The following is a 144179-nucleotide window of genomic DNA, read 5'->3' on the forward strand; positions in this document are numbered from 1 at the left end:
TCTAAGATATTCTGAAATCTACCCCTTCACTCAACAAACACACTGAGTTCCCACTAGGTGCCAGGAGCCCGTCAGTGTCTGAGGTGCTGCATGGACGGGACATGCGTTGTGCCTGGGTCTTCATGGAACCTGTTTTCTAACAGAGCAAATGCATTGCCTGTGTCACCCAACACAGATTCCTCATCATTTCCGTTGCTGCTCAGTGCTATGGGAAAAAAGAAACAAAACCCAGCCGGGGGATAGAAATTGGTTAAAACGGGCGTGGGAGGTAACCAGGTGGGACAGTCAGGAAAGGCTTTTTCCAGAAGTGAAGTTTCAGATTATGTCCACTATTGTTTTTACACTCAATGTATTTTTATAATGGTTTGAAAATTCATGATTGAAAAGTAGTAAGGCAAGATTAGTATTTTAGCAATTTCCTGTTAATAAAAAAGTCAATTAAACAGAGCACTCAACCCCAACTATTCCACTTAAATAAGCACATATTGCAGGAGGGTTAGAAAGTTGTATCCCTCAGGATCTCACGCCGCATTCTCAGAGCACACCAGTAAGTGGCAAACCTGGGTTTCTCACACAACCCAGAAGAAGCCCCCCTCCGCCACTTTCTGGGTGGGCACTGCCACAATTCTGCCTTTTATCCTTCTCTGAACGATGGACACACACAGTCAGATACCCAGAAACTTCTGTATGGCAAAATGACACAGGATAATCATCTTCAGTGTCTTGTAATGAAGGAGGGAGGTAATCGTGGCGAGTCAAATCTGGCAGGACTTAAACTACACATGCTGTTCTCTAGCCTCCATGCCCACTGACTGCTCATCAAAACGCCTCCAGGGAAAGCAACACGGAAGGCTGGGGAGATGCGATGCGTTTGCACTCTTAAGATAGTCTTCAAAGAAATACTTCTTTCCCACAGCAATGAACCTCTTCAATCCAGGAAAATGCTTCTAATAAGTGTTTTTTTTTTTTTTAAGATTTTATTTATTTATTTGACAGACAGAGATCACAAGCAGGCAGAGAAGCAGGCAGAGAGAGGGGGAAGCAGGCTCCCTGCTGAGCAGAGAGCCCGATGCTGGGCTCAATCCCAGGACCCTGGGATCATGACCTGAGCTGAAGGCAGAGGCTTTAACCCACTGGGCCACCCAGGCGCCCCTAATAAGTGCTTTTGATAAATGATCTTCATAATGATTGTTGTGTTACTGGTGAAAGGGTATTGAGTTTTCCCCCAAAAATGCCTCTAAAAGATAAAAAGGCACTAATTCAAAAGGAGCCTATTGTTTTTAATTCTAACATGTTTCTGAGAAATCCACTTAAACATTTGCAATACAAGTGAAAAATCTTTAACTGGATGAGTGAAAATTTCCCTCTCATGTGTTTTGAGTAGTCAAATTGCACCCAGTACTGTAAAACGGAAGTGCTTTGTTGCTAAGCAATTCCAAGAATCATCCCAAATCGGGTTTTTACCAGATTGGTGAACGTGCTTCCCCTTTAATTTGTTTTCTCACCAGAACACCATTTTTGCTTGAGCAACAAAATACCTGAACTGATCATATGAAAATAGAATTTTGTGTAGCAATAAGTAAATCTTACCTCAGTTGTGACTAATATTTAATGATATGCGTGATTCTGTTAGGATGCATGAAAATCAGGTAGAAGACAATGATTGCGTTTGGCATTATGCTAACACCGCAGGTAAAAGCAGCTCTAACATCAGCCTGGAAGAAGAAAGAATGGGAGGAAACTGTGAATTGCCTCCAGAAACTCCGAGATTCATGGTTGAAGGCACCAGCTGTTGGGTCTCCCTAACTTGAGAAATGGTATCATTTTTATTGGCCCATGTCTCCAAGGAGAACACTGAAGGAGGCCACATTCCATTGGTTTGTAAGTTTTCATATATTTGTTAAAGGTTAATTGGGTAATTGATAGTCATCGCTGATAGTTAGAAATTCACACCCTTGGGGCGCCTGGGTGGCTCAGTGGGTTAAAGCCTCTGCCTTCGGCTGGGGTCATGATCTCAGGGTCTCAGCAGGGAGCCTGCTTCCTCCTCTCTCTCTGCCTGCCTCTCTGCCTACTTGTGTTCTCTGTCTGTCAAATAAATAAAATCTTAAAAAAATAAAAAAAGAAATTCACAGCTTCATGTTAGTTATTAACAAAGTAAATAGGAATTTAATCGCACTCAATTCAAAGGAAATAAAAGTGACCCTAAGGGAATGTTATCATATGTGCGTGCTCACAGAACTTAGTATCCTTCACTACCTGCGAAGTTCATGTGTAGCTCTGTGGATGTAAACATCAAGGTTCATGCTAACTAATAAAGACATATGCACACAGAGGAGGGCAGCCTCCCATCTTTAAAGAAGTATAAAGCTCTTATCATTTCATAGTGTAATATAGTTCCTACTGGGTATATGTTTATGTAAATATCTCCACAGATGGGCGATGGGTCAGTAATCCCCTTCTGTTGAGATTTTGTTTGGTGACAATAAATGAAAGACGGTCGGCCATTTCGCCGTTCTCCTAAAGACAGTGAGGCTGTCAGGCTCTCACAAGGCTTTCAGCTGGATTTGGGTTTTAACTCCTAGTGTCTATGAGCAATAAAGGAAAACTGGAGCAGAACATTTCTGAGGATATTAGGGGATTTAATGAACAAGAATAACGTTTAAAGGAAGAGGGGGAAAGAGGAGTGAAAATGAACTTTCCTGTGCTCTTCCCTGTGAGAAGTCCCCTTGTAATTATGCAGGTATCTTAATTAAAATAAGATATTCATGTTTTGCATTTTCAGTTGGCCTTGTATAATTAAAACTGCATCACATCTGATGTATTTATAATTATAGCCAAATGGTTATCAAAATCAACAAAAAACACGAAGACCATTTCTGTAAATGATTTCTTACCAGAAATTCAGTCTTGAAAACAAAATATCTCTGAGATCAATAGTTACAGCTTTAAGTGTGAAATCCAAAAATGCTGATGCTTGCAAAAGCCCAAATCCAAACTGCTTTTAAGGGATAATCTATAGGAGAAGAAAAATAGAATGAAATCATACAAGGTCTAATTAAGGTCTCGGAGAAGATCTCTCACTCACCTAAAAGAATGAATAAGAGACAATCATATCTCCTTAACCTATAATCATTGAGCTTTAAATCCCCAACTCTTTCCATAAAAAAAAAAAAAATTGTTGTGTTAAAAGATCAGTGCTTTCTCCTCTGAATTTAAAAACCATGACTAAACTGAATGCCCGTTATTAAATATTCACTGAAAAATTCTTTAACTTTTCCCAGTAAAGGAATCACAAAAATGAAAGCACTGTGGAATATAAAAGTTTGTGTTGGAAATAGTAACACGTGGCTTGGGACCTAAGGCTTGGCTGTTTGGGAATATCACAGATGAAGATCCCTGAGCAGACATTAGCACTTAGATATTCTTGTGGCTTGAATCACGTCCTTCAAAAATGATATGCGGAAGTCCGGACCCCTAGAATCTCAAGATGTGACCTTATTTGGAAATGGGGTCACTAAAATATGATAGTTAAATTAAGATAAAGTCATACCAGAGTAAGGGGGGCCCTTAATCCAAGGTGACTGGTGCCTTTATAAGAAGAGGGGAAATTTGGACACAGAGACATATGGGGAGAAGATCCGTGAAGACGGAGGCAGAGATTTGTGTCACGTGTCCCCAAGCTGAGGAATACTGAGGATTGCCAGCCACCACTCGAAGCCAAGAGAGCACAGTACAGGTCCTAGCTCAGAACCTCCTGGAGGAGCCAAGCCTTTCCACACCCTGATTTCAGACTTCTGGCCTCCAGAGCTGTGAAAGAGCCAATTTCTATTGTTTTAAGTCTTTCTGGAGACAGCCCTAGGAAGCTGACACAGATGTCTGTAGAGCATGGAAGCTTAGCTTCCCAGAATTTAACTTGTAGCCACATTCTATAAGCTGTATTAACCAAGAGTTTGCTTTTTTTTAAATAAATTTCAAGCAAGAGGCTTGGGTTCTGGGAGCCTTAGCAGCCACCTTTCTTTCCTTGGTTTTCGAAGAAAAGGGAGAAAGGAGGAAAATGTTCTCCCTGCAGAGCTCATCCTCCGGGGCTAGAATCATTCATGGTATCTGCCTAAAAGGTCCGTAGTTTGCACCACAGAAGTCAAGACCTGTTGTCTGAGGTGGTGGTGGACCCTGGGTTTCCTCTCCCTTACGTGGGAGGCCTTAAGGTACAGGCACTTGACAAGGTAATCAATCTAAGTGTCTGGGTGCCTTTTCAGGTTCCCATACCAGGTCTGAGGGAAATTGTCTCATGAGCTAGTAAGGAGAAAAAGGAAAGGAAAATTCTTTAAAATGAGTCTATCTGTTCACAGATATTAATGCAAAAACATGCATACTAAGAACATTATCTGGAAACACAAACCTAAAAGAACCACATACCTTATACTTGATTGCTCTACACAGATGAACACACCAGTGGCTCGGCTAGACATCAGCATCTGTATTTTCTTCATAAATGTCATGCTGCGGATCCCTGAGGGGCTAAGTGGACAAGTCCATATTCTAACAAACCCTAAGCAAAAATGCAGATAAACGGAGGCCCTGGGGAGAAGGCGGTAGGAATCACAGATTAAATTCTGTAGCTTTTTGTATTTTACAAAGCATTTTTGGTTAGTTTTCAGAATAGCTCTGTTAATGTCACTATTTCAGAAATGCAGATAGAAAATTCAGTTCAGTGATGGGCCTTGGGCACACAGAAAGTGTAACATACATCAGGTCTTCTAACTCCCTATCTCCTGCTACAGATCCCTGGAAAAGAGATTCTCATTGTCCTCGTTGACCAAGTGACCACCCCAGCCCAGGTGCCTTGAGCAGAGTCTGCAGGCACAAGCATGGGTAGGGCCAACTAAATGACTGGACCACTTGTCACCAGCTCACCTGCTCTTCTTAACATTATGTGGTCCTGTTACTATCACACCACTTTTTTTCTCCCCTCACTAGATCACCAGTTTATTGTAAAAGGGTAAACCTCAGGAACAGGGGGATGAGAGTAATGCACAGGACTGAGTGTATGGGAAGGAGAGCAGAGCTTCCACGCCCCCTCCGGGACACCACTTTCCCTATACCTCAATGGGTTCAACAACCCAGAAGCCCTGTGACAAAACTCCTAATTATGTCCTTTGTGGAGAATCTTTTTCGTCATCACCACCAACAAAATGTTTCTCCTTGCTTACATGAGAAAGCTTTATATTAAATGTTTCCTTCTCAGAGTACAGTTCTAAGGACCATCTAACAGAGGGGTTTCTAAGAAAGAGAAATTGCAGTTAGGGATGGCTCCGGCCCTGCCCTGATTCCAGACGCCACCTGGGGTACCGGAAACACCAGACAGCCACATGCTCAAATTTGACTGTCCTATAAAAACCGTCCTGTAAGCTAAAAGTCTCAAACATGATTGCTCTAAACATTATAAATTATAATACACCCTCTGAAATTATTTTGAAAAACTGGGTGCTAACTTCTTTCTTCATAACCTTAAATAATTGTAAAAAAAATGTGATTTCTAGCAAATTATAAATGGTGAAGTTTAAAAATGAAAGCTACGGCATCCTTTTAAATATATGCAATGAATGCAACTTGCCTAATGGCTTGAAAGCCACCTGTCCTTGGAGATAGTGGCCTCTTCTCGTTGCTTCTGACCCTGGTGACAAAGGTTTCCTGCACAAACCAGGGCCCTTCATCCCAGAGATGAACACTCAAACCTGGCTCAGGAATCAGAGAAGAGAAAAGAGGATCCAGGGGAAGGGGGAACACATGCAGGCCCAGCTACTGCCTCCTGCCGACAACGTGAATTAGTAGATCAGGAACAATGTGCTTGAAACACAAAATGGCTACTTCCATTTGGCCCTGCAGTCTCCCACCCTAACCAGAAACAGACAGGATAGAAAATTCTGGAAGGTGTGATTCAGCCTAGGCAAGCAGACACATGACAAAGCCACAGTCCTTGCTGGTCATGGGGTGCCAGCCCAGACATGAAGCCTGTGCTGCCTGCCGTATCTTGAATGATGAAGTCTTGTCTCTGACCCGGGAGTCTTGTGTCTTCCACCAGTAGCCATAAAACTGTGGCAGGCTGACTCGCTAGCTTGCACGGACCGTAAAATCTCAAGACCCTTCACAGCTCTTGACACCACTTTTATCAATTTAACAGTACATGGATGAGCCTTCCAAACTTTCAGAAATTCAGATGGCCTCTTTTTCTTTCTTTTATATCTATTTCCATTACTCTTCCTTTAGATTGGTGCTCTAATGCGTTAAAGCTTAATGCTTAGAAGTCTTTTATTGATCACCCCATTATTCTTTATTCAACAAACATGTGTTGGTAGAAATTGTTTTAAAAATTTGCTTCATTTTCTATGATCATAATGTTCTAAGTCTTAAAAATCTTTCCATGTTATGTAATTATGAAAATTACTATTGGCAAACAAGAGATCAAAAATGTAAACGTATTTTGAATTTTTAAAAAATGAATAATTATTAAAATAAAAATTTTATTAGAAATTAATCATCTATTAATGCAATACTGTTAAAAATTAATCCATTATACTATATATATTTATGTTAACAAGAAGTTGAAAATATTAATTCTATGAAGTACAATTAAGACTGAGCATACCTGAATAAATAATTTATAATATAGTGTGATAAAATAAATTTTAATTATCTAATTCAACACATCCTGAATCTAAAAGAAATTTGGTAAAAGTTTTACCCAAGGAGTCTATGTAATGTAGCCTATAAATTTTGATAGTTCTAGAAACATTCCAGTTAAACTGAAAAGATTCTGCAACACTAACTTTACTGTTGGGCTGTTCAAAGGTCTTTTCTTTCCAGCTAATAAAACAGACTAAGGATGAATCCTAAGAAAAGCCAAAAAGAATTGCTTACAGTTACATACACAAGAAAGGTCATTTTTAGCATTCAATAGGTCTTACTTAAACTGCACTTACTTTGCTCTTACAGACCCCTTGGCAGAGGAAGGGAATGGAAAAAACAAAGTCATTAAATAAAAATTGTCATAACTCTCATTATTCCTACAGCTGCACCAGAACATTCCAACCCAGGTCTGAAACACCAAATTTCACCCTCAATAGAATAGCGATTCAGATAGAGAAATACAGAATTCCTAGGTTCAAAAACTCTTCCTTAACATTTTTAAAAGGCCTCTCTTTATTGGAAACCCAAGAGAACTTTACACTTCTAACCCATGGGGAAGATTGGGATGAGTTAGGGATCTGTTTTCAGGTTACCAGTTAGAAGGACTGTTGTGAACTCAGACAATTGCTCCAGGAATGAGCTGTAGCAAACCTCTTTCCTATAGAATTCAGGATCTAAACATGATTTTCCTGAAAAATTTCCATGCTCTTTACTCCTTGAAAAACATATCCCAATTGAGACCACTTCCATAAACCACCTCGACCTCCCACCAAGAAGCTCCACTATTGGGTGACAGAACTCAGAAGGAGAATCAGAGGAGTGAGATAAAGTAGAAAAATAGAACTAAGCAAGAATGCAGCCATCAAAAGGGGGGACAGATGGTCTTCAGTCAGCCAAAGACAGCTGTGAGCTGTAAGTGCCAAGCATCCCAGCAGCCAGAGTACTGGTGTACCAGCTTGGTGAGGGGGTTTGGGTGGGGGACTCAGTGGCACCCTATGCACACCCACGCACTGGACTAAGGGTTGAGGATGCAAACACAAGACCAGCCTATGCTTCCAGATACACTCAAACAAAGGATATATACATGTAGATAAATAATTCCTCTTAGGCTTCACAACAATAAAAACAGCGCTCTTTCTGCCCTACTCTTTGAGAATGGGGAGACTATCTTTTATTTCATTCAACAAACATTCATTTGCCCGTGTTAGCCAGGCATTCTACTCAAAGCTAAGAAAGAATCCTAAGGGCAGCAGATACAAGAAGGAATTAAGGCAGCGTGCCTGCTGCAAGGAATCTTTACCATTTCCCTACAATACCTGACATGTGTACATGCCGAACCAACATTTATTAATCTTTGTTTACCTGCTTACTCATTTTTTTCCTGTTTTTTTTTATTGTGGTAAAATATATGTAACACAAAATTTACCATTTAAACCATGTTTTGGTTTACAATTCTTGCTTACTCCTTCTAAAAGCAGTGTTCTCTCCTACAAGAAGTTGAACACATGGCATGGTAATGGGAATCAGATGACCCCATCTTTGATCTTCGGGGGGAAAAAAATCCCTTAGGCTCTGGAGTTCTTAGTACAAAAAGAAAGTTTTCTGCAATGCTACCAGCTATGATATATGGTACAAATACTTCGGTCATGCAGCATGTCCATTTTCAGAGGGGGAAAAAATTAAATTGCCCTTCTCCAGGCTAACAGGCTGGGCACTGCGTTTTGATCCCCTAATCTCCATACATGCTCTCCTCGCAACGGATGATATTCTGTTTGTTGAAAGAATATAAATAATTAAAATCCTGCGGGGAGCAGATTTTTATTTACAGGGCTCTATCGTCATTCTTATACCTGGTAGGAGTATGGCAAAATTACATGAGTTTATTAAAAAACAAAAATTGATGGTTCCAGCTTCCCTCCTCTGCCCCATGGAATGAGATCAAACAGCGGCTGCGTAGCAGAAGAACTGTCAGCATTTAAAGAGCTATCACTGGAATGGGGGGGGCTAAGTAATATTCGTTGGAATGAGTTCTCAGATGCATAAGCTCCCCATTGTGCCCAGAGCTTCCTGGACGTCGCCATATCTTGGAGTTTAGATGTTCACGCTATGAAATGTTGCCAAGCCAACCTTAGCCCTTGTTGGATGTTCTGTTTCACCATTCCCTTTTTATTTATGATTCCCCCACATTTCTTAAGATAAAAGCTTACACTGCAGAAAGAGTCTAAAGCATGCCCCCTACATACAAACCGATCTCCAGATTACCAGTGAAATTGCAGCCTTTGTATACTTATGGACTGACGTGATAACTGAAAATAACTTCCATTAGCACTATAAAAACTCCAGCTGATACCAAATGAATTTCATTTGATACCAGCAGAGAAAAATATTGGCTACTGAGATATTCTTTGTTCATGGTTATTTACAGTTAGCTAGAATCCATGTACAAGTCAGCCAACCAGAAGGCGCCAGATGATTTCCCTCACTCGAGGACCTCGTATGGAAGGTCTTCCACAAAAGACGGGCTCGCCTTCATTTACTGAAATCCAGGAACCATGCTTGTCACCCTTGGTCTACCATGATACGTGGAAATGTCTAGTAATTAAATTCTTTGGAGTAAGAAAGATGTAAAAAATGTGTGAGAGGTATGTAGTGCCTGGAGTCTGACATTCCTCCCCCACTTCTACCCCAATATTCTTCTGTTTTGTAAACTTTGGAAATAGTCAACAAAATGATCAGAATATCCCCCCAAACTGTACTTCTGGACATTTTAAAAATATAAATATCTCAAGCATACATGTATCACCATGAAGATTTAAAGGCCAACATTTTGTTATTTCCTTTGGACTTTTATCATTTAATGAAATATCATAGATAAAATTGAGCCCCCCCCCATTTGGCACTTCTCCTCTCCAGATGAATGATTATCTTAAAGTTGGTACAAATATCCTCTATTTGCTATACTTTTACTACATATGCATGTATCATAAACAATTTTACAAGTCTTTAAGTAGAACATGTATATATCTTTCTACAGACTGTTTTCTTCAACATTACAGATTCTTTAACTCGTTATTGTAAATACACATGCGGTTTACCATTTTAACAATTTTAGGTGCACAATTCAGGGATATTAATCACATTCACAATGTTGTGTGACCATCACCAGTATCCATTTCCAGAATTTCTTCATTGTCCCAAAGAGAAGCTTTGTCCCCATTAAACAGTAACTCCTTCCTCCCAGCCACTGGCTGCCACCATTCTACTTTCTGTCCCCAGGAATCTGCCTGTTCTAGGTAGCTGGATGTCAAATGATATTTGTCCTTCTTTCTAGCTTATTTCACTTAGCAAACCAACATTAGGTTTTTGATATCAACACATATTATCACATACACTCTAGGTCAGTCATCCTAAATGTTGTATGGTTTTCCAGTATATTAGAAACAATAATTTACCCATAACTCAAGAGCTGGAAATTGAAAACTTGAACTTTTTGCTATAACAAAAACAATATTGCAGTGAATATCGAGGGAATTCACCTGGAAGTGGAAATGTTGGCTGGGTACCTCTCCAGCTTCAGCAGAGAGCTGCCAAATTACCCTCTAAAATCATTAGATCAATTTACATTGTTAGCAGACCTGGATCTGAGTTCCTGCTTCCCCCACATCCTTACTAGGTCTGACAGATTTTCATTTAATTTTTGATAATCTGATGGGTGTGAAATGTTATATCAAATTTTAAATTGGTTTTCCTAATGAGCGGTGAGGCTGAGCATTTTTCCATGCTAATTAACCACTTCATATGTTGCTTTATATATGAAATGACTGCTCAAAACCTTTTTGCTCTTTTAGATTATTTTTTAGGTTTTTCTAATTGATTTCTGGAGGAGACAGATACACAGATAGATACATATAGAGATGGATATTCTGTAATCATTTGACTGCTATATAGACCAGATGACTTTGTTAACCATCTCTATTATTTCTTTGTTTTCTAGCTCATTAATTACTGATTCTATCTTTATTATATTTTCCCTTCTGCTTCAGTTTACTCTGTTTTTCTCTGTCATTTTCTTGATTTGGACACTTTTTTTTTTTCAATTTTTCTCATTTTCTAATTTGTGCCTACAAGGCTACAGATATCTCCCTAAGTAAGTGCTTTAGCTTGCCCACAAGCATTAATAGTGCCTTAATTTAATTGAAAAAATTATGTGATATTCCTGCTGCTAAATCCTTTCTTGTAGCTTCTTCAATAGAGGCCTAAAGGCAGGACATTTTTTTCTCTTTGTAGATGTGAAACTATCTAGACTTTAGCCTTAACTCGTGAATGAGTGAAATGATGCATGTTCTCCCTCAGTCTCTTGACAACAGTCTTCACACAGCTCTTGTTGTCGTGGGGAAGCAGCTGTCCATCTAGAATCTGTCAATTCTAAGCCATCAGTCTTCCTACTCAGGGAGAGTAGAAGATGTTCTCTTTGTCTTTGGTTTCTTACAGTTTAATTTTGAAGCATCTGGGGTGACTTTTGATTATCATTATTATTTTTCTCTTAGGACTTGTGTGTTCCTTCACTTTGGGAATGTGTATCTGTCCTCATTAAAATGTTCTCCACCATTGTGTCTCTCCTCCATTCTTATCCTGTCATTCAGGAACATTTCTTAGGTCTACATTGGAGCTTGTTACTCAAGTCTCTTTCAAATTTTCAATCTCTTGATCTCTCTCCATTTACTTTCTGAATGTTTATGTTTTTTTTTTAAATCTACTTGTTCTTTGTTACAATATCAAATTCCTACTCTCTGATTTCTATGCCTTCCTTTAAATCTTTGATCCTTTAAAGTACATTTATTTTAAATTCTTTTTTATATTATTCTTTTATCTTTTATGTGGACTTGAAAATGCTCCCTTTATTTTATGTCTGCTGACTCTCCCTTTTCTTCATGTAATTTGTAATTTTGGTTATGAATTCATATTCAGAGAAAATTCATTTCCAAGGAAATATCCAGCACCTTCTTGGAGAGGCAGTCCAGGTTACTCTCTAATCAATTAAATCAAAATCTCTGGGGGTTGGGTCCAGGAATCTGTACATTATTAAGCAATCTGGGTGATTTCAATGTGCAGCTGAGGTTGACACCACTGCTTACAGTGAGTATCAGCTGATATCTGCCCTCACTATCTTTGTAAGGCATTTGCATTCAGCCTCTGCTCTTTGCTCCTAAATCTATCTTCAATTTTGGGACCTGCAGATTTCACTTCCTTATTTTCAGGTTGGACACATTGTGGGAGTGATTTTTTTTTTATTGTGGTAAAATATACATAATGTAAAATTTGCCATTTTAACCATTTTTAAGCATAGAGTTCAGTGGCACTGAGTATATTCTCATTGATGTATAACCATGATCACTATCCATTTCCAGAACTTTTGCATCATTCCAAATAGAAACTCTGTATCCATTAAACAAAAAGTTTCCCATTGCCCTTTCTTCCTAGCCTCTGGTTACTTCTATTTCTTTCTGTCTCTATAAGTGTGCCTATTACAATTACCTCATAGACGTGAAATCATAATATTTGTCCTATTATGTCTGGCTTATTTCACTAAGCATAATGTTTTTAAGGTCCATCCATGTTATAGTATTTATTGGAATTTCTTTTTTATGACTGAATAATATTCCATTATAAGTGTATACCACTTTTTGTTTATTGATTTTTTTGTTGATGAACACCGGGTTGTTCCACCATTTGGTCATTGAAAATAATACTGCTATGAACAAATGAGTACACAAGTATTTGTTTGAGTGCCTGCTTTCAATTCTTTTGGGTATATACCTAGAAATGGATTTGCTGGGTCATATGGTAATTCTATGTTTTACTTTCTTCAGAACTGCCAAGCTGTTTTCCACAGCAGCTACACCATTTTTACCTTCCTCCCAGAGGAATGGCCACAAGTTCACATTTAGCTCTTGAATAAAAATCACAAGAATCACTTCACTTAAAGGTCTTTAGCATAGGTTAAGAAAATAATCACCTCTCACTGCCCTCAGAGACTCAGAAAAGCCATGTTTGGGTGCACCCAGGATGGGTCTAATGGAATGAAGGATGCCAGAAGTTAACCCCAATGAGTTTACTTGTATGTTTAAAAAATTAAATAACTATAAAATGTGTAAAATAAAATGTAATTTTGTACTCCGATATATCAGCCTTGATACTAGCAAGGTGACACACTCATAGCAAGATAATCTGAGGAGGTTTATTTAGAAAGAATCTGTGTAAAAAGAAAGGTCTGGTCCAGAAAGGAAGGAAACCATAGGAATAGTACAGTAACCTAGTGTTAACACCCAAAGCTATTACCACACCTAGACCAAAGTCATGAGTGGATAAAGCAGCTACCTGCACCCAGAAGGTGAGAGATGAGTTGAGAAGCCACTTTGATTTGAGCAATGACTTTTAATCAAGGAACACAGCCAGCCTAGAATGACCCCAGAGGGAGAAAGCCAAGGGTTTAAAAAATGTCCTCATTAGGGGTCCTGGGGTGGTTCAGTCGGTTAAGTGTCCGACTATTGAAATCAGCTCAGGTCATGATCTCATGGTTGAGATCAAGCCCTGCATTGGGCTCCATATGGAGCATGGAGCCTGCTTGAGATTCTGTCTCTCCCTCTCCTCTGCCCCTTCCCACCTTGTTTGCACATGTGCAAACACTCTCTCTCTCTAAAAAGAAAAACAGATTCTCTCTCCCTTTCCCTCCTCTCATCTTCCGCCTTTCTCGCACCCCCCTCCCAAAAAAGGCCTCATTATCCTGCTCCCTTCAGTGGTCTACCAGCATCTCCACTGGTCAAACCCAAGTGCAAACAGGCTGACAAGGAAGCCCCTGACATTATTCCCATGGTCAACTGTCAAGGCAGAGAGCACATGCTCAATGGAGAACAGATCTAGAGGAACAGGTAGAAATTATTCACTAATGCAGTTATCTCCTAGAAGTAATTAAAACTCCCAATGTATATTTGGGAAGTAGCCTGTGATGAGGTTACTGATTTCTATAAACCTGTAATCATGGAAATTAAAAGCAAATTGTCACATCTATATTCTGTATTCCTGAGCACATACAAACCCAGTTCACATCTTATCACTTTGAATAAACATAGGAAATGCTGCACTTGGTTGTACCAGTTCCTCTACTGATGTCAGCAAGCTGTTTTTTCAAAGGCAAGAAATGTTTAGACATTGTGTAGGATAGCATAGTTGTACTCCATGAAATGATCTCCAGCATTTAGGACTGTGCTTCCCCAATCACCCATAATATGAATCCATCCTTAACTCTCTCTTTTGCTTTCATCATTTCAGTCACAGTAATTTTTGCTGAATAAATAAGCAAGTAATTTTTACTGAATAAATTAATGGATAGATAGTTGAAAAATTCCTGACATTCTTCTCACTCTTTCTTCTAATGGATCATCACTCACAGCACTGAATTCCCAATGTGGCAATGTGGGATGAGAAACTCAAGGAACCATAGAAATATGTAATTTTATAAGAGGGTTTCTGTTATTGTTGTTATTATAGATGGGAGAAAAGAAATTCTGGGTGAGTAAGTAGCTTATAAGTTTTCCAAGAAGGGGATAGCATCTTACATTACTCCTAGATTTTCTGTTCTCCAAAAAAGCAGTAACATTTTCCTCAAAATATTCTTATCTGGTTAATTGATTTGGGTGTCAATATGGCCTTTAAGAACCTAACCTAGCACCCTTAGACACCTTAAATTAACAACCAAAGGATGAATAAAGCTATTTTTTTTTCTTCTCATTACTTTCTAAAAAGGTATTATAATGATATCCCGGAAACTCTGAGTTTGAGAGTATGCAATTCTTTCAATTCCCTAAAGCCAGAATATAATGGTATAATGTCCCATAAAAGGTATCTATACTTCCAAATCTTCGCATACTTAATGAACTATTTGGAGCTATAAAATAAAAAGGCATCATGAATTGGTAGAGAAACTCTGTGGATGAATAAAACTGACTCAATATCTCATCTAAAATGAAAGGAAGACATTGCAAACAGCCAACTTTACTGAGCAAAGGAACTGAAAGAGGATCTTTTCCAAAGTCTCTTGTTTAGAGGATTTCCACCTTGAAATATTACACACAAGGGATCCACTTATATCTGCACAGCACTGTTTTAGACATACCAAGGAGAAAATAAAGAAACGTGCCCCATCCTCAAGAAGCTAACCTCCAAGTGGTAAGACAAAACATATAGACACAGAGCATGAATATAAACAAGGTATCTGATGGCCGGCTAGCATGAACCCTATAAACAAGTTCAGCTTCCACTCAGGTAAGAGAGTGACCCTAGGGGACAGAGGTAGCCAGGCAACCAGAGAGGTGAGGCCATGGAGTGAGCACAGCACTTTGGAAAGCCGAGGAGAAAACCAATTTGATGGGAGCAAGAGATGTTGGAGAGTGGCAAAAACTGTCTACAGACACTAGGACATGGCAGCAAGTTTTTGAGCAGAGGCATAAGCAAGCCACAGACTGGGAAGAAATATTTGCAACACCTATATCAGACAAAAGAATTATATCTCAAATGTATCATGAATTCCTATAACTCAATAATAAAAAGACAAACAATCCAACTTACTTCAATGGGCAAAGTCTTGAACAGGCACATCACACAAGAAATATTCATACAAATCGCCAGTGGTCCTGGGGAAAAGTTGCATCATTAGGCATGAGAGCAATGCAAATTCCTAGGAAAGTGAGATGCCACTTAGCATCCACACGATGGCTAAAATGAGTAAGACAGACAATACCAAGTGCAGACAGATGCTACGAAGCAGCTGGAATCCTCAGACATTGCTGATAGGAACAGAAAATGGAAAACCCAGTTTGGCTATGTCTTATAAAATTAAATATACATTTTCCTTTGCAAAGCAGCTATTCTACTCCGGGGCATCTACTCCTTCCCACCCCATCCCCACACTGAATTGAAAACTCAAGTCCAGAAAAAGATTTGTACACCAATCTTTATGGTAACTTTATTAATCAAAAACGGGGGGAAACCCCTCAAGTTTCCATCAATAGGGGAATGGATAGCGGGGATATATCTATATAATAGATTATACACAATAAAAAGAAATCGGCCCTCCCCCAATAGAGATGGGTCTCCAAAATATTATGCTGAGAAGGAGGAGTCCAGACCAGGCAGTTACTAAATTGTCCAATAGTTCAGTGACGTCTCCCAGCCCCAGGCTCTTTCTCTCCCTCAGTTCCACCACTCCTCCCATCCTGTCTTCCATTCTCATGGTCACAAGATGGCCACTACAGCTCTAGACATCACATCCATGTCAAGAGCAGGATAAAGGGGTTAGGACAATACCAGTTCCATCTGTCCTCTTCTTATCAGTCTTCCACTTCACAGTTCTTTTTTCTGGCTTCTCATGTTTTGCCTGAAGCAGGTCACATAGCAACCCCCATGAAAACCAGAAAAGAGAATCGTCGATTTTGATTTAGACCAATTTTTATTTCTCTTCTTAGAGCTAGGACATATTACCACCCAGAGCAGAATCAAGGTTCCTTCCGCAAGCCAGACAGGAGGGACGGACATTGCATAGATGACCAACAGTGTCATCTATAGCAGAAAGCAGAAAGAAAGCAGAAAGAAATTAATCTAACTCCCTTGGGCCTAGTCTAGGAAGAGACAGCCAGGGGAGCAAATAGCCTAGACCATACTGCAGGACCCACAAGAAGTCACCATACTTTCTCTCAGGCAGACACTGAGAGATTCATTCAATGCCAAAGGAAGAGAACAAGTGGCATGGCCAAACTAAATGTCTTGGAACAGCTACTGAGTAATGAGAAGCAAGGGTCAAGATGCTGGAAGCCCCAGGGTTACACATTGACATTAGGAAAAAGTCAGATTAAGGAATTTAAAGAACAAAAACTAAAGGTGCATTAGTTAGCTCCAGCTGGCATCACAAAATACCACAGACTGAGTGGCTTAAACAACAGAATTTTTTTCTCACAGTTCTGGAGGTTGGCAGCCCAAGATCAAGATACCAGGCAACATGGTTCTTGGGGAGGGCCATCTTCCTGGCCTGAGACCACTGCCTTATTGCTGTGTCCTCCCTTGGCAGAGAGAGAGGGAGCCCTGGTGTCTCTTCCTCTTTTTATAAGGGCACTAGCCCTATCAGATCAGGGCCACACTCTTAGGATCTCATTTAACCTTTGTCACCTCCTCACAGCCCCTGTCTCCAAATACAGTCACATAGGGGTTTGGGCTTCAACATATGAATTTGGGCGGGGGACACAAATATTCCTAACAAAGGGTCAGCAGTGAACTATTTAGGGGATGTGTCCCATTTCAAATGAACACATGATCAGGGACATCAGGGCCTTTCTCCAAACTGAACACCTAATTCTGTTGAGAGAAAAACCATGACGGCAGCACCTGACATGTGATAAAGCCCAGGTTTTTATTTCCCCACTTGCGTTAACAGCGCCAGTCTGAGAAATGGGCCCATTCATTCAAAGTTTTTGTATGCTCACCTCTGCCTTAACCTGCCTACTCTATACGCCCATAGCAGAGCTCCCGAGGGTTGCCGGGAGCACGTGCATTGTTTACAAACACAATACATTGGCTGGCATATAGCAGCTGTGATTAAGTTAATGACTAAGTGCTGTTTTAAGATGGCAAATATCTGAAACCCACATATCTTGCATGCTATTATTTGGTTCAGTAAATGTTTAGACAGTTGGTGGAAGTCTGCCCTGACACCGGCAATAAAAGGCATACTCGGATGCACCAGGCATTCCCAACAACTGAGATTCTCGCTCCTCTATCATGTTAGAGACACTCGGATCTGCTGTTCAGAGGCAAAGCCATCCGAGCTCAACCTCCATGCTTCATGAGCCACGGTTTATGGGCTATACGACGAAAAGGATAGGATTTCCCTTCCGTCATTGCCTCATAAGAAAGAAGGTGCACATGTTTTAGGTGCAACAGGCATTAGTAACCTTCTAGGTCAGTGGTGTTCAAACTCCCTCTAAGCAGCAGAACCCAGTTTTCAAGTGAAATATTCAAAAATTCAAAAAATTGAAATTCAAAAAATATTCAAAAATTACAAAGTCCCAGTAATTAAGGGATAAAAGTCATGCTGTTTAGCTAGAACACGGAGGAGGCAATTTTCTCAGCCCCCCAGGGAGGTCCCAAGTGCCTTTGCGATACCCTACGTCTCAAAAGAGCCTGGTTTGCAAAATATTTCTCTTGTTGGCTTCTGAGATTTCTTGAGCCCCTTTTGACCCCTAATACATCATGACAGTTCTAGAGAGATGTGGGGGAAAGGGCAAACAAGAAAGTGAAGCATCTAAAGAGAGATCCAAAACATCAGGGGCGAGGAAATTCACAACTGTCCTCAAATCACAACCCACAGGAGAGACCCCATTCACTTACCAGATAAAGTAGAGTTTAAGAAGCTGGTATGAAACAGCCTGAAGGAACTCCATTCAAATAAATCTCTCCATGCATTTAATTCAACCAAGAGTTCAACAAATATTTACTGAGCATCTATTATGTGCCAAGCAGAACTATCAGCATTGGGGAGATAAAGATTAAAGACACTGGTCCCCTTCATAAGTGAGCTCAAAAATCCAATGAAATAGATGAACAATTTAACAGAATAGAATGTGAAAATTTCAAAAGGAATACACTAACTCAGTTCAGGAGGGGGTATGGTGAGATACAGCTTCACCAAAGGGTAAGGAGAGATTTGAATGATAAATGAAAGTTTGCCATTGACTAAGAAAGAAAGTTTATTCTAGAACCAAAAACAGGTGCAACTGGCAAACTCTTGAAAGCATGCTGTAATTCATTTGCATAGATTATCCCAGTGGAACATGGAACATGTATTTGGGAGTGTGGAAGCAAAGCCAGGTGCAAAGGGCCTGCTTAGAAAGCTAATTTAATAGTTCAGGCAACATTTGGAAATCTGAACTCAAGCAGCAGCAGAGGAGCTGGCCTGAAGATATATTTAGGGCTGAACATTAAAGAAATTGATGACCAAGAAGGTACTCATGGCAGAGAAATTGAAAATATCCCATGGGCATCTCCTCCATCTTCCCATCACATCGAATTACTTTTATCTCTGTCACTATCTGCATTTTTACACTATAACTCACCCAGACCCCAAGACAGAAACTTGGGAGATGTTCTCAATTCTTCTCTTATCCTTAGACTGACATTCAATCTATCAGCAAATCTTAAGAAATCAACTGATCATTATTTCTTAGATCTGCTCACTTCTTCCAACCCACCTGATAATCTTGAATTTTACTTGAGACCTGTGCTTATATAAATCATCGATGATTAACAACCTCCCCATCGTCTTGTCTTCTAGGAAACAGCTTATTGCAAAGAACTCCCTTTTCTTCATATGATGTAGAAAAGATTCATGGATGTCCCCCTGTTCTTCAGTGACAAGACACAAACCCTCCATGTTCCCATTCTTTGCCTCATAAACAATTAGATGAACTTCCCACTCGTCCCCACTCATCAAACAGAAGAAAATGCCCATTGATCTGACTTGATCAAACTTTAGTAAAGCTTCTGTCCTTCCTCTAGGTCCCTGAACTTGAACTTACCCTCAACCTGAGTTGGCATACAACCCCTCCATTCAGGACCCTACCCTAAATAGGCTGACCTTGGGCTGAATCATTCTCTGTTCTACTGTCCTATCAGGCCACCCTCCTCATTCACCCCATTGCCCACACCTAGTTCTGGGCAGATGTTCCACCTAGGTTCTAGATTCTAGCCTTATTCACTCCTCCTTGTAGAAGAGAAGCCTTTTCTGCCTGACCTTGGAGATGCATCTCACAGCCAAAGAGCTCTCCCTGGTGCAATAGCTCCCTTTCCTCCCTGTTGTAACAATCCTTTCCTGCCAAGTCTCTCCTTCCCTTATTTAAACTTGTCTTAATTGGCACAGCACATCACCCTGGGCCAAGTCATCATTATCTCTCTGCTGATAGACCACAATGGGCTCCACACTACCCCAGCCACTTCCTTTCTCTTCCAGCCAACCTCCAGCTCATTTTCCACACTCTGCTCATGAGATTTCTTTCCGTTAGTTCTTGGTGTGTGGTTTTCTTCATTGGAGAGGGCCAATGAACCTGATTTTGTCAGACTACAGGTCTCACAGAGAAGCTTCAAAGGCACAGGTACACAGGTGTTCATTTCATTACTATTTTTAATCTGTACCTATATATTTTCATCACACTTACATTGAGGTTTATTTGATGTAAGTAAACTATGTTATCCTTATTTGTTAGAAGTCAAGATTGGCCTATGCATATCTCTGAAGTAGGTATTCAAATATACTGTGACATATCAAAAACTTCTAATGATCTCATATTTTGTTCTCAATTCACAGAATAACGGGATCTCCCAGAGAACAATACCTCCTCCTTTACTGACACAGTCTGACTGTGAATGGCCAAATCAAAGCGTTCAGTTCATCTGTTAGGATGCCAATATCCTCAGGATGGTGTGCTCTCCCTTCTTAAAGTAGATGATAAGACTGTGGAAATGACCCCCACCACTTTGTCCCTATATTTCTACTAGATTGATAGGGTGCACATCCCTCCTTATGTCTCATATTCCTTTAGTAGTCATTACACCAACCTGTCTACTTTTTAAGGAAAAAAAATACTGTACCATTAACGGCCTATTGTGTACTTATTAGACACACAAGTATCTCAAAGATAAATTACACACATAAGATTTTTCCTGTGACTACTTTGAGTCTTGGTGAGTGATAGGGACAATACAACAGGACAATCTTTTCAGTGAATCACTGATTTATTAAACATCTATTGACTTTTAATCAGAATTCATCATTTGATGCCTTAGTATAGTCTATAATCTTACATTTTTTCATCAGAACTTGTTAACATGTTTCAACTAGAGAATTGTAAGGGTTCCCACCCTCTCCCCATCCCATGAAATAAGCTGCTATTCTTCTTCAAGAAAGAATTAATAAATTTTACTCAGTCTTAACATTTTGATTCTTTATGAAAACTTCCCATGGGTCCCTGCTCCCTGGCTGAGGTTATTTTAGAACCCAGTTTAGAAACCTATTTAGAAAGTGGTGTTATGTATCTAAATTCTTTTCAGCAGTAATTAGTTATTAACATGGTAATAATAATAATATCTAAATTGGCTGTGTATTTGCTGAGTGCCAACTAATTTACATAAGTGCATTATCTCTTTAATCCTCCCAACAATCCTGAAAATGTAGTATCCTTATTGTCATCTGAGAGTGAGGAAATGTTGGCTGACAGAGAATGGGTAACCTGCTCAAGGGCACAAAGCTGAGTCAGGATTGGGACCTAAGTCTGTTTGACCCAAAGTTACATACCTTCCCCTCTACTTGGGCTTCTGTATTGATGTTCCAGTTAGCTGGTAGCTAAACTGTTGTCTCTCTATAAAGAAACAGGATTCTCTTTTCATTTTTTACTTCTAAGAGTCATTAGGACATTCTCAAGTGTGAGGCGTGCAAGGACTTCTGAATTATGAGTTAGAGAGAACACAGAAGAAACAGGGGATGGAAGTGAATAAAGTGCCGGGTGCACAGAAGACTAACTCTTGTCCAACACTCAGTGTCTGGCACAGAGAGAATGAAAGGGAAAGACCAAACTCAAGTGGGAAAAAACAGGATTCAGTAAGTAAAATCTCAATAAGCCACTATGTGTAGTTAGCCTCACCAGACCAGCAACACAGAATACGTTAAGTCTCTGGTGTCTCCGGGGAAGCAGTCAGCAGCTGGGGGTCATGGGGAGCAGAGGTGCCACCTCCAGGGTTGCCCACAAGAAACTGGAGAAGGACCAGGGAAAGTGAAGGGTCCTGGTTTTATGAATGGACATGGCCAGCAAGAAGCTCTCAATGGGTATTTGGCTCCAACTGGTGAACTGAAATTTTGGCTCCATTCCACTGGTCAGAAATAGCTTGGAAAGTCGGCAAGATGAGGGTGACAGGTGAAGGACACCTGAGAATTGAGCTAGGAGGGTGAGGAAGACGAGCAATTGGCCTTTGGTGGGGTGGATAGGACAACTTTTTTATTGCTTTACATGTTGGAGGAGGAAAGTTTTTGAAATGGTGCACCAAGAAAACATTTTAAAAGGCAGTGGAGGTGGCTCGAACCTACCTCCTCCCAAGTACAGGAAATAAGGAAGACATCCTCCTACCCCATCCCAGACCCCAGAAGCCTGCAGATTGGGGAAACATTGCACCAGTTTCAAAGTAAGTAATAGCTCTCTGAATCATTTTTAATCCACAGAAATGTCCATAATGGCTAAAGTCTCCACTGAGTCCCTCAATGTTTCCCATCTCCACCTGCCATTGCCCCCCCAATATCAGAGGAATTTCCTCATTTTGGTGTGACACAAATTTTAGGTCTAGAAAAAAGATATAACTATTATTATGTTATAAATATTCATCCTTCAAAAGACCAACCCAAAGACCATCTGGAGGATGCCCCCAAATGCTTCAATAACAAGAGCTACTGATAACCGCACACGCCTGTGCTTTTATGTGTTCATTCGTGTAATTACCACATTCTATGAGCAGACTTTCACTTCCCATCACATCTCTGGGGTAGGTTTAATTATTGCTCCCTATTTACAGAGACAGAAACCCATCTCCAGAGATATTGACTTGTCCCCGGTCACAAAACCAGGAGGTTCAAGGTTGGGTCTCAATCCCATTTCTCTGAAACTCTGTAGCTTATGCCTTACCCCTCCACCACAAGGCACTGCCTCCACCCTTCAGGATTCTCTCTTCTGAAGAAATGGAGGCCAGGCTCTGTGCCCACCACAAGCCTACTCCCCAAGGTTGAATGGACCTTTTTTTGAGGGCCATCGAGAAAATACCACCAAAGTCCTATGGTGTGGATAAGACACAGATATGATGTGTGAGCTACAGAGATGTCAATGGAGCCTCAGAAAAAAAGAAACATCCTTGATTTCAATTGTGCCACATTCATTCTGTGATCATGCTCTTCTGGTCTGGTGTGTTCTTCCTCTTTAATCTCCACATAAATCAGAATGTCACAAGGCACAAAAGCTGTGAAATTCCGAGCCTGTCATGGAAATATGACTCTTGATGCATGACAAAAGAAATTGGCCAGATCCAGCAGAAATTCTTCCAGAGGAAGCTTTGCATTTTTCAGCCCATTGTTCTCACCTCCATATCAACTCTGTTGAACATAATGTTATGGGTTAAATGATTACTTTTGCTTGTATTTGTTAAATAAGTACCACTTATCTATCTGTGTATAATTTTGGTTTAAAGAAATTGCTCTATCCAAGACTCTCTGTTCAAGAGTCTCTTTCCATTACATGAGATAAACTGTAAAATTTATCATTTTGCCATGACCATACCATAAAAATCTATTGTCTTTCTCCATGGTCTCCATCTTCTTCCAACTTTATAAATAAGATGAACCTTTCCTAGAAATATCAATGGAGTTAGATCAGTAGTAGCACAATTCATAATCTCATACTTTGGCTAAAGAAAAAGGCTAAGATGGGGACATGACGGTGTTTCCCCTCCCATTAAGATGGATTGGCTCTGGATGGGGGAAAAGATCACTGATTTACAAGACACACTCAGATTCTAACTCAGATCTCCAGAAAATTCAAGAAGGCACTCACCAGTGAAAATCAAATGGTTCAGAGCATCAGCCTTTATGTCATCTGAGAATAGTTTCTCCTCAAGCTACCTCAGATAACTGCCCATATCTCAGTTAGTTGTGAGGCTTTACTCACCTGATGCTTTTGCCTTATCAGGGGAAGTTCTGGCATAAGACACAGCTTTAGTCTGAAAAGCAACCCCACAGCTTCAATGACCAATCATCAAAAGATACTGATTTTGAGATGAAAATCTAAGTCTCTTTGTAAGTACTGTGATAAGTGCTAAGGGTAAATTCTCATTTCTTCCATATGTTTTGTTTACAAAATATTTGAAACCAATTAGAAGCTTTATTTCTATCACCATAGGACATGAGTCGTTTACTTTTATTTACAGAACAAGGAGATTTCCTTTAAATATCACAGGAAAAGAAAAAGGGAGAGCCATCAGAGTAAAGTAGTCTCAAAGTCAGGACTTGATCTTGAGCTGGGCAGTTGCTCAACCACACAATCCTTTGTTAATTAATATCCTAGTTACTCACTGTACCCAGGAGATCCCCAAAATTATATTAATCTCCAGACTAGAGGAAAATATAACAGGGTCAACTCCCAAGGGAAAAAGGACAGTGTCTCACTCCTTTCTGATTCCACAAACAAAGTAGCTGTGGCCCAGAGTGGAGGAAGAAGGTCCTTCTGGCAAGTTCTCTGTCCCAGTATTCTTTGGTCTTCCTAAAACAGAGGATTCTTGAGTCATTGCAAGGCAGTCCCAGATCCTAGGATGCTTTGTTGAGGGAGTTTGGGTAACATCTAGAAGGACTAGTTATACCAGTTTCCTGGAAGACATTGGTGTACCTCTGCTGACCATGCCAAGTCATTAATAGCTCCCCCTTTTACTCTCAGAGGTGAATGTTGGCAAAATATTTGGGCAACATATTACTTAGCCACCCTATTAATCAGAAACACCTGGTTCTATCTGGCTTTAATCTATAAGATATTCAAATTCTTTAAACCATTTTAAGAAATGAAAACAATCAAGGACTATAAGAAAAAATATGAAATTCTCTGCTTCATGTCTTCAACAAATATTTACAAGGCACTGTACTTACCTAGCCTTATGCCAAATATGAATCTGTGTAAGACTATGTTCCTTGCCCTTTTTATGAATTTAGCAAACTTTATACTAGCTCATAAGATCTCATTGATTCACATCTATCCTTTCTGACCATTTGTACAAAGCCCAAACTCCTATGAGTTTGTCTTTTTCATTATCAGACTTTCAATTCTCCATATTTTTGCTCCTGTGACCCTGCTATTCCTATCGTGTTCTGCCTTGATATGGTGGAAACCCTCTAAGATGGCCCGTGATGATGTTATCTCCTGGTAGACACATTTTTGTGTGATACTCTCTCCTTAGGTCTCGGCTACACTTACCATCTCACTTCTAAGGAAAAAGAATATAGCAGAAGTTATGAGATACCACTTTTGAGATGAGTTTACAAAAAGACTGCCTCCCATCTTGTACACCTCTACTGCTCTCTCTGTCTTCATTCTGAGGAAGCCAGCTACTCCATGGAGAAACCTATGTGGCAAGAAACCAAGGGAGATCTTTAGCCAACAACCAGCAGGAAACTTAGGTCCTTGGTTCAATGGCCCATGAGAAACTCAGAAATCCTGCCAGCAATCTCACAAGTGAGCCTGAAAGCAGATTTTCCTTCAGCCAAGCTTTTACATGAGATGGCAGCCCAGGGGACAACAAGATGGTAGCTTTTGGAAAGACCTAGAGGCAAGCACATTCAGCTAGGCTTCATCCATAGAAATTGCCAGATAGTCAAATTGTTGTTTTAAGACACTACAGTTTGGGGTACCTTTTTACATAGCAATAGATAACTAATACACATGAACCTTGTCTCCTCCTATACCCACAGCTCAGCCTTCTCACCTTTCCAACCCTGACTTTATTCTAGCTCCCAGTATGGTCTAGTTAACAGGAGCCCCAGTACTATGCTGTCCTTCAAAAAGACTGAGACGATCAAGGAAACCTCTGTTGCACAGCAGACTAGTGACCATAGCCGTTTCCTGTTTCTTGCAGACCCAAGATTCTGATGCCACATCCTGGAATCAGTCCTGCCTCAGGTTAGTGGAATCACATAGCCAGTGCCTGGGCCATCTCTTAGCATCCTTCTCTTCCTATTTTAACCTTAGAAAGAATCAGATTTTAGACCCATCTTCTGTTCTTTTCAGCATGTTTTTAAAGATTTTATTTATTTGAGAGAGGACAGAGAGAGAAAGAGAGTGTGGGTGGGAGTTAGGAGCAGAAGGAAAGGGACAAGCAGATTCCACGCTGAGCATGGCTATTGACCCTGGGCTCAATCCCACGATGCGAGATCACGACCTGAATCAGATGTTTAACCAGCTGAGCCACCCAGGCGCCCCTCTTTTTAGCATTTCTAATGCAGATGGCAGGTGGATGGCTGATTATCATGCCAGATCAATCTACAGAGTTTCAAATTCAATTCCCAGCAGTTTGGGGATACTTTTTCAGGAAGCAAAAGACATAGTCGACATGCCATACATTTCCATGGGGCTGTGGGAAATACAAAACCAAGTATGTTAGAAAGATACCATTGTGTTCACTCAGGAGTTCATGTCCTTTAAAAAAAGAAAAAGAAATAACCCCAAGGCCATACATAACAAAGAGAAAACCGTGAACTGCAAAGAGACAGCACCTCAGGAAGAGTACAAGCAAGGGAGGTGTAGGTGTTTACACTGTGCGAAGCTTTGGTGTTGACAGGTTTCATTCTGAAGACCAGGCTGACTTCTCCAAGGATCATTACATCTTATCCTCCTATGAGAACAATTCTCCAGCCATGTAAAAGTGTTTCTGCATCCATTAACGCTTCATTCTGAAAAGCTTGACTATGACAGAAGAAAAAGGTAGAATTTCATCTCAACCTGAATTCGGGCTACTCAGCTAGAGATCAGAAAACAAAGATTTCTCTTCATAAGAACACAAGGACAACAGCTTTGATACTCTCAGGCAAGAGCAGAATCACTCGGAGGCAGAATAAGGTTCCCTTTTGGGAAATGAGTATCTTTTACCTAATGACCATAAACAATTCTGCATACTCTGTCAGATTCCATATCCAAGCACGGTCCAGACACAGAGCCACTGGAAGCCATCAACAAGAGCAAGAAGATGGCTACTCTGAAAATGGTATAAAACAGGATTCTCTCTGCTTTGCACTGCATCCCCAAGGGATAACTCAGGCAGCTCTATCCTCAACAAAGAACTCTGATTATTGTATGATCTTTGTCAGACACAATGTGCTTGTGTTTTGAGAACATAAAAGGTGACTGTGTAAGCTGCATAACACTCAGCTTGACTTTTTCTAGAACTCATATCCAGGGAGAAGGACAAAGCCAAGACAGACACCATCAGGATGCATGTCCATTTCTGAAAAAGATAGATGAGCCCCTTGTCACAAAGTATTTTTGCAAAATCTCAGACTGGAAAGAGGCATTGGTGAAACACAATCCAGGCCTTAGAGTGTCCCAAAGTTCCATCCTCAGGAAAATGAGGAAAGAAGTCAACTTGGGACCTCTATCTTCTGAGAACCTGTCACTGCTCTTGGATTTAGAACTCTGTCTGGAAAGGTCAGTAGGGTCAACAAAGATGGTTTTTGGTGTTCCTTTAGGGGGTCCTCCTCCCTGCTCCCACTCTACCTCAGGCTTACTGTTCCTCTTAGGTCATTCTTTATCTCTGTGATTTGCCCATCTCAAACACTTTCCCCCAAACACACACACACATTCATACACAAACCCCAAAGCCTGTTCCAAACCCTCTATTCTTTCCATTCAAACTCAATCAAAATCAAATGTGCCCTCCAAATAGCTAGTTACGCAAAAGGGTAAGCATACTGGCCTTTGCTTATAATTAATACCAGGTCCTGTGGAGCATATGAATCACTGCCTCCAAGTCCCAACTACCCACTCATGTTGCAATTTTTATTCAATTAATCTTTAAATAGTCCTCCAAGGTAAGAAGAAACAGTGACTCAGAGAGTCAATAAAACGAAATACCCTAAGTCTAACTTTTTCATGTTTGCCTTTGCACACTGAAGAAGAGACAGGCATGCCTCCATGCCACAGCTATCATTACTAGGTGGCACTGTCAAGTTCAGCCTTAAAGACAATGAATACAAATCAGACACAGCTCAAACTCTGACTTGGTTACTGAAATTCCAGTCAGAATCAAATGAATGCCAAATCCTTAAAGTAGATGGCAGTACAACTTCTTAGAAAACTGAATTGGCTGCATATCTTTGTAGGCTGAATTGTGTCTCCTCTAGAACTCATACATTGAAATCCTAATCCCCATACCTCAGATTGTGACTATGTTTGGAAATAAGCCTTTCATAGACATGATTAAGGTGGGCCTAATCAATATGACTGCTGTCAATATATCAATACTCTGCTAGGAGAAGAGAAAAGGAAGACAATGTGAAGACACAGGGAGAAGATGCCCATCTACAAGCAAAGGAGGGAGACCTGGGCCAGGTGTTTTCCTCACTGCCTTTGTTTTTCCTCACAACCAAACCTGCTGACACTTTGATTTTGGATTTCTGGCATCCAGAACTGTGAGACAACAAATTTCTGTTGTTTAAATCACCCAGTCCATAGTACTTTGTAACAGCAGTCCTACCAAACTAATACAATATCCATTCCACATTAGGTAGCAGCACGGTTCCCTGGGTAGAACCATGTGTTAGGAGTCAGATAAAGATTGGTTGGAATTGCCACACCACCACTCCCTCCCTGAGCGAACTTAGGCAAGGTACTTCCTCTCTCTGGGACCAGTTTCTTTATCTATAGGGTGGATAATAATGTCTATGTCATGGAGCTGTTATGAGGATTAGAGGAGAAAACACACATGAAATGCTAGGCACAGGCTAAGTGCTCAGTAACAATGACTCAGCATTGATGGCTTCACAAGTCTTTGACCTTGGTGAAACAGGACTACGAACAGAAATGACATTAATAAAATAATCTCTCTGGATGCAGAAAACATTAATCTTTGTAGTTTATAAGCAGTTCAACATCAAGGGAACACCAGTGATCACGAGTTGAAGGTATCTTGGATGAATTATGAATGGTTCTGCTGACAGCCTTATAAGCTAAATATGACACTTCAGGAATAAATTGATACAATGGATTCAATAAATTTTTACAACCTTTCCAAGAGAAGCTGAAAACTGAGATAGGTAGCCTTTAACTGCAAAGCCATCTAGGTCCTAGATCCTTGATATTGTGCCTTATTGGATTGTGGTTTGCAGTTTACTGGATGAAATCAGATTTCTCTTTAGCTCCCTCTACCAAAAGTGGAGAAATCTTTCACTCACCAGAGGAGAGGTTCTTGTCCCTGTAAGAGTTGTTCTTTATGGATTTTTTTTTTTTTTTGATGCTTCCCTCTTTTTACACTTTACCCAGTACAGCCCAGCAAACAGAATACTCGAAACCAGAAGTAACTGTTGCTACAGGAAAAGGAGACATCAGGGCACAAACTTTCTTCAGGTGAGATCATCAGGGGTAAGTGGCCAGGATCCTGGTGTTCCAGACCTCATCTTGGATTGCTTCATTATTTCCAGCAGAGAGGACATCACCAGGCCTGGCACAGTCTGTAATTACACTGATATTTCTGGATTAAAGTCACCTTAGCTGGTTGGCCTAAACTCCCCCGTTCTTCTGGTCCCTGGAGGAATATGAGGTTCTTCTCATTATGTCCCTTCACTCACTCATTCATTCACCAAAATCTGTAACCACGCCTTTAGTCAGATAAGGCTAGGCCCTGATGTCAAAACAAACAATTCCAAAACCTTAGTGTCTTAACCCAGGTGCAAGTTTATTTCTTCCCTTTGCAAAGTCCATTTATATCCCAAGGGCAGCCACTACCACGTCGCCACTTAGAGATCCAGGCCACCTCAGCTGGGTCTTCACCAACATAACACAGGCCTCTTCAGTTACTACAGCAAAGGAGAAATCTAAGAGGGGGTGGTTCTCACTGACAGTGAAATGCTTTGATCCAAAAATGGCACATGTAACTACTGCCTACAGTCCGCTGACTAAAACTAATGACATCCTCTCCCACCTCCAAGAGGGGCTGGGAAATGTAGTGGAGCACATGGAATGTTTGCTGAACATTACTGTGCTATAAGCACCTACTAGATTCTAGACCTGCTCTGTAATCTGGTATCTAATATGGTAACCACTAGTCGCATATGGCTATTGGGTGCTTTGTCTTGTGGCTGATCCAAACTGAGGTGTGCTGTGCATATAAAACACATACCAGATTTCAAAAAATGTAGTATAAAAAAAGTTAAAAACATCTCCCTTATAATTTTATACTAATGACATGTTAAAGCAGTAATATTTTTATGCACTGGCTTAAATGTATTATTAAAATTAATTTCACATGTTTCTTTTTCCATTTTAATGTGGTACTAGAACATTTTTAATTACATGTATAGATCTCATTATATTTATATTGTACAGTGCTGTTCTGGACTCTATTCCAAGTTCTGGGGAGAAGAGTTTTGTTTGTTTGCTCTTTGTTTGTATGGAGCCCAATATGGGGTCTGAACTCACAAGGCTGAGATCAAGACCCAAACTGAAATCAGGAGTCAGATGCTTAACCAACTGAGCGACCCAGGCAGCTCTGGAGAGAAGAGTTTTGGTTTTGTTTGGGGTTTTTTTTTTTTTATATTTTTTTAAGATTTTATTTATTTATTTGACAGAGGGAAACACAGCGAGAAAGGGAGCACAGCAGGGGGAGTGGGAGAGGGAGAAACAGACTCCCTGCTTAAGGGAACACGAGGGATGAGGGGCTCAATCCCAGGACTCTGGGATCATGACCTGAGCTGAAGGCAGGCACTTAGCGACTGAGCCACCCAAGGCATCCCTGAAGAGAAGTTGCTGCCTCACAAGGTGCTGCCTCTGCCTCTGCCTGATGATCTGTGTTCCACAGACTATAAGTGGGAGTTACCCTTTCTAATGCTCTTCTTCCTTATCTATAAATCCTGGCCATAATTTTGATTCCTTCCTAGGGCTATAGTAACGATTAAATGAAATCATGAATATGAAGTATTGTGTTGGGCACATAGTGAGCACACATCATTCCTAGTTGTTTTTCTGTTGCTATTATTACCTCTGGAAAAAACAACATACTAAAACCTCTTCTTCCCCATTCTATACTATTCCTGTGGTTCTGCTCTTGCTCCTACCGAGTAGCTAGACAAATATCTCACACACTTTTAAATGTATGGAAGAGGGCGCCTGGGTGGCTCAGTGGGTTAAGCCTCTGCCTTTTGCTCAGGTCATGATCTCAGAGTCCTAGGATTGAGGCCCACATCAGACTCTCTGCTCAGCAGGGAGCCTGCTTCCCTGTCTCTCTCTCTCTCTCTGCCTGCCTCTCTGCCTACTTGTGATCTCATTCCCTGTCAAATAAATAAATAAAATCTTTTTTAAAAAAATAAATAAATGTGTGGAAGAGGGACATTGTTAAGAATATATAGGGTGAGGCTCAGTCTTGGCCAACCTTGGAGGTTTTGCTGTCCTACTGGGATAAGAACGTGGACCAAGCTAGATGACCAAGAGGTTGACAAAAGTATAGAAAGAGAAAGTCTAGCTAAAGGAACACAAAGAATAAGAGTCTGAGGAATATTGCCTTATGTTGTACTTTAATTAATCACTGTGATTTTGGTAGTCTTAAAGACATGACTAATATAAGTAGTATAAAAGTTTGGATTTAAAAAACACAGGATTTCAGACAACTCAAGAAGAAGAGGGCTTCTTGGAGGAGGGAGAGGGAGTGTGCGTGTGCGTGTGTGTGTGTGTGTGTGTGTGTGTGTGTTAAAGACAAGGCCCAGACTAAGGCTTATGGGCAACCTGGGGGGTAAAAACATGTAATTTGGAACCCTCCAAGCCAGCATTTTTTTAATATTTGTTTACCACTTACTTGGAGGAGAGAATGGGCACCACCTTTGGGAGGGCAGGAGAAGAGGGGCTCTGATGGGTCCTCTTCACTAGCAACACAGCTATCCCTACAGCTAACCCAAGCACATCTTTTAAGGAAAGGTTATAGCCGTGTTTGTGACTCAAGTTTGCACTTCAGGGTCTCTATTTCACTCCCATAATAATATTAAATTCCCTGAGGAAAGGTCTAGTAAAGACCAACTTCTAAATCTTATTACATTTCCACTGAGGTTTTAGAACCCAAAAAACTGCCTACTTGTCCTCTCTCTTGATCCAGAGAGACAAGGTACGAGGTCAAAGAGCGGGTTGATGGAAGTAAATCTACAACACAACGCACAAGATGTGAATTCTTACTGGATGCTCTGGTGGGGAACACTGGAGCAAAGAGAACTCTCCAAATTCATCTGGGATATTGTTAGATAAAGTTTGGTCTAAGTCCCCTCAAAGTCTTTAAAATCCTTGGATGGTGAGGAGAAGGTAAGGCAGAAAAGACTGCTACCCAAGGAGGAGGTGATGGTAGGGACATGATAAGCAAGAGAGAACCATTCCAGTGTATTGGTCTGCCTAGCAGCTGCCAGTGTTACCGGCACAGAAAGGCGACGTTGAAAAGTTTCCAACAATGGGGTGGGGCAGGGCAGTTTTGGTGAACACAATCCTTGGGACTTTATGTGTGCTATGGACTGAATTGTATCCCTCCAAATTCCATATGTTGAAATCTTAACCCCCAATGTGACTGTATTTAGAGAAAATCCTCTAAGGAGGTAATTCATGTAAATGAGGTCCTAGGGTGGGACCTTGATTCATATGCTTAGTGTCCTTACAAGAAGAGATGCTCTTACAGTAAGAGTTCTTACGCTCCCTCTTTTTCTCTCTCGCTCTCTCAATCTCTCTCTGTCCCTGCCATCATGTCAGGATACAGGGAGAAGGTGGCCATCTGCAAGCTGGAAAGTGGGTTCTTACCAGACACCAAATCTGCCAGCATATTCAGCTTGGTTGGACTCCCCAGCCTCCAGGACTGTGAGAAATAAATGTTTGTTGTTGAAACCACCCAGTCTATGGAATTTTGTTATGAGAGCCCACAACTAAGACAGAGTATAAAAATTTAATTTAATTTAAAATAAGAGGCATATTTTTCCCTGTTGAAAATAATGGAAAAGATCCCCATCCCTTCCTTCCAAACCAGAAATTATAAGTAATTTTTCCTCTCTCTACAATGTAGATAAATCCTCTTGAAAAACTACATAGGTTTTTGTCTTTTTTAGGACCCAGAAATGTCTTTCTCAAAGACCTAGGAGTCAACTCTTTGAAATGCAAATGTCTAGATTGATAGCACCTTTATTTCCCATTTTATGAGGGTGGGAGTAGGAACCTAACTTCTGTGGGTGCCTGGCTCTGAGCAGTACAGCAACCTCCAGTCACAGAGATATGACAAGTTGGTTTTCCTCTGGATAAAGCCAATTAGCTAACACAGATGGCCACCCCAATTACCAGATAAAGTTAGGAAGAACTATGTGTGACAAATGGTGCTGTCAAGTCCCCTTACTTGAGAGCTAGTTGTTTATCTTGAAAGGAAGTCTGTCATGAGTTTGATCTGTTTGGCTGTAAAAGGATGGGATTGCTTTCTGTCTTTACAACCTATTAAAGGTGACCCTGATACTCATCATGTTCGGATTTCATGTTTAATAATAAAAGCAGTTTCTCTCTCTACTACCTTGGTGGAAAGGACTTCTGGATTGGGAGCAGATTTTGTTCTTAATTCTATTTCCCCAACAGAGTGTAGTACTGGGCACCCTACATCCTGAGAGACAACAGGCCATGTGGAATAGAAAGACCCAGGGGAGGGAATAGGACTAGCAAATCTACCGTTAGGACTGAGCTCTGGAGGTGCCTTCTGTCCTCTCTCTCCCCTCTGAGCTGGTGAACCCTGGAGAAACACAAGTTTCTAATTATTCTATTTCTAATTATTACACCCACTCAAACAGTATACAGCCCGGTGGTGCCATGTCCCCTTGAGGCTAAGAATGGTATGTTGATGCATGTAGTCCGACATTTGAGCTACTCTAACACCATCAGGTCTCAGGCTAGACCCAGATTTCCCTCCTCCAAGGCTATGAATCTGAGATTAGTATCAGAATCACCCGAGGGAGTTTTTTTTAATATACAAATGTCCACTTCCCACCCCAGACTCACCGAATCAGAAACTCCGCAGGTAAGGACTGACCACCAAGTTTAAAAAAGCCCTCTGGGTTATTAAAATGTTCATTATAGCTTGAGAACTACTGTCTTTAAACCTGAGGAGCTTTCAAAAGGACTGATGTCTGGGTCTCACCCCCCAACAATTCTGATTTAAGTAGCTTGGAGTGAAGCTTGCTTAAAAATCCCATGATTTTAAAAAATAACCCAGATATTTCTAACATGCATCCCAATTTGAGACTCTCTGCCTCAAAACATCTATATAAATTCATCCATTCCTGCTGAATGGACCCTCTGAAATTCTGTATAAAATTGGGTGTATGTGCATATGGGTATTTTCCTGGGACAGGACCCACAGCTTTCATCAAATTCTCAAATAGATTATGTCAAAAGTGGTTAATAATAGGAGGGTTTAAGAGATAGTACATTCATTTTATTTATTTAGTAACTGGGAGACTCATGGAGAAAATGGTTCAAAATTTAGTGAGTGCCAGAAATGCTAAATTAATATGAACTAGCCTTTTCCAACCAATAACAATATGGTTTCATATATCTTAAAACAAGGACGGGGAAAGAGAGAACACCTATGACTCCATAGGGGTCTCTATCATTGTCAGCATTAGAATCTATTCAACACTCTAGGAAACAGGCTACCATTTTGACCTTCCTGCAAACCTGTGAGTTATGCCAGATCAGGTAATCTGATCTCATTTATAAATGAGAAGTTAATTGACTTGCTCAAGGTTATGCAAGTCATAGCAAAACAAGAACTTAAAGACATTCTTCAGTATTTGGTCTTAACTGAATATAAAATAAACAACAGCCAGACCATACATGAAAATGAAACTTAGACCCAAAACCTACAGCAGTCTGCCCAGGAATCCAACCCTCTATCTACAATAAACATCCCAGGAAGCCAGCCTACTATAAGCCAGACTTGCAGGAAGCCAGAGTGCTATCTTTAGCGACAATTCAGGAAGTTAAAGAGTAACTTCCCTAAAAGTTGGCCCCAATGGCCAGGACCTAAAAAATGTCAGGTTTCTTTTTTTTTTTTTTTTTTAATTTGTTTTAGCTTTCCTAATTTTTGACCTCACTTCCAACTTAGTGCCAATCAGCAAAAGTCAGATATATACCCTAACCAATCACATAGAACCTCACTCCTGCTTAGCCCACTTCCAGCTTCCCCAGTCCCATGGTCTCCAATCAGGCATACCTGGAGCCTTCCCTCGTTTCCTCTATGAAGGTTCCCCATTCCTCAGCGTGCCAGAGTCTCTGCCAAACCCAAGTTACAATGGCTGACTCTCTGCTCTTCCAGCACTCTGAATAAATAGCTTTTGCTTTTCTCATCATGTTGCTTATTTCCTGTTCTGTCTTTGTTTATTTCCACAACTATCAACTCAAGCTTGTCCTTCACAGTTTCAAATGCAAGGACTATCACTGACAACTAAACACTGCATTTACCTTCATACTGATACACTGAGAGGATGACTCTTTTTCAAGTTAGCCCAGTGTAGGGCCTTTCCCGGTGGACCTTCTAGAACTCGTGGTCTATAGTAAATAGATCAACACAGCAGAGAGATTCATGGAATAGACTCGAATCCCAAAGTAGTTCTCAGACTGAAGACCTAAATCAGATCTGAGATGAATGTTTTAAGTGATACCTTCTTCTTCCCCCAAGGTCATATATAATTCAGACCTTCACTTTTAGACCTGACTGTGGAATAATGATGATTTCTTACCTATATAGGTTTTTTTTGTTATTCCCTTTTCCAAAGCATTCTTTATCATCATCTCCTCTTATTGACTGTGAGGTAGAAGGATGGGGCTGAGAAATGAAAGGAAACTTGACCTACAGAAAGGTTGCATGGCTTGCTCAAGGTCACATGAGAAGGGCCTAGGCCTTTCAGCAACCCTCTCTGATACTTCTTCCAAAACACACAGTGCCTGCTCAATCCAAGAACACAGAACACTGCTGTCTTCACATTGCTAACCAGGGGCTTCCTTGTGAGGCCCTTCCATCCCCAAGGAAAGCCATTCTCTGCCTTCATTACCTGCTCACCTTGTCCCCAGGGAACCTGGAATAAGTTTCCTTCACAACCTCTTAATGACACAGTGGGGTTGGAGAAGGACATTGCTGAGTCATTTCCAGCCAACGGAAAGTGTTATTTATAACAACAATCTGCACAAAGAAACTTTCGTGTTAACTGAAATGACTTCCTTCTGGTACAGGGTAAGTACCAAGCTAATTGTCACCAGTATCCTTTAAAATAGCCCATTAAGTATATACAGGCTGCTAATTGCCTCCTCCAGGTTTTCCCATCTCTCTATCTGGACATAATCGCGTTCTTTAGCCTCTCCCAAATGGGTTTCATTTCAGACAACTTCAGAGCATTCTTCTTCCAATATAGTTTAAATCATAGTGTACATTCTACATAAAAGATGACTATGGAGAAAAATGAAAATTGTGCAGTATTTCCATCAATGTATGGTCTCTGTGTGTTTATAATTATCATTTGCATCTGCCCCTGGCATTTCCACCATACAGTCTTTCACATTCCTCCCTTTCTCTTGTACATTATCCTCCACTGTACTCACCAAGCCTTTCATCTTTCCCATGCACCAAATCGTTGTTGCCCTCCTGGGAGGCAAGACTCATTTCTTGATCTGGACCTTCCCATAAAAGTGTCCAGTTTGGTTTATGTGCCATAGCACAGGTTAAAATTATCAACAATAGATGTTCCTTGGCATTTACTATATTACCCAAATGAGTTCTGATTATATATCATCTTGCTTTTTACTCTCATATGATTAAATACTGAGAGGTATCATAAACCAAGACCCTACCATTTCTTCCATTTATATTACAACCTTGTTAGCCATCACTGAGTTGGTGCCTCAAGAATTTGGCTGAGTCAATGTCTTTCTTATATAATCTACCTAGTTTCCAGTATGTGAAAAATAAAGCTGCATATTTTTTTCAAAGGTACAAATAAACTCTCATCACACACTTGTCCATTTTCTTACTTACTGGTCCATCAATTTATTGTCCATTTCTCACTTCTCTTGCTTGTTCCTAGGTGCAACAGTAAATAGACAGTTTAAATTTTCTCTCACATTTAACACTTACTAATAAGAAATATTATCAAACTCTTGTCTTTGATATTTGGAGTACACATATGTCCAGGGATAAAACGTAGTTGAGACTCAAACATCGCCAGACACTTGAAACTCCCTTCTCCACATTTGCACACAGATACTACAAAACCCACTCAGAGGGTGAGAAAGTGAAAAAAGGAAATAATCATCAAAGTAAGTTTTTGCCGTGGCAATGGTATAGGTTAATGTTTGAAGTGTTTAAAATGTTAAGATAAAGTGTTAAAAGGGGTTTACATGAAATCTGTAAGATACTACCTATGGAATGATATTCTATATTCTATTCTGTAACATACTTATATAATACTTATATAATAAATATAGCATATATTATATATAATAAAGATAGTAATATATATAACACATTTATATAATACTTGTCTATACATGGAAAATGACTTTAACCTTCTCCTTTCATCATTTTCCTGAAATTTTACCATGACCATGAATTACTTTTACAGAAAAAGTGCTAATTAAGAAATCACCAATCTCTTAATATAATTTTCAAGACTATAGTTAGTGTCTGGATCTAGACATCTCTGGATTGGTATGACTGCCAATCCAGAGATGCCCTACAGATCCTATACCATTGAACATTGGTTTTGACCAGAGTGAACAAATTTTTTCTGTGAACAACTCCATAACAAATATTGTGGGCTTTGTGGACTAGTCTCTGTTGTAACTATACAACTCTGCTGTTGTTCAAAAGCAACCAAAAACAACATGTGAATGAATGTGTATAGTTAAGTTTCAATAAAACTTTCATTACAAAAACAGGCAGGACCCTGGATTTGCCTCATGGGCCATAATTTATCAACCTCAGATCTAAACCAATATTGTAGCCATTAGCCACATGAGGCTGTTTAAATTTAAATTAATGAAAATAAAATAAAATTTAATATCCAGGGATGCCTGGGTGGCTCAGTCAGTTAAGCATCTGACGCTTTGATTTCCGCTCAGGTCATGACCTCAGGGTCAGGAAACTGAGTCCCATGTGGCGCTCTGTGCTGGGTATGGAGCCTGCTTAAGATTCTCTCTGTGACACCCCCCCCCAAGAAAACAAAATTTTAAATTCAGTTCCTCATTTGTACTAGCCACATTTCAAGTTCTCAATGACCATACATGACCAGTGGTCTACATATTAGAAAGCACAAAGAGAATACTTCCATCATCATAGAAGAGTTAAACTCATCTCTCAAGAACTTCAAACTACATTAGAATTCTTTGGATAAGAGTGGGGAAAAAAAGTATATTATTCCCTAAGCTACTAAATCTTAGTCATTTTTGACATTTACTGAATATGAATGATTTCTAATAATATCAAGTAGTGTGAAATCTTCATATCCTGCACAAAATTGCCATGGTGTGATTTTAAGCAACATTTAATTTTCACCAGAGACAAAGTGTTAAAAAGCAAGTTGAATGTTTATTTCAAAGATTTAAGAGTGGAAAACCAAAACTGTCTATACAGCAGAGATTATGGGGTTGGCTTCTACTTACTTTAAAACAAAACAAAACAAAACAAAAACAACCTTAGGAAACTGAAGTCTAAAATACAGTAGTTTCAAATAAACCCAAAAATGATGAGTGGGAGGCAGTGGGGAGAGGTAAGATAGAAGGACACCTGACATAACCATGTCTAGGAAATATATCATTAAAAAACTACCACTTCGTTCCAGAGGTAGTCAAAAGTAAAGTCAAGGGATTTGTCCAAGTATCACTTCCCATTACTTCTACCCCCTCCCCCAAAATCACTGTGATTTCCTTAGGAATCAGAGATGAATGCAAGATGGGATAGAGACACCCCCTTTATAAAATCATGAGCTAGGAGAGTCTCCAGATGATGACAAGTCAGCTTGGGAAAGTACGCAGGGCATAGAGAATAAGGGGAAAGACTCTAAGAGAAAATAGCACCATAGCATTTCCCACTTGCTCATCAGATTTGCAGAAGCATCCATGTTTCCTGTGTATTTCTTGGTGGGTAGGTAGACACACTATTCATTGCCCACTCCCTCCCTTTTACAGAGGGAGAATTCACATTCCAAGGCCAATAGATATGCAGAACCAATCGCCTGAAGGAAGAAGCTCAGGTCCATCTACTCAACTAGTGGCCAAATGAAATCTGTCTCCCTCAAGGCTCATTTGAAGTGGTTGTGTAAGCAGCTGGCCACAGCAGAAGCAATCAATGTTTGTCCTCAAAAAACCAAGACTACTAAACACAGAAAGAAGGATCAAGAGTCTGAGAACAAGTCGGTTTGCTTTTGACTTTGAAGCCCACACCACAGTAAGAGACCAGAGAGAAACGTGTTCAGCTAAACTTGGCACAGGTGGGGAGCCAACAGTCTCATTCCAAACTGAGCAATTTTATAATTAAAGAACAGGGGCAGCCAAAATAAATAGAACATTTATCAAGTGTTAAAAATACCAGTGTACAAATTCACGTCTTTCATTTCAAAAGGAACTTCGACAACTTCCAAAGGGCACCATGTTGTGCAAATGACACACATTATTCTGTTTAACTAGCTCAGGTATCAAAAGGCTGATGTGGCTCCATTGGGGATCCCAACATTACATCCGGCAAGCCGGGAGACCATGACGGCTGTCTCAATGTGACTGTGATCGCATTCTCGATGTGACAGTCATCACCCCCAGTCCCTCAGCAAGCCCCCTTTATTCTCTGACTCAGTTTCCCTTCATTAAAATGGTCAAAATGTGAGTCTCCTCACTGGAATTTTATGGGATTTGATGTGGTTTCTGGAGACATACTTTGAAGATCAAAGCAGTGAATTCATACAAACAAATAAAAGTGAGTCACAGTTCTCTAAAGCAGTGTTTCTCAAACTTTAATGGGATACGCATCACTTGGGGATCCTGTGAAATCTGATTCTGGGTGAGGCCTGGGATTCTGCATTTCTAACCAGCTCCCAGGAGATGGTGATGCTGCTGGTCCATGGACTACCCTTTCAGTAGCAAAGCTAAGTAGCATGTTAATTCTCCATGGTCAAAGAATGATCTTTAGGCTTGGGATTGATAGAGGATTATAATAGTTAAATGCAGAATTGGAAAGTATAAGAGTGAGACGAAACCCAAGAAATTATCTAGAATTAGTTTCCTTTTAAAAAAAAATATTTAAGGGACTCGCCCACAGTCCCACTATAGAGTACTGGCAGATGCTGAGTCTGGCCTCCTTCTAACAGCCGCAAAATCACAGATCCCACTTGCTACAAAGTAGGACAAGTGTGTGTGCTGTGGTGTGTGTGTGTGCTGTGGTGGAGGGGCCGTGGAGAGAGGCCAAGGGAGGAGAGGAGGAGATGTGGAGGGTAGTTTGGTTCTCTCATGTCTATACAACTGTACTAGACAAGAACCATGTTCCGTAAGTTTGAGAACCACTGAAAAAAGTTGTCGAACTAGCTAGGGTCCAATAAAATGAATCAATCCACAAAGATTATTATCATTTCTAGCCACACTTCTCTTTGTAAATAATACCAGGCAACATGTGTGGATCCCATGCTTATTGTCTAAGAAACCTTTCTCCGCCAACGAGGAAAGAAACAGACTTCTGTACCTAACACACTGCTAGTTTCTTTATATATAGTGACCTATTTCATTCTTGCAAAAAATCTGTAAAATGGGTAATTCTTTATCCCAGTTTCTTAGATGAGAAAACTGAATTTGAAATAATTAAGTACCAAGTCTGTGGTAATATAGCTAGTATGTGGCTTAGCTAAGATTCAGAATCCTGGCTGCCTACCCCAAACCCGGAGCTATATCTCTGCTTGTAAGTCCAAAATCGTATCAGACCCATAACTTAAGTCAACTTATAATTAGCCTCCAAATTTAGATGTGCTCCAGTCTCAAAAGCTAAAGTTATTTCTTTTTTATTTTTTAAGATTTTTATTTATTTATTTATTTGAGAGCGAGACAGTGAGAGAGAGCATGAGAGGGGAGAAGGTCGGAGGGAGAAGCAGACACCCCATGGAGCAAGGAGCCTGATGTGGGATTCAATCCCATGACTCCAGGATCATGACCTGAGCCAAAGGCAGTTGCTTAACCAACTGAGCCACCCAGGCGCCCCAAAAGCTAAAGTTATTTCTAAAACAAACTTCCTATCCCACATTTTCTCAGCTTGTGGATCTAGGCTTTAAATAAGGAGTAAATCGATTCCACCTTTCCAACCTCCAGCCCATAGAAGTGTCCTACACACTTATGTGCTTCAGTACCTTTTGTAACGGTTGATAAGAACTTTAAACTCACCAAAACCAACCTCATAAAATTGGTGAATAAATCAATTTCTGGAAGTCTACTTGATTGTGATGGGCGGGTATAAAAGAAAGAGAGAACAGGAAGCACTTTGTGTTTGAAAACGCGGGGTCCTCAATGGGGAAAATAGTACAGGTGGCTTCTAAAAGATAAGTGGTCGGTGATACCAGCAGTGAACATGCATTAGCTTGTATCCTCTGAGAGCATAAGTAAACCATTCTGGTGAAAGCTGATCCACAGATGGAAAGTGATCTGCTAGCTTGCCCTTTACAACACTCTCCAGCAGAAGCACAGAAAGAATAACGACAACTGAGGGGCAGCGTAGTTAGCAAGAGATGACCATAGACTGGGTGGCTTAGACAACAGAAATTTATTTTCTCACAGTTCTGGGAGCTGGAAGTCTAAGATCAAGGTGTTAGAATGGTCAGTTTGTGTTGAGAGCTCTCTTACTGTCTTGCAAATAGCCACCTTCTCAACACGTCCTCATAAACTGGAAGGAAAGAGCAAGCTCTCTGGTATCTCTACTTCTAAGGGCACTAATCCCATTATGAGGGCCCCACCCTCATGACATCATCTAAACCTAATGACCTCCGAAAGGCCCATATCCAAATGCCGTCACATATGGAGGTAGGGCTTCAACACATGAATTGTGGTGGACAAAATTAGTCCATACCCATACACAAAATTTAAATTTGCATACCTTGTACTGTTCTTACTTTTGAAAACAAATATTCCCCCAAAGTACATGCTTTGCTTCATGCTGCCAATGCTCCCAGTGAGCAGTATTAGCCATTTTAATTAGAAAGCGTGTACCTGGAGACAAACAGAGAAAGGATGTCACTCAGGAGTGGAGAAGAAAAGGGGGGCCAGGGAATTAATTTCTCTGTTGTTTTTTTTTTTTTTTTTTTTGGTGTTTTCCCTCATAGAGATGGCCATAAGTATAGACCCAAGCATTGGAAAGCCAGTGCTGGGTAAGGGTGAAAACTGTGGTCCCAATCCATGCACAGATTTTCAGGCATGACATATTGTTGTAACAGATTGATTTTACTCCATTTCTTTTTTTTTTTTTAATTTTTGCACTTCTAATATTCACAGCATGAAAACCCCTTATTATTTTGTCTCTTTTCACTTACATAAAATTCAAGTATAAAGATTTAGGCCATAGCTACCCAGGCAATTGTCAGGATGATCTAAGACATGAAATCCCAGACCAGAGCTTTACCATGAACCAGACCATCAGTGAAATTGTGAGTAGAAATGTGGATGTTGGGGGCGCCTGGGTGGCTCAGTGGTTAAAGCCTCTGCCTTCAGCTCAGGTCATGATTCCAGGATCCTGGGATCGAGCCCCACATTGGGCTCTCTGCTCAGCAGGGAGCCTGCTTCCTCCTCTCTTTCTGCCTGCCTCTCTGCCGGCTTGTGATCTCTGTCTGTCAAATAAATTTAAAAAATATTAAAAAAAAAAAAAAAAAAAAGAAAGAAAGAAATGTGAATGATGTAGTGAGCATTTATTTTTCTGTTGCCTTGAGGACATCCAAACCAAGGAAGGCAGGCAGGCTTCTGAGGTTAGATCTGTGCCAGAGGTTCTAATTCTTGAGGTGGCATCAGAAGCCCCTGGAGTGTGTGTTCCATTTGGGCCCACCTTAAGAGTTGCTAAGTCAGAAGGTCTGGGGCTGGGACCCAGGGATCTATGTCTAGCAAATTCCTACACGATACTGATGCTGCTAATCCAGGGCTCTTGCTTTGAGAATCACTCTTCTGTGCCATGCCAGGATCCAAATGTGCCAAAAGATTAGGAAAATGGACTGTTGGGGAGCTTGGCTTAGTCGGTTAAGCATCCAGCTCCTGGTTTCTGCTCCGGTCATGAGCTCAGGGTCATGAGATCGAGTCCCAGGTCAGGCTGTGTGCTCAGTCTACTTGAAGATTCTCTGCCCCTGCCATTCCCCTACTTGTTCACACTCACAATTGTGCATTCTCTCTCTCTAAAATAAATAAAAATCTTAAAAAAAAAAAAAGGAAAGAAAGAAAGAAAAAGAAAATGGATAGGGATTCTCAACTGACTCTTTATGTTTAGACAATGTATACACAACATATGATTATTTTCATCATCCCCACATATGTCTCCTGGTTTTTTAAATCCTCATGATCCTCTAGATACATATTTGGGGCACAATTGTCACCCAGTGTTCAAACATTCTATAATCCAAATACTTTGTGTCCTCATTTTTTATCTACTTGATCTGCCAGTTTCTGAGAAAAGGATGTTAGAATCTCTCACCATGAATGTAAGATTTTCAATCTATTCTTTTGCTTTATTTATATTTCAAAGCAATGATGAAGACTGTAAATTGCTCTGTGATTCTTTTATCTTCCTGGCAGGTGACTTATTAATATAATACATCTTTCCTTTTTCCTTCTCAAAGCTTTTACCCTTGAGTTATATTTTGTCATTTTAACATTTCTACCCCTGTTTTATTTTTATTAATGTTTGCCTAGCATATGATTTTCTTTCCCTTTATTTTCAAGCTTTCTGCATCATTTGGTTTTATATTTGCCTCTTGTAAACAGCTCATAACTGGATTTTTAAATTCAGTCTGAGAGTCTGTGTCATTAAAAAATGAATTGTGATTCCTGACATGGTTTTCCTTTCTGCTGTCCTGTTTTGGTTTTCTGTTCAATGTGCAGTTTTTACTTTCCTTTTTTTTTTTTTTTTTTTTCAATCTCTTATTGGCAAATGTCTTCTATTTTTCTTTTCTAATTACTTGGAAACCACCTGTCTTACTGCTCTTCTTTAAATAACCACCTTTGGGGGCACCTGGGTGGCTCAGTGTGTTAAGCCTCTGCCTTTGGCTCAGGTCAGGATCCCAGGGTCCTGGGATCGAGCCCCGCATAGGGCTCTCTGCTCAGCGGGGAGCCTGCTTCCTCTTCTCTCTCTGCCTGCCTCTCTGCCTACTTGTGATCTCTCTCTCTGTCAAATAAATAAATTAATAATCTTTTAAAAAAATAAAATTAAATCTTTTAATATGCATCTTTAAACATATTTTCCAAAACTGTAAATGAATTCATTTGTTTATTCAACAAACATTCAATATCTGTCTACCCTGGGTGAGGCACTGTCCTGTGAGCAGGGATTTTGCAGAGAATGAGTAATAATCTCACGGAAATTACATTCTGGTGGGAAGAGAAAGGCAATAGTGACAATAAAGACAGTGGGTGCTTATGACAGCAAGGGGACCATGAAAGACAGAAAAGGCAGTGGGAGGTGATGGGGGCCAGGTCACCGAGGGCTGCGTGGCTCAGAGTGAGGACCTTTTGCACTGAGACAGGTGAAGACCATTGGAAGGTCCTGATCACAGAAGAGAAGCAGGGTTTAAGCAGGGTCGCTCTGGCTGCACTTGAAAATCTAAGGAAGGAAAGCAGAGGGAGAAGCAGAAGGCTCTTGCAAAAATCAGGCCACATATAATGGTGGCTTGAATCAAAGGAGTGACAGGGGTGATGACAAGTGGTCAAACTGCAGATATACTTTGGAGGTAGGATGAAATATAAAGTTTGCTGGCAAACCAGAATTGTAGTAAGAGTGAAAAAAAAAAGAGATGGGGATGCCGAAGGTACTCTCCCAGACTTGACAAGACCCTCTCCAGGTTCCTCGAAGCCCTCAAGGCCCCAACCCTGAACGCTGTCCTTGGCCCATTTAGACCAGTTTCAGCAAGAATTCTGCTGGGCTGGTTTAGTAAAAATCCCCCACCTTTGATATCTGTATGGACAGAACGTTGGTGTTCCTCCCCCCCACACCGAAAATTCATCTGTTGAAGTCTAATCTCTGGTGTGGTGATACCTAATTAAGACGTGAGGTGGAACCCACAGAAAGGGTCCTTGCTCTTATAGAAGACATGACAGAGGGGCGCCTGAGTGGCTCAGCAGGTTAATCTCTGCCTTTGGCTCAGGGCATGATCTCAGGGTCCTGGGATCGAGCCCTGCGTCGGGCTCTCTGCTCTGTGGAGAGCCTGCTTCTCCCTCTCCCTCTGCCTGCCTCTCTGCCTACTTGTGATCTCTGTCTGTCAAATAAATAAATAAAATCTTTAAATAAAAAAAAAGAAAGAAAAATTGGGAGTTAAGTTCAGAACATACTCAATTTGAGATATCCACTATACATCTATGTGTGATGAAAAGTGTGCAGTTATAAAGGTCTACAAGCTATGGGAGGCAGCAGGGGTAGAGCTAAACTTCCAGTTCTCTGCATAGAGACAGTATTTAAAGACAAGAAGTTGGATGAACTGACAGAGGCAGGTAGTATAGAATGAAAAGAATTCCAAAAACTGAGCCTTGGGACAGAAAACATTTAGAGGTCAAGACAAGAAACAGAAACCAGGAAAAATGCATAAAAGATTGAAAAAACAGAATGATGGGGGGAAATCAGGTGGCAACATGTCCCAGAAACCAGGTGAAAACAGTGCTTCCAGAAGGAGACAATGCCAAATTCTGCCTGTAGTTCAAGTACGATGAGGCCAGAGATTGGTCAGTGGACTCAGTAATGTCACCAAGATCATTTGTGACACTGATAAGAACAATGATAATGAAGGCAAAAACCTATTTGTAGTGTTTTCTAGAAAGAAAGAGGGGAGAGAGATTGGAGGCAATTACGGACAATACTTTCAAAGAACTTTGCTGCAAAGGGAAGCAAAGAAAGGAGTTGCATTGGTGGCCTCAGTCAGGTCAAGAGAAATTTATTTTTTTAATAGGAGAAAAATAATAATAGGTCTCTATGTGGATGGCAACAATCCGTTTGAGAGAAAATGGATTAAAACCAACTTTTACAGGAGAGACAAGGGTTGACAGAGAGAACGTAGACTATATGGACACCTCCTTTTTCCCCCCAGAATATATTTATTGAAGACACCAGATCACTTAGCCTGTAAAGTTTCCCACAGTCTGGATGTAGTTGTTTGCATTTCCATGGTATAGTTTAGAATACCTTTGGTGGTTTCTAAATATGGCTTTTTTTTAATATAGCAAGACTCTCTCTTTAGACAAAATACTATGTGAGTAATATTCACTATGGATAAAGCATAGGAAGGTATGGCTTCCTATGGGAGTGAAGCAGGCTGGGAGAGCCAGAAATGCCCACCCTCATGAGACCCTCTCCTGCCGTTCCAGAATGGGGAGGGAGGGCTGTACCATAGTTACCATAGAGCCAGGTCTGAACAACTCTGGAGTGGAGAATTAGTGGATAAATATGGATTTCTGTTCAAAGTGAGCTCTTGAACCCCTCTGCTTGTTCCTACCATCAAACTGGGATGAGATCGACATCTTATTTCTTGAAACAGAGTGAATATTTTCCATTGGAAGCTATTGCCATGACTGGAGATTATTTTCCATGGAGAGCAACCATAGTTAACAATCCCGTTCTGGATTTGTATAGCTCTTTGCATTTTGAGAGTTTCTACAGACAAGATATCATTAAATCCTAACTGCCAACTTCTGATAGGAAAGTGGCTCTAAAAGGTCAAGGAAGAAAGGCTATTATCATGCAGATAATAAGCGGATTTCTCTTCGTATAATGTTCTCTTCTTTGGCTATCAAGATAATGGTACTGACCACAGATATTAGAAGGGCTTATACTTTAAGTGGTTTTGCCGGAAGTGGCAAAGCATCCACGCTTAGACATTCTGTTTCCTAAACAATTAAAGGGACATGTTCTCCAGATGACTCCAAAGCCAGAGGCACAAGCTGTGGCTACTGAACTCAGACAAATTCATTGGCTCGTGGGAGGGTCAGAACGTGGCATCTGCAGGGTGCTCCCACTAACGGAGCTAACCAGCCCGGGGAGCCTTCTAATTCTAATTAAAATTACAGAGGGGGCATTTGACTTGCTTGCTGTCCATGCCATACAGAAACCATTTCACCGTGTCTGACATCACTGAAACAGAGCTTTGGGGTTTCTTAGAAAGAACAGTAATGGAACAGAAGGGAGTCAGGCATGTCAAAACAGATACTGTTCCACAGGAACACTGCTGTATAGACACAGAGACCCTGTTTCGGGATGTGGGTTTCTTGTCTTCTTCAAACTTATGGGAACTGCTAATATGGAATCAGGAGTTATGTTCATACCTTCATATTAAGAAGCAGAAAACTTATAAATATTTACCAGATTGGTTCATGTGACATATAATTTCTTCTCTCCCCATAAATTATAAAATGTGTTCACACTGTGTACATCCCTAGGCGGGGAGAGTGTAGGAAGACAAGGAACAAAGTGGGTCATTGAAATGGCTGGGCCCACACTGGTGGCTGCCTGATTTCTTCCCCCACAAAACCCCACAAGGGAGAATGAAAGAGATTCTCAAAGCTCTGAAGTATTCACACTCCAGGATAAAATTGATTAATCCAGGTGACTTCGAAACTCAGAGTTTTCATACTCACAAAGATTCAAATAATTAACTATTAAACATGCTCCTTAATAACAAGCTTGTAAACCGGGCCAAAAGTCACATTGTCTAGCTTCCCGTCCATACTGAAATCTTCACATCAGTTTTGCTCTCCTCCTCAGTTCTATCCTCTACATCCCAAACTCCTTTTGATTATCTCAAATAAAATTAATCTCAAATAATAGATACTGATCAAATAATGACTGGAATCTTAGGTCACTGTGGACACTTGTCTTGATGCCACACCAGAAGGGATTAAAAACACGTAGGTTAAAAACCGGTAGCTTGGGGATCCTGCGTGGCTTAATCAGTTAAGCATCTAACTTTGGCTCAGGTCATGATCTCAGGGTCCTTGGATCAAGCCCCTCCTTGGGATCCCCACACAGAAGAGAGTCTGCTTCTCTCCCCCTCCCTTTACCCCTCCCCCACCCAGCTCATGTTCTCTCTCTCTTTCTCTCTCAAATAAAAAAATCATTTTTTTTAAATGGTAGCTTACTGTTTAAATCTGATACTTAGTTGATTACTTACATATCCAAATTGTGAGATTTCTTATACATTTTATTTTAGTCTGAACCTAAAAATTTGGAAAGTCTAGCAAAACCAGGTTCACGGATTCTCTAGGAGTCTACACATTGCCACAGTCCCCACAGCTCCCTGTTGTCCTTACACTCATTCTGTTTCACTTTGTAAAGCATTTGAGCTTGCAGTCTATTTCCAAATATAATCCCTGTCCCAATGCACCCTCTTTAATAATAGAGGAATCTCTAAGATATAAACTATAAAATCACAGCTTCTTGTTCTATTCAGTTGTTCATTGATTCATTGCAATAATGACATGCCTTATGCTGGCCACTGAGACTCTAAAAATGATTACAGTCTCGAAGGATGGCTAACGTCCAAAAGCTGGACAGCACCAAATGTTAACAAGGATGCCAAGCAACGGAAATTCTCACTCATGCCTGGTGGAAACTCAAAATGGTACAGTCACTTTGGAAGACAGTTTGGCAGTTTCTTTGTCTCCACCTCAAAATTCATACACTGAAACACAACCCCTGCCCCAAATGTGGTAGTATTAGGAGGTGTGGGTTTGGGAAGGTAATTAGGATTACATGGGGTCAAGCGGGTAGAGACCTCATGATGGGGTTAGTGCCCTGAGAACCGGCAGAAGAAAGCTTGCATTCCTCTCTGCACTCTGCCTGTGAGGAGACGAGAGATGTCAGTCTGCAACCCGGAAGAGGTCTCTCCCCAGAACCGGATATAGCAGTTCCCCGATCTCAGACTTCCAGCCTCCAGACTATTAGATGTAAAGTGCTGTTGTTTGTAGATCGCTGCATCTATGCTACTTCATTCCAGGGCAGCCTGACCTAAGACACGCGTGATTGTTTGTCGCAGCTTTATATTCACAACTGCCAAAACTGGAACCAACAAGAGGTCCTTCCACATGCAAAATGGATAAATAAACTGTGGCACATGCATAAAGTGGAATAGTATTCAGTGATAATAAGGCACAAGCTATTAATTCACACAATACGAATGAATCTTAAGTGCATTTTGTGAAGGAAAAAAAAAAAACTACTCTGAATGGCTATAGATGTAGGACATTCTGGGGCTGGGGGAAACCTCTAAGGACAGAAAACAGATCGGCGGTTGCCAGGAGTTTGAAAAGGGGTGTTTGACTACTGGAAGCACATGGCACTTGTTTTCTTGTTGTTGTTTTAAGATTTTATTTACTTATTTGACAGAGAGAGATCATAGTAGGCAGAGCAGCAGGCAGAGAGAGAGGAGGAAGCAGACTCCCTGCCAGGCAGAGAGCCCGATGTGGGGCTTGATCCCAGGACCCTGAGACCATGACCTGAGCCGAAGGCAGAGGCTTAACCCACTGAGCCACCCAGGTGCCCCTAGCACAGGGCACTTGTTAAGGTCATGTAACTCATGTGCCTGGTACAGCGGTGGTACATACATGATGCTATGCATTGGTCAAACCCATGAACTTTATGGTACAAGAGAGTGAACTTCAGTGTAAGCAAATTTAAAAATTACTTAGGATATCAGGGCTTCCCAGGATAGAATGGAGCCAAGAGAATCTAACTTTATCACAAATGTATGAAATAATTTCATATAAGGAGTGGGAGGGGAAAAGGGACTGACTTAGTAACTTCAGAAATGAGGGGAGTCTGCAAGACTGAAGGCAGAAGGAACCCTACATAGGCATGGTACTCTAGCTGGTATAGTTTTTCCCATGCACAAAGAGGTTAACAATTTTGAAACCATGACGCATGTAGAGATGGTTCCCAATTTATAATAGTTCAGCCTACAATTTTTTGACTTTACAATGCTGAGAAAGCAATTTGTATTCAATAGACACCACACTTTGAATTCTGAGTTTGGATATTTTCCTGGGCTAGTGATATGCATTACAGTCCACTCTTGTGATGCCGGGTAGCAGCAAGCAGCTCCCAGTCAGCCCCACGATCACAGATACACTTCCAGCTCTCCTGTACATAACCATTCTGTGTGCTGCTTACAGCACAAAATTCAACAAATTTCATGAGACAGTCAACATTTTCTTATAAAATAGGCTTTGTATGAGATGATTTTGCCCAACTGTAGGCTACTGTAAGTGTTCTCATCACATTTAAGTTAGGCTAGGCTAAGCCATGGTGTTCAGTAGATTAGGCGTATTAAATGCATTTTTGATTTATGATATTTATCTTAGGATGGGTTTATGGCGATGTAACCCCAGCCTAAGTTAGAGAAGATCTGTATACTAGATCTGTATACTAGAACTGAACAAGGAAGTAAATGGAGAGCAGATGGTGGGGGCCAGGTTTTTCACCATAGGATTGGGAGGTTACATACAAGTAAAGGAAGGCTGGAATGATCCATGTGGTGATGGATTAGCACTGGGGACACCAATATGAGCTCATGTTTAATATAATATAGATCTAGCTCATGTTTAATATAATATAGGTCCAGATGGATATAGAAATATTTATAGATATGTGTATATGTACAGGTTAGTGTACGCACATATATTTCTTTGCTGTCTCAGCTATAAAAACCTAGAAACAGTGACAGCCCAGCAACAATGAACACACCCAATATGTGTCACAAATTAGTCTCTAATACCACTCTCCGATAAAAGGAACCAGGGCTCCTTGGAGAAATGTCTGATTCTAGGGCTGGGGCAGGTTCCATAGAACAAGCATCTCATCGAGCCAGAAAGTCAGGAAGTGCTCAAAAATATAAACTAAGAGAAGTATGTAAAAGGGATACCCAAGGCAGCCTGAAAGAGTTCCCAATGGATAGAAGAATTTGAGCAACAAAATAAATAATGTAGTATTGGATTGTAACCCAGTGGATAAAATAAATATGCATGAATCCCTACTAATACAAATGATTGCCTAAATAAATAAATGGGAAAGAAGAGACAAATCTCTCATACAGAAGAATCCAGATAATTTATGAAAAGAGTCCCTCCTCAAGGAGGTTGCATGTGGGCTACACTTAGTGCGTTGGTTCCAATGAGTAGCAAGAGGCAAGCAGCGGGGAAAGCACACTGGAGAACCTTGATGAAAACTACCTGAGCCAGGTGATGAAGAGTGATGTCATCAGTGACAAGTTGTGTTGACAGCATGAAACATGTCCCCTTAGAGCACGTGATGAGAAGGACACTTCGCTACTGCTGTCTTTCTCCCCAAAGCCAATAACCACGGTCTAACCATGAGAAAAGCTTCAGACAAAGCCAAAATGAGGGACATTCTACAAATTACCTATATTCTACGAACTACCTGACTGGTACTCCTCAACACTGTCAACATCCTGAAAAACCAGGGATGTCACAAACCGTCACAGACCAGCGGAGGCTCAGGAGACATGATGACTAAATGCAGTGTGGTGTCCCAGACTGAATCAGAGCAGACATTAAGGGAAGGCCGTGAAGTCTGAATAGGGTCTGAGGTTTCATTAATAGTATGGACTAGGGGCGCCTGGGTGGCTCAGTGGGTTAAAGTCTCTGCCTTCAGCTCAGGTCATGATCCCAGGGTCCTGGGATCGAGCCCCGCATGGGGTTCTCTGCTCAGCGGAGAGCCTGCTTCCTCCTCTCTCTCTCTGCCTGCCTCTCTGCCTGCTTGTGATCTCTGCCTGTCAAATAAATAAATAAAAATCTTAAAATAAATAAATATATATATATATAGTATGGACCAATGCTGATTCCTTATTTGGGACAAATGTACTATGGTAACGTAACACAATAACAATACCCAACTGAAACCAGTTGAGGGGTTCACGGGAATTCTTTGTACGGTCTTTGCTAATCCATCGCTGCACTATCTGTAAATTTTAAACTATTCTAAATTGAAAAGTTTCTTTCAAAGCAAACACACAAAAGGAAATCTTGAGAGGGTTCCCAGTCCAGAAGGGAGTGTATTCCCTTCACTTAGAACACTACCTTCCTGGTGAGCTCTTCACTCTTCCTTCGGATCTCAGTTGAAATGTGATTCCTCAATTTTCTAAGCCCCAAACTGGGTCCCTCTTTACCACTTCTCCTCACATCCTTCCTCATTATTCCCGGCAATTACATCACTATGCTTGTATTTGGCGAGCGCTCTTCAAAATCTGTCTCCCTGACCACGCTCTAAGCTCCTTGAGGACAGAGACCATGTCTGTTTTGCCCTTCATTGTACCTGCACTATCTAGCAGAGAACTTGGCACACAGCTCATGCACGATCAATAGTTCTGGAAAGAGCAGAGGAATGGGGAGGAGGGAGGAAAATGGGAGGAAAAGAGGAAGAGAGGGAAGGAAGAAGGAATAGATAGGCATCGTGATAGAGCCACCACCACAGGATGAGGAGAGCAGACTGCAAATGGAGAGTGAATAATGAGTAGGAGTGGCACAGAGTCTTTTTAAGGCACTAAAAATACTCTATAAAATACTGTTTCATGAAAACAAATCATTATACCTTTGGCAAAACACTTAGAATATACAACTTCAGGAGCAAATGATAAGATAAACTAAGAACTTAGGGTGATAACATTGGCAAATAAGTTCATTTATTGTGACCAACATGCCATTCTGGTGGGGAACGTTGACTGTGAGGGAAGATCTGGGTGCGTGACATGGGGGGAATGTGGGAGCTCTCTGTATCCTCCTCTCCATTTTGCTGTGAACCTAAAACTGCTCTGAAAACTAAAGTTAAAAAAAAAAAAAGACAGCTTTCCAAAATATAAGTAAGATGCCTTCTAAGAATTATACAAAAGAACACATGCCTTTTACATTTGTACGTGTACATGTTCATTCATACACAAAACATTTTACACCCATTGTAAAACATGTATCCAAAATCTCCTCTCCAAAAGACCACCATTGGACAGGGTTGATCTGGCTTCTTTGTTTTTGTTTTCTTTTCCTTAGTTTTCACCCTCTAAAACAACACTGCCAACCCTGGGTCTGATGTTCTGACGGAATGTATACTTTGCCTGTAATACAATTTTTTATTTCAAAGCATGCCCATTTTTTTTAATGTTAATTGCTTTACATATTTCCTAGGTGTCTCTAAATCCATATTTTATACCACCTTGCAATTAAATCTTCAACAGATACAGTTCAACAACATCCAGGAGCGGGAAGGGACGCGCTACCTTGCAGACGATAAAAATTCACAGTAAAGCCACAGATGTAGCAGAGTGAGAATTACTGCACCAGCAGGAACTGGAGATAAAAGAGGATTACACATGATGAAATGCGGTAATTGACTAGAAGTCACCGAAAATACCAGATGGATGTCACTGCTCTGTATAACTCTAATGTGCTTGTACACTTTATTGAGCATCACAAGAGGTTCGCTTTTGGTATTTGCTTCAGTGTAATTGAGGTTTATTGATATGCTATTATTGCCCAGTTTAGATGTGACCATAAAAAATATAGTTTGATATACTTGTGTCTCCATAGAAATCTTGGGCTTTGCCTCTTAAAATAAAGTCTCATAGTAATAATCGCCATAATATTTATTCCTTTTCCTCCATTAGACCTTTACATAGAATATGGACAGTAACTGCTCCAGATAGCACTGAAATTGCAGGGATATTTTAGGGAGTGATTGGCGCATAAAAGATCAGACATGCAATTTTGGATACTACCGAGGGAGACTTACAAAGGATTTTTATGTTGAAGGTAAAAGAAAACAAATTTATATGCTGAAATGAGTTGCCATAGGTGGTGTGGTTCCCCATTAGTTACCCTGGGTTTATTTCCTCATTTAGTTTTCAACATAGGGAGGGGATAAAAATCACTGCTCATCCAAGCTAGAATATTCGTTCTATAAACACAGAAGCCTCAGGTCTCAGCACAAGACCTCCCAGCATACTAAGCAAAGGCCATTTCCCTCCACAACAAACATTTTAAATTACGCCGGAAATAATGGGCGTGAAAATGATCGCTTCTCAGAGCAGCCAAGAAAAACTCTCCATGGGAATTCCTGGTACAGTTCGAATCTTATCACTGACAAGTTAGTATAAACTGATGAGAAGCTGCTGTAAGGCCCAAGTCAAAGGGCCATGCAACCTGATTACATTTTCACACCCTGAAAATGAAATTCCTTTACTAAAGAAAACAATTTGATGCTGAACTTGGATGAGGCACATGGACTGACGTGAAGCTAAGGAAGAAATGTGTGGCATGGTCACTGGAACCCAAGACTTCTTGGAGGAAACAGACACAGGGAAGGTGGGTCTCAGCTGAGGGAGACCATTTCATTTTCTATGACCAGTGCCCTCTCCAGACCACAAACACATGCGCCATCCCCTGGACACACACCGCAGGTCCCATCCCAACACACTTTCCTCCATGGGCTGCCACCTTCAGTGGTTGCAGGCCTCCACCCTCGGCCTGCACTTCCAACCCTGGAGCAGAGTTTCTCAAAGGCCTTTCGTCCATGGACCATCTGCACGAGAATTTCCCATATTTATAAAAAATTCAGAATCTGAGGTTCCGCACCAGACCCATTGAGTCAGAATCTTTGAGAAATCTCTGCAATTTTTAATGACACACAATGTCACATCAATGTCAGGTGCACAACATAGTGATGCCACAAGTCTGTACGTTGTGCTCTGCTCACCCCAAGCACAACTCCCCTCTGTCACCATATAGCACTATTACAGTATCACTGACTATACTCCATGTGCTGTACCTCTCATCCCCATGACTTCTTCATTCTATAACTGGAAGCCTGTGCAGAATCCCTGCATTTTTATTAAGCTTCCCAGGAGAATCTCATTCACAGGAAAGTAAAGGAAGTATTGACTTAGAGTTTACAATAACCTGATTCTGGACGTAAAGGAAATCAAGTTAAGGGAGGAGTGGGTACGTTATAGGAAGGAAAAATTTTCTAGACCTACAGTGCCTAACTCTGTATTTGGCACATAATGTAGGTTCTTGATAATGTCAAATGCATGCATGCATGCATGAATGAAAAAAGTTAAATGAATGAAGGATTCATTTCTCTTATGGAGGTATCCTATATTTTCATAAGTTATACCAAACATGTCTGCACCTACTTCTATCTAATTTGGGGGAAAAGAATTCAAATTTGAAAGCAGTTTGCTATTCTGAGAATAGGATAACCACAGAATGGCCCAGCAGCTCTGTAGAGCTGGCTGGACTGGGACAACCAGAAAGTGGGTGAGCAGAAGAGAAAAGTGCTAAAGCCTTTAATAACTCAGCTCGCCTGGCGCTGTCTGGACATAGTGGAGAAAGACAACAACTCCCAGGTGTGGAACATGTCTCCTCTCTTTGTTTTCTATCACCTCCTGGTCTTGATTATGAAACAAAGCTCGTAATACATCCAAGGGCATATTTCCGGTTTGCAACTCTCATGCAGTTGAGAGCACTGCACTGAGAACAAGAAGCCATATGCCATTATTATTACTGTTATGCGCTCACATACCTTTCCCATCTGGCATGTCTGTCTCTTTTTCCTGCTTACTTTCCTCATCCTTTGTGCACACTTTCAACAAGTACTGTGGATTTCAGTTCGGGAACTGGGGGGCTATGTATGGCAAGCACAGAAGCAAATACCAGATTTGTTTTCATTTTTGTTTCTTCCTTAAGAATCAAGGCATGTTCACATAACAAAAGAGTTAAGCACACACTTGGGGTTGGGTTCTATGTTAGGCTACAGAGGTATCAAAACGTGTGAAGCCCAGTCCATGCTTACAAAAAGTCCTACCTGGTCAAGGAGACTGTGAGGAGCTAAATTTTGCCCCTAAGATTCATATGTTGAAATTCTAATGCTCACTACCTCAAAATGTATTTGGAGATAAGGTATTTAAAGAGGTAATTAAGTAAGATGAGGTCATTAGGGTAACCCCTGATCCAATATGACAGGCATCCTGTTATGAAACAAAAGGCAGAATCTTAGTTGCCCGAGAGCCTGAGGCTTTTGCCTACAACCTCTTGGTGGCCCTGCTGCAGATGGTGGCACATGGCATTCCTGGCCAGTGTGAATAACTTGACATCACACAACAGGATTGCTACAAAAGCAAGCTTGAAGGGACGACGGACCAACGAGGAACTCAGGAGAAGGACATCACATGTGTGTAGGCATCAAACATCCACTAAAGACATGACTAAAGGAGAAACCGGTGCCATCATAGACCATCTCCATCACACAAGTGTATCAGACTGAGCCTAGGGTACTGATGGTCAAGTCACTCAGGCATGGAGAGTAGTTGTCCCACAAGCTCTGCATTCAGACAAACCCAGGTTCAATGATGCTTGAAAAGAATGCTTAATGTCTCTGACTCCCAAATTTCTGGACTTGCAGATGAGACACTTCAGAGGATCTAGAGATTTTAGACCTTCGGAATCTCAAGGCAGAGGGCAGCAGAAATCACTTCACAGGCATGAATGCTTCTGTATTCCTTTCCTTTGGCTGTTGAAGCAAAGTACCACAGATTGGTGGCTTATAACAGAAATGTATTCTCGTACAGTTCTGGAGGCTGGAAGTCCAAAATCAAGGGGTTGGCAGGGCCATGTTCCCTCTGAAACTCTGAAGGATAGAATCCTTCTTGTCTTATTTCAACTTCTGATGGGGACCCTCAGTTTTTGACTTTCCTTGGCTCATAGCCACATCACTCCCATCTCTGCCTCTGTCACCACATGGCCTTCTCTCCATGTGAATTGGTCTTTACGCCATCTTCTTACAAGGACACCAGCCATTTTGGAGTAAGAACCTGCCCTACTGCAGTAAGACCTCATCTTAACTAATTACATTTGCCCTAAGCCAACCTCAATTCTGAGGTCCTAGAGATTAGAACTTCAACATACCTTTTGGGGAAACATAATTCAGCCCACAATGGTTTATTTTAAACAAACTCAGTAAAATGAGGTAGAGAGAGAAACCGCCCCCCTCCCTAGGACAGTCACCCCAGGCTCCAGTTTTCCTGACTCACATACATGGCAGGTGTCACAAGCAAACAGGAAAATTGTTCACCATCATCTGAGACTGCAGCAAACTTGAACTGAGCCTCGGCTGCCTTTAATGGCTATTTGTTCTTCCACAGTGAGACTGGAAACAAGTTAATTACACCCTGAGTTTTAAAGGGTTTCTTCTGGGCAAAGGAAGTACCTCCATTTCAGGAGTGATTGGCCCACCTCACCCAGTCAACTCGTTCACAGCCAGGAGAGCAACTGGCATCATCCACAGTACCAGCACAAAACTCTAGGTTTGAATTTAAAACAATAAACTAGGGGCGCCTGGGTGACTCGGTCAGTTAAGCATCCACTTCTTGATTTTGGCTCAGATCATGATCTTGGGGTCATGAGGTTGAGCTCCACATTGGGCGCTGTGCTGGGCATAGAGACTGCTTAAGATTCATTCTCATTCTCTCTCTCTCTCTCTCTCTCTCTCTCTCTCTGCCCTTCCCTACCAGCTTGTGTTCTCTTACTCTTTCTAAAAAAGCAACAATAAAAATAAACTAATTAGAACTACTTGAGAAGGTGGTTTTACATGTAGCCCACACAAACGCTTCATAGGCTCCCTCAAAGTTGCCCACAGAGTCTCAGGAGAAGGGACAGAAGAAAAAACATAAGCCAACACCTAATTACATAGTCAATTTGTATAATTTGACACACACCCGTCTTCAAGGCCGTTACAATCTATGAAGGAACACAAGACATGAGTACGCATGATTTTAGTCCACAGCAGACTGTGGTACTATAGAGATAGAACACACTATGGGATTCTGAGATAGAAGAAAAGCCAGATGTCTGACACAGAAACCAAATCACACTGTCAGCCCCCATTTGGTGTGTTTCCTTGGCAATGTTTATGCATCTTCTGTGATAGTGTCACTCAGGATTTATAATGACAGAGGTGACAGAATAACTCCAAATTCCCTGACAAATCATGGCATCATTGTGGATTCTTATTTTACCTTGTTTCTTAAGTTAGAAATTTATGTTTTGATTATCCCCCATGATAATTCCTGTCATAATAGCAATAATTACAGCTTCACATTGCTACTTAGTCCTTCTCCAGTTTTTAATTCCACAGCCTAAAAAAATGTTTGCAGCTTTTGAGAATTATTTCAAGAAAAATATGGTGTAGGAGCCATAGAATATGCGACTTCATTGCCACAAATTTGGAGGCCGGGAAAGAGGGAGAAGAAAGCTTGAAATACTAATAGGACAAGGCAGAAACTAAAATTTAAGCAATGGCAGAAAGTCACAGAAAAAATCTACAGCCCTCTTTGCAAAATTTTCATTGTTGCTGTTATAAGGATGGGCTTGATGTGGGCCACTCAGTACATGATGCATATAATTTCAGAGAGCTCTCTGACCAAATCCTTCTTTCATGTAGGAGAAATAGCGTGCTGGCATGAATCTACGTGGAGCCCCTTGGAGTCAGCCTGAGAGGTCATCACCCTTTTCTGCTCCCTCCTAGCTTGTCAACTCTGGGTACCACACTGTGGTTACATTACTGCTGCCCTAAGTGATTCATTTGAAGAAATGTGTTCCCGGCTCCCTTAGCTTTGAAAAGATAAGAGTTACCAAGACCTCAGCATCATGGTTCCTGCTCTCCATGACCTTCTGCCATGTTAGGAAGACTCCTAGATTGAATTAATGAGCAGGTCACAGTAAAAGGAGGCAGAGGCAGAGAGACAAGGGTACCTGGTGACCCCAGTAGTCACAGTCATATTTGTCAGCTAGCTGTTTCTCCGTGCAGACAAGCACACACACTCATGCTCACACACCATTCCTGAACCCCGGGCCACCACTGATTGGACTGAGGGAAGGCATCGATCCAGGCTGAGGGAGGGTCCCTCCTCTGGGAATTTGGAGTTAAGGGACGCAAAGTGCAACCCAGACAGAGACATGTTTGAGGCTGGATCATCACTCGGGTGATGATCGTGGTCTCAGTGGTCCCCGGCTCTGCATGCCCTTTAGACAAAACAGCAGAAAGGGCCAGTCTGCCATGGAAAAAGAGTGAAGAACTAACAACAGAAAGAAACACAGACCAAGAGATGGGCAGAACTTTCCCTGGGGTTTGGCCAAATTCCTGGTTCCTATAATGATCATCTCTGAATCTCAGCCCCATCCCTGCCCTTAAGTTCTATTAAACATACCTACTTGTTGTTAAAAGCTAAACTGAGGCACATTAAAAATTTTGAGAGTTCGTTTGAGCAAAAATCATTTTGCAACAGGCATCAGCAAAGCAGAAATTGTTAGGCACACTCCCCTGACAGGAGAAAGAGGCAAAGCCAGAAAATGATTGATGGGCTAGAGCTTAAAGCCTAGTTGACTGTCGGTTGTCCTCAGGTTTCAATTTAGGAACTTTGAGGCATTTTAGGCTTCGATTGTGTTTGCTTAAGTAGCTACTAAGCCATCAGAACCACCCTAGTCCAATGCCCCCCCCCATTTAATTAATTCAACACTGTACCCTTATGATCAATTCCCCCTTTTTAACTTCAGTTGCTTCTGTTATTTTAAAACAAGAGAAAATACAGTGCAGAGCCGTTGTAGAAAGTCCTGGGCGTGTAAGTTGTAGCAAAAAGTCACACAAACGCTAACACCATGCACCTACAGGACACCACTCTCGCTGTGAGGTTCCTTGTGTGTATGAACTGCGCATGCGTGCTACTCACAGCGTCTCAACAGACATTCTCCAGCCCCAGCTCGAGTGCCCTCGAGCCCCTCCCTCCTGGAAGGACTTTAAGGTAAGCTCTGACTCCATATATGGCTGATTGCATTAGCTGGGATGGGCCCAGGCTCTTCTGTTGCCATTATGATAATGGATTGGGACAGTGCAACTCAGATTAAAAAAAAAAAAAAAAAAAAAAAAAAAAAGCAGCCCAGAACATCAAACACAACTGTAATCCATTCCCAGCACCACGAGTGGCCCCACTTAACAGGCTTTTTGAAGAAAAAAAAAAGAGGAGAAAAGAGCATTCTTTTTGCTGCATTGAAAAGTGTGAAAATGATCGTTTGTCTAACACAGCTTCTGCCTTGAACACTGATATGCCCACAATGTAGATGGAGATCAAAATAGCGAGCACAGACAAACAAATAATGCAAAACGGTCTCAAGAAGAACACCCATGGTTTCGTTTTCTGATTTATTTCAAAGGCTCACAGGTTGCAAGCCTCCTTTCTTTCTCATTTCCAAAGCCGGGGTTTGTCATGCCTGTCCCATGCCAGTGTGACTGAGCTAGGTCTCCAGCACCCTTCTTTAAAGTGTGCATAAAGCAGAGGTGCCCAAAGCTTGCCCAGAGCACCAGACCCAGCTGCCACCGTCCTGGAATGCGGGCCACTGCGGGCCGGGAGTGATGAAAGCCCAGGATCAGGCATCTCCAATGCTTTGATTTGCAAGAACAGCTTGACACCCATAGCAACGTGGCTAACGTGAAAAACACAAGATAAAAACATTCCATTTAATTAAAAGCCCACAGTTCAATGGTAGTATAATTATTACAAGTGCATTTTATGGCTGTCTGCATTCATTTTGGGTACATAAATTAATATGCAAATTGCCAGGCCCTCTCGTGTTCTTAAGAAGTTCCCCTATCAATCTTTTCTCTGACATGTCAATTGCATAAAGCATGGCTTTTTAAATGCAAAATAAAATTCACATTTATGGTTCTTCTGAAATCTCCCTGTGCCGGCAAGCTTTGTTTTAGATGAAGAGTGTTTAATTAACAGAGCTCACCTCTCTCAGAGGGCCTTCAGGACCACAGAGGGGAGGCCAAGACACTCTATGGTCTTCTGGCTAATCAGGATTAGAGACTATTTTCCATCTCAAGGACCACCTAGCAAGGTATTTGTGATTCTCCACTCAGCCCATCAAGGACTTTATTATGAGAAAATATTGTTCTGATTTACAAAAACGCAAATTCCCAAACCGTAGACAGATGAACTTAATATTATTCACTGGGAAATTCTATGACAAATTACTTAACAGATGGTTTGTAGGTATTCAGAAAATACCTTGCGCACTGGCGGTGGACCCTAAGAAGTGGTGTGGGCTCTCTTAGAACGCAATGTGCCCAAATGCCCTCATTTCCTTCTCTAAGTTGCTAGACTGACTTACCAGGAGCATTCCATAAATATATCTCAATGTCAATAGGCTTTTGGAAAAAATCTTTCATGACTTCCTAGCAGACATATTCAGTAGATGAACCAGCTGTTTGAACAGCCACATCCAGAATTTATGGAGGTACCAGGGATTCAAAGGGAGGACTTTAAGGTAAGCTCTGACTCCATATTTGGCACTGATCCTTTATTATTTCTAGTGTTGATCTGAATAATGTGAAGGAAATCAGAATATATCACCCCAAAATATGCCTCTTGGATGCAAGAATTATTTTGAGCTAAAGACAATTAAGAAGGAGCAAATGCAGGAAAAGCTTCCTATCCTCCCCGTATTTGCTAAAAGTGGGATATCAGTTTACAAAGGTGTCTCTTTTCCCCTCTCTACTGGGAAGGAGAAAAGTTAATCACCGGACACAACCTGAGACCTTCATCAGCCTGGAGATGGCACCAGAGGAATCCACATAACAATCTTCACCCACCAGCTTCGGTCCACCATTCCTTTCCCGTGTATTTATTTGCCTTCCTTCTAGTTGCTTCCCCGAGGGACACAGGATCCTTTTCTTTTCTCTTGTCACTTGTCTAAAAACTTACCGTTCTTTTGCTAAGATGCTATATAAACTCAAGTTCTAACTATATCTGTGAGTTACACATCTCTGGCTACCCCATGTGTTCTACGTGTGGTGGACATGTTAATAAACTCTGTTTGCTTTTCTCTAGGTAGTCTTTCTTATGTTGGTCTAATTTAAAGGGCCTAGCTAGAAAACCTAAGACGGGTAGAAGAGAGATTTTCCTTCCCTGCAAAAGTCAGAGAAAATATGCTTAAATAATGTATAAATGTCTCAATGCTAGAAGTATATATTTTATCAGAATTAAAGCCCCTGAGGTAAAAACATCTCAAGAGACTGAGCCTATTTGGTGAAAAAAATCAACTTTCTAAGAACAAGATTGACTTAACAGTTCATTTAAACACACACACAAACACACACACTAAAGTTTGGGTTGTCTGTAAATCCAAGAGTGTCTATTAGCTTGACGTCCAGGTCTAAGTAATGATAACAGATTTCATTAAAATAAGAATTATAGAACCTACGGGTGCCTGGGTGGCTCAGTGGGTTAGGCCTCTGCCTTCGTCTTGGGTCATGGTCTCAGGGTCCTGGGATCGAGCCCCACATCGGGCTCTCTGCTCAGCGGGGAGCCTGTTTTCCCCTCTCTCTGCCTGCCCTCTCTGCCTACTTGTGATCTCTGTCTGTCAAATAAATAAATTAAATAATCTTAAAAAAAAAAGAATTATAGAACCTAAATTAAATTATTCTTCTTCACTATCAGAGCCAAGAACAGTGACTAGCACATAATAGGTCCTCGATAAATACTTACTGGATAAGTAACATGACATACTTTCCATCTACCTTTTTAAATTAGTAATAAAATTTAGATTGATTTTAGAAAATTTGGAAAGCACAAAAAAGCAAAAAGAAGAAATCTAAATTATCCAAAGCCTGAGATGATCCCTATTCCTATCTCAGCATATTCCCTTCCTTTCTTCATGCACTTTTCACATGGTCTAAATAAACAATTCTGTATCATAACTTACTTTACAAAAAAATATTTTCTACATCATTAAAATCTCCATAAATGCAATTTATGTAACTACACAACAGTCCGTTTTGTAGATATACTGCCACACATTCTTGGCTATTAAGACTGTTTGAATTGTTTTATATTTAAATGAAGCTGTGATAAGTATCCCTGTGTACAAGGCCTTTTCTATATTTCACGCTGAGTAAGAACTACCTTGCAGTTGGAGATCTCCAAAAGTAAAGCAAAGCAATGATCCCCACTAAAGCATGAGGGGTTCAGGGCAGATCCCCATCCCACCCCCACCCCCAGAATGCACCACTTTGGCATGTGGATCATTTTGAGCTGAAGCCACTTGAGACCCTGTGGGCTCAAGACAAACTTTGGCCCCTCCCTTAACTACCCAGATGAGTCTACATTGTGGGTCTTTCCCAGAATAAGGATTATTAGCAGAGATTAATTTTACCTGAGTGATCCATCCGTATGCAGGGCAAACATCTAATTACCAAACACCCGCTCCTCTAATCGCCCTGGGAAATGCATTCCTTTCCTCTAAAATCCCAGACCCCCTTCTCCTTAGTTCAGAATGACACATATACCTCATTTTGCCAGACTATCTTTGGAATTTCCACATCCATGTGGATTCCCCATATGTACACCTACTGAACCTGATTTTCTCCTGGTAATCTGTCTCATGGAGATTTCATTCTTAGTCCAGCCAGAAGGACCTTTCAGGGGGCAGAATTCTTGCTCCCCAACAAGTACAATGCCCGCCAGGGAAAGACAGTGGATTGTGGTGAAGCATAAGCTTTGCAACCACAGATTCCTGTCTGATTTTTAGCTCTGCTGTGTACCAGCTGTGTAAGAATGGAGCAAGTTTTCTGGCAGCAAGGCTCAGTTTCCTGTTCTAAGAAATAAGAGCGTAACATGGACTTTACTGGATTGCTGTGAGAGTTAATGGGAAATGTTGCCTAACAGTGGCTGGTGTAATAGCTAAGAATCTGTTAACTGTTTCACTGCTGTTTCTACTCTCATTGCATGATTTTCAGGGGCATGCTTTTTTTTTTTTTTTCTTTTTTAATTTGGATAGGCTTCTCTATACAGAGGTGAGTGACGAGGACCCTGGATGAAGCTGTGTAGGCGGGTCTGGGAACATAATTTGCAGCACAAAATGATAACACAGATCTTTTTGTTCAAAAGTTATCAAAATTTTCAAGATGACAACAGAGCATTAAAGGGAGCGTGGGTCCCTTCTAACCACGGGGACCCCAGGCGATCACACAGAGTGCGCTCGCAGAAGGCTGGCGGGTGCACAAGCTGTCCTCAGTCTGCCCTCGTGCTGCAGCACCCCTGCTGGGACTCCCGCCTTGGGGGTTTGCTATCTACACCCAGTGCAGGAAGACCTCACCAACTCTCTTCTGTCGCGCTTGGCAAACATGGTCATGATACCCCAAGCTTCAAGAAGCTATTAACAGAGGTCTGTAACTCTGTTTCCATGAAGATAGAACCAGTCACCATGCGCCAGAAAGTTCTTCCAAGTCAGCTGAACAACAAGAAAGGCCGGACACAAACATATGTATTGAAGGGCACCATAGAAAGGGCCAGCTATGACTCACTGCAGTTAAAAATTAAATTCACATCACACTGTGCCTCTCTTCACAGTCTCCCAGTACCTTCAATGGCATAATGTTTCACCTTCATCTTTAAATTTTCCAGAAGATTGCAAAACATTTTTTAGAAATCTATTGCAGTAATCATTTTATTTGACAAAAACACCAATGACACTTTCCTCCTTTCTCTAGAATATAACCCAATATTTCTGTGGTTTATATGAACTGTAGGGGAGGAAAAATAATATTTCCTCTATGCTTCTCAGTACTTGGTTGAAGGCCATCCCCCTACAATAAAAGATAGATTAAGAAAAGAAAAACAAACAGAAGTTTATTAACATGTATACCTCCTGTGTACATAGGAGATACCCAGGAAAACTGAGTGACACCCAGACATGGCCCAAAGCAGAGACCTTGAATACCATCCTCAGCTAATGACAAAAGAAAGGTTTGGGAAGGGAGGGTGAGAGGGGGTGGGAGCCAGTTTGGGGGGTGGTAAACAAGGAAAAGCACCCTAAACAAGGGTAAGGTTTATGTGCAGATTTAAATCACTGCCTTCTCCATTGATAAGATTCTTTTGTGATTTACAGCTACCCTTTTCTTCCCCAGTACAGAGAGGGAGATACCCTTATAAATTGAGATTTCCTTTATAAATGTAAATTTCCCTTACAAAAGGATAGTTACTACTTTGTCTTCCAAGCTTCTCCTATATCTGCTGTTTCTCAAAAATAATTCTTATACCAAAGAGTCATATTTTGGGGTGGCATGTAAACATCCTTCAACACAATAGGTGGTTACTAGCATCCAGTAGTTGTCGACAAGAAGAATGGCTAATTACCAAAACTGTGTCTCTACATTTCAAAAAACATTTACATTACTCTTACATTCTCCCAAAATTTTATTTCCAAGCCTTTCCTTGTGTTCAGTGTTTCTTTCTAAAGAATCTACTTACAAAAACTGCTTACACCAACAAATAATTACATAAATACTAGATACACTACTCTATGGGGGAACCACCTCTCATAAACAACCCTATTTCATGTTCTTTCTTTAAAAAAAAAAAAAAGATTTACTTATTTATTTAATTCAGAGAGATAGTGAGAACATGAGCAGGGAAAGGGGCAGAGAGAGAGAGAGCGGGAACCCCAAGCAGACTCCCTGCTGCGTGCAGAACCCAACATGGGCTTGATCTCACCACCCTGAGATCATGACCTGAGCCAAAATCAAGAGTTGGAACGTTAACTGACTGAGCCACCCAGGTGCCCCTTTTCCTTCTTCTAACTTGGATCTTAATATGGTCTTAAAACCATATCTTACCTTTGTGGTAAGATAAATAATTGTCTCCAAAGATGTCTACATCCTAATCCCTGGAAGTTTTGATTATTAGCTTATAGCAAAAGGGATTTTGCCAAGTTAAAGGTCTTGAGATGGGGGATTATCCAGATGGACCCAAATGGAATCACAAGGGTCCTTTTAAGAGAGAGGCAAGGGGGTCACAGGAGAAAGTAGAGATGTGACAACAGAACATGAGGAGCACTGTGAGGAAGGGATCATGAACCGAGGAATGTAGGTGGTCTCAGAAGCCAGATATGGTGAGGAAACAGATTCTCCCATAGAGCCTCCAAAAGGAACCAGCCTTATTGATATATTGACTTTAGTCCTAGTGAGTCTGATTTTGGACTTCTGGCCTCCAGAACTGTAAGAGGATATATTTGTGTTGTTTTATAACACTAATTTTGTGGTAATCTGTGTTGGGGAGGAAGAATTTCCTCTACCCTTTAAGGTTCTTCTTCCCGAACTAAGAACCAAATTGTCATGAGATGGATTAATACGAGAAAAATCAAATGTAAGGACTCCTGGGTGGCTCAGTCTATTAAGTGTCTGCCTTTGGCTCAGGTCATGATCCCAGGGCCCTGGGTTTGAGTCCTGCTTCAGGCTCACAGCTCAGTGGGGAGTCAGCTTCTTCCACTCCCTCTGCCTCTCCCCCACTGGCTTGTGCTCTCTGTCTTTCAAATAAATAAATAAAGTCTTAAAAAAAAATAGTAGCATATGTACAGGGAATCCACACAGACATGGTAACACCAAAGACCAAGAGGCAACATGATGCTAAGGAAAAGGGTAGAAGTTTGAGAATACAAAGGGGAGAAAGGTCATTAGTAGGAAAGTGAAAGGAGGTGTTAGGAAAGCATAGTTTGCCCTATTATGTAGACAAGTTTCTTAGGTAAAAAGGAATCTGTCAATAGCTCTCCTCCTGGTACAAGCATGTGATCAAAGGGGAGGTAAAGAGCTTTTCCTGAATCTGCTGCGTTGTGATTGCTTTTAACTCAAAATAATGTTCATGCCATAGTGGCCCATCTTGGATCTGCCTGCTGTTGGCCCCTACATCTGTTACAGCAACAGTAGGAAGGTAATATATCCTCTTCGACTTTCCATTATCCTTCTAGAAAACTTTGCCTCATTACCTATCTCCTATCATCTCCATCTTTCACCAACTTAAAAACAAATTACTCCTATAGGGGAAAAAATTCTCAAATACCTGTGGTATTAATGTTAATAATTATAATGTTTCAAAAACATGGACAAATATTAAACTAAGTATAAACTCTCTGCATTTATACCTCTTAGAGAATTCTATAACCAAAATAAATTCACAGAGTAAATACAAATTAAACTATAACATCAGTACAATAATCTTCATGTCAACATGGCCCATCTTGGAGCTACCTGTCCTTGGCCCCTATGTTGGCTTGATTCTTTCGACTGTCAGCAAGTTAGATCACCACTGAAGCTTTCGCTATTTTTGATTTTAAAATGCAATCCTTTTAAATTAAATTTTTAATTTTTTAAATTAAATTAAATTAAATTAAAATGCAATCCTATTCCATTTTACTGATGGATCTGACCATGTAACAGTACATCCAAAACCAAAATACTGGAATCTTTTCCTATGTGATTTAAAGAAAAAAATTCATACTGTCATATTTAATACTATGATTGTTGCTAATAAATTATTGCAAAGAGGTATGTACACATTCAGGATCAGAGCAACATCAACACTTTAATATGTTCTTTTGTGTGTGTGTTAAGCAGCCACATAACAAGTGTTACTTAATTCAACCGCCATTTTTTTCATATTTGAACTACTATGAATCACTTCTTTACCCAAGGTCCTAACATGTTTCTTTGGCTTAAGTTTAGCACAAATATTATGGTTATTAGAAAAGATGCAAGCCTGAAATTTCCCAACAGTAGCCAGTTAAAAGATAATCATGTGGGTCACCTAGGAAATTCTTTGATTTTTTCTTTAGCTTGCCATCAAACAGAAGTGAAAGTATAAAGATTGTAAAATTGTATAAAACTCATGGACCCTAGAGAATGTAACCATAAGCTCCAGGGGCCAGAAAAACCATTTTGGACATTTTCAATCTAGCCTTTTCTCATTTCTCTACCTACTTTTCTCTATGTCAGTTGTTGAAATCATTTTGTTCCCATTAATGTCCTTTTCTTCCCTAAGATAACCCAATCTGTGTTACTTCCTCTCTCTTGTCTAATAGCAAATGCCACAGATAATAATCTCCCACCTATCCCACCTCCTTATTCTGGTAGAGCCCAAGCCACCTGGCTGAGCCAAGTAATGTAATAACCCAAGGGCTACCCACTAGGTAACTATAAGAGGAGGCATTCTAATTTACTCTCTCAGCAAATGCATTGATGATACTTCCTTTTTATCATACTGCTCTTTTCACTTCAATTGCTTCCAGGGTATTTGAATGATTTACACTACATTATTACTTAGTTCAGGTTGTTCTAAATATTACTGACCCCTTGTCAGGGAACTTCATTTTGAAATGTTGTAGTCATGACAGCAAACATCTGCTGGTCTCTCCTCCTGTAGTACATCAGATGGAGAACCTTCTAAGACTCTGTAGCTGTAAACTAGAAGTTATGTGTATATCAGACCTGGGACACCAGTGTGCTGCTCTGTATCTAGACAGCTGGTGCTCTACCTAATGAGAGAAACAACTGGATACTAAGTTGTGATCATTTTTACTCAACTAATATGATGGCTAATGTAGTTGTTTCAGAAAAGAACTTTGAAATTACCCAAATAGTACAAGCATACTGGCACACATTTTTTAAATCTCAAAGAAACTACTCAATGCTGAATACTCAGAAGCAAAATAAATATTCCGTTCTTGTCAGGTAATGAAAATTCCAGAGTAAGTTAATGCATTCCATTTTCAAGGTAGATTACATTATTGTTTCCCATTCTTCGTCCCTCCCTGTGTCCTCGCACTCTGTCTTGTGACTGCAATTCCTTCTACTGGAGGTAAAGTCTATCCCCCATCCCATTCGAGTTAGATTTGGCAATGGATTTGTTTCAGAATGTGTGTGGAAGTGATCTTGAACCAAGACCTTAAGAAGCACTGCAGGTTTCTACTCACCCTTCTGGAAGGTTCCAACCTCTGCCATGAGAAGAATGTACCCAGTTAGCCCACATCTTCAGGAGACTGGGAGAAATGAGACCTGCTAAGCCCATCAAACCCAGCTTAGATCAACTAACCCCCATCTGTTGTGAGCTGGGCTGTGTCCCCCCAAAATTATTGTTGAACTCCTAACCTATGGTACCTCAGAATATGACTATATTTTGAGATAGAGCCTTTAAAGAGGTAAAGCCAAATGAGTTCATATGGGTTGGCTCTAATCTAATCTGATATCCTTATAATCCGAGGAGATTAAGCCACAGACAGGTACACACATAGAAGGAAGACCCTGTGAAGACACAAAGAGAAGGTCACCCTAAAGTTTAAGTTAAGAGGCCTCAAAAGAAACCAAACCTACTGACACCTTGATCTTGGACTTCTAGCTATCAGAAGTGTGAGAAAATAAATTTCTATTGTTTCAGCCACCCAGTCAGTAGTGTTTTGTTATGGTAGCCCTAGGAAACCAAACACACCACCCAACATTCTCACATGAATAAGAGTAAATGATTATTGTTTGGAGCCAATAATCCCAAACTCAATGGAAGTGGTTTGTGAGTTTGGGAGTGGTATGCTACCCAACATCACTGTGATGATTGATAGCTAACCATTATATAGATCTCATTTTTTCATCCATGTTATAATATCTTGTTGTCACGATATAAATGTAATGACTATAGAACACAAAACCAAAAGTTTCCTGGAGGGCACCATCTTTCATTTGGTTTTTGTGCCCTATATTTAGGATAATGCCTAGCCCAGAACAGCCATTCAGTAACAATGGTGGAATGAATGAACAGGAGAGAATCAAGGGTTTGTACAAATAAATGAATGAGTGCTGCCCCTGGCTAAGAAAAGGAAATAGGAGAATGTTCTGAAAACTCAAGAGCAAGGTTTGGGATGTGTTTTAGAGTTTATGTGCAAAGAACAGAGAGTAGTTTTGTTTGCTTGCTTGTTGGGTTTCTTCCTCCCCCACCCCCCCGACCATGAAACTGTATGTTCAAATGTCTGTTTCTCCTCAGTTCATTTTTGTAAATGCCAAATCTTTGGAACACGTGATTATCTAAGAAGCAAATAATCATGTATCAGGCTGCAATAGGGGTTGCTGCAGAGAGCATTCTGTGAATTACAAGCATGTGACTGCCCTAAGACCGGAGTCTGCAGCACACATCACAAGAGGCTGAGGGTCTGAAAGCAGCTATCCATTACCAAGGACAACGCAATGTCAAGGGCATATTTCTGTAAGAAGGGAAAAGGGACTAATAACCACAAATGTTCACAGAGGCAATGCACATGGCTTCTGTCTTTTATAATCAAGATTGGGTCCCTTCTATGTTCTACAGCTTCATCATGGTTTCATAAGATTCATAACATAGCTCTCAGATATGGTTTTGAAGCAGCAATCAACTCATGACTACATACTATGCACTGATTGTTTGTGTCCCTCCCAAATACTATGTTGAATCCCTAACCTACAGGATGATGGTATTTGGAAGTAATTAGGTTTAATGAGGTCTCAAGCGTGGAGGCCCCTTGATGAAATTAATGCCCTTACTAAAAGAACTCAACCATGATGGCATACTATCTCAGACTTCCAGACTCCAGACTCCGAAAAATTAATGTTACTTGTTTTAGCCAGTCAATACCCAGTCTATGGTATTCTGTTACAGTAGCATAAACTGACTAAGACATTAAGTGTGCTAAAGAGTAACAAGAACAGACTAGTAGTACAATGATAGTTTATATTCATACTATATGGTGGGCAGTTTGGCACAGCAGAAAGTGGATAAAATTAAAGCAGGTCTGTGTTTGAGCTGCATCTCTATCACTTACTAGTGACATGACCTCAAGAGTTATTTTGCCTCTCTGAACATTAACCCACATCTTAAAATGAATATAGTAACACCTGTGTCCTAGCAGACTTGAGATCCCGTATTGTGCCGGGCCTAGTATTTGGTAAGTGAAAGCTTTTGCTATTATTGTGATTATAGTTATTTGACTTTGCTATAAAACAGAACTACTTAGCTCAAAACATTTAAACATCCATGTCCTTGACAAACTAAAAGCTCCTCAAAGTTATGGACCACCACTCATTCAGAACCTTTTCATCAGGCACACATACACACCAGCATTTCCCATAGAAAATGAGCTGCCATCATTAGGGATAATTGACAATTCAGAGAATCCACTCAGAGAGGGAATTTCTTCCACTGGTTGTGCTGAAAACTTGAAAAGCTAACATTATTTTTTTAATCTAAAAACAAAGCACTTTTTAATTTAAATTCAATTAGCCAACATATAGTGCATCACTAGTTTTTGACGTAGTGTTCATTGGTTCATTAGTTGCGTATAAAACCCAGTGCTTATCACATGACATGCCCTTCTTAATGCCCATCACCCAATTACCCCATCCCCCCACTCACCTCCCCTTCTGCAACCCTCAGTTTGTTTCCCAAAGTCAAGAGTCTCGAAAAGCTAATTTTAAAGAGTGCATCCAAGAGAAATATTTTGCAAGCACTGGGAAATTAATTTGAGATGAAAAATAAGTAACTTATTGATTTTAGCTAAATAGCTAAGTGTCATATTTCTGAAATTTCTGTTCCCTGGTTACATTCTTGTTCTGGCAAAATGACTGTATTTTCACTGGCTTTGCGATGTTCTCCTGTTAAAACTGAAAGCTCTGATTAAATGTAAACTTCCCCAACGTTCTTTATGGCAGAAAATATCAACAGGTCTTCCATCCCCACTGAGGTTGTCTTAAAAGAGTTTTACTTCAGTGTGGATTCTAAAACCTGCGTTTAACATAATCAATAGCGGGGCACATGGGTGGCTCAGTGGGTTAAGCTTCTGCCTTCGGCTCAGGTCATGATCTCAGGGTCCTGGGATCAAGCCCTGCATTGGGCTCTCTTCTCAGTTGGGAGCTTCCTTCCCCCACCCCCTTATCTCCCCCCACCCACTGCCTGCCACTCTGCCTACTTGGATCTCTGTCAAATATATAAGTAAAATCTTTTTTAAAATTTTTTAAGCAATAGCAAGGATCTTAAGCAATAGCAAGGATCATATGTTTGGAAAAGGTATTGAGGGTTTAATGAGGCCATTCCCTTCCTTAGATTTGCACTTGTAACTTTCCAGGAAATGTAGGGGGAAAAGTCTTGCTAATGCTCTCATGTCTAAATATTATCCTAAATCTATCATCTGAAAAACAGATTGAATTCTTCTTAATTCCTGGCCCCCAGTTCTGGCGTAATACCTAGCAATTAGCAATATTCTGTATAATGGCATCTTGTTTTCTTAATTTGTGTTTGTTTCTAATTAATTTTAGAATTAATATATACCCATTGCTTTTCCCAAATCAGAAAATACAAAAATTTTTAAAGAAAGAAATAAAAATCAATCCAATCCACAGCACAGCCTGGAGTTAACCAGTTAGTATTTTTGTTTGTGGCCTTTTAAACTTTGTATACATATATATTTGTACACAAAAGTTGATTTTCCCAAAAACAGAGATATAATTAACATGCTGTTTTGTATGCATACACACATACAATAGTATATAGTCATACTATATAAGCTTTTCCCCTAATTAATTATAGATATCTTTCCATGTTAACAAATATAGATCTACATCATTATTTTCAATAGCTTTATAGTATTCTACTGTATAGACCAGAGATCTAGTTCTCCGGTTTTGTATACCTGTAAGCTACAGATGTAAGCTACAGATGACTTTTACATTTTTTATATCATAATTTTAAATTATGATATTAGTGCCTATATAATATCCTCAATTTTGCCTCTTGATCCAAAAGCCTAAGTTTTTTTAATCCGGCCCTTTAAGAAAAGTACTGACCTCTGGTATATGTGTTTCAAAAATTGGTTAGTTCATCCCAGATTGATGGATAGGTGTGGCATTTCCACCATCTAAGATAAGCACCACTGCAGAGAATAACCTGTAAATACACTTTTCAAAACTGGTCCATGTTTTCCCTTAGGATAACTTTTTTTTTTTTTTTTTTTTAGATTTTATTTATTTATTTGAGAGAGAGAGCATGGGGGAGAGGGAGAAGGAGAAAGAATCTGAAGCAGACTCTGTACTGAGCGCAGAGCCCAATTTGGGGCTCAATCCCACAACTTTGAGATCATGACCTGAGCCGAAACCAAGAGTTGGACGCTTAACCGACTGAGCCACCCAGGTGCCCCACTTTGGATAAATTCTTATTACTGGAATTTCTGGAGCAAAGTGATCTCTTTGTTAAAGATTTGATACATATTGTCCTGTTGAAGCCCCAAACCCTAGTGCGATGGTAGGTGGTGGAGACTCTGGGAGGTGATTAGGTCATGATAGCATGGGATTGATGGCATTGGTGCCCTTAAAAGAAGAGGGAGGGGAAAAGGAAGGGAGAGAGAGAAAAAGAGAATCTCTGCCATGTGTGAACACAGGGAGAAGGTGGCGGTCTATGAGCCAGGGAGGGAGCTCTCCCTCAGAACTAAATTGGCCAGCACCTTGATCTTGGACATCCCAGCCTTCAGAACTTTGAGAAAATAAATTTCTGTTGTTGCAGCCACTCAGTCTATGGTATTTTGTTATGGCAGCCCAAGAAGACTAAAACAACTGCTCATGAACTCTGCCCTGTATGAGAGTAAGGGAATCCCCCTTCCTTCACCCTAGCTTCCTGGTAGGAAAGAGATCTTGGCAATCTTTGCAAGTCTGATTCACAAAAAAACAATCCCACATTTTCTCTTTAATTTTCATCTTCCAGTGCTCATGATGTTGACTATCTTTTAGTAAGGTAGGGTAACCATTAGTTCTTTTAAGAAAAATCATCTCCTGTCCTTTGCACATTTATCTACTGTGGAGGCCAAACCTCTCTTAGTAGACTAGGAGCATTATTTCAATTCCTTGATTTGTCTTGTGAATAATTAGAGATCCTTACTAATAAACCTTTTTTTTTTTTCCAAGATTTTAATCCCTTTGTGAGGATTCGGCTCAGAAAAGCTGGAAAGCTTCTCTCCCTCTACTCGTAAGTGTATAGACAAATGTTGGTAGACAAATAGCTTCCCTCATCTATTTCCAGCTAATGGTAAGCCTTCCCAGGCATTTCCTGGAACTAGAGATCCAGAACCACACAGTGAGAGTGGGATAAGGCTATTCCACTCTATTTCCATGTGAAACCAAGTCCAACAGCTGAATCAGCCCCCTCCTCCAACTATGAGAATGAAGCGAAATACTCCTCATATATCACTTAGAAATTTTAGACAAAAGAAAACTCAAGGTAGTTCAGTTGGTATCAGCTCATTTCTATACTTGGAAGAGTGGGTGCTTCTTCTCAGAGTTTTCTCAATGCCCAAAACTATAAAGATGTCACTCTCTACAGCTCTTGAAAGATCTGTATATTTTCCAAATCTCAGAGTTCATTTGCAAACAAATTTCCCCATCAGACTATAGTATGGGAATACCTATCCCACTTGGAGGACCATGGTGCATGTCTGATAGGGCATCCAGTAGCAGTAACCATTCCCTGAGTCTACTGGGAACTGTCAGTGACTATCCTCCAGTGTCATGTGTTCATAGGAAAATTTCCTCACTAAATATCTAATCCTGCGTAGAATATAAATACTATCAAGAAAGCAAATTTCCAATTAAATGCAAGTACAATATAAAAAATGTCAATGCCTACAAGATCTTAGAATTGGAAGAGAACTTCTAGAAATCAAAGTAATCATCACCCCTTCCCATCCTCGCTGAGAATTTCATTTACCCACACTGGGAAGGCAAAATCCGAAAAATCAATAGCTAACTAATTAGTAGTCATTACCTGTCTGCTATGCTTGGAAGACCAACCAGAAACACTAGGAGATTTCACACCAGGTACTTTATTTTCAAATGAGGCCACATTAGAGACGGAGTTATTTTTAGAGTATTAAAGGATGCTGCCCCAGGTTGTTTTTTGTTTGTTTAGTTGATGGGTTTGTTTTGTTTTTATCCAGTATATATGTTGTTCATTTATTAATCCATTCAGAGACATTTTTCAAGAATGGAAGCCTCAGGGGCGCCTGGTTGGCTCAATTGGTTAAGCCTTTGCCTTAGGCTCGGGTAATGATCTCAGGGTCCTGGGATGGAGCCCCACATCGGGCTCTCTGCTTAGTGGGAAGCCTGCTTCCCCCTCTCTCTCTGCCTCCCTCTCTGCCTACTTGTGATCTCTGTCTGTCAAATAAATAAATAAAATCTTTAAAAAAAGAAAAAAACAATGGAAGCCTCTGTGTGCCTGCATATAACCCCCCTGGCATTTGTAATTGGCCCCCCAGCTTCATCAGCCACCTCTCCATGCTTCTTTCTAGAAAACTCTGTAGCTCAAGTGATCTAGCTGGAAGAGAAAGAAAACTTGACAAATACTTGAAATGTAGAAGGAGGGAATAAAGGAAAGACTGGAAAATGGATCATTCTGTTTCCTCATCTATAAAATAGGTATGTCAGTACCTACCTTTCAGGGGTAACACGAGGACAGAATGAACTATTACACGTGGAGTATATACAATAGTGGCACATGATAAGTACACAATAAATGTTAGTGCTATTGGTTTTTGGTTTTTTGGTCAAATTTTGTGTCAGGTACTATATGTACATGGTGCTGGGAAATATAAGAACACAAGAAGCCATGAATACAGACTCCAAGTTGCTTACAGTCTAGAGCAGTGAGAAATTCAAGTAAATTACAGCCCTGTGTGATACCATTCAATAAGAACAATTCTATGTCCCAGACTGTGCTAAATGCTTTACAGGAATTATCGTACTAAATCCTATTAAATTCAATTATTATCCCCATTTGTAGATAAGGATGCTGAGTCTCCAAAAGATTACCCACATTATTCTAAATGATACACCATATCATGTCAGGGGCAAAACCAAGATGAGAATACAGGCCTATCTGGACCCAATGCCCACAAAGGCTCTCTTAACACCCTATTCTATTTCCTTGAGCAGGTGACAGTCGGTGAGCTGCATCCTGAGGACACACAGCTGTGGGTCCAAATACGAAGTAGGAGGGGCACCTGGGTGGCTCATTGATTATGCGTTGGGCTCAGATCAAGATCTCAGGGTCCTGGGACCCAGCCCCGAGTCTGCTTCTCCCTCTGCCCTCCCCCTGCTTGTACTCTCTCTCTCTCTCTCTCATTTTGTGTTACTGATAAATAAATAAAATATTTATTTATTTTAAAAAGAAAAGAAGAAGAAGTAGGGAGAGGACCCCATAGGGAGAGACAGAGCCATGGGGAGGCCAGGAGGCAAAATGGCTTTCCCGCTCTGAGTCAATTCATGATTTAACATTGGAGGGTTCAAAAATTCAAAAATATTCCTAAAGATTTCTTTGAATTTTAAATAGTAATCCCTTCATCTGAAAATAACGATTTAGGGAGTGGGATGTGGTGCAGCGAATGCTGGCCAAAGGGTCAAGAGTACAGAATTCTCATTCTGGCTCATTCCCTGCTTTGCTCTATGAACTCCAGCAATTCTGTCTCTTTGAGCCTTGGACGTGTCCCTGGAGAAATGAAGAGGCCAGACTAGAGGATTCCTAGGGTTCCTTCAGACTCGACCTTCTCTGGATTCTATCTGATGGTTCTTTGTGGGCAGGTTGTTTGTTCAACCCAATACCTTCTGGGTGTAGACAATTCCCTTAACTAGGATTGCTATTAAGACCACTGTGCACACCCCCACTCCCAGCTCCTGGTATACTTTGAGCCACTTCATTGGCCACTTCCTGCCTCGCATTGGTCCCTGTATTAGTTTCCTGCTGCTGCCATAACAAACACAAACTCTGTGACTTAAGACACACTTACCATCTTACAGTTCTCTGGTTCAGAAGTTGAAGTGGGTCTCACCGGGCTGAAATCAAGACACTAACAGAGCTGCCTTCCTTTCTGGAAGCTCTAGGCAAGGATCCATGTCCTTGTCCTTTCCAGCTTCTAGTAACTACTCCACCCCCCACCGCACCCCACCCCACCCTTGGATCCTGACCTTCCTCCTCCATCCTCAAAGCCAGCAACAGCAAATCGAGTTTTTCTCCTGTTGTCCTCCCTCTGGTTCTCTGTTACCTTCCTCTTCCCCTTTTAAGGACTCATGTGATCCTGTGGAGCCCACCTGGATAATTTAGAATGATCTCCCTACAGTTGGTGAGCAAACAATTCCACCTGCAACCTTAATTCTTCTTTGCCATAGAACAAAGGCAAGGCAGGATCCAAAGACAGGGATATGGTTCGAGCTTTATTCTCACAATGCCTGCCCTCAAGTAGGGATCATCAAACGATTACTTGTCTATATATTACTGGCATGTTAATAAAGAAATGCCCTGGAAAAATAAAATAAAATAAACCTTTAAGAGCCACAGGAATGAATCTAAAATAGATCTTTTAGATAAGGTGCCCTACCTGGAGGGTTGCAAGATAAAAATAGAGGATGTCCGCTTAAGTTTGAATCTGATAAATGACAAATAAATTTTTAGTATAAATATGGCCCAAATATTGAATAAAACATATTTAAGCTAAAAAAAATTTGTTGCTTATCTGAAATTGATATTTAATGGAGTGTCCATTTTTATTAGCTAAATCTGGCAACCCCATATATTAGAACCTCATTAAATTATATCTTGGCAGCTCCATATTTCTCCTCCCCAAAGGCCAGACGTATTTCCAAGGTCTACTGTTCTGTAGTATAATAGAGAACTACATCATACAGACTCAAAAATATTAAGAATTATTATCAGTTACTGTATGACAATCACTTTTTGTGCATGGTTCCTATAAATATGTAATACCATCCTCCAATCCGTCCTACAAGGAGAAAATTCCGTCTTAGAGAGTAACTTGCCCATGGTCACCCAGCTACTGAAATGCAGGCTGAGAATCCAGTCTAGAGGTCTGTCTGCCTGCTGACACGGCGGCCACGGCCTCTGCTCCCTCACAAGTTTCTTGGTTTCACTGTCCACACATTTCAATTCTCTTCACCAGGACTTTCTTTCTTGGGCATTAATAAAGCCATATGTGATGGTTGTCAAACTCGAAATAAATGTACACACAGGCCCCAGGCAGAAAAGGATAAAAAGCACAAGTGAACTACAGCACTGAAGCAAATATCTTCTGTCACGTAGCACAGCCGCCCAGCTTTTCTGTATTTGTAGAAATTCTCTCAGCTGTTTTTAAACTCTGAGGCATATTCTTTACTAGGCCATCTTTGACTAAGTTGGCAGGATCAATTTTTATTTCATTCCATTCAATACTGGATCCATTCCAAAGGTCACATTTGATTATGTGGCCTAAAAGAGGGTATTGCAAAATCCAAGAGAAGGCAAAAAATTAAATTTCCCTACAGAAGCTACTTATGCACTTACACTATTGAGCAGTGAGTCAGAGGCGTTTCTACCTGAATTCTGTCTAACCTCCCAACCCCTGCCTGCTTGCTCTGTATGAGGCAAAACCTCAGACAAAGCAAAGCCACTGTGTGCCATGTTCTTCCCCCAAGACACAGGAAGTAGGGTAAGCATTTGGTCCCCAGAAGGCTGTCCTTTTAGGACACAGCTAAAAGATGACAGCCTCATCTTTCAGGATTGTAGATATAGGTCTAGTGACAAGTTCAAATGCCTCCAAGTAATAGAGGACCTGTAACACCTTGCCTATTGTTGAATTATAAATAAAGACCATGTGTACTTTCTTTCCTTCAACCCTGCTACATGCTGGGAGTAGAAAGACACACTATACATCATCCCTGCCCTCTAGGAACTCAGAGTCTCATAGGGGAATAGAACAAATATATAGTATAATATGAGTGGATTAAAAATGTGGTATATCCATACAGTGGAATATTTATTCAGTCTTAAAAAGGAATGAAATTCTTTTTTTTTTTTTTAGATTTTTATCTATTTGACAGAGAGAGAGAGAGATCACAAGTAGGCAGAGAGGCAGGCAGAGAGAGGGGGAAGCAGGCTCCCTGCTGAGCAGAGAGCCCAATGCGGGGCTCAATCCCAGGACCCTGAGATCATGACCTGAGCCTAAAGCAGAGGCTTAACCCACTGAGCCACCCAGGTGCCCCAAAAAGGAATGAAATTCTGATGTAAACTACAACATGCAGGAACCTTAAACACATTATGCTAAATGAAATAAACCAAACACAAAAGGACAAATACTCTTCGATTCCACGTATATGATCATTAGAATAGTCAAATTTACAAAGACAGAAGTAGAAGAGGGGAGAGGGAAATGGGGAATTATTGTTGAAAGAGTTTGGAGTTTCACTTCAAGAATGATAAAAAAAGTTTTGGAAATGGGTAGTGATAATGATTGCACAACATTGTGAATACACTTTTTTTTTTAAGATTTTATTTATTTATTTATTTGAGAGAGAGAAAACACGAGCGACTGGGAGGGGTAGATGGAGAGGGAGAAGCAAACTCCCCACTGAGCAGGGAGCCCAACGAGGGACTTGATCCCAGGACCCTGGGATCATGACCTGAGCAGAAGTCAGACGCCTAACCCACTGAGCCACCCAGGCGCCCTGTGAATGTACTTATTGCCACTGAATTGTATACTTAAAAAATGGTTAAAATGGTAAATTTTTATGTTATGTGTATTTGATCATAATAAAATAAAACCATGACAAACTGAAAATTTCCTCTCCGGGTAATCAAAAGGCTTGTTAGACAAGTTGAAGGCATATCATTTCCTTGTCAGTATAAATGAGTAAACACAATGTAATTGATGCTACAGCTGACACATTCTGTAATTACAAAAAAATACCTGAATATATAAAACCAAGATGCCTGCTTAATTTACTATCATGCCAGTATGATTTTGCTTTGCAACATTCAAAGTGTAGGAAATGATCTCTTTCTTTTATTGGGGAAATTAGAATATAACTTGGCTCTAAGCTGCTACAGGGGATAGAAAGCAAGTCTCGGTCACTCTGTGAGGGGTGGGAAAAAGTCTTCTTGAGATGTTACAAGAGTCTCAGGGAGTTTGTTATGTTTCCCAGAGAAATCTGCCCAAGGTCAGATGGTTCTACACAACTGTTTTTCTCTAGTGCTCCCAAAAGAAAGCAAGCTGTGATGAACTTACAGAGAAAATATGTGTGAGCTTCATCCCAGCATCAGGGATCGTCTTTAAACAGAAACACACATAAAACAAGGTTATGCATTGATCAGTTGACAAAAATGTTGAGACCAGAGGCTCACAGGAACCTATCCCTGTATTTCCCATAGGAGCAATGGTTGAGCATGCACAAATTCAGCGTTTGCAGAAAATCATAGAACATAACTACCCTGAAGGTCGAAAGTTGACCATGTATTTCCTTAATACCTGATTAGGAAATTGCCACATCAGCTTTACCCACTGCTACACCCTCAGCATCAAGTATCTCGGGTACACAGTAAGCGTGCAGTAAATATTTGTTGAATAAAGGGATAATTGAATTCCTTCATTAATAAATAAAGCCATTATCAGCTTGTGTCAGAAATACTGCTCGCTCTTGACTCTCAGTGTCAAAGCAATGGCACTGAAGAGCTTTGTCAAAAAGCACAAGCGTTCCCTACAAAAGTAAGAGGCAGCACTGAAAATTACATCCTATCAGCTGTGAGGACTGCAAATACTCGCTCTGTGCTCAGTGCTTTCATTCCTGGAGCTGTTTGACGATGCTTCACAGCCCTCTGGTGAGCCCTGGAATGCGTCTTGTTGGTAATTTTGTTGCCTCTAGAGGGAGAAACAGTCGCAGCGAGTCCAATTTGCTTGTCTGAGGTCAGCCGTCACACCAGAGAGAGGATTTGAAGCCCCTGATGTGTGTGTGTCATAACCCTTACTCAGTATTCATTTCCTCAAAGTAAAGTCAATTTCCAAAAAGAATTACTTCCCATTTCAGTAATTGGAGGTGTCACTATCACCAGAATTGCAATTTTGGTGCTTCCGTGTTGGGACAATTTGGGACTTGAATTTTACTTCGTCATGTTTCATTATAAATATTCTCACTGTCCAAACAGAGTTTGGTTGGCAGTCTTTGCCCAGAAGCATCTCAGAACTAACTTAGCATGAGGAATTGAAAGCTGTCTTCCTCCAGCCTTGTTTTCTAGGTTGTCTGGGAGAGCCACGTGGACCAGGATGGACGGGCGCTGCCTTCACAGCTTCTCCCCAGGGCGATTATCTTACTAGGCATTGAAAAATCTATTACCCCACATTTATGGCAGCTCTGGAGTTGTAAGAAAACACAAATTGTTCCCATTTGGTGGTTGGAAAAGATAAACTGAGATCACTTCCAAAGGAGCTCAACACCGGAAGCCCTTGTCCACCGGAGTGATTTTCCCTGGGAAAGAAAGATCTAGTCCCAGAGCACGGCTGAGGAAGGAACGGTGTTTCTAAGAGATTGGGGTTCCTCTCACAAGTGAGGCTGGGTGTATTCACTGTGTGGGTTGCGAGGAACGTTACCAAATGTAAATTTAGAGAGGTTAATAAATGACTCATATGTTGTGCATCATGTTCCTATTAAGTATATTGAAAATGATTCCAAACACGGAGTCATCAGCACAATATCTGCTATGCCCAGAGGAGCCAGAAATAATACCATATTCTCTCCTCAATTCTAACCATGAGCGTGAAGTCAGAGTACGTGTTAAAATACTGAGCACACAGTAGCCTCTTCCGGAACACGTGGCTTGGGGGAAGAATAACCAGAGAAGTGTTAAGCGCCTGCAGCCTATGGTAGGACAAATTTAGAGTACGCAATGGAGGCAGCCTAGAACGGTAGAAGGAGCACTGAATTCGGAGTATAAAGACTCATGCTTGAGAATCTATCTGTCGACCATAAATGGTTATGCCATTTGAGACAAACCATTTAGCTTTTCTGGGCCTGAGCTTCGTCTTCAGTGGAGTGGGAACAATTAGAATGTCCACTCCCTATAAAACAGAGTTGTTAGAAAACGCAGTGAAACCATGCACAAGGTTTTCAGAAGTCTTTGTATTAGTTGCATATGGAATTTAAGGATTGGGGGAAAGATATCTCGCGTAAATTTCATTTTTTATAAACCGTACGTGTTCGTAAGGGGATTGTTGATTCTCAGATTCTCGCTGTCCCTAACCAAGACAATGGTGCCAGCAGAACACACGGTGGAAAGAAACACACAAGGTCAAGACACTTCAGTTACTCGCCCAAGCTTGCCACTAACTAGCTGCAGAGTTTAAGCATGTCACAGCCATTCTGGAAATGAAATTATTCATCTGTAAAATGAAGGAACTTAATTAGGTGATTTCTAAAGCTCTTTCCAGTTCTAAGATTTTATGGAGGGCTTTTTTTCCATTCTCTGGTCTGAGTTGCCAATGCTCCGAGCCCCTTCCCACGTGCGGGGATCTTGCCCAGCTCAGCTCTGTTGCAAATGGCAGAGAATCACTAAAAGCAAAAGGATGAATTTCCTTTCTTCCACTTTTCCAAGGCCCCATTATAATTCATGGACAATGGAGTTCAGAGTTCCCGATTTCTTGACAGGAAGAGAGTATCTGCAAGAAAAGTTGACTTTGCCAAGTGTCACAAACTCCTGAAAGTGATTGTATTTGAGTTGAGTGGTTATATGCACCTATGTTCAATAAAAGCATATCGATTGGGCAAAGTCGTCTTCCACAGCTGAGAAAAGAGGATGCAGTGATCAGAGAACGAAAGCATCCCCAGACTTCAATAATGTATTGTTAACTGGTGTAATCTTCTGAGAAAGTGGGAGACCTCAAATTAACAGCACTGAATGGAGCCTAATAACTACATTGCACAACATCATATCTACTCCTCAATCAATACTTAATTTTCTCACAGAACCCTCAGCCTCCTGCAAGCTTTTATTGTGTTTTGCAAGGAACAGCATTGACCTTGAGGACTGCCAGTCACCTTCAACCTTAATATCCCCAAATGGCCAAATGAAATATTCCCGAGACAAACAGAGGCTGAAATCCATACCCAGGAAAATAATTTTCTCTACATTATTCACTTTATATTGTGTCAGATTTGTCAGTTCTTCATATATGGTAAGCCTAGAGCGATTCGGATTTGGAAATCAACCTATGCTTTTCTAAGAGGTAAATTTAAGAGACTTTGTTTGAGGTCACACAAGTCAAATCAGGAAAGTCTTACTCTGAAACCACATTTTGCTGCCTAAATCTCACATTCCACAATCCTGGAGCTTTGGTCACTGAAGCTTAGCAAGTTTCGAAGGAAAGTGTACTTTTTTCCCATTTCAATTAACAAAGGTTCACTCTGGAGTGTGACAATGGGATTAATGTTGAATCTTTGGAAATTTCTTTAATATTTTGTTCCAGCTTCTTGATGTTGTATATTACATAGGAAAGTCATTTTTTAAGAGTTTATTTATTTATTTATTTACTTATTTATTTGAGAGAGTGAGTGTGTGTGTGTATGTGCACCTGCACGCGTGTGCGCGCACGTGCACACACACATACACACACACATATATGTGAGTGGGGGTAGGGCAGAGAGAAAGGAAGAGAAACAAGCCCACTGTATTCTGAGCACAGAGACAAACTTGGGGCTTGAACCCATGACCCTGAGATCATGACCTAAGTGGAAACCAAGACTCTGATGCTTTGGGGCGCCTGGGTGGCTCAGTCATTAAGTGGCTGCCTTCAGCTCAGGTCATGATCCCGGGGTCCTGGGATCAAATCCCACATCCAGCTCCCTGCTCAATGGGGAGTCTGCTTCCCTCTCTCCCACTCCCCCTGCTTGTGTTCCCTCTCTTGCTGTGTCTCCCTCTGTCAAATAAATAAATAAAATCTTCAAAAAAAAAAAAAAGACTCTGATGCTTAACTAACTTAACATCAGAGCCACCCAGGCACCCCTAGGAAAGTCATTTTTTAAGATAGGAGGAGAATCCTCCAAATAAATCATCTTTTGTCTATTTATTCAATTCATAAATGAAGTGCTGAGTACCGATTACAGTTTAATCGCAGACCCATATTCTACACCTGGAGCCAGACAGAAAGCAAAACTCTTTCGTAAAAATAAACATGTATGTTGTACACCTGAAACTAATGTTACATTGTATGCAAACTAACTGGAATTTAAATAAAAACTTAAACAATAATAAATAAAAATTAAAATTAAAAATAAATAAAAATAAGCATACATGTGTGTTGGGTAGCAAAATAATCATGCAATTGTCTACTGTATCATTATGTTTAAAACTTTTCATCTGATTTATTATAAATAGATGAGTATAATATATTCTTAACTATTACCCCCCTTGTTAGACACTTTAGGTTATTCTAGTGTCTTTCTATTAAAAAACAGTCACCCAAACAACTTTGCCCTGAAATATTCATTTTTTGAGATAAATTCCCTAAAATATATTTGCAGAAATAGACCTACTGAGTAAAATAAAATGAATTGTTTCAGGGTTCTTACTACATTATTGCCAAAATTCTTTCCAGCAACCATGTATCACTAGACACTTTTACTAAAATTTTGTGAGACATTCTACTTCGATGCCCTGTCACCGACATGAAGCATAGTCAACTTCGTCCATCTTTGTCCCTTGGGTACGCTCAAAGAAGAACACAGAGAGCTTGATTGAATCAGCAGTTTTGATCATGTGACTTTCCTGCATGTAAGATTTCTATGACTTCTCATGGTCTTGAGGACCAAAGTCCAAACTTCTCAGAATGGCTTACAAGGCTTCCATGATGTGGTCCTCATGGTCACTCCAGCTTTCTCTTCTGTTGCATCCCAATGCAGCTCTGGAAACTGAACTATTTAGAGTTCCTCCAGACCCTGCATCTTGGTGTCTAACTCTGTCTTTTCATATCCTCTTCCTTTCTCTGCTTATCACTCTATTTCCAGTTCTAGAATTCCTCCCACCTTGTGCAGACCATCTGATCATAGCCTCAACCACACAGTACCACATCAATCATTTACATGATTACCACATCAAATATCTTTTTATTTTTTAGCATATCTTGTCTATCTTTGTATATCTAGTCTCTAGCACAGTATCTGGCACCAAAAAATAACATAAAGTAAACAATTATTGAATAAAAAATAGGTGGTAATGGAAAGAGTGCATACTGACAGAAGAGAGTAGAATGAAAATTAATATTGTACAAAAGTAAATCTGAATCTGACTTCTGTGATCTTGAAAACAGTATTTAACCTCTCTGAGCTTCATTTCACTATAGGACACGAGAGTAAATGTTCTTACCATTGTACCTACTTCATAGTGTTCCTTAAAATATCATAATGGGGCGCCTGGGTGGCTCAGTGGGTTAAGCCTCTGCCTTCGGCTCGGGTTATGATCTCGGGGTCCTAGGATTGAGCCCCACATCGGGTTCTCTGCTCAGCAGGGAACCTGCTTCTCCCTCTTTCTGCCTGCCTCTCTGCCTACGTGTGATCTGTCAAATAAAATCTTTTAAAAAAATAAATAAATATGGACCACGTCTTCCTTATCCATTTGTCCGTTGAAGGGCATCTTGGTTCTTTCCACAGTTTTGCGACCGTGGCCATTGCTGCTATAAACATTGGGGTACAGATGGCCCTTCTTTTCACTACATCTGTATCTTTGGGGTAAATACCCAGTAGTGCAATTGTAGGGTCATAGGGAAGCTCTATTTTTAATTTCTTGAGGAATCTCCAAAGTGGCTGCACCAACTTGCATTCCCACCAACAGTGTAAGAGGGTTCCCCTTTCTCCACATCCCCTCCAACACATGTTGTTTCCTGTCTTGCTAATTTTGGCCATTCTAACTGGTGTAAGGTGGTATCTCAATGTGGTTTTAATTTGAATCTCCCTGATGGCTAGTATTATGCCTCCATCAGAAAGGATGAATACCCAACTTTTGTAGCAACACGGAGGGGACTAGAAGAGATTATGCTGAGTGAAATAAGTCAAGCAGAGAGAGTCAATTATCATATGGTTTCACTTATTTGTGGAGCATAACAAATAGCATGGAGGACAAGGGGAGAGGGAGAGGAGAAGGGAGTTGAGGGAAATTAGAAGGGGAGGTGAACCATGAGAGACTATGGACTCTGAAAAACAAACTGAGGGTTTTGAAGGGGCGGGGGATGCGAGGTTGGGGGAACCAGGTGGTGGGTATTAGAGAGGGCACGGATTGCATGGAGCACTGGGTGTGGTGCAAAAACAATGAATACTGTTACGCTGAAAATTAATTAATTAATTAAAATAAAACATTTTATTGAGTGTATCAAAGTGCCACACGACTATCGGGTGATAGAATAAATAATAAATGAGAAACATTCTTTCAGATACTAGAAAGTACAGGCTCTGCAACCCTTTTGTAGAAGACTGTCCTGATGTTTTATCACCGTCATAGACCTCAAACAATGATACGAATGAGGGGGCAAAAATGACAGACAGGAAAACAAAACATACTTCAAAGAAAACTAACCAGCCTAATTATGAGATTCCAAAAACCCACTTATTAGGCGTTCATACCTACTACTAGACAAACAGCACTTTGAGTGTTCTCAGATGAACTCCGTACCCAGGGTCGGAAGCAAATCTAGAGCTGTAGTTGACAGCGCTGCTGAAAACCGTCATCCCAACATGTCTTTGGGGTTGCGTGGTCAAGAAACTATCTATTTAACACTATCGGGATTAGAACTACACAGAAAACCACCCATAATCATCATCAATGGCGTAGCAATGGCGTCTCCCATCTCACAAGCGGTAAAACTGGGAAAGAAACAGAACAGGCCAGGTAAGTGATCATAAGGAACAAAGCAGCACCTAGAGTCAAAAAAGATTCATTTAGGAAGACGAATTGGCTGAAAGTTTCTAAAACAGGCTGCTGCCTAGTTACAGGCTCGGCTCCAGCCACAGTGGAGGCAACAGAGCTTTCTGGGGAAGAGTGAGTGTGCGGAGTAGGCATTTGGGGGCTGACTGTTGGCTGCGGGGCCCTTCAGCTGACACACAGCGGCCCTGGCGCTGAGGAGAGGCTGTGCTCACAGCTTCTGGGAAAGAGAGGCTGCTTCCAACAGCCGCTGTCACTTTCCATCCACGTCTCAAGAACACCTAGGCGGGGCTGCCTGTTCTCCCAGCAGAGGAGGGCCTGGAGCTTGTGGACGTTACAGGAGGATTAATTAGACCATGTCTTCAAAGCACTCTGAGCTCCTTGGAGGGAGGCCTTTTAATTACAGCACTGGCCATGAGCAAGTGGGAAAACAGACAGGGAAATAATATCAGTTTTGTCAGGGGTAGGAAAGAATAGTCTCCGTTTGGATCATTTTCTCGCCTCAAGTGGTGCCTGTGTGTTTTCCCTCCCCTTCTTCGAGACCCAGCTATTGCGTGAATAAGACACGGCAATCTTATGTCTCCATTTGCCTATGGGGTGTGCTGTGGCTATTCTTTCTCCTGATATTATTCAGACATTATTATTCAAATCCACTCATTTTTGAGAAAATTGCCTTTTAGGGCAGCACGATGCCTCTTTTCTCAGCCTATTTTGAACAGCAGATGAAACGTATAGCAAGAGCGTATTTGCCCTAATTTGGTTGCAGGATTTGGGTGGAGATGTAATTTGTTTGCTCATAAATTTATTCCACAAGGAGAGGTAAATAGCAGCTACGAGCCACCTGGAAAAGGCAGACAGCATAGCTTAAATTTCTAGGATATTTAGTTTTGCTTCAAAATTCAGTTAGGAGAGCCAGACGGGGCTTTCTAGTTGTGACACTGTTAGATCCAGTCCCATCTGCACAAAAATATGGTTTAAGGAGTTCGTATTTATGCACCATCCACAACAGATTGGAGTAATCATCATTTTGGCTCCTATGACAGTTTGCCGCATTTAGGAAGTAGGAGGTTTGACTTTATTTTCATTAGAATTTTAGAATTAATCATTTAGGATTAGTCAGCTCATTAATGATATGAGGGAATTAGAGTCCGTGAACTAGACAGAGGAAAGATTCTCTATCATCTACGAATTTGCATTCTAATGTTAATAAGTTGAAAAATAATTTGGATTGCTAGGTGCTACCCTAACATTATGGGCCAGCGTCAGAATGCAGAAACAGTACTGAGTTTCTCTAGGTCAACATAGGAAAAGATCAGAGTCAAAAATGACAGGCGCTCACTGGACTGGCCAGTTTGCACAATGCCTGGCACAGATACACCCCCACATTCCTTGCAATCTCTTAAGGCAGGAAAACAAATGCAGGCTTCTCCCACCCCGCCCTCCTTCAGGGTAAGCAGGGACGGCAAGTAGAGTAGGGAAGAAGATGGAGAAAAGCCCAGGGTCTCATCAATTCTTTTAGCTTGCCAGTCCAAAGGCAGTTCAGCTGTGAGACTGAACACTTGAGTGGAGGATGTTCTTAATAATTAAACTGAAGGAAGCCAGCTGTCTCTAGGCCTCAAATCCCCTGTCCTGTGTTGCCCAGAAGTCCCTGCCTATGTGTTAGCAGCCTTGTAATAAACAGTGGATGCCTGCTTGGAGCTTACAGTCCAGTAGGCATCCCAAAAGCCAGGTAAAAACGTACTGCCAACATCTGCATGGTCTGCTCAATGTGCTATTTTCCCAACATCACGCAATGCAACAGAGAAACACTGTTATCCTCAATTAGAGAAGAAGGAACCCAAGCTAGGGAATTTATGCCATTTGGCCAATCAATAAAGAGAACTAAAGTCTCCCCAGGTCAGAGATTTGGTTGCTTTTGCCTTAATTGCTTCAGTATCTGTCTTCACCAGAGCTTCCTAGAGCCATTGTCATCCCGCCCACTTCGCTCTGTGGGTCAAGGACCTATAGGACTAGACTGGATGATTCCCCACTCTGGATCGTCTTTTTCATTTGTGTTATGATCTCCTTAATCCATCAGGCTCTTCAGACATGTGGTTTAATTTCTAAATGTACAGGGATCTATTTCAATTTAATCTTACTGTTGATGTCTAAACTGCTTTGTGGAAAGAAAAATGTGGTCTGAATATTACCAGTTCTTTGAAAGTGGTTGATACTTGCCTAAGGCCTACGATGTGGTCAATTTTTGTAAATGTTCCATTTGTGCTTGCAAAGAATGCACCTTGAAGCAGAATTCTGCATATGTTCAGTAAATCAATCATGGTGACTGTGTTAGACAAATCTTCTTGACCATTTTATATCAATAATTGAGAGAGATGTGCTGGTCCATTTGTTAATTACTTCCTCAAGTTAGTTCTATCAATTTTTGCTTTATATATTTTGAAGATATTTTATTATGTACATATACATTTAAAATATTAAATCTTCCTGGTGAGTTGAATCTTTGTCACTAAGAAATCAGCCTCTCATTCCCTAATAATGTTTTCTGTCTTAGAATCCACTTTTTTTTTCATAATAAATTTGCTATCCTAGCATTCTTTTTCATTGTGTTTGACAAATATATATTTTTTCCAACCTCTTTCAAGCTTTCTGTTTTGGGGAGTGTGTTTCTTGGAAACATCACAGCACTAGATTTGTTTTAGTATTTCCCCCCCATTCTGTTTTTCTGACAATCTCTTTTAAGTCCAGTTTATTTACCGTCATTGAGATTACTGATGCAGTCAAACGTGCTTCTACTATCTCTTTAATTTGTATTTGTCTCCTTTTCAATGATGCTTTTTTCTTTCCTGGTCTCCTTTTTTAATTGACTGGATTTTTGTTTGTTTTCATATTATTATTCCATTTCTTCCCTTGACTGGCTGGGAAATTAACCCATCCCAAACTTGTTCTTTTAATGATTATTCTGCAATTGCATATTTAACTTACCAACATCAAATAATAGATTATATCATAAACATTTTTGACCCCAAATAAAAGGACTCGGAACACTTTTACAGAGCTATCCTTTCCCTAATACTGTTTAGAAGCTCATAGTTGAAAAGTGCTTTCATTTTGTGTCTTTTTTTTTTTTTAAGATTTTATTTATTTATTTGACAGACAGAGATCACAAGTAGGCAGAGAGACAAACAGAGAGAGAGTGGGAAGCAGGCTCCCTGCTAAGCAGAGAGCCCAATGCAGGGCTCCATCCCAGGACCCTGAGCCCATGACCTGAGCCAAAGGCAGAAGCTTTAACCCACTGAGCCACCCAGGCGCCCCTATCTTGTGTCTTTTTTAAGAACAAAAATTAATCATTATTCTCTTATCTGCAAACTCTGTTTAAATTTATAGGTTTAGCATTTTTTGGCTCACCATTCCTTTTTGCCTCTCAGACCTTCATCTTGATCATTTTTCTTCTTGAAATAGATTGTTTAATGCTAATTTGGTGGTGGTAAATCCTACCTATTTTTATATCTTTATTTCTCTATCGCTTTTAAAAGATAATTTTGCTCAGTACAGAATTCTAAGACATCTATTTTTTCTCATGCAGATATTATTCTATTGTCTTATATCTTCTATTGTGGCTATTGAGAAACCTAATCTCTAATTGTCTTTGTTCTCTGGTGATCTATTTTTTTTTTCTCCAACAACTTTACATTTTTCTCTTTTGCCTTAGTATCTGAAGTTTCACTATGCTTTGCCTGGGTATAGAATCCATATATTTATCTCTTTCAATATTCTGCGAAATTCTCAGCGATTCTCTCTTTAAATGTTGCTTCACTGGGTTCACATTATCTTTTCAAGAATCTCTCAAGTTCTATGCTCCCTCTTAACTTTTCTGCCATATTTTCCATCTCCTTTCTCTCTGTACTCTGTAATGTCTTCAGATATGTATTCCAATAATTCACTTTTTAAGTGTGTCTAGTTCACTATTTCTTTAGCCCCACTGAAGTTTTTCCTTTTTTTTTTCTTTTATTCCAACAATGATAGTTTCCATTTTAGAGGTTTTATTTTGCTCTTTTATGAATCTTCTTGGTCATTCCTGATGTCTCCTATCGCGTGCTCATCTCTGTGATTCCATTCTCTATGAGTGGCAAGGGTTAACTTGTTCGAGACAGATTCCCTGAAGGCTGGCCTCCTAGAAGAGGCCTTGGCCTCCTGCAAAGCAATGTGGAAACCAGTCATGGCTCAATGCTCACAGTGATCAATCCTAGTCAACCTCAAAGCTTGGCCTGTAGCCCTCTGACCATACCAGGGGATGGATTTGCACTTCCTCATCCATAAACACGGATTTGACAGAACAGTGTTGAAGCCAAAGTTCTGCCACATCATACTGCTATTATGTCTCTTCCCAAACCATACAGCTTAAAGCTCCATAGCCCATGGTCAAAGTCCTCTTTGTGATGTCTGACTCCGATATTCTCAATCTGTGCATTTTAGCCAATAAACACTCTACCAGTGAGTCAATGCCAAGTCTCCGGGCCAGCTGCCCTCCAGCTTCTGGTCCTCAGTTTAGTACCCACTTCATCAAGATGTTGCTGTTGGCATTTGCTCCCAGGATAACCTTTTCCTCCTGCTGGCTTATTAGCCAGAGTCACTCACAGTTTGCTCCTTTGGAGAAAGCTGGGGGACAGGGAGTGTGAGGGGGACATCCCCTCCATGCTCCAAACTAAGCCATTCATCAGAAAGTACATCTTATTTAGAATCTAGTTGTTTTCAGTTAGGAGGGTCCCACCCCTCCCCAAGTATCTTAGTCCCAAAATGCCAGAACAGAAGACTGATCTAGAGAACACCTTAAAATTCATTCTAATTGTGAGGCCTGGAAAGCAATCCTCGTTCCAATATGGTGCCCATATGATTTTAGGTCTCTCCTTAGCATCCCCACTTTCTCCCCAACACATAACTCTGATTTCAAAACAAAACCAAAGCCGGAGATTGGTTTTAGCACCCTCCTCTCCATCAGTGACAACCCTTGAGAGTGAAGTCCCCAAGAGCTTGGGAGAATGTTAGGAAAAGGGCAGGATCTAAAACACTGTCTGAGGGGCACCTGGTTGGCTCAGTCGGATAAGCATCTGCTTTCTGCTCCAAGTGATGATCCCAGGGTCCTGGGACTGAGCCCCACATCAGGCTCCCTTCCCAGTGGGGAGCCTACTTGTCCCTTTCCCTCTGCCATTCCCCTTGTTTGTGCTTGCTCTCTCTCTCTTTCTCTCTCTCTCAAATAAATAAATAAAATATTTTTTTAAAGTAAACATGAAAAAATAATAAAATACTGTCTTAGGCAGTTGTTCTTAACTCTGCCTGCAGGTTAGAGTCATTTGGGGGCTTTTAATTATCCCAGTGCCCAGGCAGCATCTCAGATCAATTACATCAGAATCTGGGGATGTGGGATCCAAGCCTCAGTAAGTATTTAGTAGGTATTTAGTAAGTATTTAGATTTTGGTGCAGGGTGAGCTCTGGATGATCGACCAGAGGAGGAAACAGATAAGCAGACTAGCAAACAATGTGACCTAGGCCATAGTAGAGAGCTGAAAGGGAAAAATGCCATCCTAAAACATGCTACTTCGGCATACGGATTATTTTGAGCTGGAGTCAATTGAGAATCCACAGATGCAGACCTTCTCAGAGCTCTTCTTATTTGACTAAAAGCAGGAACTTCTGAGAAAACTCTCCCAGGAGAAGTTTAATGGCCATGAAGAAGATGGAAACTCAGCCCCAAGATAAGTCTGCACACACAAGCCTTACTAACATACCCCTCATGTTTCCTGAGTCTCTTCACATATTTACCTTTCCACGATTTACCACCCCTGGAAGACCACATCTCCCTCTCCTTTATAGAGTCACCTCAAGATGCATTGCCCTTCGTAATGCTGGTATATAAGCTTTCAAATCTAACCCTTTCTTTAAGTTTTCACTTCTTTCCTGTAAAGCCCCCATGCTTGTAAAAATATTAACATCAGTAAAGAAATATATGCCTTTTATTCTATTAATCTGTCCTTCATCAATATAATTCACACACACACACACACACACACACACACACACACATCCCCAGTCACTGAACCTGAGAGAGTAAATATTTCTCCCCTTGCAGAGATGTATAAGGGAATTAGGAGCAGAGAGAAGAAAGAGATTATCTCTAAGAAGGGACAGGAGAGAAAGGGTAGGGACAGATTCACAGAGGAGGGAGGTGCTGCCTGTGCTGTGTCTTAAAGAGAAGATAGGAGTTTGCCAGGTGGAAAGAATTCCAGGCAGAAGGAACAGCAGGTGCAAACCACAGGGGCATGAGAGAGCAGAATGCCTCAAGGAGCATCAAGCATTTCAATATGGATAGAGAATATGATATATGTTGGAAAGCCTCTTAGATATGAAAGTTACATCAAAGAGATCAGACTTTATTCAGGAGGCAATGGAGAGATATTGACGAATCATCAATAGTCATTAACTTGATTGGACTTGCATTTTAGGAAGATTTCAGGACCTAATGCCCATGCTGCTCTTCGTGTTGCACTTGTCATGAGGTTGGACTATCATTTTTGGATGTGGTTTTCAGGTTGAGACTGCCAGGCTAGGCTACGCCCCTCCGGGTGAGGGGTGCAGTTACCCTGAAGGGAGTGGAGCCCCAGTAACAGCCTTCTTGGGAAGACTGAGATCCTAGGGCAGACACTGAGGACTTGGAGGTTTGTTGTAAGATAGAAAAGAAAGGAGATTCCAGAAGCTTAGAGGAAATCCCTGCATGAAGGGAAAATGTGGTCTCTGCTCTAGTTCAGGAACACAGAAGCCAACAGAGAGCACTTACAGGTCTCAAGAGGTTCCTAAGTAACAAATACAAAATAACTCCTTGTATTGTCATTCTGTGTTTTTTTCATGGACAGAAAAGGCTTTTTTTTTTTTTAAGACTTTTATTTATTTGTCAGAGAGAGAGAGAGCACAAGCAGTGTGAGCAGCAGGCAGAGGGAGAAGCAGGCTCCCCACTGAGCAGGGAGCCCAATGTGGGACTCAATCCCTGGACCCTGGGATCATGACCCAAGCAGAAGGCAGATGCCTCACCGACTGAGCCACCCAGGTGTCCCCAGAAAAGGCTTTTTAAATGTTTGCCTATCAATGCCGGTCTCAGCTCTGAGATGGAAAATTAAACAAAGGGTCCATGTCCCAAAGTGGCAATAAGAAAACAGAGCTATAAGAGGCAGGAAAAGGTAGGAGCCATGACCGACAGCATCCCCATGGAGAGGCTAAATTTCCAGGACAGAAGAGGGGGAGCATGAGACCAGATAACCCTCCTAACCACTATCCCCAAGAATCTCTGTTATCATCATGTAGGTGGACAGGGGTGTTACTTTATTCAGAGAGCCCAGGGGTCTTCACAGTTACAAACCACGAACCACGGACTACAAGGGACCAGCCTGGAGACGGGAAACTCTATAGGAAGGTTCATGCCCAGTTAAGAGAAGATGGCGACCTAAGACAGTGGGCGTGGAGAAGAAGGAGGAGAGACATTGATGGGTAGACTCGGCAGGAAATAATGACACAGGCCAGATGCTAGGAGCAGGGAGAGAGTAATGATCTTGCAAACTAGGATAAAGGGAGCCCACGAGGCAAGCAGCAGGGGAAGCTCCTGGAGAGAGCAGAAGGAAATGCTTGAATCTAACTAGAACACAGCCTTCTCTGGTCCACAGTACCAATCTTTGAAAAGGTGAAAAGGGCGCCTGGGTGGTTCAGTCGGTTAAGCATCTGCCTTTGGCTCAGATCATGATCCCAGGGTCCTGGAATCAAGTCCAGCGTCCCTCAGCCCTTGCTAAGCAGGGAGCCTGCTTCTCCCTCTACCCTTCCTTCCTGCTCGTGCTTTTTCTCTCTCTCAAAGAAACAAAATCTTTTTTAAAAAATGTGAAGGAGTACAGACTTCTCAGGAAATAGAGGCGTCCACTCCTCTGGACAATAATGATGAAAGCCATGTCAATCTTCACACCTGCCAAGGTCCAGCTTGTTGTTGTAAACAAGTTCAATGAATGACAGAAGAAAAGGGAACTTCTATCTATTAGCTAATGAAAACGTATCTGCCGCCCAACAGTGAGCCTGCTGTATAGTAAGAGCCAGGATTCAATCCGGAATCAGTCTTGCTCCAAATCCTGTATTTTTTTTCCACCACAGTATCCCGTGCCCTGGGGGGTTGGGTTCAGTTTTTGTTTTGGCTTTGGCTTTTGTTTTTCCAGTTTTTGTTTTTGTTTTTGTTTGAATTAGGGACAGGGCTCAGTTTTGTTTAATTGGCACTGTTCTCTTAATAATGAAAGCCTCGTGCCCCAGGGCAGGCATGGTGTGTGTGTGAGAAGACTGAAGCTCGGAAGAGCCACGTATCACGCAGGTAAACCGTTTGGGAACCTGAAGTCGTGCCTTTGCCTGTCCTGTTCCCAAACCCATGTTCTTTCCACTGCAACAGGCAGGGTCAAAGCCCACCACAGCTTCTTACTAGTCATTTGCTCAGCCTTGATTTTCTCACCTGCCCACAAGGACAGTCTTGCCTCGCAGCGCAGGGCAGACTGAGAGAAACAATGCATACGAAGGAGGAACAGCTTCTGGTCCAGAACAAGGGCTCTGACCCACTGTCAGTCCGTGCGGGAGGCAGAATAATGGCCCCCAAAGGCCCCAGTCCTAATCCCCCAAACCAGAGCTGGCGTTAGAGTACATGGCAAAAGGGACTTTGCACACATGGTTAAATTAGGGACCTCGGAATGGACCCAGACTATCCTGGATTATGCAAATAGGAGTGACTTAATCCCAAGAGTCCTTGAAAGCAGAAGAGGGAGGAAGAAGACAGAGAGAAAGATGTGCATGGAAACAGAGGGCAGGAGACAGATGTGAAGTTGCTGGCACTGAAGATGGAGGAAGGAGCCACAGGAAAATGAAGGCAGGCAGCCCTCGCAACAGGAGACAGACAGATAGACACCATTCTGCCTTAGGGTCTCCAGAAAGGAATACAGCCCCGCTGACACCTTGATCTTAAGCTGTATCAGATTTCTGACCTATAGAACTAGAAGGTAAAAAATGTGTATTGTGCCACCCGGTCTGTGGCAATTTGCTCCATCAGCAATAGGAAATGAACACATGCAAGAGACACGGGTATTACCCGGTTAGCTGTTCCATGCGCTTCTGCCTCGCTTCTTAGGAAGTGTACTCGGGTAGAATATCAGTTGATTCCAAGCAGGGGCTATGGCTTGAATTTCTGTATCTCCTACAACTTTTCTCTTGGAAGAGTTCTCTGAGTTTGATTAAGTGACCCTTTGGGTGAGTGAGTAAAATGAATCAAGATGAATAACCCCAGGGCCAATATCTGTAAAGCTCTAGAAGCATCACTTTATCTCTGTCTTTCTGGTGGCCTGGGGAAATTCCGCCAGTGCATCAGGCCCCTTAGAAATGCTTCTTGGGGAAGCACCTGTCCACTTGGGACCTCTCTCTAGTCATCCCTTCCATCCAAGCACAGGAGACTGGTTCCTGGCATGCTAACTCGGATCAGGTGGCAAGCGAATGGAGGACGAGTCAGTTAACATTTACTGAATATTTTGAGTCTGCATATTTAAGTATGTCCAAGGAATTGAACATGCAATCCCTGTCTTTAAGATGATCAAAATGGACTTAGTGAAACAGAACGTGCATGAGAAGCAAATAAAGAAAACATCGGTAGAAAAGAGAATGTGTCCAAGCAAGGCCAGGCTGAAGGCCTCCTAGTAATACCACCTTCTGCATGTCTTTCAAGTCTTCCACTTCTCACCATCCACATTATCATTAAGACCCTGATCGACAAAATCTCTCCCATGACAGTCTCTCCCAACTGGTCTCCCTACTTCTCGGCTGACCTCTCTAAAATCCATTCTTCATATACCCCATTCATGCTTCAATTTCTTCACTGGCTCCACTTTCCTTTGGAGGAATTCCAAACTCCTTAACACAGCTGCAAGGCTCTGCGTATTATGTTATGTGGCATGTCTGATCCTCTCTGCCACCATTTTTACCTCCTCTCCTTCATCTTATGTGTATTTTGCCACAATTTTTCTTTTCTTTTCTTTTCTTTTTTTTAAATAAAGGGAATGATAAGATCGGGTCTTGTTAGCTTGGGTCCCAGTGTGACAACAGCCAGCAAAACCCCTAGACATGCAGCATAAACTGGAAATAATCTTCTGTTGTGTTAAGCCACTGAAATTTGGGGATTGCTTTCAATCCTGTTGCATTTTATAGAACGAGGGGTAAATTTCATTTCCATAATGGCTTCTGAAAACCCTACAATTTAACCACTTAAAACTCTTCCTGTTTAATTTATTCCTTTTGTTATAGTTATTAGAAACAATGTAGTAAAGAATGAGAAGGGGGGTCATCTCTTCAGGGCAGCATTTTTTTTTTTAAGATTTTATTTATTTGAGAGAGGGAGATAGAGCATGAGCAGAGAGAGGAGTAGAGGCAGAGGGAGAAGCAGACTCCCCGCTGAGCAGGGATCCTGATGCAGGGTTCGATCCCGGGACCCTGAGATCATGACCTGAGCCAAAGGCAGTTGCTTAACCAACTGAGCTACCCAGGCGCCCCAGCATTTTTGTTATAAGTTAAAATCACTTCAAAAACAACAACAACAACAACAAAACACCCAGAGGTAAAACACTGCTGTAACAGCAAGCCTTCAACACGGCAGTCTAATGTTCACAAAAACTCCTTTACCTGCAGTTATGCTGTGCCCTACAAAACTATCCTGAGCTAGGAATCATTCTTCATTACCCCCACCCAAGAGCGGAGAACACTGAGGTCCAGAGAGAGCAGAAAGTGGCAGAGGTAGGATTAGAACCCAGGTTCAAGGAGCCCAGAGCTCCCTCCTCTGCGCCTCGCTAGTAATGAATACTGCAGACACTGTTTTCATCTTATCACTAAACACCACTGCCCTATAGTCAAGACAATATAACCAGCGTAAGCACCGAAAGTGCTTTAAATGAAATTATAGCAATATATTGCAAAGCTTAGCATAGCATTACAAATAGCTCATTGAACCAAGGCAGTTTGTTTGCAGGGTAAGCAAGCAGATTTTCTGCATAATATAGCAGTGCAGCTGGGACTAGCAGCCCCTAAAACAAAGCATGAGGTTGTGGGGGAGGGATCATTTATAGACAAGAAGTAGACCCTAATGAAACTGCATTTTGGCCGTATCATCCTCCTGAGAAAATTCCCCCCGAGGTTTTCCATGTGAATCCTGGGCATATTTATGAAGATCAAAGCAATGGCTTTTTAAGATTAATTACATGAATTTGTAGCTCAACAACACTGAGTGAAAGGCGGGTGTTGCACCCCATGTCTTGTTACAGCTGTACATTACACACATCAAAAGCCCCGGACGCTAGCGAGAGCACGTTCCCTGCTGCACCAGCCCGCGAGCAGCCGGACGGACGTGGAACAAGTACAAAAGATCAGTCCCCAAAGTTGTTGTGACAGCTTAATTGTATTATGGTGCTCAGATAATTCCCATTTATTTGGCTTTTTCCTCAGAGCAAATGCTGACCCCCCAAGCATAGCTATTACCAGGAGAATGAGGATTCACAACTTTGATGGTTCTATTCGCCCCGCCCCCTCCCCCCAATGCAAACCCTGCTCCAAAGTCCCGGTAATTGTTCCACGGTGATCAGGCTTTCCCCGAGCCCTCAGCATGCTGAGACCCGACAGCAGCTAACTAATTGCAATTAAAATCTGCCACGTGAGTGGCAGAGAATAACATAAATTAATCAGTACATTAGCAGAATTACATTTAAATGTCCAAATGTGCCTCCAACATAGTGGGACATTTTAAATTATAAAGCAAAGTACTTCATTATGGATGCTGATATTTTAATGAGGAAATGTGATGTTTGGTTAAATAGGAGTACAATATAGAGACTTCCTTAAAATTAGCATCAATGATGCATTTTAATTCAAAAAACAAGTTGTGGTCTGTGTAATTCTTGCATTTCAATGTGGAAAATTTGCCTGGAGCTGTGGAAACAGTTGAACATCTCATTCTCTGAAGAATTAATAATTTCAGCTGTACTAACTAGCACTTTATGTAAATTGTTAGATAAATCACAGCAATAAATACAGGTTTTAGAAGAACAGAACAGTATGCTTATCCTTAATTTATTCAATCATCAATTCATGTATACTGAAGCTAGGGGATATGAAAGATTAAACGTACCAGGCAGAAAACACAAAACACAAAAAGAAAAAGAAAAAGGAGAAAATGATGTCTTTGATAGCCACATACAGAGAGACTCCAGAATAAAGGCCCCATCCAATTTTACAAAAATCTTGCATATAAAAATCTCCTATGATGCCTGTAAATATGGAAGATGGGTTACAATTTTATTGCTTTTTTTTCAAGTACAGACAAAGCTTAGTAATCAACATATACACCAGAGTTTTAAAAGCCCTCCTTATAAAATAATTTGCTTATTTAATTGCATAAAACATAGAACCTATGTGATACACATAAGTTGAAAGGAGTATATCCAGTCATTTTTATCATTTGTATGTGCTGCTTGAAGGTTGATGTTGGAAGCACAAATCCTAAGATAGATGATAGAAGCTGACCTCAGCCGGGTTTGCTATTCCTGTCACGGGTTAGGAATGGGGCAAATCCAAGAGGGGGATTTTGTCTTCTCCTGGCCTATGCTCTGATTTTATAAGCCGTGAGATGAATCCTTGCTGATGTCTATAATACACCAAAGCCAAGGCAAGACAGGTTTTAACAACTAAGAAAACACGCAGAACCGCCACAGTTTTTGCACATACAAAAAATCGAGTATTTCTAAGTACCCAAGCAGACGCAGACCAGAAATGGACATCATAAATGACCAATATCAAACACAGACCAAATGAAAACAAAAATAAAACCTGCCTTCCAGGATACCCATTCTCAGCTTTGGAATCACCACCTACTTTCCTTCCAAGCCCCACTCGAAATTCTCTACTAAAATTGCCGTATTAGCATGATTTTGTTCTTCTTTTGCAAAGAAAAGGAAGTCTTAGTTTGCTCCTTCCTTGGGTTTTAGGGAAAAGATTGTTTTGGAAAATAAAAACAAAATCTCTCCAGAGCAATCTTTCTCCCTAAATAAAAGCCTTTCCTGGGCAGAGACACTACTGTGGTTAACTCCCCTTAGGAAGTCTTTCCTCCGCAGGTGCTGGGGGTTCACCTTCTCCCAGGTTAAGTTAGAGCTCAGGCCAGCAACCTGGCCTTTATAAAGATACCAGATCCCTTATAACACAATTCTTGACTCTTTTGGATTTTACCTGAGCCCAGCAATTCTGGAAAAAGTGAAGGTTAAGGAATGCCCTCACTCTTTGCGACTTCCTACAAAGAAGCCCCCTTCCTTAGATAAGACTCACAGATGTCCCCCCCTTGTTTACCAAGGGCAAGGCCAGATCTGCACCCTGCCATCCCCATTGTTGGCTTCGAAGAAAATTAGCTGAACTGCTAAGGCCCAATGGTGAATCCGAACAAAATGCTTTTTCACCCAACTGTGGTAAAGCATCTCTCCTTCCTCCAGGCCCCTGAACTTTGGCCCACCCTCCGCCTGAGCCGCACACAGCCCCTCCAAGAAAAGGCTGGCCTGAGGGTCAGAGAGTCTCTGATCCATTATCTAACCATTTCCCTCACTGGTCCTCCTAGCCTCATTTATTCATCCCTACAAAAGAAAACTTTTTTTTTTTTTTTTTTTTTTGCCTGACTCTTGAGACACTTACAGACGTTATGCTTATGCTTTCTCTCCCACTCCTGCAATCTTTTAGAATAAAGTCTCTGCTTGCTAAGTATAGATCTGGGTTTTTTTATTGTATTGCATCAACAGCAGTGTCTAAGAGAAGCAGTTCTAAGCATTATCAAAATCTATGCTAAGACACCTCATTACATCCCATGGGAATTCAGAGTACTAAACCCCAGAATGAACTGAGGTTACTAGAACATACTACAGACAACAGGATTTTTTTTTTTATGTTATAAACATATTTTTTTTTATTTTTTATAAACATATATATTTTTTCCCCAGGGGTACAGGTCTGTGAATCGCCAGGTTTACACACTTCACAGCACTCACCATAGCACATACCCTCCCCAATGTCCATACCCCCACTCCCCCTCTCCCAACCCCCCTCCTCCCAGCAACCCTCAGTTTGTTTTGTGAGATTAAGAGTCACTTACGGTTTGTCTCCCTCCCAATCCCATCTTGCTTCATGTACTCTTCTCCTACCCCCTTAACCCCCATGTTGCATCTCCTCTCCCTCATATCAGGGAGATCATATGATAGTTGTCTTTCTCCGATTGACTTATTTCACTAAGCATGATACCCTCTAGTTCCATCCACGTCGTCGCAAATGGCAAGATTTCATTTCTTTTGATGGCTGCATAGTATTCCATTGTGTATATATACCACATCTTCTTTATCCATTCGTCTGTTGATGGACATCTAGGTTCTTTCCATAGTTTGGCTATTGTAGACATTGCTGCTATAAACATTCGGGTGCACGTGCCCCGACAACAGGACTTTTTATGGTACTAGCAGAGTAAAAAGCTCATCATTTTGTCGGTGGGTAAGCACAGCAGCATCTAACTCCACCAGACCAGTTTCCGCTCGCCATGGCCTGGGTGTAGTCTGAACAAAGGATTGGAAAACAGTGAATATGTCTGCTCTTCCACAGCTCCTATCAGGGTAATAATCAACCTTGAACGGTTAGAAGGAATGAAGATGCAGTGGGGTTTTGCATGTTAATATGGCAAACCTCCAAAGCAGATATAAGAACAGTGATGGTGGGATCCCTGGGTGGCTCAGTTGGCTAAGCCACTGCCTTCTGCTCAGGTCATGATCCCAGGGTCATGGGATCGAGTCCTGCATCGGGCTCCCTGCTCAGTGGGGAGTCTGCTTCTCCCTCCGCCTGCCACTCCCCTGCTTGTGTACTCTCTCTCTCTCACTCTCTCTCTCTCTGACAAATAAATAAATAAATAAAACTTTTTTTAAAAAGGGACAATGATGGCTACAAACACTATAATCTCCCTAGGGTCTTGGGTTCAGCTATCAAAGTGCTAGTTATTGCATTTGTGTCTGCATCTGTGAACATGTCTATAAATCACATTTGTGTTTATGATATTTTTATATCCCACGAATATACATAAAAGTATTCTCAAGAAACAAAATAATTATATTAGACTATTTTCTCGGTCTACTAATTTAAGTGAAGTATTCCATCTCCTCCAGGAATAGCCAAAAGTGAAAGCAAAAGAGAATAAAAACCAAAGCTAAGAATGCTTTTCATATAGAAACTTGGAAGTCGGCTGCATCTGCTAGTTTGGGCTTGATAATGTGATATCGTTTTCCCAAGAGACTATATTTATTGCCAGTTCCATTTCTCAGCAAGAGCAAGAAACGCTATTGAGCAGAGACAAAATAAGTCTCAGCAAAATTGAAAACAGGTAAGTCCTGGTGTAGCTTATCTTTCCTCTTCTTTCCTGTGGAAATGTTCCACTGCATCCGCTATTTTAATAATCCCAAACAAATCTGGGGATGGGAAAGTAAACAGGGAAACAAAGGGAGAAGACCGCTGGGTTCCATTTTCAGGACCCAAGGGCACATCTAAAGCGCTGTGAGTGAAAGCTTCAGAACATAGCGATAAATGGGTAGCTGAGAGCAAAAACTAGGCAAATCGTGAATGAGGCTCATGTATGTAAATAAAGAGCCTTTTGGTGTGTGCTGCTGAGAAAACTGGAGTTTCATGAGATCGTATCAACTTCTCCATAATTAAAGTTATCCTTATTGTAAAGGTTTTGTGAACAAAGCAATATTCATTTTCCTTGCCTTTTTTCTTAGAGGGCAAGGGAGCTGGATGCCGAGAGGAGGATTAAAAGCTCTTCTACCCAGCCCAAGACTGAGGAAAAGGATTTGGGATGTTCCATCCACTCAGGCAACACAATTTTAGAAAAGGATCCCACATAATCCACAGAGGCCCAGAGTCCTGGTGACTTTGACGCCCCCAATTCCAGCTGGTCCGCCCGCTGCCCACAGTGAACTCCCCAATACTGTCCACTTTTGGACTAAGCTGGCTCTACCTTTTGCACCCAGGGTCCTAACACATACTGGGTGTGTGATCATTATTGTGAGAGCTACTGCCTCACACTTACCACACCCCAGATACTCCAAGTGCCCTGTATACACAACCAACCAAAGGGAGGTCTGACCATTCCCACTGCAAAGACAGGCTCTCTAAGGAGTAAAGAGCTTAAGAAGATTGTCCAAAGTCACCCAGCTATGAAGAAAGGGAGAAAGGACACAGATCTGGGACTATCTGGATCTTAATTCCTCTGCTACCAGCTTCCCAGGACACTGTAGCTCAGCATCTGTACCTCATGGGCTTAGAGAAGATCTCTCCTTCATGGGTCTGTCTGCTCTCCCTTGTCTTGGCTCCGATAGCTAACTAATCCAGCATCTACTCTGACACACACACACAGAGTAAACACAGCATTGATGAGTTTGCTGCTGGGTCTTAGGCTAGAATCTGCTTTGGGTCTTTAGGCTGATGTTCTAGGCCCCTGCACTAAGTCTCTGTGTATAGTTTTGCTATGAGAGGACAGTGGTTCCCCCTCTTTTCTTCAGGTTTTTGCTAGAAATACCGCAAGATTGTTTCTTTGAGTTCTCTATAATAGTGACATGGAAAGAAACCAACAGTATCCCAGAAAGATTAATGTGCTTATGGTAAACAAGGAATTCATCATTGAATTGTATCCTCCCCCGCCTCCAAAAAAATACGTTGAAATCCTAACCCCTGGTACCTGTGAATGTGATCTTATTTGGAAATAGGGTCCTTGCAGGTGTAATTAGTTCAGATGAGGTCCTAAGAAGTAAGGCAGGCCCTCCATCTGATATGACTGATGTCCTTACAAGAAACAATAGGAGAATGCCATGGGGAGACAGAGACACACAGCAAGAGGGTGACCTTGGCCGAGGCTGAAATTGGGTAAGGCTAGCATCACCTGAGGGGTCCATGGGGCCACCAGAAGCTGGAAAAGGACTCTTCCCTACAGGTTTCAAGGGGAATGTGACCCTGCTGATAGCTTGACTTCACCCAGCCTCCTGATTTCTAGCCTCCAGAACTGCGAAAGAACACATTTTTGTTTCAGGCCATCACATTTTGATACTCTGCTACGGCATTTCTAGGAAACTAACACCCAGGGTGACTTAGTGAGGCTAGAAGCAGGAACACCAGCTTGGAGGCTGTTGTATTTGGCAGTTCCTTTGTTAGGCCAAGGTGCTTGTGGGCAGTGAGAACAGATCAACTGCTTCTCAGATCAACTGCTAAGGGATTTCCTCCCATTAAGTCATCAAGGAAAAACTCTGGCTCAATAGATATTCAAATAGGAATTGGCCAGAGAAAGCATTGAGTTAAGAAAGCTCTGGGTGTGGTACCTGGGGTGGCTCAGTGGGTTACTGGTCTGCCTTCTGCTTGTCTGCCTTCTGCTTAGGTCCGGGATTCGGCTGCTCAGCGAGTCTGCTTCTCCCTCTCCCTCTGTCCCTCCTCCCTTCACCCACTCATGCTCTCTCTTTCTCTCTCAAATAAATGAATAAAATCTTTAAAAAATAATAATAATAATGTTCTGGAAATTGGGGGCATTTGGATGGTTCAGTCAGTTAAGCATCTCACTCTTGGTCTTGGCTCAGGTCATGAGATCAAGTGAGATGTTCTGGAAATTGGGGGCATTTGGATGGTTCAGTCAGTTAAGCATCTCACTCTTGGTCTTGGCTCAGGTCATGAGATCAAGTGAGTTGGGCTCTGCACTGGGCATGGAGCCTGCTTAAGATTCTCTCTGCCCCTCTCCCTCGGCCTCTCCCTCCATCCCTCTCTTTAAAAAAAAAAAAAAGAAAGAAAGAAAGAAAGAAAAGAAAAAACAAAAGAATGCTCTGGAAGTCAAACTGGAGAGCCATGGCCAATTGCTTCCTCTCAGCAAAGATAAATATTGCATTTTTTTTTTTTTTGGTTTCTGTTTATAGTCGAAACATTCTAATGTCCCTCAAAACATGAGATTTTGATAAAATTTTAAAACCCTAAAACATAAGGAATCAGAAGAATTAAATAATACAATACGAAACTCTTCTAAATGGAGGCAGATATAAGGCCCTGAGGAGCTGGGTTTCGTGAAAGGTCAGAGAACCAGATGGACAGAGAAGGGTTCACTGCACATTCGCTGCTGTGCTTCCGCAAGATGGCGGAATGGGGATTCCAGTTCTCATAATCTGCACAGAAGCATGCGTTATGACCGCCGTCCACAGATGTACCTCTGTGAGAATCTGGGAGTCAAATGAAAGGTCCCAGAGCCCTGCTCCAGGAAAAAAAAAAAAAAAATCACAGAAATAGAACAAACAATCCTAAATTCATAGGGAACCACAAAGACCCTGAATAGCAGAGCAATCTTGAGAAAGAAGGACAAAGCTGGTGACAAAACGCTTCCTAATTCCAAATTATATTACAAAGTTACAGGAAGCAAAACAGTGTGGTACTAGCATAGAAATGGAAACACAGACCAATGGAACAGAATAGAGAGCCTAGAAATAAACTTACACATATATAGTCAATTAATCTCTGACAAGGGCACCAAGAATACACAATGGGGAGAAGATAGTCACAATAGATGGTATTAGAAAACTAGACAGCCGCATGCAAAAAAAAATGACACTGGACTCTTATCTTAGACATTCACAAAAATGGATTTAAGACAGAAACATAAGACTCCAGAAGAAAACATAAGAAGAAAGGCTCCTTGACATCGGTCTTGGCAACAAATTTTTGGATCTGTTACAAAAACACAGCAAAAGAAGAAAATAAAGAAATGGGACTACATCAAACTAAAAAGCTTTTGCGCAGCAAAGCAACCAATCACCAAAATGAAAAGGCAACCTACAGAATGAGAGAAAATATTTGCAGCCATATATCTGATAAGGGGTTGCTATCCAAAATATATAAGGAACTTATATGAGTCAAGAGCCAAACAAAACAAAACAAAAAATCCAATTGAAAAATAGGCAAAACCTGAACAGACATTTTTCTAAATCAAGACACACAAATGGCCAACAGGTACATTAAAAAGTGCTCAGTCAGGCGCCTGGGTGGCTCAGTGGGTTAAAGCCTCTGCCTTTGGCTCAGGTCATGATCTCAGGGTCTTGGGATCAAGCCCCGCATCGGGCTCTCTGCTCTGCAGGGAGCCTGCTTCCTCCTCTCTCTCTACCTGCCTCTCCGCCTACTTGTGATCTCTGTCAAATAAATAAATAAAATCTAAAAAAAAAAAAAAAAAAAGTGCTCAGTCATCAAGGGAACTATAACTCAAAACCAAAATGAGATATACCTTATATGTACTAGGATGGCTGTTTAATATATTCATAAATATTGACAAAGATGTGGAGAAAGGGAACCCTGGTACACTGTTGGTGGGAATGTAAATTGGTAAAGCCATTATGGAAAACAGCATGAGGGGTCTTCAGAAAGTTAAAAATAAAACTACCATATGACCTAGCCATCCCCCTTTGAGTATTTATCCAAAGAAATTGACATTGAAATCAGTATCTCCAAGGGATACCTGTGCTTCTGTATTTTCTGCAGCATTATTCACAGAAGCCAAGGTATGAAAACAACCTAAATGTCCATTGGTGGATGAATGGATAAAGAAAATGTGGTATTAACATATGATGGAATATTATTCAGCCTTAAAAAAGGAAATTCTGCCATTTGTGACAATATGATGGGACCCGGAGGACATCACGCTAAGTGAAATGAGTCAGACACAGAAAGACATACTGTATGAGCTCGCTCATATGTACAATCTAGAATAGTCAGACGGGTAGAAGCAGAGAGTAGAATAGTAGAGCTGGGGGAAGGGAAAAGGGAGGAAATGTGGGTTAAGGTGTACAAAGTCTCACTAATGCAACAGAAACAAGTTCTGGAGGATGAGTCAGAGATATCACACATTGAAAAGTAAGGAATGGCCTATTAACAAATTAATTTTTAAGATTTTTTCCCCCTTCAATTTAAAATGTCCTTGTATTTAAAATATTCTTCACAGGGCACCTGGGTGGTTCAGTCAGTTAAGCGGCTGCCTTCTGCCAGGGTCCTGGGATTCAGTCCAACATCGGGCTGCCGCTCAGTGGAGAGCCTGCTTCTCCCTCTGTCTGCCACTCCCCCTACTTGTACTCTCTCTCTCTCAAATAAATAAATAAAAACTTTAAAAAATTAAACTAAATTAAATATTCTTTACCTGTTGGATTGGAAAGTCCTGCAGAACTGTCGGTGTCCTTGAAGACATCGGTGTTGTTACTCTCAGGATAATCAATCACCACAAAATAGTTAATATACTCCAACAGGAGATTCCCCTCTATTCTTTCATTGCCGGTCACTCTGAACTCCCATGTGAAACAAGGAAGTCCAGGAAAACACTGTGCTGACCACACTTCAGCCCAGCTTCCGTCTCTACTGTTCCATGTCCCTAAAGTTGAGCCCAGCACTCCGGGTAGAGTTTTTGCTCAAGGAAACACAATGCCGCCAAGCTTGGCCACACTATTTTCAGTAATTCTCTCCCACTCTCCTGCAATTTTCCATTTCCGCATGTCCTCCCTAGTGCCCTTTCTTGTTCCACCTTCCCCAGCGCCCCATGGCTTCCCTTCATTCCCTCTCTGTTCTCTCGTTAAAGACCGCAGTCATCTATGTCTGAGCTGGAGTGGAGCTCAGCGGATACGTAAGTCTCTGATCCCTACTGAAGTCAAGTTGTCTTACTGCCATTATCCAGCATCTGTGATGTCTTCTTTGACATCACTGTAATCAGTTAACTGCAATCATTCAGTCCTACCACGAAAAGGTGGTTCCCCTTTTCCCTTATGCCCCTGCTAGAAACTCCAGATCAGGAATTGAACTTTCTGGATGAAACATCAAAAGAATGAACAGGAGAGCACTGTTTCACCTACTCATGATACCACTGTGAGGTGACATCATGTCTTGTCAGACTGCCCCAGGGGACGGAGATAGAACTTCCTAGACTCCCATAGCTCAGAAGCTGGTGACTTGATGAAAGTCGACTGCTGACCCAAGATCCAGAAGAACAGGGATCAACCGTGCAGTACTAAATGGAACTGAAAAAGGGTAATTTAATTGTGGTAAATGCCCTTTTTCTTTGGTCATGGGCGGGGACCCTTTTCTTTCATCTTTATTCTCTCTTTTCCTTCTAGAATTTAGCAGGCTAATCTTGTACAAACTATAAGAAAATACGCATTGAATGGTGTCTTGCTCCAAACCCCTCTTCAGAACCCAGGGGAAATACTTTATAAGAAATCTTAATATAAGTGATAAACTAATGAATCGACAAGGGACTTTAAGCATTATGAGTCTGTAGAAAACATTGTATATTGCTTGGCTTTGCCTGCAAAACTATTCCAAACAATCAAAGTGCCTTCACCGAATGCCTTTCCTTCTCATGGCTGTACCTTATGTGACCATTTGCATAGGTTCAATCTCTAATGACATAATTGGATAAACCAAACTTGTAACCATTTCAGAAATGTCTGGTTTAAATCCCATTAATTGAGGATGACCAGCCCATTTATTAAGGAACAGAGACTGTACTTCCTAGGTGGCAATGATGCCTACAAAATCTTCCAGGGAAACTGCCCTAATGCCTGATTGGTGGCTTACAGAGTCCCAGCCTTAAAGGAGGTCAAGATTCACACTTCCTGGCAGCCCAGGACATGCAAATGTGTTATTAGGGACTGTTTGCATAGTCCTCAAATTTATATGTTGAAATCCTAACCCCCAATGTGATAATATTAGGAGGTGGGCATCTTTGAGAGGTTATAGGTCATGAGGGTGAGCCTTCCTGAAGGGTACTGGGACCCCAGAGAGTCTCTCGTCCCTTCTGCCGGGTGAGGGCACTGTGAGAAGATGGCTGTGTATGAACCAAGAAGCGGGCTCTCATCAAACGGTCTTCATGCATGATCTTGAATTTCTTAGCCTCTAGACTATGAGAAATTTCTGTGCTCTATAAGTTACCAAGTCCATGGGCATTTATTATAGGAGCCTAAACACTCTATGTCACATGAGGAATCTCAGAGAAAGAAAACCTTACAGACACAGGGACTGCAAGGAGAAAGCCAGTAAGTATTCTTGGTTCCTGGACCGGAAATAGACAAACAATGAAAGGCACTATAGAATATATCTGGCATAATAAAAATGATCAAAAATGTGACTCCTGGGGTTTTGCAAGGCGGTCACAGACACCAGTTCACCCTTCAGCCCTAACATCTTATATAGGACAAGCAGGTCTTCACATACCATCACCACTTCTTTCTGCATTTTCTTTTTATCAATAAAACCATCCAAATAGAACAGAACATCAAGTTAATTATGCTAACTCAGGAACTCTAGAATAGACATATTTGGTTCAATTCATGTCATCAGGGTAAAATTTGCTTGTAAGACCTCAAAACATAAAACTGACATTCTTTTTTTTTTTTTTTAAGATTTTATTTATTTCACGGAGAGAGAAAGATCACAAGCAGGCAGAGAGGCAGGCAGAGAGAAAGGGGGAAGCAGGCTCCCCACTGAGCAGAGAGCCAGACAACGCAGGGCTAGATCATGACCTGAGCCGACGGCAGAGGCTTAACCACTGAGCCACCCAGGCGCCCCTAAAACTGACATTCTTATCCTTAGCTTAGCTCTGTCTCATATGGGAAGACGGCAACTATCGCCACTGAGAAAGATTTACACTTTTAAAAGCCATGCCTTCCCAGAGATAAGCCTTGAATTACAGGACCATTCTGAAGCCTTACAGCCAGAGATAAACCGTGATCCTGTTTATATTATCAGAGACAGAACTTTAAATCAAAACAGAACTGTCAATTGCTGTATGATAATTTGGACTATAAATACAGCCTTCTGTCTTTATTCTAGGTGTCCAGTTACTCTGAAATCTTGCTTTAAGCATGCAAAACTCAACCATGTGATCAAAAATTAGGTGGTTTTGTTTTGTTTTGTTTTGTTTTTTAATGAAGAGAGGGAGGATAGATTTCTTTAGAAAAAAAAGAAAAGAAAGAAAAATTGAGTTGGGAGGAGTAAAAACAATTCTTAAAACGTAACTTCCCAGCCATTATGAGCAACAACTAAAACATGATTTGCAGAGTGTTTACTGTAGCCGTTAAAGAAAACCAGAGGTGGGGGTGGGGGTAAAACAGTAAACAGATTTTATTCAGGAACGGATGATAGGGGGGGAAAGACCTCAGTATAGAACTGGCTTAGTTCCTGAATAGCCCATGGGACACTCGGGGACTTAGAGCCAAGGCACAGGGTGAGGTCAGTGAAGGAAAAAGTCCTAGGAAGAAACATCAGGAACTGGAGGGGATCTGGTTAAACAGAGCCAAAGTAATAGGACTCTTGGGGAAGGCAGACCTGGGTGATCAGAGACCGATATGGGGGGGATGGTGGAGGGTGAGGAAATCTGATCCGACATCCAGGGGGATCAGATAGAAAGGATGGGGAGTCTCGAGAGACTGACTTAGCAGGATTCTGATGACAACTGGGTTCTACAGGACAAGGTTCAAGGACAGGGCCTAGTGGAAAGGGGGCTCGGAGTCTAAAGTTTGGTCAAGAAGACGCTGTCAGCTGTTGGGCTGGGGATTGCCTCAAGGCTGTAGAGTCGACCCGTAAATCACCCTGATAACAAAATCTCCCCCCATCTGGGATTTTTTCTGCTGCCTCGAATATGAAAGGTTATAAAGAAGTCTATAACTCTTGGTGCCTCCTTTTGGTTCTGTAGTATAGACAGGTGTAGACAGGCAGGACCAGTCAAGGGAAAGTGCCATTGACACAAGAGGGAGCCAAGACCAGGAGAGAAAGAAAGGAAACAGTGAGGGGGGTGGGAGAGCCAGCAAGGAGAAACTGGGGCAGGGAATTAAGCCATCAGAAGGAATGATGGCGGGGAGGAGTCAAGATGGCGGAGAGGTAGCAGCTGAGACTACTTCAGGTAGCGGGAGATCAGCTAGATAGCTTATCTAAAGATTGCAAACACCTGCAAATCCAACGGGAGATCGAAGAGAAGAAGAACAGCAATTCTAGAGGCAGAAAATCAACCACTTTCTGAAAGGTAGGACTGGCGGAGAAGTGAATCCAAAGCGACGGGAAGATAGACCGCGGGGGGAGGGGCCGGCTCCCGGCAAGCGGCGGAGCAACGGAGCACAAAATCAGGACTTTTAAAAGTCTGTTCCGCTGAGGGACATCGCTCCAGAGGCTTAACTGGGGTGAAGCCCACGCAGGGCCAGTGTGGCCTCAGGTCCCGCAGGGTCACAGAAGGATCAGGGTGTCTGAGTGTCGCAGAGCTCGCAGGTATTAGAACGGGGAAGCCGGCTACAGAGACGGAGCCGAGGAGTGACTCTCATCTCGGGGTTACCTTGAACCGGTCACAGGCTCGGTCAGCTCGGAGCGCGGCCGGAGGCCAGGGTGACGGAGCAATTGGGCGCTGTTCTCTGAGGGCGCACTGAGGAGTGGGGCCCCGAGCTCTCGGCTCCTCCGGGCCGGAGACTGGGCGGCCGCCATCTTCATTCCCGTCCTCCGGACTCTACGGAAAGCGCTCAGGGAACAAAAGCTCCGAAAGCAAACCCGAGCGGATTACTCAGCCCGGCCCCTGGTAAGGGCGGTGCAACTCCGCCGGGGGCAAAGACACTTGAGAAGCACTACAACAGGCCCCTCCCCCAGAAGATCTACAAGAAACCCAGCCGGGACCAAGTTCACTTAAGAGGAGTGCAGGTTCAATACCAAGGAGAGCCGCGGAATTCCAGAGGAGGAGAAAGCAAAGCATGGAACTCATGGCTTTCTCCCCATGATTCTTTAGCCTTGCAGTTAATTTAATTTTTTTTCTTTTTCAATTTTTTTCTCTTCTTCAGCTAAAATTTTTTAACTTTTACCCTTTTCTTTTTTAACGTTTCTTAACTAGTTTATCTAATATATATATATTTTTTTTCCTTTTATATTTTTTTCATTATTGGTTTTCTTTTTTTATTTGTTTCTTTTTTCTTTTTTCTTTTTTTTTTTTTCTTTCTGAACCTCTTTTTATCCCCTTCCCCCCCCCCCCTCACGATTTGGGATCTCTTCTGATTTGGCTAAAGCATATTTTCCTGGGGTTGTTGCCACCCTTTTAGTATTTTACTTGCTCCTTCATATACTCTTATCTGGACAAAATGACAAGGCGGAAAAATTCACCACAAAAAAAAGAACAAGAGGCAGTACGTAAGGCTAGGGACCTAATCAATACAGACATTGGTAATATGTCAGATCTAGAGTTCAGAATGACGATTCTCAAGGTTCTAGCCGGGCTCGAAAAAGGCATGGAAGATATTAGAGAAACCCTCTCGGGAGATATAAAAGCCCTTTCTGGAGAAATAAAAGAACAAAAATCTAATCAAGTTGAAATCAAAAAAGCTATTAATGAGGTGCAATCAAAAATGGAGGCTCTCACTGCTAGGATAAATGAGGCAGAAGAAAGAATTAGCGATATAGAAGACCAAATGACAGAGAATAAAGAAGCTGAGCAAAAGAGGGACAAACAGCTACTGGACCATGAGGGCAGAATTCGAGAGATAAGTGACACCATAAGACGAAACAACATTAGAATAATTGGGATTCCAGAAGAAGAAGAGAGAGGGGAGCAGAAGGTATATTGGAGAGAATTATTGGAGAGAATTTCCCCAATATGGCAAAGGGAACAAGCATCAAAATCCAGGAGGTTCAGAGAACCCCCCTCAAAATCAATAAGAATAGGTCCACACCCCATCACCTAATAATAAAATTTACAAGTCTTAGTGACAAAGAGAAAATCCTGAAAGCAGCCTGGGAGAAGAAGTCTGTAACATACAATGGTAAAAATATTAGATTGGCAGCAGACTTATCCACAGAGACCTGGCAGGCCAGAAAGAGCTGGCATGATATATTCAGAGTACTAAACGAGAAAAACATGCAGCCAAGAATACTATATCCAGCTAGGCTATCACTGAAAATAGAAGGAGAGATTAAAAGCTTCCAGGACAAACAAAAACTGAAAGAATTTGCAAACACCAAGCCAGCTCTACAGGAAATATTGAAAGGGGTCCTCTAAGCAAAGAGAGAGCCTAAAAGTAGTAGATCAGAAAGGAACAGAAACAATATACAATAACAGTCACCTTACAGGCAATACAATGGCACTAAATTCATATCTCTCAATAGTTACCCTGAATGTTAATGGGCTAAATGCACCAATCAAAAGACACAGGGTATCAGAATGGATAAAAAAAAAAAAAAACCATCTATATGTTGCCTACAAGAAACTCATTTTAAACCCGAAGACACCTTCAGATTTAAAGTGAGGGGGTGGAAAAGAATTTACCATGCTAATGGACATCAGAAGAAAGCAGGAGTGGCAATCCTTATATCAGATCAATTAGATTTTAAACCAAAGACTATAATAAGAGATGAAGAAGGACACTATATCATACTCAAAGGATCTGTCCAACAAGAAGATCTAACAATTTTAAATATCTATGCCCCTAACGTGGGAGCAGCCAACTATATAAACCAATTAATAACAAAATCAAAGAAACACATCGACAATAATACAATAATAGTATGGGACTTTAACACTCCCCTCACTGAAATGGACAGATCATCCAAGCAAAAGATCAACAAGGAAATAAAGGCCTTAAATGACACACTGGACCAGATGGACATCACAGATATATTCAGAACATTTCATCCCAAAGCAACAGAATACACATTCTTCTCTAGTGCACATGGAACATTCTCCAGAATAGGTCACATCCTTGGTTCTAAATCAGGTCTCAACCGGTATCAAAAGATTGGGATCATTCCCTGCATATTTTCAGACCACAATGCTCTGAAGCTAGAACTCAATCGCAAGAGGAAATTTGGAAAGAACCCAAATACATGGAGACTAAACAGCATCCTTCTAAAGAATGAATGGGTCAACCAGGAAATTAAAGAAGAATTGAAAAAATTCATGGAAACAAATGATAATAAAAATACAACAGTTCAAAATCTGTGGGACACAACAAAGGCAGTCCTGAGAGGAAAACATATAGTGGTACAAGCCTTTCTCAAGAAACAAGAAAGGTCTCAGGTACACAACCTAACCCTACACCTAAAGGAGCTGGAGAAAGAACAAGAAAGAAACCCTAAACCCAGCAGGAGAAGAGATAAAGATCAGAGCAGAAATCAGTGAAATAGAAACCAAAAAAACAACAGAACAAATCAACGAAACTAGGAGCTGGTTCTTTGAAAGAATTAATAAGATTGATAAACCCCTGGCCAGACTTATCAAAAAGAAAAGAGAAAGGACCCAAATAAATAAAATCATGAATGAAAGAGGAGAGATCACAACTAACACCAAAGAAATACAGACAATCATAAGAACATATTATGAGCAACTCTATGCCAACAAATTTGACAATCTGGAAGAAATGGATGCATTCCTAGAGACATATAAACTACCATAACTGAACCAGGAAGAAATAGAAAGCCCGAACAGACCCATAACCAGTAAGGAGATTGAAACAGTCATCAAAAATCTCCAAACAAACAAAAGCCCAGGGCCAGACGGCTTCCCAGGGGAATTCTACCAAACATTTAAGGAAGAACTAATTCCTATTCTCCTGAAACTGTTCCAAAAAATAGAAATGGAAGGAAAACTTCCAAACTCATTTTATGAGGCCAGCATCACCTTGATCCCAAAACCAGACAAGGATCCCATCAAAAAAGAGAACTACAGACCAATATCCTTGATGAACACAGATGCAAAAATTCTCACCAAAATACTAGCCAATAGGATTCAACAGTACATTAAAAGGATTATTCACCACGACCAAGTGGGATTTATTCCAGGGCTACAAGGTTGGTTCAGCATCCACAAATCAATCAATGTGATACAACACATTAATAAAAGAAAGAACAAGAACCATATGATACTCTCCATAGATGCTGAAAAAGCATTTGACAAAGTACAGCATCCCTTCCTGATCAAAACTCTTCAAAGTGTAGGGATAGAGGGCACATACCTCAATATTATCAAAGCCATCTATGAAAAACCCACCGCAAATATCATTCTCAATGGAGAAAAACTGAAAGCATTTCCGCTAAGGTCAGGAACACGGCAGGGATGTCCGTTATCACCACTGCTATTGAACATAGTACTAGAAGTCCTAGCCTCAGCAATCAGACAACAAAAGAAATTAAAGGCATCCAAATCGGCAAAGAAGAAGTCAAACTATCACTTTTTGCAGATGATATGATACTATATGTGGAAAACCCAAAAGACTCCACTCCAAAACTGCTAGAACTGGTACAGGAATTCAGTAAAGTGTCAGGATATAAAATCAATGCACAGAAATCAGTCGCATTTCTCTACAGCAACAACAAGACAGAAGAAAGAGAAATTAAGGAGTCCATCCCATTTACAATTGCACCCAAAACTATAAGATACCTAGGAATAAACCTAACCAAAGAGACTAAGAATCTATACACAGAAAACTATAAAGTACTCATGAAAGAAATTGAGGAAGACACAAAGAAATGGAAAAATGTTCCATGCTCCTGGATTGGAAGAATAAATATTGTGAAAATGCCTATGCTACCTAAAGCAATCTACACATTTAATGCAATTCCTATCAAAGTACCATCCATTTTTTTCAAAGAAATGGAACAAATAATCCTAAAATTTATATGGATCCAGAAAAGACCGCGAATAGCCAAAGGAATATTGAAAAAGAAAGCCAAAGTTGGTGGCATCACAATTCCGGACTTCAAGCTCTACTACAAAGCTGTCATCATCAAGACAGCATGGTACTGGCACAAAAACAGACACATAGATCAATGGAACAGAATAGAGAGCCCAGAAATAGACCCTCAACTCTATGGTCAACTAATCTTCGACAAAGCAGGAAAGAATGTCCAATGGAAAAAAGACAGCCTCTTCAATAAATGGTGTTGGGAAAATTGGGTAGCCACATGCAGAAAAATGAAATTGGATCATTTCCTTACACCACACATGAAAATAGACTCAAAATGGATGAAGGACCTCAATGTGAGAAAGGAATCCATCAACATCCTTGAGGAGAACACAGGCAGCAACCTCTTCGACCTCAGCCGCAGCAACATCTTCCTAGGAACATCGCCAAAGGCAAGGGAAGCAAGGGCAAAAATGAACTATTGGGATTTTATCAAGATCAAAAGCTTTTGCACAGCAAAGGAAACAGTTCACAAAACCAAAAGACAACTGACAGAATGGGAGAAGATATTTGCAAATGACATATCAGATAAAGGGCTAGTGTCCAGAATCTATAAAGAACTTAGCAAACTCAACACGCAAAGAACAAATAATCCAATCAAGAAATGGGCAGAAGACATGAACAGACATTTCTGCAAAGAAGACATCCAGATGGCCAACAGACACATGAAAATGTGCTCCATATCACTCGGCATCAGGGAAATACAAATCAAAACCACAATGAGATACCACCTCACACCAGTCAGAATGGCTAAAATTAACAAGTCCGGAAATGACAGATGCTGGCGAGGATGCGGAGAAAGGGGAACCCTCCTACACTGTTGGTGGGAATGCAAGCTCGTGCAACCACTCTGGAAAACAGCATGGAGGTTCCTCAAAATGTTGAAAATAGAACTACCCTATGACCCAGCAATTGCACTGCTGGGTATTTACCCTAAAGATACAAACGTAGTGATCCGAAGGGGCACGTGCACCCGAATGTTTATAGCAGCAATGTCTACAATAGCCAAACTATGGAAAGAACCTAGATATCCATCAACAGACGAATGGATAAAGAAGATGTGGTATATATATACAATGGAATACTATGCAGCCATCAAAAGAAATGAAATCTTGCCATTTGCGACGACGTGGATGGAACTAGAGGGTATCATGCTTAGCGAAATAAGTCAATCAGAGAAAGACAACTATCGTATGATCTCCCTGATATGAGGGAGAGGAGATGCAACATGGGGGGTTAATGGGGTAGGAGAAGAGTAAATGAAACAAGTTGGGATTGGGAGGGAGACAAACCATAAGTGACTCTTAATCTCACAAAACAAACTGAGGGTTGCTGGGGGGAGGGGGGTTGGGAGGGGGGGGTGGGGTTATGGACATTGGGGAGGGTATGTGCTATGGTGAGTGCTGTGAAGTGTGTAAACCTGGAGATTCACAGACCTGTACCCCTGGGGAAAAAATATATATATATATATATGTTTATAAAAAATAAAATTAAAAAAAAAAAAAGAAGAAGAAGGGATGATGGGAGTCTGTCAACGCTATCCCGGCTCATTCCCCTTCTGGGCTATTAAAACAAATCCAGGGGGTCCTTAAATGCCAAAAAGCACGTTCTGCAGGGTCGTTTTCCAAGCAGAATTCCCCTTTTCCTTAATTGAGCAAAACAATTCCAAGGAAAAGGAACGCCCAGCAAGCCAGACCTCAGACCGCAGCCCGACGCTACCTGGACGTTGAGAGCCCGCTGGGCAGCACAGAAGGGAGTGATGCAGACTTGAGCCCAGCAAAGCGTAGACTCACCAGGTGGCTTGTGCCCACCCGCCTCCTCAAAGTGCGGCCTCCAGCTTGCAGTGACTTACCATCAGTCCCCTGCAGAAACTGTGGGTGCACCCAGCCTGGGCAGCCCATGCGTGCCACACGCACCCCTAAATCAGAACTCGAGAACAACTCATTTTCTTCCCAAACCAAGCGGACACCTGAATAGTCAGACACGAAAGAGTGAAGCAGTGTATATCATCTCTTGTCTGTCGCTTGGGAAAAAAATGCAACCACCAAAGGCTGGGCATTTTGGAAAAGTAGTCAGACCCAAAGACTGAAACCATTAGCCATTTCTGAGTCCACCAGATACTGTCACCGGAAGCTGGTCGGCCCTGGGCTGCCTGCCTGGCTTTCTCTCCCTGAATCTTGACACTGGTTAAAACTGGCAAGCTGATCAAAGAGACCGTTCATCGTTACCAGCTACTGTATATTAAATGCTGTCAAGAGAAAAACATACCAGGACTCAGCGAGGAGAGACTTCTGTTCAAAGGCTTATTGTGAGGGCTAGAAAGGGGCTCTCTGGATAGAGGGAGGGGGTTAGTGATCACAAGGTCTCCAGGCATCTCAAAATCAAACGGAAAAAGGGTTTTCTTTCATATGGTAAGAGGCAGGCCAAGCTAAACAGAATCTTTGGAGGGGAATCTAGGCAGGCAAGGAGAAATGACCAGTCGGGTTTGCCTGGAAGAGGGTCTGGCTGTTGCCAGCTGATTCCCAGGGGAAACTAAGAAGAGAGTCAGGGTCCACTGCTCCGACTTAGGCATGGGCAGTGTTCAAGGCCCCATAGGAAAGAGAGAGTTCTGACCAATATCTGGCAAAGAGAAAGCAGAGGGTAAGAAATGGGTAACTGTGAGCGTCTAGTCGGTGCTCGCCAAGTAGTAAGCACTGGGCTAAAATCCCACGGGAAGACAGTGCTTCGGTTTTCCCTATTTTACCGAGGCAAAACAGATTCTGAAAGTTCAAGCAATTTTCCCAGAGCCACGAAGCTGGTAAAAATCTCCGGAACTCTAGTTATGCAAAGAGAAATAATCAGGAATATGGTATGTGGATGGTGATATGGGGAAATTGCACCTTTTCTTTAAGCTCACTCCCTAGATAATGTTCAACACGTGTTTGGCGTGACTAGAGTGACTATGGGGGGACAGGGTATAGCCCATAAATGCACCCCACTTAACCTCATTGAGCCTTTTCATAACTGGTGTCCTACAATTGATGCTTTTGTCAGCCTTTTAAATCTTTAAATAGGCTTTGGCTGAGCTTTTTTCTCTAGAAGTTGTCTACTAAGCTGCACCGGGACACCCCAGAAGCATGACGGGCAGACGGAGCCAAGGGATTTGACCCCATCTACAAACCTGTCTCAAGAGCTGTCCTGGGAATCAGGGGAGGGGTAAAGCGCTCCTCCCTGCCAAGTCCACCCTCTAAAGGTTTATGGACCCAGACAGAAGATGCCTCAACCATGCAGTTTCTGCCACAGCGACTTCTACACTCTCCATGAGCATTTAAAAATTTGCATGTTCCTGTCCTCGTGGTCAGTGACCCACATCACCGCCAATACCACAGGGAGCTCCTCAGGTGGACACCTCCTGGGGGAGGCTGGCCTTTGCCAAGTAGACACCAGCAGCCTCTTATTTGTCTAAAACCCCCCTTAATTAATGACATTGACTGAGGGCATCTGTACTCATCTAAGTGGAGTAAGTACAAACCTCTGTGCCTAGCTGGCTACAAAGAAATTCAATGAGAGGTCTACACAGATCCAAAAGTTCAGCTCTGGCCCTTGAAAGTCCCACACCCAGAAGGGGATGACACCCTTAAGCCACTAAATCAGAAATATACTGCCTTACCGACCCCCTTCAAAAGTAATCCCTCATTCAGGGAGGAGTGTTTTCCGACCTGCACATAGCTTCTAGCACTTTCCAAGCTCCTCCTTGCATAAGTGCCTCATGGAGGCATCCTTGAGTTAACGCCTGCTTCCTAGCCATCTCACCTCTATAAGATGGGGGCAGTCGAATATGAATGAGGTCTCAGAGATTCTAAGTTACAGACAGATACAAATTTACCTGAACTCTGGTAACAGGAATGTTAATTATACCTGCTCATGCTTGACTGAAAATTCCCTAAGGCTGAGACCAGATCTACCTTGCTCACCACTGAATCAATAGTGCCTTGTAATGTGCCTGGCTCTGGCTAGCGATTAACGTGATTTGTTGAATGAATATAAGAATGAAGAAATGAAGGCATCTTGCCTCATTAGGTTTTTGTGAATATCAATTAAAATCACATATAATTTGTAAATGACACTTCTCTGCAAATAACAGCTAAAAATAAATTATCTGCTGTTGTTACTCTCAGAGGTCTCTACTGTAGACATGGTTTATTACAAAAATTAAAATAAACCATATTCATTGTAGAGTTCATTCCCCCAGAAAGCACATTTTTCTCAAATGATAAACATGGAAGAAATTCCTTATTTTGAAAGGCTCACTATTTAAGTCACTTGTATATGATAATAAATAAACACACTTTATATTAAAGACATAAATACCATGTGCAATGAATTACCATTGAAATTAAAAGTATTTTCAATCTGTAGAATCAGGAGGGAGAAATAAAAATAATCAAAATCTTACAAACAAGAGTCTGGCCATGTTTATGCTGCACTGAACAAAGACATACACAGACACACCCACACCCAAGTCAAAAAGAGAAAGTCTGTAAGGGATTGTTAGAGGCTGCAAGCCGTGAAGCTAACTTGTTATTCCAGAATGGAAAGATAAATTACTAGAAGCAGCAAATGACGGTTAGAATTAGCCATCTCGCAAAACCTTCCTAGAAACAAGCCATCATACAGTGGGAGGGGGAGAAAATTTACTGATGACTTGGAAAGTCCCAAAGTAGGCATCCTAAAACGTAACTAAGGTAAATTAAGCTGTCATCACAACCATGAGTCGTAGGAAGCAAGGGACCTTGAACTGGTGAATTTCTCTAACTTATAAGAAAGGTTATCATAAAAGGGAGTGTGGGGGCTTAGAATTTTTCAGCATTTATAATATGCAGTCCCAAGAAGGAAAACACCATGTCTAATAGTCATTAAGTAGGTCACTCTATTTTTTAAAAAAAAAAAAAAAAAGTAGAGGAAAATGGGGCACTTTGGTGGTTCCGTCAGTTAAGCGTCTGACTCTTGATTTTGGCTCAGGTCATGATCTCAGCGGGCTCTGCACTGGGCATGGAGCCTGCTTAAGATTCTCTGTCTCTGGGGCACCTGGGTGGCTCAGTGGGTTAAAGCCTCTGCCTTCGGCTCAGGTCATGATCTCAGGGTCCTGGGATCGAGCCCCGCATCGGGCTCTCTGCTCAGCGGGGAGCCTGCTTCCTCCTCTCTCTCTCTCTGCCTGCCTCTCTGTCTACTTGTGATCTCTGTCAAATAAATAAATAAAAATCTTAAAAAAAAAAAAAAGATTCTCTCTCTCTCTCCCTACCCCCCCTCCCTCTCTAAAAAAAAAGTAATAATAATAATAATAGAGGAAACACCTCAAGCAGCGAACAGAATTCTCCATCTCAACTCATACTGATTCTTTGTTAAGCAAGCAACTCTGGAGAAGGACTGCCTTTGCCGGGTGCCACCGTACTAGGAGTGTTCTCAGAATTTTCTTTTTTCATGTTATCATGGAACTTTTCCCTACGCCAAATGCTTACGTGCAAGAGGCAACATTAGCACATTCATGCTCTCCTCCCTGGACAGACCATGTGGCCATTGCCTGCTGGCAGGCAGCCCAGGCCACTCAAGAGCAGCTCACTCCTCTTCCTTCTGGAAGGAGACTGTCTCCTCTCCACAATTCATCGTGCCCCAGCTGGTCTAGGAAGTCAAACCTACGGTTGTTCCCAGATCAAAGGGGTTGCTTGCTGCGGCCTTGGGAGTGGGGGCGTTGTGTGGTATCCGTTTTCCTCCATTCCCAGACTTCTGCCAGGGAGCTGCCAAATACGGCACTCGGCTGCCTTCTTCAGCAGCTCGGCCTTGCTGAGATCACAGCCCGGGACAGCCTCCAACCACAGCAAAAGTACATTTCTCTCTGCTAGACACTGTGTGAGAGGTGTTCATTCATTCCAACAATTTCTGGTCTCCGACATATATTTTTTAAGCCACGACAGTAGGCATTTTCAACCTTTAGGAGTCTCAGACAGATTAGGTTCTCAAAATTTGGGAGTCAGTTCTTTGATATTCCTCAGAGTAATTTAACATAAACCCATAAACGGAAGGTACATGGGGACAGAAGCATCTTTTTTTTTTTTTTAAGATTTTATTTATTTGAGAAAGAGAGAGAGAGAGTGAATGAGAGAGAGAGAATCTGAAGCAGACTCCGCACTGAGCACAGAGCCTGATGTAGGGCTCGATCCCACAACCTCAAGATCATGACCTGGGGTGAAACCAAGAGTTGAACACTTAATGGACTGAGGCAACCAGGCGTCCCTCGCATCTTCTAAATTCAGAGTTGTTTGGCCAGGGAATGGGCTGTTGTAAGCGGTGATAGATTTCTTGTCAACAGAACAGGTCACTAGTCAGCAAGGTAAGCTCTCAGATTCCTTATAAAAGGAACATATCAGGGCACCTGGGTGGCTCAGTGGGTTAAAGCCTCTGACTTCGGCTCAGGTCATGATCCCAGGGTCCTGGAATCGAGCCTCACATTGGGCTTTCTGCTTGGCGGGGAGCATGCTTCCTCCTCTCTCTCTGCCTGCTTCTCTGTCTACTTAAGATCTCTGTCAAATGAATGAATAAAATCTTTAAAAGAAAAAAAAAGGAATATGTCATTAACGGGTTTATGGATATTTTATACATATATTTAGAATAAAAAATTAAAAGCTCATTGGCAATCTCAATCATGAAACAAACAAGTAAATGGCCACTAGTACTTGAGGAGAAACGGTTCAGTTAAAGGCAGGTGGGGAGCACAGCAACCGTTGTGGGTCTTCCAGTGGGTCTTAGGGAAGAGCTCTTCTAGGACTTTCCAGGACAAAAGCCTGGCCCTTTGTCACATGTTCCACTTCTGGCTCAGTAGAGATGTGTCCCTAGCCTTAGTTCAGTGTCAAGACTGAGAGGTGCTTCAGCCCGTAAGTGGAATGAAAAAGGAGACCACCGTGGGCTTGTATTTACCAAAGGGATCTGAGCAAAGATTGAAAGAGAGGGTCATTAAGAATAAGGATAAGACCCAGCAATTGCACTACTAGATATTTACCCCAAAGATACAGAACTAGTGAAAAGAAGGGACACCGTCACCCCAGTGTTCATAGCAGCAATGTCCACAGTAGCCAAACTGTGGAAGGAGCCGAGATGTCCTTCAACAGATGAATGAGTAAAGAAGATACAGTCCATAGATGCAATGGAATAATAGCCACCAGAAAGGATGAATACCTACTATTTGCATTGACATGGATGGATCTAGAGGGGATCATGCTGAGCAAAATAAGCCAATCAGAGAAAGACAATTATCATATGGTTTCACTCATATATAGAATGTAAGAACCAGTGCAGAGGCTCGTAGGGGAAGGGAGGGAAAACTGAATGCGGAGTAATCAGAGAGGGAGAAAAACCATGAGAGACTTTTTTTTTTTTTAATTTATTTGACAGATCACAAGTAGGCAGAGAGGCAGGCAGAGAGAGAGAGGAGGAGGAGGCAGGCTCCCCGCTGAGCAGAGAGCCCGATGCGGGACTTGATCCCAGGACCCTGAGATCATGACCTGAGCTGAAGGCAGAGGCTTTAAACACTGAGCCACCCAGGCGCCCCCCATGAGAGACTCTTTTTTTTTTTTTAAAGATTTTATTTATTTATTTGACAGACAGAGATCACAAGCAGGCAGAGAGGCAGGCAGAGAGAGAGGAGGAAGCAGGCTCCCCGCTGAGCAGAGAGCCCGATGCGGAACTTGATCCCAGGACCCTGAGATCATGACCTGAGCCGAAGGCAGCGGCTTAACCCACTGAGCCACCCAGGAGCCCCGAGAGACTCTTAACTGTAGGAAACAAACTAAGGGTTGCTGGAGGGGAGTGGGGGAGATGAGGTAATTAATTGGGTGATGGGCATTACGACAGGCAGGTGATGTGATGAGCACTGGGTGTTAGACGCAACTGATGAATCACTGAACTCTACATCTGAAACTAACGATGTATCATATGTCGGCTAATTGTATTTAAATATATAGATATACATATACATATATATATATATATATATATTTTTTTTTAAGAGTAAGGATAAGAAGGAGGTGTGCACACGTGAGAACTCTTGTCTGAGATGGCGTCAGGGATACCTGAAGCAAGACAAGACAGAAAAGAGGGCACAAATCCATGAGGAAAGAAAATTTTGTCCTGATTCCTAAGGAATTAGCATTTTTCCCTCTCTCCTCTTTCTGTTATTAAAACAAAAGCCAAACCCTCAAAGTTAGTACTCAGAAAAAACTTAAAACTCACCATGATGAGGGGTAACTGACCTATAGGGTTGACCCCAATCCCTCTATGGCCTTGACCCCTCGCAGGAACATGTTGCTCCCTGACTAAGGGTTCAGCTTGCTTAGGCTGCCCTCTACGAGCAGAGGCAGGCTGGGCCAAAGAGAATTCAGGAGACACGGAACCCGCAAAGTTTACTATGTACAGGTTTCTTGATCTACCGTGTTTCGTCTCCCCCAGATTCCAGATCCTTTCCTATCCCACCTACTGAGTAAATTATCACCAAGATAGCCCCAAAGGGACACAACTTGGAGCACTCTTGCCTACTCCCCTCCCCTGTCACATGGCTATCAGCCCATGATCCTCTTATTAGTCTGCTTGGACTGCCATAACAAAGTACCACAGACTGTGGGGTTTGGGGCAACAGAAATATTTTTTCCCACTAAATGGCTATTCCCTATGCACATGTCACAGGACCTTACCCTGTATAGGCAAACAGCACTGCCATAGCCTTCCTAATACAAACACTGTGTATACAAGTCAGCAGGCAAATGAGGTTCTCTGTTTACCCCAAGTTACGGACTAACCAAATAAGTCACGTAAACACAAAACCTCTTCCAACTAAAAACAAATAAGAACTAAGAACGTAATTCAGTGATGGGAACCAAAAGCTGCGATGTGGATAGAATGTTATCTTTGACCCCCAGCTTGTTGTTGATAACCTTGGCTAGCCCAGTTATTGGGCTGGAAATTGTTGAGAAGAAGATATTGACATGTTGTGGACAAAACAGACTTGTCACAGGGTCATGGCCACGGAAAGCTCAGAAGTCATCCAGCCCGTGTCCTGCATTCATACCCCATACCAATCACTTGGTGTTTAATGCCACCTGTTGTTATTGTTATGATTAAGTTATTGTTTGTTCTGAGGTTTATCTCCTTCCTGGAAAAAAAAAAAAATGTTCTTCCTCCTCCGGTTCCAATTTCTCAGCCTGTGTCTGTTTCCCCTGTTCCAAACCCCCGATCTGGCAAAGCTGAAATAATGATTAAACTCTGTTTCATTCTTTAACGTTCAGATCAGAAAAGATAGACACTCTGTCGTGTTTGATATCTGATCTGTGGGTATCAAGTTACCTATTCTATGCAGCTTGATATAAAGCTAAATTGTGAATATGTCAAGTCAATCAGATGGAGTTTGGAAAGAAATATTCACAAAGATCTTATCACTTTGGTGATCCAGTAACGAGGGAGAAATAGAATATCCACATTCTGTCTTCTGAGAATTACATCATTGTAAAGGAGGATACAATAGTGTAAAATATGCATTGAAATCATATCCTCCAAAAATCTTTTTTTTTGAAACATTTCCTTTAAATATGATCACGCAACCATAGTGAGAAGAGGTTCTAGACAGAGTATAACCTGGAGGGCCAAATCTTGCCAGTGGTCTGTTTTTAGCTTGCAAGCTCAGAATGGTTTTTATTTTTTGAACCAGTTGTAAGATAAACGAAGAAGAATATAAGACATAGACCATGTATATACAGCAAAGCCTAAAAATATCTGGCCCTTTAGGGGAAAATTTTGCCAGCCCATGAACTATAGTATCATAGAATAAGGATGTAACCAAAAGTCCCTTTGCTATAGATAAGAATTGATGCCATTCACATTCCCCAGTAATTAACTGAAATAACTCACCTAAACACAACAGCTGAAGGGAGTAATAGGAGAGAGGCGTATATAATCAGTTATTGGCTATTGACCCTATTTGTTCTTAGCATCCTGACAGCTGGAAATTTTTACATAAAAAAGAGGCTCTTCTGTTATAATAGAGAGGGGGGAGGCTCTCCTATCCCATCCCACTAACAGCCAGCATATTCTCTTCACTCATCCCGGTAGTAGTGAGTCTGTGGTCACTGCTACAGTTTAGAGAAAACAGCCCCTGTCACCTGTTGGATGCCTTCACTACACGTAAACATCAGACGGAAGGAACAATTCTAGTGCTCCTGGGAAAGCCCCAACCTCCAGAGACTCTCCACATGCCATAAGAGGGAAATCTATAGCCATTCGTCTACTTAATTGCTCCTTTCAGAAAAGCTAATAAATCTTCTCTTTCCTCCCCAAAGGCAAAATCATTATTCTGGAATAGGTACCAAAGTTAGCTCCAAGGATGTTGGGGAGACATATTATCTTTCAGGACATAAAATCAAGACACATGGGGCTACCTAGTTCCTGGAGGAATTTTCTTTACGCACCAGAAGGATTAAGAACAGCTGCCTCTTTCCCCTTTATAAGCAGAGATAAATCATCTCTGCAACCCCCCTCACCTAGGGTATGTCCACTACTTAGATAGGAAATATCCCCATTGGCTCTTATATGTCACCCAGATGTTCAAGGGGTTGACACACTGACATTTACTGAGCAATAGTAAGAAATCTCTTAGACGTTCCAGGTTGGCAAACATGTGGAGATTCACGGACATGACACCTGGAGGGGACATGGAAACTGCACCCTTTCCCCATGCCTGGCTCTATGCCCCCCTTCCATCTGGTCGTTCCTAAGTTATGTGCTTTCATAATAAATTGCTGATGTAGAGTCAACTTGCTCCTGAAAGTCGTGAGAAGACATGGCGAGGAAGAGAGTCGACCACACGCAGCACCATGGCAGAAAAAAGCGACAAATTCAATTTTTTAGACGTGGTACAGCTTTGACACTCCATGACAAGTGCAAGATAATGAGCACTAAAGGAAGCAGTTCTCAACGGAAATAAGCCTTGCCTTGCACCATGGATCTAGTCAGTCAGATTCCCAGGGGGCTGAACTTGGCCTTGGCATGGAGTATAGGTCTCCTTTGCCAATGGCATTGAGTATGCCAAAGGCTCTGGGCGGACCACAGGACACTCCACTATTAAGCCTGTCTGGAGTTGCAACCTTCTGAAGGTGTGTGCCTCTGGGCTGAGAAGTGAGCACAGGCCCAGGCCCGCTCTCGTCTGTGTGTAGCACAGGACACACAGGCCTGCTGGTTTCCTGCATTAGGGTGCAGCTAGTCTCCCATTCTGGGGGACCCTGTGTTGGTCTCCACTCATCACAGTTTGGAAGGAGAGGCCGCCTCTAGGAGAGAATCCCTGCCAGTCACCCCGACCTCCGCTCCCGGTTGTCTCTCAAAGTTCTGCCTGTCCACGCAGCCCATTTTATTCCTAAAGGCTCCCAGTATTAGAAGGTGTACCGAGACCTAAGGGTCCATCTCAGTCAGCACCCGATTCAGACTGGCCTGAAGCCAGCCCCTCAAGCAGCAGCTTTTAAAGTGGGCACAAATTGGGGCACCTGGGTGGCTCAGCGGATGAAGCCTCTGCCTTCGCTCACGTCATGATCCCAGGATCCTGGGATCGAGTCCCACATCTGGTTCTCTGCTCAGTGGGGGGCCTGCTTCCCCTTCCCCCTCGGCCTGCTTTTCTCCCTACTTGTGATCTCTCTGTCAAATAAATAAATAAAATCTTAAAAAAAAAAAAAAGTGGGCACAAATTACAGTCCTGTGGCGTTGCAAGGGTTAGCGCTGCAGGCACGCAGAGCCAGCCCCCCAAGGAGCAGCCCCCCAGCACGGGCAGCAAAGGGGGAGGAGACCACCCGCCCCAACACTGAGGCCAGACGCCCACCGGAAGCCCCGAGACACTGGGACCCGGATGTAAGGCCCGACCCAGACACAAGTGAGGGAGGACGTAAAAGCAGAGCCCCAGCAGTGCAGTCCCAGCCCAGATGCAAACCCGGCAAGCAGCAAGGGGAGACCCCCGGAGACCCGGCCCTGGGGCCAGGACAGCCGCGGACACCCGTGTGTCAGCCTAGATGCCGCTCCACAGCGGAGGCCGCCTAGCCCTGCAGGGTGAGTCCTCACGTCGTGGCCTGGGGTCTTGGGGCTCCAGCGGGAGTCTGGAGGTGGGAGCTGGGGCTTGCAAGCTAGAGGTTTGGGGGGCTCGTCCCTCGGGTGCAGGTCTTAGAAGCTGGGGCGCCAGATGTGACTCAAAGCCTTGCCCTTCAGGGCCTCTATCCCCCCGTGGCGGCAGCCCGCCGGCCCAGCCGAGGGCCTCACCCCTGCACCAGGCAGCCTCTCCTACCTGCTTCCGGGCGCCCCCAGTCGGGGGCGGTGCTCTCCGCGACCTTGTGCCGCAGCGCGCATGCGTCTGCCTTCCCCGGCGTCGCCAAGGTGCGGGGGCAGCTGCGGCCGTGGCGGCTCCTCAGCCCCACTAGCGGTGGTGGCGTGGGGACAGACGGCCGGCACCCTTCGAGCCACAGCCCCTGCGGGATCTTGTCACCCTCATGCTCCGGGGTTGCCCATTTTCTTCCCTCCTGTCACACTGCTTGGCCCCGCTCTGTACAGGAGTTAGTAAAAGGGGACCAAACAGGTGACTGAGGTCAAGGGCTGTGACCCTGCGGGGCCTTGAGCTGCCGAAAGCAAGGGCTGCATCGCTGTGCACTTTCACGGAGTAGTAAAGAAATAATCCTGAGAGAGGACACAGTCTCTGAGAAGCTGATCGATGATGATTATAAAATCATAGTTTATGGAGTAAAAACTGTTCACAGGCTTCCCCCCCACCTTGGAGGGACAAAAAGCATATTTAGATAATATTTCTGTAATTATTTATTTATTATTAATTATTTATTAAAATTATTTTAAATTTCTATCTTGCGATAGAAGATGATCCTCTTATTTAAAAAAAAAAAAAAAAAGATGGGGCGCCTGGGTGGCTCAGTGGGTTAAAGCCTCTGCCTTCGGCTGGGGTCATGGTCCCGGGGTCCTAGGATCGAGCGCCGCATGGGGCTCTCTGCTCAGCGGGGAGCCTGCTTCCTCCTCTCTCTGCCTGCCTCTCTGCCTACTTGTGATACCTCTCTGTCAAATAAATAAAAATAAAATCTTAAATAAAAAAAAAGTGGGGAAGGGGAGGGAAATCGCTGCTTTGGAACACCCCTTGTGTGCATTCAGAATGAAATTAATGAAGATGACTATGAGAAACTCAACAGACACCTTTTAATTGTGTTTGTTTCCATCATTGTAATCGGAGTTTTTAGTAGAATGAGTCCAAACGTCGGCACGTTTCCATCCTTACCATTAACTTGGTAGGAGAACCCAACGCAGAGATGGGTCTACTGTGTTTTTCTGTCCAGCTGTAAAGATGCTTTCCTATCCCGCTGTAAAGACCGCTTTTTGCCTCCAGGTTTCCAAGGAGATTTCTAATATAATAGTTACTACAATATCAATAATCCTGACAGCAATAGGTATAAAAAAATTTTATTTCTTAAGTATGCACACTATGGTATGTTCCAGGCCTTCCCAGCCACCTGGGAAGGGTCAAAGCTAGTGAGAGCTATAAAAACAGTGACATGGGAATCTGGAGGCTAGAGGTCCTTTGGAAAAATGTCCTCACCTATGGCTTTTCAAATGTTTTTTGCTGTGTTTTATTTTCAGATCAATCAATGCTTTCCTTTCTTTAGGGGATATTAAAAACCAATAGTAAATAATTAATTAATTACAGAAATATTTTCTAAATATGCTTTTTGTCCCTCCAAGGAGAAAAAAAATCCTGTGAACACAAAGCAATAGTTTTGTTTTTTGTGGGTTTTTTTTTTCTTTTCTTTTCTTTTGTGTGTGTGTGTGTGTGTGTGTGTGTGCATGCGCACGCACACCCGCAATGGCGTGAAGGTAACAACAAAGGTGTCCATGTGTTGTCTCAAACATGCTGTCTTTTGAGTCCCTGTTGGTTTTCTCAAGCCAAAGGCAGGCAGGAACCAAAAAGCTCATAGTCCTTGGAGTGTGTTCCTCTACCTCAAATCCCCCAAACAAAGCAAACAGATGAAAGCCGTTTCCTTGTTCCAAAGACAACTGAGGTCTTTCTGAAATGGAAATGAATTCTCAAATTCTTCCTTCCTACACCTTTCACAGTGTTAGTAACTACTATAACTTTTGGAGAGCCAGCCTTTGCCAAGCCTTGTTAGCTATCCTATTACTAACCCCTATAACTGGATGAGGTCATTATTATTATTATTATTTTATAGATGAGAAAGGCTGCGCATAGGTAACCTACACAGAGCGACTGATGAGTAAAACAGTAAGCTAACATTGGGACACATGACCTAACCCAAAGTCCAGGCTCCTTCTTCTGTGTCTCTTGTTTGGAAGCCTCCCTGTCAAATACTATCTAGTGAAATCTGGTGAGAGGTTTATTGGTTTGGTTGGTTTGTTTTTTAGGATGATTAATTGGCAAAGTATCAATGATACAGACATTTGAAAAGTTTGGGTTTCTAACATAGGGACACTTACTTTATGACAAAGCAATGCAAAGCAATTTTAGGGTGTAGGTTAGATAGCCACATGGAAAACAAAGCATATCTATTCCCTATACCTCACACCACGTAGAAGAACCTTCCCCAGATAGATCTAAATGTGTGAAGTAAGCTGATAGTTTTATGAAAGATAAGATAGAAGAATATATTTATTGCCTTGGTGTAGGAAAAATATTCTTAAACAGGACATAAAATATACTAACCTTAATTTAAAAGTTGAATTAACAAAAAAAAAGTTGCAAAGTACAAACAGTCCAAGAGTTGAATAGGCTTTTTACAAAAGAATATTCAAATGACCAAAAAACATATTAAAAGGAGCTTAACTTCACCAGGGAAAGTGAAGTGTAATACCATTGTGCACCTGCCAGAAAAGCTGAAATTAAATAGAACTTAACAGAAATTTAATAGATAGTTGACAAGAACCTGGAGCCACTTAACCTTTCATACGTTGCTGTTCTAAGTGTAGATGGATACAATCACTTTGGAAAACAGTTAATGTTCATCAGTGGTGAGCCTCTGCCTATGACACAATAATTATATTCCTAAAATCTATCCCATGGAAATATATACATAACAGCATAACAGACATGTACAAAAACGTTCAAAGCAGGGCTGTCACAAGAGCCCAAAACTCAGAGCTATTCAAGTGACCACCAGTAGTAGAATGGGGAAATTCATTTTGGTATGTTTATATAATGAAATATTGTAGAGCAATGAACATGAATGAACTACATACAACAATATGATTGAATCTTATAGATAAAATCTTAAGAAAAAATAGTTAATATTGTATAATTCCATTTATATAAAATCTTAAAGCAGACAAAACTAATTTGTGGTATTACAGTTAAGGTGTTGCTTACCTTTAGAGAAGAGGAAGGGAATAGATGAGAAGTGGGCACCTCAAGTACTAAGAATGTTCAGTTCCTTGATTTGGGTAGTACTTACAAGGGTATGTTCGCTCTATGAAACTTCCCCAAGCTATACACTTATATTTGGTGCACTTTTCATAGGCATGTTATTCATCAAAAAAAAAAAAAGTGTATTAGAAGCAAGAAGGGAGAAATGGCTAAGCATAAGTAGACATGTTATAAATAGAAAGGGCTGGGCAGAAATGCACAAAGGCCAAAAGAGGTGAGGACAAAGGCAAGAAAAGCACTGTGACCTTTCAGAGATCAGCCTCCTGAGAGTGACAAAGTCAAATGACAATGTCTAGGAACCAAGAAAGAAGAAGAGGGTGAGGAAAGAGACAAGGTGGTGAAGACTGTTCCAAGAGAAAAGAGAAAGCAGCAGGTTCAAGTAAAGATCATCTTTTTAAAATTTACTTATTTATTTATATATAATGTATTATTTGCTCAAGGGATATAGGTCTGTGAATTATCAGTCTTACACAATTCACAGCACTTACCATAGCACATACCCCTCAAAGATCCTTTTTAAAAATGAAATTCGAGTGTGTCTGAAATCATAGACGATAGAGGTTCAAAAGCACCCGTGAAAGAAGGAAAGCAAAGAAACGAAGGGACGGACAAATAGATGAATGAAAGAACAGTTACAGGTACCGAGGGCTTACAATGTATCCGTAACAGCTAGTGGTGAATTTCAGGTTAAAAAAAAAAGAAAAAAGAAAAAAAAAAAAAGAAAGAAAGAAAAGGTACGAAAGTAGAAGAGAAGAAAAAAGACAGCAGGTTTGCTTTGCTGGAGTCATCGGACTGCCGCGTGAACTGATAGAGTCAGGTGTTCATCACACACACCCTTTACCTGGTGTGTTGGGGGGAGCCACACAGCAGGCAAAAATAGCCTCATCTATAAGAAGCATGGGAGAGCCCAGCTGGATTTGAGGTAGCTTGGTGCAAACCCCTCTCAAGATTTGTATTCGTGAGCTAGGGATGCTGTAACGAAATGCCACAAACTGCATGGTGGGAAAAGACCAGAAATATATTGTCCTAGAGTTCTGGAGGCTAGAAATCCAAAATCATGGTGTCAGCAAAGCTGCGCCTTCTCTGATGGCTCTAGGGAAAAATCTTTCTTTGCCTCTCCCAGCTTCTAGGTTTGCCAGCAATCCTTGGCGTTCCTGGGTTGGGGCTACCACTCCAGCCACAAGACCATCTACTCCCTGTGTGTCTGCACATCCTCTTCTTTCTGTTCATGTCTCTCATTGCATGGCTGTCTCCTTATAAAGGTGCTGGTCATATTGGATTAGGGACCTACCCTACTTACTCCCACACGACCTCATCTTAATTGCATCCACAACTACTCCATTTCCAAATAAGGTCGCATTCTGGGATACTGGGGGTTAGGACTTCAACATACCTTTTTTTGTGGACACATAAGGATTGCCACAAACCATTAATCTATCTTCTCTTAAGAGGAGTATAAGTAGTAGGTGAGCATGGAGAAGGTGGTCACTTGAGCCCAAGTCACCTGAGCCCAGCCATGCTGCATTGCTCTTCCAGATCTCTTTAACCCAATGTACATTCCAGTATCTGAAGGGCTAGGACCCAGTGTGGCAAAGAGGTCACTGAAGCAACTCATATGCTAATCCATACTGTATATTTTTGTGTTCCAGTTGCCATGGCTACATAATAGGTGATCCCAAAACTTTGTACTGTGAAATAACCACTGTTATGCTCACAGAAGGACACAACGGGGACAGCTTATCACAGCTCACAATGTCTAGGGCTTTAGCTGAAAGACCCAGAGGCTGGAGGAAGGAATCACATGAGGTCTTAATTCACTTATAGGTCTGTGGATGATACTGGCCAAGATCTTAGCGGAGATCGTGAGTAGGAATGACAGTGCCTTGCTTCTCCATGCGTCCTAGGCTTCCTCAAAGGGAACAATGGCATGTTTCAGAAATTAAGAAAAGTAGGTTAGCTGGAAAGATGCAAGCAGAAATAGTACTAGCTGAGGCAAGCAGAGGCTGTGATCATCTAGGTTTCTGTAGACCATGCTAAGAATTTTGGACTTAGTTCTAAGGGCACCAGGACACTTTTGAAGTGTTTTAAGGAGGAGAGTGATACAATCAACGTCATATTCTATAAAGATCCCTTGAAGATGATGAATGCATTAGGCAGAAGGAGACAGGAGGGGATTCTAGAAGACTATTTCAGAGGATTAGATCAAGAAAGGAGACTAAGCACCTAATTTAAGAAGAAATTTTAAAGTAAATGTCTAAAAGATGAAATGCAAATAGGACGCATTTCAGAGCCCAAGAGAGATCAAGAGAAACTTCTGGCTCTGAGCCAAGGAGCCAAGCAGTGGGACGGGCCCTGGGCACCTTGCAGGGGGATAGTTACAGAACTGCAGCTGCTCCCGTCCCCTCCAGCCTTGGGTGGCTACAGCAGCAGTGTGTTTTATTTTGTTCAGTTGCTAGATCCCTCCGGTTTAGAAGAGCATCTGGCAAATAGTCATTGCTCGCTGAGTACTGATGAATGAATGAGCATGGCTCAGACCGGGAAGGCAGGGCAGGGCTCCCAGGAGGCTACAAGCTCCAAGGAGGAACAGGGATCCCCCAAAAGCAAAGAACAAATTATCCAAATAATACCCCACCACCACCACCGCTACATTCCCCTGCGGCCCGCTTAGTTAAACAGAGCAGTCGGGAGAACAGTCTCAAAAAGAACTAACAGACAACCAGGAATCAACAGACCCTCACCCCTTCTCCAGGTGAGGACACAGCGAGAAGACAGCCGTTCCTGAACCAGGAAGCAGGCTCTCTCCCCAGGCGCCTTGATCTTGGATCTCCAGCCGCCTAAACTGATCAATAAATTTCTGTCGTTTATAAATCGCCTTGTCTCATCCCAAAGAGACGAAGGCAACTGGAAAAGCGGATTCTGGAGAGGATTCTCGGGAATTCAGTTTGGAGAGTGCTCAGCTGGTTGGCAAAGCCTGTTAGGCATCTAACGGAGGAATGGAGGAGCTGTTGGCTGTGTGTTTGTCCCTCGGGAGGGATGTGTGAGCTAGCTATGAATTGGAGGATATAAATCTACATAAAGCATAACCGAAGCCATGAGTGTGAGTGCGATTGTCTGGGGTGTGAGTAAGAATGAGACTAGCAGAGGTCGTAGAACAAAAGTCTTGTTTCCAAGGAAACCCTATGGGGGGAAAGAGGTTTGCAGAGAAAAAACCAGAAGGCTCCTTGAAAAACCAAATCGCCTGTAGAACTTTTCGCCTTCCATTTTCAGTTGTTCTTTGGTCCAGCCACTGCTTCGCGTGAAACAAACTGTAAAGTGGGGATCAGACCAGTATCAGTCCCAGACAGTTTGCTATGAAGATTAAGTGAGATGATGCCCAGTGACCACTTAGCTCAGCAGTGGACATGGAGTAACCGGTCAGCCAATGAGTTACAGCATACTCAGACACGGCCGACATAGCCAAGAAGAAAGTTCTCTCCCAGGTTCTCCCAGAATGCATAACATATCCAAAAACTGCTTTCCTCAAAATTAGGTTCATTAATTTTAGGTTCATTGGGTTTTAAAAAAAAATAAGAACAGAACCATGCAGAAGGTTTTTGTTTGCTTCAATAGTGGAGATCTTGTACATGTGTTTTGCATTGTATAGGTTTTGCTTTGAAAACACAAAAAAATTTAAATTTATCTTGTATGAAAAAGGAGAAATGGAATATCTGTCACAGCGAACATGTCGCTTGCATGTCACAACAATAATTTGTACAAAGTGCATTTTACATTACCTCTCCCCACTTGCCTGTTTGATTCTAGGTGCACTCAAACGCTTCGTGCAGTAACAAAGCCTGGTAACGAAACCAAAAGCAACTTGGATTTTTGTTGGCATTCCCCAGAACTGTTTGGCAGAATTCCCTTATATGTGTAGATTGTATGTTTTTATTTGCAATCAAGATAAAGAGAAAACTGAATCTGGAATCAGGCTGAGAACAAAACAGCAAGATTTTTGCACTGCTGTGAACAGTCAGCTAGTTTTTTTCCATGCCATTTCCATACCCCTATCCAACAGGACACATTCAAAGGAAAATCAAGAATTAATTTCAAAGAATTACAAACCTATCCTGTTATTTTGTCTAACTCTGGATGAGGCCCCTCATCTGCCAAAGCTGGTGACAGGATGAAAGTAAGGAGGAAATGAGAGATGAACTGTTTCCGTGTCAGGGGTCATCTTAGCCAAATTCAGAAGAGCATAACAATTCCAACTTAAAAAAAATAAAAAAAAGAAAGAAAGAAAGAAAGAAAAGCAGCAAAAAGCAAATGATTTTTAAAAGAGAATTTCACTAAATTTTAATTTGTTTCAACAAGGTATTTCTTCCTTTTCTCACTGCTTCCCTTGGAATGATGTGGCCCATCCTGGAGCTTCCCTACCTCCCGGTTTCTTCTCCTTTCTTCAGTTTGTAAACAGAACCATATTCTTCAATACTCTTCATGTTCCTCAAAGAGTCCTTTCTCATGGCTCTAATACTTCCCTTTTGCCTTTTTTTTTTTAATTTAAATTCAGTTAATTAATATATAATGTATTAGTTATTTCAAGGGTACAGGTCTATGATTCATCAGTCTTACACAATCACAGCGCTCACCACAACACATACCCTACCCAGTGTCCATCACCCAGTCACCCCATCCACCCACCACCTCCTTCCCCCCCAGCAACCCTCAGTTTGTTTCCTGAGAGTAAGAGTCCCTTTTGCCTTTTTAATCAAACTGAGATGTAAAATCAAGCCAAATTTCCCATAAATCAATATGGCCATATTAATAAACATAAAGCCTTGCCCGCTGAGCACCCAGCCCTTCACAGGCCGTCTGGACTCTGGTGGCTGCTGCCTTTCTTCTGACGCTGGCAAAATGAACTGTGAGACCTCTTCCGTCACCCGCCTTTGTTCTACATCCGTTTAATCGTATGTCCACCTTCCAGATAACTCGGGTCATCATCCTAGGACCTCACAATACTGGTTTTGTTTGGTGAATAACAAATTGAAGGGCATTATGTGTATCACGACCCTATTTTTATCATTTTTTCAAATTTTAAAAATATATAATCAGATATGTTTTAAAAAGTTACAGGATTCTACTCAACAGTATTGTAAGAGGTGGTTATATGGAAGACTTTCACTTTTATCTGTGATGTATTTGTGATATTTAAACATTGTATGTATTCATAGATCTGTAATCTTTAAACTAAAGACCGATTATTCTAAGATTACCTCTTCCATGAAATTTTATCAGAATCATCCCTCCTTCTTAACTCCACATGCTTCCATCACTTCAGTAATGTTTTTGACAGCTGGATTTTTTCTTAAAGATTTTATTTATTTATTTGACAGACACAGATCACAAGTAGGGAGAGAGGCAGGCAGGGAGAGAGGGGAAAGCAGTCTCCCCACTGAGCAGAGAGCCCAATATGGGGCTTGATCCCAGGACCCTGAGATCATGACCTGGGCTGAAGGCAGTGGCTTAACCCACTGAGCCACCCAGGCACCCCAAGAGCTGGATATTTTGTCCACTGTTTATATGTACATATTTGTGTTTGTATATATATATAAATTTGTATATCTAAATTTCTATATACTTACATAGAAATAGATATATGTTATATATATTATATATTCCTTCTTTTTTTCCTATGTGTTATTGTCTTTCATCCTTGTGTTAAAAATCTCCTTAAGACTAAAGTAAGTTTATATCAGAGAACAGACGAAACTATCTACAATCAAAAGACACAGATATCTATTTTAATATTGCCCAGAACCTAGCTCATGATAGACAGTCTTGAATAACTAAGAGTGAGCATAGTAATCAACGAACCACATTAGTGCTTGGACCTATGTAAAACCTGCTTTGCCATTCATTTGTTCTTCTGCAGTTGCATATTTTCTCTGAAACACATATAAAAGGTATTAAATTATACTGGTCCTGGTAATTCCTGGAAAACCTCCTTGTCTTTGTTTGCAGCTGCCAACAAAGTTACCAAAGCCAGATTTTCTTACCAACAATTTCAGTCATTCCTGACAACTGGTTGAAAACCCAGGACCCTTTTCAAAAGATCAAAAGATGTGGCGATTTAAGAATTGCCATGCTAATGGAGGCTCAGTCGGGGTCAACAGTGACATATCCCACTTAGCTTTCTCAGACTGGATGAAACAAGATTTTACAGCTTTTTATTAACGCCTGCCTTTCCAGCCTTGTATTTGTCTATCAACAGATAATTGAACTTCCAACGATTGGAGACAAACTATCTTTTCTTCTTTCCAAATGAGAATTTGTAGGGGTTTTCTGGTCCCATTTGCCACCAAGTGCACATCAGAAGATGAATATCCTAGCAGGAGGTCAATGATAGCTGAAGAAGAGAGAGGCCCACGGCCCGCCCAATGACAGAGCCAGCAGAAGGGCCTTCCCCAACTCGAGTTGCCATGGCAAACCGTCTAATGAAAAATGCTTCAATCTGAATTCATCACTAGAGGGTGATTAGAATGTACATAATGGTGAGATATGTAGGCAATAGCATTTTTCTATTAAAAGAAATGCGATGAAAAGCACATCCTTGTTGCATAGTCACTTGCTCTATGTGTGGCTTCTGTTTGTCACACATGAAAGCCCTGAAGCTTTCTACAAAACCTACTGTTTTCCATTGGATCTTTCTGTAAACTTCCATTATATTGCATAAAAAATGGAGCAACAATTAAGGCTATTTAAAATTTAAATGTATCTTGGGCAAGTAGGGTGAAGTCTGTCATTTTTCTTGCTGTAGGGTATGTGTAGTGTGTGGGTTAGCGTCTGTTCTCAGTAATTCCTCTAGTTCAGTTACAACACATTTGAAGACTACAGAGATATACAAGGCATTATTTGAACCACAGTTTTATTTATCTATTTATTGAAGCTAAAATTCAAGATGTAAATTCCTAACTAAAAGTGGGAATTTAACATTTTTCATTCCCATCTATAAAATGCCCCCAGCATCAAAAACCAGATGACTCCTTGCTGTAACATAACTTATGTTATACAACTCTTGCATCCTGGACTACCCAGAGCCCCTACCACAGGGACCTGTATCTCCCACATTTGGAAAGGTGATACTCCAGTGTTCGGGAATTAGGTAAGCAGAACAGATAGAGGGATCAGCACATTTAATATTCCAAAGAGAAAAAGACTGGTATTTTTCAGCACTCATTTACGTCTTTGCACATGTGTTCATTCAATCTGTATTGACCAAGAACCTCCTGTCAATGCTATCTCTACACAGACTAGAACTGGGTATGTCAATGAAGCCTTATGTGCATGGCACAAAGACAGGAGGTTACTTTCTTGAAGTCTGTCACCATTGTCTTTGTCCCAGATCTCACAACAGACAATAAGTCTCATTATGTAACTCTGCCTAAGCACGACAGTTAACACTCAAAATAACTTCAGTTCCATGATCTAATTATCCCAAGATTGTAGCAGTGAGTCACTGCTACCATTAGGTCACATTTGTGAGAATTACAAAATGACACCTTGTGAGTGAATAAATTACAAAAGCAACCCCTTTCTTGGGATTTTAGACCCCACCTGCACCCTCTACTAGGCTCCTTTGAGTGTGTGCTGTCTGCACATCACAGGGAGATGTTCCTCCTCCCAGTGTCATCCACTAGTCCAGACCTGGCCCCACCTCACCCAGTGGGAGCCAATTCTGCATATCCTGTATCTCTGCAGACAGATGCTATTTTGAAGCATTCTACCCCCAGACAGGCTGAGCTAATCCCTAACTGCTTATGGCTGCCACACTCCCTTCCTCTTTGATCCAGAAATTTTCTGAAAGGTATCTTGGTTGAGCCTTAATACTTTCCTCAGTGGATTTTTCCTCCTTGTTCAGAGACACTCTATACTCCAAAATGCCTTGGGGCCTAATAATGCAAGTGACCTTAATTCTCTACACAGCTTTCAGGATGTCTACCTCACCCCAATCCTATACGTCTCCTAACTCCATTGATAGAAGGTAGAGCACACCATCTCCACACCTGACAGAAGGCCTGTTGCAAAACACATTCTCACAGAAATTCTCCTATCAGAACATCATGCTTATTATGCTAAAAGCATGGGTTTGAGAAACTTGGGGGAAGATGATGTTTTGATCCCCTCTCTGCCTTAACACTCTGGAGCAGAAACACCAGTAAAGCTGGGAGAGTCTGGAGGGGCATTGAGGCCATGGTTTCTCCCATCATCTCTGAAAGAGAAAGCAGTATTGGATGCTCTTCTTGTCAGTATCCAGGGAGACCTTGGCTGGGAAGGACTGTCATTGGCCTCACTCTCAGGGAGACTTAGCACTGTTCCAGTTTATTCACTATGGGCTCACCAGCTTGACACTGTTTGATCACAAGGTGTCATTTTGTAATTCTCACAAAGTTAGAAGGTTAAAAATACATAAACTTAGGGGTACCTGGGTGGTTCAGTCGGTTAAGTGTCTGCCTTCAGCTGGAACATTACCTCAGGGTCCTGGGATCAAGCTCTGCCTTGGGCTCTCTGCTCAGCGGCAAGTCTGCTTCTCCCTCTCCCTCTGTGATCTCTCTCACTTTTTCTCTCTCTCTCTCACTTTTTTTTCTCTCTCTCAAATAAATAAAATCTTAAAATAATACACACGCACACACACAAACACACACACACACACACACACTTGTATTTAAGAGGACTCAGTAGCCAGGGAGAGAAAGAGAAACAAACAGGGAGGAAGGCCAAGTCGTGGAATGTCTGGCCTTCTGATGGGTTCTCCCACTGGGGGAGAACTAAGGGAATACCTGAAGGATAACTTTTAACACATGACTAATAAGAACCCCCAAGAAGATTTAAGTAGAATACCTAAAACATGTTCTGGAAGTTGAAGAAAGAAAGAAAAAACTTTGGTGCTGTGGACTGAATTGCTTACCTCTCCCCCACCCTCAATTCATATGTCAAAGCCCTAAACCCTGAATTATAGTATTTGGAGATGAGGTCTTTAGGAGATAATTGGGTTAAGATAATGTTGTGAGGATGGGGCCCAGGCTATAGGATTAGTGCCCTTATAATAGACACCAGAGAGCTTGTTCTTTCTCTCTCTGCCCTGTGTGTGTGTGTGTGTGTGTGTGTCTACCACATGAAGACACAGAGAGAAGACAGACATCTACAAGCCAGGAAGAGAGCTCTCACCAGAAACTAACAATGCTGGCACCTTGATCTTGGACTTTAAGCATCCAGAAAGGTGAGAAAACAAATTCCTATTGTTTAAGCTACCAAGTCTATGGTATTTAGTTGTGGCAGCCTGGAATGACTAAGATACATGATATCTTTATTTAAATATCCAATGTATAAACTGAAAAAGCAGGTGATCACGGCTGAGAACCAATTTAATGGTCCAAAAGATCAAGACCTCATAACCCAAAGCAAAAACACAATGGTATGGAAATCTCAAGGGGAAAGATAAGAGGTTTAGAAGAGCAATCAGGCCAACATATCCCTCAGCAATAAGGGCAGGTTTGTTTTTGTTTGTTTGTTTGTTTGTTTTTATACCTGCAAGGATTCGGGATATATATACTATCAATGTTCCCTAGCTGAGGAAAATAGAAAGATTTAAGCAAATGCCAATTGACTGAGATCAGACACCCCAAAAGAAGAAAAGATGACGGGGAGAGGACACAATGATCCTTTCAATCTATAGCTACACTAAATGGATAGTAGGATGTCAGGGAATCTAGAATATGAATGTTATAAAAGAACACTTGAAATAGAAGACATACACTTAATGGAACATTTTAAAAATTATAATGAGATTATAATATATGTCTTTCAGAATTTGACGGATAAAAAACAGAAAACATCGTACATCACATCAACAAGAGAAAGGATAAAAATCATATGATCATTTCAATAGATGCAGGAAAACATTTGACAAAGTACAACATTCATTCATGATTAAAAACCCTTAACAAAGGAGGTTTAGAGGAAACATACCTCTAAACATACAATAAAGGCCATATGTGAAAAACCCATAGTGAATATCATACTCAATGGTAAAATACTGAGTTTTTCCCCTAAGATCAGGAACACAACAAGGATGTCCACTCCCACCATTTTTATTCAACACAGTACTGGAAGTCCTAGCCATAACAATCAGATTGACAAAGAAAAAAATAAATAAATAAAGAGCATACAAACTGGTGAAGAAGTAAAACTTTCACCTTTTGCACATGACATGATACTATCTCTGGAAAATCTTAAAGACTCCACCAAAAAACTACTAGAAGTGATAAACAGATTCAGTAAGTTTGCAGGATACAAACTCAATATACAGAAACCCATTGCATTTCTATACACTGATAATGAGGTAGCAGAAAGAGAAATTAAGAAAATAATCCCATTTATGATGCACCAAAAACAATAAAATAGTTATGAATAAACTTAAACTTAACCAAGGAAGTGAAAAACCTATACTCTGAAAACTATTAAACATTTATGAAAGAAATTGAAGATGACACAAACAAATGGAAGATATTCCATGTTCAGGAATTGGAAGAACAAATACTGTTAAAAATGTCCATACTACCCAAAGCAATCTACAGATTTAATGCACTCCCTATCAAAATACCAACAGCATTCAGGGCACCTGGGTGGCTCAGTGGGTTAAATGCTCTGCCTTCGGCTCAGGTCATGATCTCAGGGTCCTAGGATCGAGCCCTGTATCGGGCTCTCTGCTCAGCAGGGAGCCTGCTTCCCCATCTCTCTCTGCCTGACTCTCTGCCTACTTGTGATCTCTGTCTGTCAAATAAATAAATTTTTTAAAAATCTTTTAAAAAGTACCAGTGGGGACACCTGGGTGGCTCAGTGGGTTAAAGCCTCTGCCTTCAGCTCAGGTCATGATCCCAGGGTCCTGGAATCGAGCCCCACATCGGGCTCTCTGCTCGGCAGGGAACCTGCTTCCTCCTCTCTCTCTGCCTGCCTTTCTGCCTACTTGGGATCTCTGTCTGTCAAATAAATAAATAAAATCTTAAAAAAAAAAAAAACCAACAGCATTCTTCACAGAACTAGAACAAATAATCTAAAATTTGTATGGAATCACAAAAGATCCTGAATAGCCAATGTGATCCTGAAAAAGAAGAAAACTGGAGATATCACAACCATAGGTTTCAAGAAATACTACAAACCTGTAGTAATCAGAACAGTATGATACTGGCACAAAAATAGACACACAGACCAAAGAAACAGGATAGAAAGCCCAGCAATAAACCCACGGTTATATGGTCAATTAATCTTTGAAAAAGAGGCAAGAATATACAATGGGATAAAGCAAATGGTGTTGGAAAAACTGGACAGCAACATACAAAATAAAGAAAGAAAGAAAGAATCCAGGCCACTTTTTACACCATGCGCAAAAATAAATTCAAAATGGATTAAGGACTTAAATGAAAGACCTAAACCCATAAAAATCCTAGAAGAGAGCTCAGGCAATAATTTCTCTGACATCAGCCATAGCAACATTTTTCTAGATATGTCTCCTGAGGCAAGGGAAATAAAAGCAAAAGTAAGCTATTGGAACTACATCAAAATAAAAATCTCCTTTAAGAGCAGAGGAAACAATCAACAAAACTAAAAGGCATCCTACTAAATGGGAGAACATATTTGCAAATGACCTATCCAGTACAGAGTTAGTATCCAAAATATATATATAGAACTTGTACAACTCAACGTACAAAAAGCAACCCAATTTAAAAATGGGCAGAAGACATAAACAGGCCTTTTTCCAAAAACATACAGGTAGCCAACAGACATGCAAAACATACAGCTAGCCAACAGACACGGGAAAAGATGCTCAACATCATTAATCATCATGAATTGCAAATCAAAACCACAGTGAGTTATTACCTGACACCTGACGGAATGACTAAAATAAAAAACACAGGAAACAGGTGTTGATGAGAAGGTACAGAAAAAGGAAACACTTATGCCCTATTGTTGGGAATGCAAACTGGTACGGCCACTGTGGAAAGCAGTATGGAAGTTCCTCAAAAAATTGAAAATAAAATTACCATATAATCCAATAATTCCACTACTGGGTATTTACCAAAGAATACAAAAATACTATTTCAAAAAGATGTATGCACCTCTATATTTATTGCAGCATTATTTATAATAGCCAAATTATGGAACCAGCCCACTTGTCCATCAATAGATAAATGGATTAAAAAAAATAGTGTGTGTGTGTATATGTGTCTATATATATATATATGTATTTATATGTATGTATATATATGTACGTATGTATGTATATATGTATATATACGTATATATACATACACACACACGATGGACTATTAGCCGTTTTAAAGTAATGAAATCTTGCCATTTGCAATGATGTGGATGGAACTAGAAGGTATTATGCTAAGTGAAATAAGTCAGACAGAAAAACAAATACCACATGATTTCACTCATATTAGGAATTTAAGAAACAAAACCAACAAAGAGAAAAGAGATGAACCAAAAAGCAGACTCTTAACTATAAAGAACAAACTGATGATTATCAGAAGGGTTATCAGTAGGAATATGGGTGGGGGATGGTGAAATAGGTGAACGGGATTAAGAATATGCTTATTAAGATAAGCACTGAGTAATGTACAGAATTGTTGGATCATGATATTGTATACCCAAGACTAATATAACACTGTGTTTAACTACTGGAATAAAAATAATAATAATAATATCACCTTAGCTCTTACTATTTAAAAGGGTACATTTTGTTCTTTCTAAATATTTATATCAAGTAGATACTATGTACCAGCAGTTTCCTAAGAACTTACGTATATTAACTCATTTAATCTTCACAACAACCCATTTTACAGGTAAGAAAACTTAGGCATAGAGAGTTAAATTAACTTATCCAAGGTCACGAAGCTAGTAAATGGCAAAGCCAAACTTTGAACCAAAATAGCTAGTGTTCAGTTCATGAACTTAATCACTACAGTAGACTTCCCCTAAGTTTTTCAGTTTAAGGAAACAGAATAAAATTTGCCAAAAATAAAGGTAGAAAATTGATTTTAAAAGATAAAAGCTGAAAACAATTGAATAGAAGAGATAAAAATTATGGAAGGAATGATAAAAACCAACACTTGTTATTTGAAAAGATTCCTAAAACAGAAAATCCTGCAAAAACATAATCCCCCAAAAAAGAGAAAGCTAATATATAATTCATAGGAATGAATAAATAGATTTTACTATAGGTATGAACTATATTAAGTTTCAAAAATACTAGATGCACTTTATAATAATACATTTGAATATCTAAAAGCAAATTAGTATTACAAAAAGCAATCCAAGAAGTAGAACACCTCAAGACACCAATACCAAGGGATGA

The sequence above is a fragment of the Lontra canadensis genome, unplaced genomic scaffold (assembly GCF_010015895.1).
Source record: "Lontra canadensis isolate GAN:19392208 unplaced genomic scaffold, GSC_riverotter_1.0 scaffold73, whole genome shotgun sequence".
In the NCBI taxonomy this organism is placed as follows: Eukaryota; Metazoa; Chordata; class Mammalia; order Carnivora; family Mustelidae; genus Lontra; species Lontra canadensis.